We start from the raw sequence: 142,825 nt of genomic DNA, 5'->3' as shown, positions 1-142,825 counted from the left end.
CCACTGCTGCTCGTCTTCACTGACCACATTACGCTGGTTTTGGCTACTCTTCACTAGCTTTCGGTCCCTTACCGGGTTGATTTTAAACGTCTTTTAGTTGTTTTTAAAGCCCTTGATTGTCTGGCCCCAGTGTATCTTTCAAAGCTTCTTTTTTCTTACACCCCAACCAGAGCCTTAAGGTCTTCTGACCAACTGTTGCTGGAGGTGCCTCAAACCAGATTAAAGACAAGAGGTGACAGAGCCTTTGCAGTCTCCCCTTTAATATTAGATCATCCCTATCCATAGAGACTTTTAAATCCTCTTTAAAAACCTATTTATTTTCTCTGCTATTTCCTAAAAGAGCAATTACATCTCTATTTTTTTACTATCTGTTTTTTTTTACTTTAGTTTGTCTTTTATTGTCTGTTGCAATTTTATTGTTATTTTTAACTTATTTATTTATGATTGGGGGTAACTTGGTGCCCATTTTTCTGTTATGTACAGCACTTTGGTTGACCGCTGTCATTTTAAACATGCTTTAGAAATAAAGATTAAGTTGAATTGATTTGATTTATTGATTGGTTTCATTCCTTCTTTTTTATGTAGATAATAAAACTCCTTAACAATAAATATTAGACACTTAACACTCGATTACATTGTTTGATTCATATATTTGCATGTTAATAAAGATTAATTATTACTCATAGATGCTTTATGATGCACAGTAAAGTTTGCTGCGTAAAATATACTCTGCCGGGATAACATTTGGACGCAGTCTAAATAGAGTAAAATACACTCTATTATTGAATGAAATCAGCTCTATCGTCTTGTCAAATCCAGTGTTTCTACTCCAATAAGAGTTGATTTTACACTGTGCTAGAGCTGATTTAGGACTGTGATAGAGTTTATTTAACTCTGTTTGGACTGGGACCAAATATTATGCTAGCAGAGTAAATTTTACTCTGCAAAATTTACTGTGTGGAGACTTCATGTTCATAATGTGTACAATATTGTGACACAAATACATAGGTGCTAATTAGGGTGAAGATTTGTATATATATATATATATATATATATATATATATATATAATGTTATAGCCAAATGGCCTCTGTGTGCATGTGTGTGTGTATGGCTTTGATAACAGAGAAACTGGGGAGAGCTGATATTTGCAGTTCAGTATGCTTGTTTTTTGGGTCAAGGATGAACACTGCAAAAACAGAGTTGATAAGACTAACATTTTTTTGTAGAAATTAGCAATATTAGCTAACAACAGTAAACAATGGACATTGTGCTACAATGCACCATGGGAGTTCAGGGTTTTAAATGATGTTATTGTGCTTCATGTTATTTTAACAATGTTGTTAGTGTTAGTGATTTGTTGTGTTTTTGTAGTTCAAGTGTCATGTTGCCATTACCATGAGTGAGAAGTGTAGTGCATTTGATGTCTTCCACCACGTCTCTGTTTGTGAGTGTGTAAACGTAAAAGCGTGCATGCGTGCGTGCATGAAATTTTGATCGGGCACATACTGATGAAAGCTGACATTTGCTGTTTGGTATGTTTATGTATTTTGGGTCAAGGAAAAAGGAAACATTGACAGGACTAATTTCTGTGTGGTAGAGTGGCCAGACGCCACTCTTTAGTAAAAGGCACATGGCAGCCCACCTGGAGTTTGACAAAAGGCACCTGAAGGACTCTCAGATGAGGAGAAACAAAAAAAATTATCTGGTCTGATGAGACAAAGACTGAACTCTTTGGCGTGAATGCCAGGCGTCATGTTTGGAGGAAACCAGGCACCATCCCTACAGTGAAGCATGGTGGTGGCAACATTATGCTGTGGGGATATTTTTCAGCAGTAGGAACTGGGAGACTAGTCAGGATTGAGGGAAGATGAATGCAGCAATATACAGAGACATCCTGGATGAAAACCTGCTCCAGAGCGCTCTTGAGCCCAGATTGGGGTGATGGTTCATCTTTCAGCAGGACAATGACCCTAAGCACACAGCCAAGATATCAAAGGAGTGGCTTCAGGACAACTCTGTGAATGTCCTTGAGTGACCCAGTCAGAGCCCAGACCTGAATCTGATTGAACATCTCTGGAGAGATCTGAAAATGTCTGCGCACCGACGCTCCCCATCCAACCTGATGGAGCTTGAGAGGTGCTGCAAAGAGGAATGGACATTACCCAAAGATACAGTAGTGTTCAGAATAATAGTAGTGCTATGTGACCAAAAAGATTAATCCAGGTTTTGAATATATTTCTTATTGTTACATGGGAAACAATGTACCAGTAGATTCAGTAGATTCTCACAAATCCAACAAGACCAAGCATTCATGATATGCACACTCTTAAGGCTATGAAATTGAGCTATTAGTAAAAAAAAAAGTAGAAAAGGGGGTGTTCACAGTAATAGTAGTGTGGCATTCAGTCAGTGAGTTTGTCAATTTTGTGGCACAAACAGGTGTGAATCAGGTGTCCCCTATTTAAGGATGAAGCCAGCACCTGTTGAACATGCTTTTCTCTCTGAAAGCCTGAGGAAAATGGGACGTTCAAGACATTGTTCAGAAGAACAGCGCAGTTTGATTAAAAAGTTGATTGGAGAGGGGAAAACTTATACGCAGGTGCAAAAAATTATAGGCTGTTCATCTACAATGATCTCCAATGCTTTAAAAAAAAACAGAGACACGTGGAAGAAAACGGAAAACAACCATCAAAATGGATAGAAGAACAACCAGAATGGCAAAGGCTCACCCATTGATCAGCTCCAGGATGATCAAAGACAGTCTGGAGTTACCTGTAAGTGCTGTGACAGTTAGAAGACGCCTGTGTGAAGTTGCAAGAATCCCCCACAAAGTCCCTCTGTTAAATAAAAGACACATGCAGAAGAGGTTACAATTTGCCAAAGAACACATCAACTGGCCTAAAGAGAAATGGAGGAATATTTTCTGGACTGATGACAGTAAAATTGTTCTTTTTGGGTCCAAGGGCCACAGACAGTTTGTGAGACAACCCCCAAACTCTGAATTCAAGCCACAGTTCACAGTGAAGACGGTGAAGCATGGTGGTGCAAGCATCATGATATGGGCATGTTTCTCCTACTATGGTGTTGGGCCTATATATCGCATACCAGGTATCATGGATCAGTTTGGATATGTCAAAATACTGGAAGAGGTCATGTTGCCTTATGCTGAAGAGGACATGCCCTTGAAATGGGTGTTTCAACAAGACAATGACCCCAAGCACAGTAATAAACGAGCAAAATCTTGGTTCCAAACCAACAAAATTAATGCCTCGCAGATGTGAAGAAATCGTGAAAAACTGTGGTTATACAACTAAATACTAGTTTAGTGATTCACAGGATTGCTAAAAAAGCAGTTTCAACATAATAGTTTTGAGTTTGTAGCGTCAACAGTAGATGCTACTATTATTGTGAACACCCCCTTTTGTACTTTTTTTTACTAATAGCCCAATTTCATAGCCTTAAGAGTGTGCATATCATGAATGCTTGGTCTTGTTGGATTTGTGAGAATCTACTGAATCTACTGGTACCTTGTTTCCCATGTAACAATAAGAAATATACTCAAAACCTGGATTAATCTTTTTAGTCACATAGCACTACTATTATTCTGAACACTACTGTAGGTGGGGTCTGGAATTGCCCAGACAAAGTCAAATGTGCCCAAGGTCAATTATTGTGGTCAAAGTCAATGAGGTCAAAGGTCAAAATATAGGTGTTTTTCCCCCACTCTGATTTTCAGTAACTTGGCACAGATATGGAGGTGGGTTCACGTAGCACTACTATTATTCTGAACACTACCGTAGGTGCTCCAAGTTGTGGCATCATATTCAAGAAGACTTAAGACTGTAATTGCTGCCAAAGATGCATCAACAAAGTATTGAGCAAAGGCTGTGAATACCAACCCAGTCTCACGGCCAAAGGCTCATCTTGTCACCAGACAAGGCAGGCAGCTGCTTGGGGCCCCCGATCCACTAGGTGGCAAAAGAGAGTCGAGATTTGCGAGTCGCGAGTCGAAAGTAGACACTTGCGTTTTGAAAAGTCATTCACTTGCATGTCTGTGTGTCTGCAAATTGTCTCTGCACCTGCAAATAATCAAACTATCAAAACAAGATAATGACAGCTATAAGAAAATGAAGAGGAACTATCCTTCTGGGAGTGAGAAAAGAAAGAAGAAAAAAGAGGAAGAGGAGAGAAAAAAGCAAGATAGTGGTAAGTCACTCGAAATATAAGAAATGATATAGAATGGTGCTAGTCAAGTTTAATTTGCGTTGGCATGGCCATACTTTTCTATGTTGATTTTAATGACTGTACTACAGTACTACAGTTGCTTGGTTTAACTTGACAGCAAAGTTAGTTCGGCTCCCCCCCACACACCGCACCGTGTGCCATGAGTGGTCAGCCTCGCGCAGCAGATAAACTACCACTATCGTTATCAGGCTGGAAGAACGCAGGCAGTAGCTAAAAATTGAAGAAGACACTTGAATACTTTCAGACCAGAAAACTTAATTCATGCATTGTTTTTAAATTTGGCATGTTATTGGTTTACAGCACACACACACACACACACACACACACACACTAGTTGTTTGGAAAGGGCTAAACTCTCAGCTGGAGATGAAAGCTGTTATCAGCCAAGCTATGACAGGCCACTAGTCTGGCTTTTTTTGTTGTTGTTTTAGCTGCAACTGCATTTTAAGTTGTGCATCTCGGCATAAGCCAAGTATTTTTCAGCAACCAACCAGTGCTGATTTCACATATCCTTTGTTGAAACTAAACCATTCCACTGGTTTTAGGCTACAATAAACAAAGAACTGTGTTTTTGAAGAATTGTTAAAATAATGTGGAAATATTAAATCAATGTAATAGATATGTGACTATTATAGCCTATTTATCATCCATTATTTCTCTTTTATATACATTTATTTAGGATCATTGCTGAAGTTTTTTACACCAGTGGTGCCTAGTAAAGAGAGCCAATGCGATGATGTTTCATCTTTGCCAGCTGATGACTGTGAGTATAACTTGTACAGTACATTTACATTTAATGTCAAGGTCTAATGCCAAGTTTCTGTTTTTTTCTTCTTTTTATAATTATTGAATTATTATTGAATTATTATTATTGAATTATTGAAATGGTGAAAAATTCATGTGTTTGCAACTTCACTGTGTTATGTGCAGACGCAGGTTGAGGAGCGGACCAACATCTGACTGAACCCAGCGCTAAATAACCAGAAAGCGGTTCCACAAACAAAACGATTTTATTTCCCCCTCTAGTGCAATAATTAGTGTACAACATAAATATTTAGTTTGTCTGGTGGAGTGAAGGACGGCACGCTCTCCAGCGCCCAAAAGGATCGAAGCCTCGGCGCTTCTGGACTCAGATTCACCGTCAAACACTCCCCAGGTGGACACGACAAACTGACTCTGTGAAGGATGGAAAAGGTGAGGTAAGTCAACAGAGCTACAGCAAATATCTTTCAGAGGCACACACTATCAGCAACACATTCAGGTCTGAATTTAAGCTTTATGTAAATGAGCAGCTTCTCACAACAGGTGGAGGATCATCAGTCCGTACGCCACGGCAGTGAGAAGCGAGCTACACAATTCTCATCAATGTTCAAATATACTGCGTAACAAAATGCCAAATTACTATTAACGATCATTCAGACAATAATCACCTCTGATGTGTGCTGACAGCATGTGTCCCTCACCCGTCCTCCTTCACAGGCACGATGTGTCAAACCCTGGCGCGGTCCTCAGCGTCTCACAAACGAACGTCACAAGGTCGAGTTCCCGGCAATTCTGCTTGAACCACTCATGGCTTAAATGCAGAATGCCATCTCATTATCTGCTTCAGCTGAAAGTCTTTAAGTTTACACGTGAGCATCATCCACAGGTGCTGCGAGTCAGTAGGCCTGCACGTAAACATCCTCCACAGGTGCAGCTAATAATGTTGATGAGGGTGAAGGACTCTTCTGCCAGCACCTTCTCCACAGACAAAAACCAGTTTGCATACCACCTGGAGAGCAAAGAAAAGAAAACAACACAAAAACATCCAGCCAAACCCCCCAACACACAACACACTGTTTGTAACTTGTGAAAAAACTATACTATTTACAATTTGTTGCTGATTTATTAAAATAACGATAAACCAAATTTGGTGAATTTCTGTTGTGGGGGGGGGGGGGGTGCAGTGAATTTCTGCTTGGGGCCCCAACAGACCCTAGAATCACCTCTGCTCATGGCAGTTCACAGGACTGGGTAATGAAAAGTACATTAATCTATGGGTTTGTGATGGGGTTACAAATATGGTGCACTTTTTGTAATGGGGCACTAATTCATTTCGTGATGGGGGCACAAAATGTGGGGTGAAAGGGGGGGCTGGGGTGGTCATGGTTAACTTTGGGGAGGGTACACACTTATGCGAGTTAGGAGATTATAAATAGCAAAAAAAAAAAAAGTTATGAAAAGCGGGCACTTTTTGTGGCAGAGGCATGAAAAAAGTGAGGCCGGACCGTGAATACTTATGTACATGTGATTTCTTAGTTTTCTATTTTTTATATATACTCAACAAAAATATAAACGCAACACTTTTGGTTTTGCTCCCATTTTGTATGAGATGAACTCAAAGATCTAAAACTTTTTCCACATACACAATATCACCATTTCCCTCAAATATTGTTCACAAACCAGTCTAAATCTGTGATAGTGAGCACTTCTCCTTTGCTGAGATAATCCATCCCACCTCACAGGTGTGCCATATCAAGATGCTGATTAGACACCATGATTAGTGCACAGGTGTGCCTTAGACTGCCCACAATAAAAGGCCACTCTGAAAGGTGCAGTTTTATCACACAGCACAATGCCACAGATGTGGCAAGATTTGAGGGAGCGTGCAATTGGCATGCTGACAGCAGGAATGTCAACCAGAGCTGTTGCTCGTGTATTGAATGTTCATTTCTCTACCATAAGCCGTCTCCAAAGGCGTTTCAGAGAATTTGGCAGTACATCCAACCAGGCTCACAACCGCAGACCACGTGTAACCACACCAGCCCAGGACCTCCACATCCAGCATGTTCACCTCCAAGATCGTCTGAGACCAGCCACTCGGACAGCTGCTGAAACAATCGGTTTGCATAACCAAAGAATTTCTGCACAAACTGTCAGAAACCGTCTCAGGGAAGCTCATCTGCATGCTCGTCGTCCTCATCGGGGTCTTGACCTGACTCCAGTTCGTCGTCGTAACCGATCACATTCGCTGGCGTTTGGCACGATGGAGAGGTGTTCTCTTCATGGATGAATCCCGGTTCACACTGTCCAGGGCAGATGGCAGACAGCGTGTGTGGCGTCGTGTGGGTGAGCGGTTTTCTGATGTCATTGTTGTGGATCAAGTGGCCCATGGTGGCGGTGGGGTTATGGTACGGGCAGGCGTCTGTTATGGACGAAGAACACAGGTGCATTTTATTGATGGCATTTTGAATGCACAGAGATACTGTGACGAGATCCTGAGGCCCATTGTTGTGCCATACATCCAAGAACATCACCTCATGTTGCAGCAGGATAATGCACGGCCCCATGTTGCAAGGATCTGTACACAATTCTTGGAAGCTGAAAATGTCCCAGTTCTTGCATGGCTGGCATACTCACCGGACATGTCACCCATTGAGCATGTTTAGGATGCTCTGGACTGGCGTATACGACAGTGTGTACCAGTTCCTGCAAATATCCAGCAACTTCGCACAGCCATTGAAGAGGAGTGGACCAACATTCCACAGGCCACAATTGACAACCTGATCAACTCTATGCGAAGGAAATGTGTTGCACTGCATGAGGCAAATGGTGGTCACACTGACTGGTATCCAAATGGATCTAAAATGAAGAAGATGATTCTTGATCCTGATTACAGCATCAAGGCAAGACAGACGAACAACAAAAGCATAAACTCCTTGATGAAGTTATACGATCAGTGATCAGGATCAAAGATGATTGATGATGACAAAAAAGAGGTCAGCAATCTGGATTGAAAGTCAGGATCAAAAACCGGCAATCAAAGATGAGTTATCAGTAACAAAGGCTGGATTCACAAGTCAGCCATGAGGTTCTGAGAAAGTTACATAAGTCATCACCCTGTCATCAAGAAAGAAAGAAAAACATCATCAGAGACGTGACCAGAGGACCTGGATCCTGGTGGGAGGACCCACTCTGTCCGTGCCCTGGTAGTATGATTGCTCATCTTTAATCGTTGTTTTTGTCTGACTTTCTTCCTGCCATCAAATAAAATCACTCAAGTCATTGTTCGGTGTGGCTGTAAGCGGTGACGTCACTACCATAAAGCAGGCAGTGCTGTGATTGGACGGCTGACTCGGGGCGTTTTCCCTCAGTGGGGTCGGTGACGACAATTCCACGGGATAAATTGTTGTTTTGTTTGCAAAGAGGGCGGACCGTGAAAGTGGGAAGGAATCTGTAAATAGTTCCACTTGTCGCGGCATATGGCGCTTTGGCGCGCACGAGAGGTGCGCACGGAAGCGCAGCGCGCCGGCGCCAACTAATTGAGAATTTCATCCCAATTTCATTGAAATGCGTCGCACGCGCCGTCATGCAAAATGTCAGCTGCGCGTTCGCGCGAGCGCGCGCTGCAGAATAACGTCACCGAATGATTTGCATTTCAAAATATGTGTTAATTACTGCGAAGAGTTTAAATCTAGAGTGGAGGGAGCTGCAGAATGCGTGTGTTCCACGAAATATGGAGCGAGGAGAATCGTGGGAACGCCCACGCGGCTTTTCACGGGTGCTTTGCGATTTTCCACTTTGGTCAGATAAAGAAGGCAAAGGCCTGGGAAACAAGTGGGACACCAACTGCTTCTCAGCCAAAAACAGAAACAACATAAATCTGCTGAATTTAACTTGGATGTTTGTTCACAATGAATCTGATGTTTGAAGATGAAGCAGCAAAATGATCAAACCGCAAACTGACTGTTCACAGGATCACTGTCAGCCTGCTGCTTTTCTTTTCCTTATCAGCAGATATTTAATTTGGTCTTCTTGTAAACTGAACAATAAAAATAATCCCGCACTTCATCCTGCCAGTGCACAATAAAAGCATTTTTAAGAAAATGTAATTTTCAAAGACATCTCGAAGTCCAGCGAAATTAAAAAGAAGAAAATACAACAACACAAATAAGTAATTTATTCAGAAACCACGTCAATGATGTAGTTCCTGTAGGTATAACCTTAGTTCTCTGAGTGTTTCACTAAACGTAGCCAGCTGCCACCAGCTGGAATTTTTCACATCTCCTGAAATTCCTGAAAGTTGTTCCACGTGCTCTTGGATCCTGGATCTCGAAACGGATCTCATGCTATTGCAGAGAATGACGTCATGCTAAGTGGTTATGTGTTTTCTCATTATCTCATATCTTAAAATAAGCTGCTTTGTGTTCATTTTATTTTAAAAATGTTGTGTTTTCATGGTTTTTGCTGCTTTGTTTGTGTGTTTCCCAAAATCCTGTTGTGCTTTTAGTCCTTGGATTAAAACAGTGAAATCATTTATACACATTTTGTCCGTTTTGGGAAGTTTGGGCTCATTGTGCTGCACACATCACAATTAATAAAATTAGATTAAAAGAGCTACACTTAAAAACACTTAAATAGATTGAAAAAGAGAAAGAAAACAAGAATATTGCACAACTATCAACACTGGACAGACACAGAGCCACATATTGCACTTATCACCACAATTCACAATCACATTTGATGAGTTTTCTGTTTTAGTAATGTCTTATGATTTGTTCACCATATATCTAATGTTATGTGTTTTTGTCTCTTTTAAAATGATTAATCTTTTCTTTGTTTGTGGAGTCATTCCACATGGTTAATATTACTAGCGAAGTGACGCGCAACGGCACAAAGCTCGCTCATGATACAGGGAGTCCCAAAGAGGAAGTGCCAAATTTTGAGTCCACAGTGAAACAGGAAATGTCAAACACTTCCTGGATCAACACTTCCTGGATTGATAGACAAGATCTTGTGGAATGTCATGGGAACTCAGCAGCAAGTTCACACTAAAACAGGAAGTGCCACATTTTGAGTCCACAGTGAAACAGGAAATGTCATATGTCAAACACTTCCTGGAATGACAGACGAGATCTCATGGAATTTTGTGGGAATACAGTGGCAAGTTCACAATGAAACAGGAAGTGCCAAATTTTGAGTCCACAATGGAACAGGAAATGTCAAATGTTGAACTCTTCCTGGCATGGGTGTAGCTGGGTTGCACTGGACTTCCCTGAAATCTTATTGGACACCACAGGTGCCACCTGGACAATTGGCATGTCAGGGCACCACACCTCTGGTTGAAAAGAGCCATTTTGAAATTGGTGACACATATTGACTGCTAGGTCCCAGTTGGTGCTGTGTTCCACAAAAAGTTCTAATTGTCCTTAGTAGAAGAAGAAAAATGTTTGAGCCAGTTTTGAATTTGAACACATCATCTGAACCACAGACTCGGTTATATTGGTGAGTAAATGGCTGTTTTCTAATGTCTAGAATTATCTTTGTTATACTCATACTGATAGCAAATCTCTATATAACTTGGTATATATTTAATTAAAAATATAAAATACAGCTTCCTGATGGAGTGGTGTAGGTTTTTCTTAAAAAGAAGACCTGAAAGTTCAGCTAATTTGGCCATATTGTGCAGCCCTACTGTGAAGTAGCTGAAAAGTTAGAATCTGAATTTACAACATAAAAAATGCTTAAAGTGGCAGGAGGTTAAGAGGAGTGTAGTTGGGGAGCCTGGGGGTCGACGCACCCCAGAAGCTGAAGATTTTTAGCCATGCCAATGCTCTCCAGAAGCATTTACTGGAAAACAGTCTGAAGGACCTAAATGACATGGTGAGATGCTGAAGAGCTTCGCTCGTTCATGTCTGTGACATATACAGATTAAAGCCTATAGCTCCGGTGTTTTGCACATCCAGGACACCCTCTAGTCTCGATAACATTTCTTATACTTTTTTATTGCAGAAGAACCGCAGATTTAAGAAGTGCGCGGGAGAGATTGCGCAGCGTGCAGAAACGTTGACTGAACTGTACAACAAAGTGTGATATGTAGAAAAGCAGAAACGTTGTTCTCTGTGTCTCATTTTGACAACAATTTGTTCTTTTAACCTCAAACGCGTCGTTGCTGCATATGTGGCCGGTGGCTGTTGTTTTACGCACGGATAAAAAGAGTGAGCCTCTCTCTATTCTCATTCTAATGGGCCTCTAGTGGCTCAGAGTAAATGGCAGATGTTTTGCAACTGAAGGCGCATCAGTGCCCATTGAGCGCAGTGTTTAACAAAGGCCTTGCGCTTTTGTTCGCCACTTGTGTCTTTCACTTCAGAGCGCGACAAAAGCTTCATCCTCCACCGAGTTATAAAGTTTACTTTCCAGTCAGTTCATTTGGGCCCTTGAGAAAACCTTAAAGCATGTTAATGTGCGCCTTTCGTCTATTCAGGCGCTAACCCCGGCACACACAGCCGAAGCGCAGCCTTTGTGCGCCCAAAGTAAAGTAGAAGTCTTTAAATAACCCGACGAGCACTCAATAGAAATTCATGATGACGTTTGTGTTTGATGTTGGCTCGGAGCCTCGGCGGCGCGTGGCCTCTCACTCAATCCTGCGCATATTTCATATTTTTGGGGCGCACCTGTCCGTGGACCTGATCCCTGCTGTGCGTGCGGACTTGGTGTTTCATGCACAAGAAGCGCTTCGGTCACACCAGCGAGGCTTCACGTCCGCGTCAATGGGAAGGCGGTGCACCGATTTGCTCCGCTCACGCCAAATTATGCGCCTGTGTTGGCGCATTTCAACAACGTTCTTCCCTGCAGTGCGGAAAAACCACACACACACAATTCACGAAATAAAAGTGCACAAATAATCATTTTAAACATAGCTGCAACTGTTTATTTTGCGATAAATTAATGACTGAATAAATGTAAATTTGCAATACACACCAGATTATTTACTTTTTAAAATGTTATTTTATTTTATTTGCAGTTAGTTAAAAATGTAGTTGCAGTTTGATGATTATAGCCAATCAAAACGTGAGAGGCTAAAATATTTTTTTTGGGAAAAAAAATTCTGTTGATTTTTTTTTATCGACTATTTTTGAGGTCCTATTTCCAAACTAAAGTTTACAGAAACTGTTAGTCAAAAATATTTCTGGATTCGTATCAAAATCCACATTTCCAATAAAGCAAAATAAGTTAAATACATATTTTTTGACCAGATATTCCAAAAAGGTTGACATTCGGTCCGAATAGTTTTTGTTGTTGTTTGTTTTTAAATATCCTCCTAATAAACACCCTGGAGGTCGGTGCCAACACTGATAATTATGTTCCAGAAATTCAGCAAAAGATTTAATGTCAAATATGTACACATTTATTGGAATGCATTTATAAATCTATTAACCTTACAGGAGATATTATTACTGTTGTTATGGAATAATCTGTGTGATAGATTAAAGCGTTTCTTATTGAATGGTGCATTGGTTTGCAAATGCCTCCCTGCAGGTAGAAACAGTTTATTGCAGTAATCACATAATTGCTTTGCTAATTGCTGCTAACAAGCGCCCCAATAGCCCAATTATTACCGCAGCGTTGTCAGCTCTCATCCATGACAAAGGTGCGCTCGGGTTAATCAGTGACCTGAGGCTGAAAAGTCAAAGTGCGCCCATCAGCTCCTCTTTTAACACACACTTTATTTAACTTGTGTTTCATGGCGCTGCCGTTATTGTCTCCAAATGGGACGCAAGCTTCTTGTTGCGCTTTTCTCGCTGATACGAAGACCGTTATCGCACAAGCAAGGGGAAATGCTGAAAAGGCGCACACTCAATGAAATTACAGCGAATAATCAGCGGTGAAATCTGCCCGAATAAAGGACAAGATGAGGAAATCACCGGCGCTAATGCGGCGTCCACGCAGGACAAAGACACCGTGGAGATCACTGACAGCGTGCAGTCTGGATTTCATACCCATTAAACGCACCACATTGCACAGTGCCACGCCAGTTGTCGGTACATTTAATGCAATTAGTGCGTTCGGCTGCAGGTTAAAAGCTGCGACACGCGACTGTCTTCATTAGTGTCAAACAATAAAGCGTAAAATGCGTCATTTTCTGCAAGAGACTTGAATTAATTAGTCGTGATTTTTGTATCAAGTCTGTCTGGAACCTGTGCATGAATGAAAACAGATTTTCGAGGTGACGGGATCTGATGCAAATAAAGAATCGATGACTGGAAACTGCTTCTGTGTGTTCGAGCTGATAAATGCTCCTCATGTAGCTCATTATCATCAGCGGCTCAAAAGGAGGCTGAATTTGAAAATGAACATTGCGCCACTTTGCTGCTATGGTGCGCCGTGCGCCAGTGCAACTCGCATCTAACATTGTGAGCCTGCAGATTTTTTGTGATTATATTATATTCGTCTTCGTAATCACAAAACACTAAATCCACAGACCTTTGGACGTTGGTCTGATCATAGAAACGCGGCCTCTTATATTTGGAGGCTGCCCACCAGGTTTTCCCATATGAACGCTTTTACGCACTGATTCGGTTCATTTTCAGTTGGCCTTACGATGTCAGCGCATTGTTTCAGATGTGACTTTCCCAAGCCTCTGTCTCTTTCAGGGGAAAGTGTGAAAAATTGGGAGGCGAAGGGACCGAGGACAGGGGGCGGCGCGCGATTCTCCTCGGTGCCTCCGTGCGCATCTATGAAGACAAAACCTGCTGGCGCGCAGAAGTCAAAGAATGCAAACGTGTATCAGCTTTAGCCAAGCCACAGAACACTTTTATTGCGTGCACATGTGGGCTTTGACGTGCACGAATGAAAGCGGTGCTGCGCGTTTTGCCTGAACACCCCCTCTCTTTCTGTCTGTTCTTCTTGCACCTCCTGCAGTGACAGTTTCCCCACACGTGGCCCCCAGAAAATCGAAATGCTGTGGAAAACACGCAGGAAATTATCACGGTGCTGCCTTCAACGTGGTGGCGTGAAACTCAGCTATAAAAGAGTCAATGTAAGAATCTCCACGCAGCCATCATGTATCCGCAGCGAATTTTACGCCTCTCTTAATTTGATACCTCACGTTGTTCTTATACGCACGCATTACGCAGCGCCCAGTGGCTCTGCAGAAAACTGCTTCATGTCGAGCTTTATGACGTGCTTTATTAGTATGACGAATAAGATAGGAGTTTAATTAGGCTGCATTTAGTCTTTTGTTTGTCTAATCCTTTTGTTTGTCTAAGCCTGTATTTTTCACGCAATCTGTTCACATTATAGAATTTATGCATCCACCAGCAAATATTGTAATATACTTTAGTCACCTTTCTTTAATGTAAATATTTTTTCCTTTCTTTACTACTATTGCAACAAGTGATTTTCCCCGCTGTGGGATCAATAATATTTCTTATCTTAAAAACATATGTCTTAAAATAATCGAAGAGAAATGCTGGATGTTTAGATTTCGACTTCATGTTGCAAAAAAGTGCTAAAAATGTAGAAATGAAATATTATTGTGATTCTAAAATCATATTTTTAAATACTGGCTCAATTTTCTCTGCGTGTCTGGTCTTCGGTTGCCTATTTGGTTGTCACATGATGCCAGTGTTGCTCCTTTGAGGGCCCGAGACGCGCGGGAGTGTCACTCATTGAGATGTAAAGTAGGTGTGTATAAAAATCCTCTCGGGGTCGCATCTCCTTCACTTGTAGCCCGGAGACGGAAAGAGATCAACTCCAAGGAGCAGAAACGGTCTGGTTTAAAGGATGGTTGCGACGTCAGCATGCGCAGCGAAATCCATGCTTACCTCAGGAAAGAAGGTGCGTGAGCAGATTCAAAGCTGCAGTTTAAGTAAAGAAATGCAAGAAAGGTTTTGCAAAGTGCAATATTAATTTTCCTCTTTTTGAAGGTATCCAAGCCACTCATGGAAAAGAAACGAAGAGCTCGTATAAATAAATGTCTGGACCAGTTAAAGTCGCTTCTGGAGAGTTATTACAGCAGCAGTGTAAGTGTACAGGAGTATAGCAATAATAATGCAGCAAATATTAATAATGATAACACTCACAAAGGAACTGTATTCTCTTCCCTCAGATTCGAAAGCGCAAACTGGAAAAAGCAGACATTTTGGAGCTCACCGTGAAACATCTGGGGAACCTCCAAAAGATTCACAACTGTAAGATGTAACATTTTAGAACAAAAGAGTTATCAAATCTTATTTACTCTCAGTTGATATGATGTGACGTGTTTGTAGTTTCTAGACGTTTTATGCACGGTTTTACGCATACATTTACGCTTGGGTTTCCGGTTATTTTTAGGTGCCACTGTTGCTGCCGAGCTATCTGAGCACCACGCAGGCTTCCGTAGCTGCCTGACAAACGTCAATCAGTACTTGCTGATGTCGGATTTGACCGGGAGTGACCGTTGGATGTTGTCGCAGCTTTGCGCTAAACTGCGCCGCTCCTCCTCCAGCACCACGGACAGCGCCGCGGGCACCGCTGATCCACGGAGCCTTCATCCGTCAGCGGTCAAATGCAGACCCGCCGAAGCCCACACATCTCATTTTTGCGCAGAAGAAAATCCTGGGAACAAAGAGCGCGTCCTCGACGTGTCGCAAAATACCCGAGAAGAAAAATACAGCAAGTTTGACTCCGTCAGTCTCTGCAACAATGAAGCTGGAAACCTTCAGAACGACGTATGGCGGCCCTGGTAGAGCTGATAGTTCGCAGTTGCGTATTTCTACCTGAACTGGATTTCCACAATATTAAGTTTCTATTTTTGTAATAAAATGGATAAAAAAAACTTGCCTTTTAATCCAGAACTGTACCACGAAAGGTCATTTGTATTCTGTTGAATGTGTTGTATGTGTGTGGTATTTTCATCAAAATGTAACACTAGAAATTCCCAAATGTTTATCAATAAATTCAATGTTACATTGATTTTTTTTTTCCATTAAAGTAAATAAAACCACAGACTTTCCAGGTTAATAAAAACAGATTACTTTGAACAGTACTACACGAAGATCTAAGCACATTAAAGTCACCAAGTAGCCAGCATTTCAGATTAAGTAAAAAGAATGTGACACTTTCAATTTTAGAAAAACCCAACTTCTTATACTGTAGGTTATGTGTATTTTAAAAACAACGTGGTTATATTTTTATTCATGTTTTTGCAATCTTACTGGGTGATCATCAGCAGCTGTTTTAATACGCACACAAAGGGCAACATTGAAATCTTTTATTTAGCGTGTTCTTGTTTCCAGTTGAGAGGTGCCAGTGTTTGGCTGTGGCATCATAAAAGGATGATTATGACATGTCAAAGCAGAAAAGATGCAACTTCAGGATAAAAAAATCTACTATCTACTAATAACCAAAAATTCATGTGCGAAACATTTACTTTAAATTACAAAGCCAAACTTTCTGCGCCCTTTGTGACGCATTTGTTTGTTTAAGAAAAAGACCACGCAGTGCCTGTCACAGCTACAGAGTCACTACTTTTCCATATGAACTCTTCTGTAACCTCGTGGAGTTTAGTGAGGAGTGACGGGAGGCAGATGGTGAGTGATGAACATTACAGTGGACACACTCATGCGCGCTGATGGAGGAGACGTGTGGATGAAGTGCACTACGCACCAACGGTTTCTGTCCGGTGTCAGATTGTTTCTGATAAAAACGTGGTAAACACTTTAATAAGAAGAGGTGGTGTCCTGGAGGTTGGAGCTGTGGGCTTGTAACTAGAGGGTAGCCGGTTTGATTCCCTGCAAGTGAAGCAACTCAAAGTGCCCTTCATCTCAAACTTGGTCCTAATGTGCATCAAGGACTCTGGAAGTCAGTCTGGTCTGGGGATGCAGAGAGAAACTGGCAGGTTCTAGGTTTGTTAATCAAGGGCCAAAACTATGCCAAAGTGTGTCAGTCTCGTACAAAATTACAATATGCTTATTACCAACATACAACAAGGACTTGTACCAAATTTCCTAAAATTCATACTAAAAATGTCAGAGGGGTTGATTTCCGAATGTAGACACCAACTCATGATACTGGCAGGTTCTAGGCTTTTTAATCAAGGGCTATAACTATGGCAAGGTGTGTCAGTCTTGTACAATAATACAATATGCATATTACCAACCTACAAGGACTTGTACCAAGTTTCATGAAAGTTCTCCTAAAAGTGTGAGAGGAGTTGATTTCAGAACGCTTATACACTTTTCGGGACAGACAGATAGACAGACGGACAGATAGAAATTGCCAGGACATAATCCCTCTTCAGGCCTCTGGCCATCGGGAGGATAAAAATGTGTAGTTAAATTTACTTTTAAAAAAGCGGGGTAGTAAATGTGATGCTCCCATTTTGCTGATGGACAGTCACAGGATTTGAACCACAAACTCTTCACTTCATGACATTTTTTTTTAAACCACTGCAGCATACTTCTTCATGTCTGACAGTGAAAGTTTTGTTATATTTTTGCACTCCACTAGATGGCGCGCTCAGCCTAGGGGTCATCTTCAGGATTTCTGGTGGTCTTGATGTGCAGCCCAGTCTCACTGGGTTTTTTTTTTTCATCCTCCCATCACGAAATGATTCAAATTTTTGTGACGGGGTTTTTTTTTTTTAATTCACTATTACTAACCCTACTCCTTCCACCAACCCTAACCTTAACCATAACCTAACCGTACTCCTTAACCTAACCCTAACCATAACCACCCCCACCCCCCACTGCACTTTTATTTTCGTGCACCTGTCACGGAATAAATCAGAATAAATTTGTGCTCCCATGACAAAAATTTTGCACTTTTCAATTCAATTTCAATTTATTTTCGTTTATATAGCGCCAAATCACAACAGAGTTGCCTCAAGGTGCTTCACACAAGTAAGGTCTAACCTTACTAACTCCCAGAGCAGCAGTGGTAAGGAAAAACTCCCTCTGAGGAAGAAACCTCAAGCAGACCAGACTCAAAGGGGTGACCCTCTGCTTGGGCCATGCTACAGACGCAAATTACAGAACAATTCACAAAACAAATATACAGGAAATGCTGTTGGTGCACAGGACAGGAGGGTCTCCAGCACAAATACCACACCCATCTCTGGATAGAGCTGCACCTTAAACAGAGAGAAAAAAACAGAATCAGGCACCAGAAAAGACAGTATAATTTGTCAGCATTAAACAACAAGAAAAACAGGAAATGCTAAAGTGATCGCCGGCCACTAGCCCTAAGCTTCACTAAAAGACCCAGATCATAGGTAAAGTTGAGGCCGTGGCACGTTTTGTTTACGAATAAAATGAATTAAAAGAGTAAAAAGTGCAGAACTATACTATGCCAGTATGCTAGCCATACGAAAGGGAAAATAAGTGCGTCTTAAGTCTGGACTTGAAAGTCTCCACAGAATCTGACTGTTTTATTGACATGGGGAGATCATTCCACAGAACAGGGGCATGATAAGAGAAAGCTCTGTGACCGGCAGACTTCTTCTTCACCCTAGGGACACAAAGTAGTCCTGCACCCTGAGAACGCAAAGTTTGGGCCGGTACGTAAGGTTTAATTAGGTCAGCTAGGTGCCAGTCTGTGAACAATTTTATAAACTAGTAGCAGAACCTTAAAAGCTGATCTCACAGGGACAGGAAGTCAGTGAAGAGACGCCAAAATGGGTGTAATGTGGTCAAACTTTCTGCTTCATGTCAAAAGTCTGGCTGCAGCATTTTGAACCAATTGGAGAGCCCTAATGCTGGACTGCGGTAAACCAGAAATTATAACATTGCAGTAGTCCAATCTTAAAGAGATAAACGCATGAATCAGGATCTCAGCATCAGCCATAGACAGGATGGGATGAATCTTCACTAGATTTTGCAGGTGGAAGAAAGCAGTCCTCGTACTATTTCTAATGTGGAGGCCAAAGAACAATGTAGGATCAAAAATTACCCCAAGGTTCCTCACTTTGTCATTGTGATGTATGACACACGAGCCTGGGCTAAGTGTTAACTGGTCAAATTGATGCCGATGTCTCACTGGACCAAGAACCATCATTTCAGTCTTATCAGAGTTTAAAAGTTGGAAGTTTCATGACAATATGACAAACCAATAGATTAACATATATTTCATGCTCCTGAATCACGACAATCCGTGAGACTGGGTTGTGATGTGATGGGTGCTGCCTGCTCTCTGAGGCTTGGAGATGTCTTCTCCCCCAACCAAGCATCTTGGAGCTGAAAACAAGGGACACCGACCTATTGTCCTTTGAATAAGAGTCTCGTATCTTGCAAGAAACACAAACTGCTTCATGACAGTAAAACAACACATACACGCCCCCATATCAAGGTACTGGCGAGTTAGCCAGTATAACAACAAGCCAATGAAGACTTTATTTCTTACATGTTCATCGTTACGGCAGAGTTGGCAAAAAAATAAATAAAGAAAGAAAGAAAATCGCTGGCGGAGGAAGAGAAAAAGAGTGTGTGACAGAGCGAAGGGTCACACAGGGGTCAACTTTGGTCAGTTCTTGGGATGGCGAGAGCTGAAAGATGAAGATGTGTACAAAGTGCATGCAAACCTGCGTTCTTTCTGCTGCACTTGTCAGTATATCAAGATAAAGTTTCTGTTCTCAATGGATTTCCGTGTTTTATCACTTTCTTGGCACAGCTTCATGGATTGCGTTCGCTGGGTCCGTTGAAAACAAATGCACACAGACAGTGGGGGAATAGGGAGGGGGCAGTTTGGTGACATATGTACTCCTGAGCTGTAGGGGGAGCTCTATAGAGAATAATGCAAGAAAAAGTAAAAAAAAAAACAAAATACTGAAAAGGTGACCAGAGTTGCATAGCTCCTCTTTAAGGCAACTTTTTTTCATCCACTCCTGTTAGTGTTCAACTTCTTCATGGCTTCACCATCAAATGTTTGCTGAGTCGGTTCATGTTTGTGTCTTTAATGAGTCCGTGATTTTGACTCGTCTGTCAGTCCTTCGACAAGCGTTTTCACTTTCACTGGTAACGACGAACAGTCCCAGTTTTAACTGTGACGTCCTCCCAAACAGTCAGAGACAAGCAGGTTCCACCACGGGTTTAATGACACCTTCAGAAAACTAAAAGACACAAAACACAAGCAAACAAACACAACAGCAACATAACACAAGAGACAGTCAACGACAAACGAGTAAAATACCTCGTTAGTCGCATGCTGTCAAAGGAAACCAATTTGAGGTCTTCTTCTCTTCTGATTTCACCGTGATATTTGTCAGCCGGCAGTGCCGGTGTTCTGATGAAGCATCGTACTCTGTAGGACCATCCTACTGTACACTGAAGTGGCTTCTTGTTGTTATAAAGTTGGTTATTTAGCCAGAATCTGCTGTTTCAAATGACTTCAAATCAGCAAAACTGGAAAGCAGGATTCATCTACTGGCGACACCAAACATACGGCGTCCACAAAGCTAACACCACGCTAACACAAGCATGTTAATACATCTCAATTAAAAAACAAGCTACGAACAATAAGTAAATCCAACTATTCAAAACCAAGTATTATCTTTAAAGTGGAATACCTATTAACGGAACACTATTAATGGAACACCATTAACGGAAAACCGTTAATATTGGCACCTGAAAAATGGCCTTTTCTGTGTCGTGTGCATGTGTGGTAACCCGAGGCAGGACATTTCTATAGGTAGGATGAAAGTTCAGGACACAGGTACTGTTTCCACTGGATCACACCCTCCTGTGCCTCTCCGGCCGCACTTTAAAAGCGGCTCAGCCAAGGTTTCAAAATGAGAGTCCTTATTTTACCAAACAAAACCCAGAATAAATTCATACACATGAAATCAGTTCTCTTACGCAAAACACAACAAAAATATGTAACCTGTATCTTGCAATACCAGCTGTTAACGTGCAACCTGTGTGCGTATGAGCTGCTAACATGCTAAACTGTGTGTGTGTGTTTACACGTGTGAGCTGCTAACATGCTAAACTGTGTGTGTGTGTGTACACATGTGAGCTGTTAACATGCTAAACTGTGTGTGTATGTGTGTGTACATGTGTGAGCTGCTAACATGCTAAATTATGTGTGTGTACATGTGTGTGAGCTGCTAACATGCTAAACTGTGGGTGTGAGTGCACCCGTGTATGAGCTGCTAACATGCTAAACTGTGTATGTGTGTGTACACGTGTGAGCTGCTAACATGCTAAACTGTGGGTGTGAGTGCACCCGTGTATGAGCTGCTAACATGCTAAACTGTGTATGTGTGTGTACACGTGTGAGCTGCTAACATGCTAAACTGTGTATGTGTGTGTACACGTGTGAGCTGCTAACATGCTAAACTGTGTATGTGTGTGTACACGTGTGAGTTGCTAATATGCTAAACATTGTGTGTGTGTGTACACATGTGAGCTGTTAACATGCTAAACTGTGTGTGTATGTGTGTGTACATGTGTGAGCTGCTAACATGCTAAATTATGTGTGTGTACATGTGTGTGAGCTGCTAACATGCTAAACTGTGGGTGTGAGTGCACCCGTGTATGAGCTGCTAACATGCTAAACTGTGTATGTGTGTGTACACGTGTGAGCTGCTAACATGCTAAACTGTGTATGTGTGTGTACACGTGTGAGCTGCTAACATGCTAAACTGTGTATGTGTGTGTACACGTGTGAGTTGCTAATATGCTAAACATTGTGTGTGTGTGTACACGTGTGAGCTGCTAACATGCTAAACTGTGTGTGTGTACATGTGTGAGCTGCTAACATACTAAATTATGTGTGTGTACACGTGTGTGAGCTGCTAACATGCTAAACTGTGTCTGTGTATACACGTGAGCTAACATGTTAAACTGTGTGTATGAGTGCACGTGTATAAGCTGCGAACATGCTAAACTGTGTGTGTGTGAGCTGCTAACATGCTAAACTACGTGTGTGTGTGTGTGCGTGCACATGTGTATGAGCTGCTGACATGCTGCATGTGTGCATGTGTGTGTGTGCGCATCCCTGTTGATTTCCTGCTGGTGAAGTTTGTTATTTCCTGCCAACTGATTCTGTTCTCTTTCTGTCTGTCCAAGGTGCTTGTGGGATCTGAGCTGTTGATGCTTCATGCTGAAGAAGTGGTCACGGACTTACCTGCCTCCAGGTGATGACGTCTGTAACCAGCCCAGTCTAATGCTTTTTTTCGTGCTCCCGTGACGAAATGAGTCAAATTTTCGTGAAGCAGCTTTTTTTTTAACTCACTATTCCTAACCCTACTCCCACTCCCGACCCCAACCTTAACCATAACCTAGTCTTACTCCCCCCAACCCAGACCAGGACAAACACAGCCCAGTCTCATGTTTTTTTTTTTTTTTTTGTCCTTCCGTCACGAAATGAGTCAAATTTTCGTGACAGGTTTTTTTTTTAACTCACTTTTACTAACCCTACTCCTTCCCCCAATCCTAACCATAACCACCCCGACCCCCCGCTTCACTTTTAATTTCGTGCAGCCATCACAGAATGAATGAGAATGAATTCGTGTTGCCGTGATGAAAATGAGGTGCTTTTCGTCACAATATCATGAACCAATAGATTAATGTATATTTTGTGCTGCTGAAGCATGACTTGCCGTGAGACCAGGTTGCTGTAACAGTCGAGAGAAATCAAGAACTGAAACCTTGGACTCTGATCTGAGATGGACTCTTTGCAACTGACTATTTTTTCTTCAGTTTATTTATTTTTGTAAAGAATAGTTGTTATTGGTATTGTTAGTATGACCTCAGCATTGGGTCACCCCTCTGCATCTGGTCTGCTTCAGGTTTCTTCCTAAAAACACCAGAGGGAGTTTTTCCTGACTGCTGTCACCTGTGTGCTTATTTTTTGGGGGGGGATTTGTTGTTGGAAGGGTTCAGTTACCCGCCTTTAGGCAGCTTTGCTTTTGCGCTATATAAATAAACTGACTTAATTCTTTTGCTATCTCTGTGGAGGCTCAGACTCTTTTCATCATCAGAGATCAGGGTTTGTGTGTTATACTTTGCACTCACAGCACTGTTCTGCTGCTGGATGCAGGGTGGGCCTGTGGGCATTCTGGGTTCTTCTGCCTCCTCGGGTTGATTGAATCCACAAAATAAAAAATTTGACCCCAATGACTTTTATCCCAAATAATTGATCTTCATAAAATTTGACCTCGGTTGGAAAATTCCAGAACCCACCTACTTCCGTGTGCCATTTAACAGTTGGTGTCAGGTTCCTGCAAACACCTGTAGGACCATACTGAAGGAAAACAGCAGAACTGTAACGACAAACCTCCAAAACCCAAAACATCTTGTGAATTTAATGACTCTTTTTTTTTTTTTACAAAGTCATGATCAGAACAATAAAATCATAACATTTAACATTATCCAATTTAGATTCAAATGTCTAAATATGTTACAAAATTATATTTTAACCTCATAAACACAACAAAATGCAGAAAATCAACCAGACATCCCAAAAACAGTCAATGCAATATGAAGTTATGCTTCCAAAAAGTGTCAGTTCCAACAAATTTATCCAATCAGAAACACATCAAGCAATTAAAACCACATGCTTAAAGAAGCAAAAACAAATACAGCAAATATGTGCATTTTTGTTGAAAGATGGCTGATCAGAGTCAAGAAACTAATAAGGATGTCAGAGAGGAGTTAGTCTGGAGAGGAGAGGAGTTAGTCAGGAATTCTTGGCAAATGTTTGCTTAAATTGTGCAAATACATTTATGTTAGTGTGAACTGGGAAAAGTATTTATTATTTTTTCTCACTCATTTTTCTTCTTGAATTTTTCATGCTGTTTTTCAGATAAATGTCTATACGCTCAGTTCATGCTCAGGAAGGGAAAATTTCTCCAAAACAGATTATCCCTGATTACTCAAGAAGAAGATTTTATATAGAAATATAAATAGGGAACTGTATTAGCTCCACCCCATCACAGAATTTTCAGGTTCTAATTAATTGTCATCTGCATTCTTCCAGACTTAACTTAGATATTCTTAAAAAATAATGACTTCACTTCACACATTCCAACTCCTTTGATAATCAACTACCATTTGTTAAGAAAATTTGGTAAGCTTCAAATCCCCCCCCCCCCCCCCCCCCCCCCCCCCCCCCCACACACACACACAGATGCTCTAACAAGGTTTAAGTTGGTTTAGTTAAACTGGATAAAGCTCAGGTTTGTTGTGAAATTTGGTGGAGGTAGACGATCGGTCATGAAAGAACAAATTCATTTTTGGAGCCAGGGGCGGATATAGGACATTTTTTCCACAGTTGCAAGATGGTGGTACATTTATCTGCTTTTTTAAACCTCTTACTCACAGAAAAAAAATTAAAAATAAAACCAACATTTTATATATATACGAGGTCTGTGAGAAAAGTATCATACCTTTTTATTTTTTTTCAAAAACTATATGGATTTCATTCATATGTTTTTACGTCAGCCAAGCTTGAACCTACGTGCGCATGCGTGAGTTTTTCCATGCCTGTCGGTTGCGTCATTCGCCAGTGGGCAGGCTTTGAGTGAGCACTGGTCCACTCCTCTCGTCGTTGTTTCATTGCGAGGAAATGGCGGAATGATTTGGGCTTTTTTCCATCAGAATTTTTTCAGAAACTGTTAGGGACAAGCAGCTGGAAACCATTTGAAAAATTTATCTGGCTTTTGGTGAAAATTTTACAGGCTTCACAGAGAATAAGGACTGTTACTACAGCTTTAAGGATGCCCCACAATGGCGCATGGTGCGCCGTGCTCCGAGCCGCCATCGAGAGGCAGAAAACACCACATCATTTCTAAACGGATGGCTGTGTGGAGCCGGGACCATCATGAGCAATTTCTTTGGTTATCACAAGAGCTGAACATCAGCCATTTTCTGGCAGATGTCACTTTTAACAAGAGATTTTGTCATGGAAAGCCACGCGGAGGCTTCGCGCGTCAGGACCGATTCGCTGATTGAGCGAGACAAAGGAACACCTCTGTTTCGGAGTGCCAGGGGACAAGTTGGGTCATGCCTATCTCGGCTTTCAATGCTTACCAGCCCATTGAGTATAAGAGAAATTGTGGAGAGCCTTAAAGCTGTAGTAACAGTCCTTATTCTCTGTGAAGCCCGTAAAATTTTCACCGAAAGCCAGATAAATTTTTCGAATGGTTTCCAGCTGCTTGTCTCTAACAGTTTCTGAAAAAATTCTGATGGAAAAAAAGCCCAAATCACTCCGTCATTTCCTGACAATGAAAATCCGACAAGGGGGCTGGACCACTTCTCCCACAAGGTGTGCTCACAGGCGAATGACGCAACTGACAGGCGTGGAAAAACTCACGCATGCGCACGAAGGTTCAAGCTTGGCTGACGTAAAAACATATGAATCAAATCCATATAGTTTTTGAAAAAAATAAAAAGGTCCGTTACTTTTCTCACAGACCTCATATATATATATATATATATATATATATATATATATATATATATATATATATATATATATATATAATTATTTTATATATATATATATATATATAATTATTTTATATATATTATATATATATTATATATATTATATATATATATATTATATATATTATATATATATATATATATATTTTATATATATATTATATTATTATTATTATATATATATTATATATATATATATATATATATAAAATGTTGGTGCTAGCATGGTGGAAGGGTCTGTTTGTGAAAGAAGAGTATGCGCTTCCCTGAGTGCCCCTCTTGTTGTGTTGTTTAAACATCTTAAAAACTAACAGTAAAATGGTTGAATGAGAGATCATTTCCTTTCAAACTGTTCTACATCAGTGACAGAATGGTTCAAACAGATTTTAAACAGTTTTAAGATGAATTTAATCCAGATTTAAGATGGTTTTGTTCTGCTTTGCTAGCTCCATGGCTCAAATTGGATTTAAATGGGCTATACTTAAAAACAACTATTGTATTGATTTATTTCTATGTAGATTGGTTTTTTTTGGGGGGGGGGGGGGGGACCAATTTATTTAAACATATCATGTCCAGAGAAAATACAGTGGCCATTTGTATTATTTTTGACATTTTGTCTTCCACCCAGTGCGAAGCAGCTCACAGCGCAAGTGCCATTCCAAGTACCCACTAGTTTTTAGGTGGTGTGTGAACTTATGTTCCCAGAGGCAATTTGTGCAAGTGCTGTATTACAACCTGTAATTACAATTTAAAGTTATGCGGCCTCTGCTTCACCTCGGGGAGCTTTGGTGTCTGCTCTCGTGTGATGCACTTTGACACTTTACACAGAGATTCATTCACTTACCAAAAAAAAAAAAAAAACCCCTCTCAATAAAGTCTGCTAGTAGCAAAGCACAAGGTTAAATGGCACTTAGGGTCTTAAAGTGAATGATCAATGATAATGTGATTATTTTATTTCATGTTATGCCTAAAACACACCCAAATATTAACCAGCCTGAAGTTTGCAATTCTTGACCTTTTTCAAATTTTTAAGAGGTTCCATCTCAACTGGATACAGAAAAGAAACATAACATAACACCCTTTTCTAAACTGATGCTTTCATGCAGGTTATAAGTATAAATCAAAGCATCGTTTCACACTGTGTTGGTTTGATGCACCCAAAAAAAAAAAAAGCAACGTGATGGTCGACAAAAACTCAAACATCAGAATAACAGGAATCAGGAGGAAACACCTTTAAAAAAGGAGTAATAAATGGAAATAATTAAAGCAGGATCCTTCATATATACACACAACATGTCGTTCTGCCTGAATAACTGACTTCACATTTTCAGGAGGAAGTTTTGGGGTCTTAACATGATATTGCAAAATCTCACACAGAAAATGTAAAACTTTTGGTTTACGATTGTTTTACATCAACAAAGGATGCTTTAAAAGCTTTTTTTCAATGTACTATGAATGAATGAGAAGAGTAGAAAATCTTTACAGTGTGATCAAAATAAATATGGATCTTCAATTTGGGAATTTAAAATGAATCAGCCCATTAGAGAGAATCTGATCCTTTGTGCACTTAATAAAAATATTATACAGAAAAAACAAAAAACAAAACAAGCTGCAAGAATACTGAGATAATGAAGTCAGCGCTGGAAAAAAGTCTCCTCAGTGGATATGTGAAAGATGAACAACTAAAGTGACCCAACGTGTCCACTAGCACATAAATATTCATCTAGTCAACAGTGGCGTCCAACTGTTCCAAGACCAATCAACGGAACGGGATGTGATCAGTGACACGCATAGAAAAAACAGACTCTTAAAAAGGACAATCACTCAGACTGACACGACCCTCCAGAGGCTTTCCTCACGATAAGGGCTCCAGTAATAACGCTGTTATTCACACGCTGCCTTTAGCTGGCGGATCCGGACGAGGACGCCACAGGCGCCCCTAAACTGTTTGTGCTTCCTTTGCTCTCAGCTCTGTGCTTGTGGTGTCCCCACTCACCCCCAGCTCTGCCCCCAAGGTCTGTCCTGTTCTTACGGGGAGAATGCTCCACAGCGTGCTGGCTCCATCCAGGTGACACTGCCTTGCTGTGCCGCTTCCCTTCTCGTAGATGCTCCCGGGTGCCCTTTGCGGGCCTGGAACCCCCGGGGCTCTTCTTGCCGGCAGATCGGTCTGGTTTGGGCGAGCCTTCGGGCGAGTTGCCTCGACTACTGCTCCGTTTGTGTTCGGAGAGTCGCTTCAGGGCCTGAGGCTCTCGTTCAAAGTCTGTGAGCGGGAAGTGAGGAAGAATGACAGCATGCTGCTCATAAATATTGGGGATAAGTGAGATGGTGGATGCGCGCCGCGGGCTCTTCCTAGGGCTCGGCAGCGGTGTCTCGTCTATAAAATTGATCACCTCGTCGCGGCTAAAGCAGCGCTGCTCGTCCTCATAACACTCGCCGCTGCAAACCACACTTGGCAGGTGTTTGAGGGAGTGCAGGCTGTCCTCAGAGCGCCGCCGCTTGCGCTGCGGGTGGCGATGGTGGTGGTTCTCCTCGTGGTAGGACACCAGGCTGCTCCTGCGCCTCTCGTGGCGCGGTAAGGTGGAGCTGTAGTGGGCAGTCACTATCATGTCCTCGGTACAGGCCCATTGGTGAAGAAAGGTGGGGATCCGCTCGCTGGTCCACATGTCGGTTTCGTCGTGGGAGTATCTTCTTGTAGGGGGCACCTGTAAGCGAAACACAGCCGAGTCTCCAGTTATCGTTGCGTTTACTCGCATGCAATTATACAACACAGTCAGTTACATTCAGTAGCACCATAAACTGATTAATCAATCAGGCATTAATTAAAAATAATCGTCAACAATTATAACAGAAAAGCAACGTTCTTTGTGTTCCAATTTGTCAAACATAAGGATTGAGCCAACTGTTTTTGGCTTCATCCAAAATAAATTAGTAGAGGTTAAACTATTTAAAAATTCTTTAATTTAAAATAAATTATTTAATTGACAGCAGTTAGTTATTTTAAACCAGTTATTGTATAAACTGGTTTCAGCAGCTCCAAATTAACAATAAAACAGCTTAAGTTAGATTTATAATCAGACTAAATTGAATATTATTTGTCGATAGTTGGTTTAAAACTCTTCTACACCAAACAAACTGATTTAAAGCAGTTATAAGTGGACTTTAAACTATATGGGATATATCTTATTGAACTATATTAATGAGAATTACACAAATGAGAGCTGTAAGAATTTTAATTTAAACAAGACCAATTTGTGAAATTTGTTTTGAGTGAAAATGCACATTTGGACGAGCGAGTAAATCATATATATATATATAGGATATTACGTAGGATTTTTAGGGGTAAATGTTTGACTTTGTGGTTCTAAATGTCTAAAAAAAAAAAATCACTGATGATTAATGGCATGAAAATAACACAGTAAGCAGGCCAGACTGAGAAATAAACTAATTGTAGAACCCTGAAATCCTACAAGCTGTATGCAGAGTTTTAGGTAACCCTGAGTATGTTACATATTTTACTGCACTGCAGCTTTAAAAAAAGTGAATAAAATGGGCTTTTAAAATAAAATGTTTCTTTAATCTTTAAAGCAATTTTATGTAAAAATGAAAAGAAATATTAACAACATTATATAAATTAAATTAGAAATATATAAAACACAAAATAATTGATTGCATAAGTAATCACAATATTTAATGATCACTTTTACAGGCAGCTGACTTTAGACAAGTCAGGGGAAGGACAGAGTTCAGTTAATCAAATACCAATAAAAGTTTAAAAACAGTGAGACATCATATTTTATTTCATATATATCAGGCTCACATTTCTTTTCACTTTTCGCTTGAAGAGAATCGCTTTTAAATTTTGTATGGAGCCTCAACTTTAGACTTTGATTTGAGGTCATAAAAACAAAAACTTAGAAATATGCTCAGGACTGGCCAAAAGTTTGCATACAACTTTAGCATGTGAAAGCCTGTTTCCGCCACAGGAAAAATAAAATATGAATAAAAAAAACCTTTTTCAAAAACTGACAATTACAGAGCAATGTGGGAAAGCAAATGCATCCTCATATTTATGGTATATAAAGTTGAATATGTGACTTTTTATTTTATAATCATAGCTTAGAAAGTCATAAGTTTAACTTTGTATTTTATGTTTGTAATATATAAAGTTGAATATGTCACTTTAATCTCGTAATCATAGCTTAGAAAGTCATAAATTTAACTTTGCATCTCATGTTTACTATATATAAAGTCTAATGCGACTTTTTTTTCATAGCTTAGAAAGTCATAAGCTTAACTTTGTATCGTTTGTAATATATAAAGTTAATATGTGACTTTTTACTTTCTAATCATAGCTTAGAAAGTTGTAGGTTTAACTTTGTTTCTCGTTTGTAATATGTAGAGTTGAATATGTGACTTTTTATTTTATAATCACAGCTTAGAAAGTCATGTTTAACTTTGTATTTCATATTTGTAATATATGAAGTTGAATATGACTTTATCTCGTAATCATAGTTTTGAAAGTTTAACTTCGTATCTCATGTTTCTGATATATAAAGTCGAATATGTGACTTTTTATTTTATAATCATAGCTTAGAAAGGCATAAGCTTAACTTTGTATATCCTTTGTAATATATAAAGTTGACTATGTGATTTTTTAAATTTCCATATTTATGAATTCTGAGCTTTTTCTTGTAATCATAGCTTAAAAAGTCACAATTTTAACTTTAATGACACTCATTCATTCATTTTCTATGCTTGTTTACTCCACTAATTGTGACACTTTATTTTATTTCATAAATGACATATAACTGAAATGAACTTATAATCATTATGACTTAGAAAGTCAAAATTTAGATATTTTTTTCCTCGCTCGTAATCAACACAAAAAGTCAGACTTTTAACTTTATCTCATAATGACAAAACATTGCAATTTTAACTTATATTTATGACTATGAATGCATCATTTTGCCATATCTCATCGATATGGCTCAGAAAGTCAATTTTTAACTTTTAGATTTAGAAAATCAAATATGACCTATAAAATCCAAATACAGTAAAACTCGCATATAATGGATTCAGGTGGACAAGTGAATTTCTCCGTTATAATCAAAATCCGTTATATGTATTAAACTGACAAAATCCGTTATATGTATGAAACGGACAAAATCTGTTATATGTATGTGACGCATTAGTTACAGTCAGTAGGCATCGAATGATCTATAGGGAATCCCCAGCACCAATTACGCTTACATATTCCCTTGATGAAAAGCCTGACTTTGAATTGGGACCTGCCTTATTTAATGACCGGGTCAAAACGTTGTCTGAACAAAATAAACGCCTGCCTTAAATAAGCGCCGGACATTATGTGCAATAAAAACATTACATCTGGTTGAGTCATTCTTTTTTCCTAAGTCCACTGCAGAGTGGTACCTTAAAATACTAAAGCCTGATTTATGCTTCTGTAACTCTGTGGCCATGTAATGACATCAGCATGTGCGTGACCCTTTTAAAGTTCTCCATCGCGTCTTTAATCAATTTGCTACAGGAACAGTGGCTTTTTCTGTTTTAATTTGTCCCTCTACAAGCTCCACTTCTTTACACAATCATCAACCTCCAAACCAACAGTACGTGCAATTTCTCTCCATGAATTGCCCGTCATTTAGTCATTTGAGCGTCTATTTTTTTTCTCCTTTTTTTGTGTGAAGTTGGTCATATTTGCAGACTTTTCTGCCAGACATATCTGATCCATGATCGAAATGTAATCAACGTGCACACTGCAAAAACATTTGAAATATGATGGGAGAGGAAGGAGTGAAAAGTGACAAATCACAGACCTTTGTGGTGTCTGTCCAGCCTTGAATTACATCTTGCCTCGTTTAGGTACCATGTCTGAGCACGGTTTGAAAAAAAAATAAATGGCTGATCTTTAATCACGGAAATACGGTACCTACTTTCCTTGAATCGGCGAGTGTCAGTGCTAAACTTCATTTCCTACCTGTGTTACTTGGTACGTCCAGACTGCTCTGTCCAGTACATGTGAAGGGTTTTTAATGGAAATACATTACAATGGGGCGGGACGTTTTGTCCAATGTGAGTGAAAATCTGTTATACAAAACCCGTTATATTCAGTGTTTATTACATGGAAAACCATGCAAAAGCATTGGGACTTTTGCTTTTGTCTGGTTTATACGATGACGGTTTAGGCGAATTTGGACATTTGGATGTTCTGTGTATTTTGTTCCCCACACTGTTCCATCATGTCGGCACGGTGCCACCCCAAGGCGGAAATGGGCTTCCATGCATCCAAAATGATGAATGGCATTGATAAGTGTTTGTATATTTAATATTTAGTCCCTCACACATTTCAACATGCACATAAAGAGTTGTGACTGAACTGCTTCCCTAAACGTTATACTTACATTCCACTCTGTTCTGACAACTATGCAAGAAAGAGAGGGTTTGTCAAGGTGACGTCAGAGCCACAAGAGTGATATCAGCCTGCCCTCCAGTGGTGGCTTTTAGTAAGTGCAGAGAGATGATACAGTAGCGCTGAGCGGGTGAAATGACAACACTGAACAACAGAGGGCAGCACAGGCGTTAGAATGAAATAAGATGCAGGACAGACATGGATTAAAGACAACAACAAGTCAATAAAGCCTTTTAAAAAAGTCTTTATTCTGCCATCAGACCACTTGAGAAGCACTGCAGCAGTTCTCGAACCCAAGTGTGACTTGACATGAATAGTTTTGCTTATTTTTGTGGTCTAAGTGCAGCTCAACACTTTAACAAACACACAATTACATTATTATGTCGTCACAACTCAACAGCCACCATGGAACCGAAACAAAACACGTTCAAAAGAAAGAATGCTGATCATTAAGTCTGTTGAGACTTATGTGAGAATGGAGACAAACACAATGAATGGAAGACTAACAGTGCATCTACAACGTTACTCAACATCAGACAGGCGTGCTGCCGTTCCACTAACACCAGCGACATGCTTTTCGAGTAAACGTTTAGACATCGCCAACCTTCTCTGACACACAATTGTAAGAGCTACTGTATACATCTCTGGTTCTAGGTCTGATTGGTGAAATTAGGATCGTTAATTTTATGCAGTGGTGGACACAAATCAGCTAACAGCTAATTAGCAAAGCTAACTTTTGTAAATTATCTTAACATCTAACTTCAAATACCATTAGCAGACCAGTTAGCTTCCCCTACATTTTGCTGTGTTGACTTGATGTCGTTCAGAAATAATGTTTAATAATTAGAAATTGTTGTAAATCATAAAATTACACATTCTTGCTGCTGTTGGCACGCAGACACTCACCCTACTTTTACATTAGTGACAAATGACGCCAGCAAGTCATTGGTTTTGTCACGTGATGGGCGTTCCCGGTGCGTGCACGCTAACATAACTGTAAGTCACTTCAGATAATGTTATCAATCAATCAATCAATCAATCAATCAATTTTTTTTTATATAGCGCCAAATCACAACAAACAGTTGCCCCAAGGCGCTTTATATTATAAGGCAAGGCCATACAATAATTATGTAAAAACCCCAATGGTCAAAACGACCCCCTGTGAGCAAGCACTTGGCTACAGTGGGAAGGAAAAACTCCCTTTTAACAGGAAGAAACCTCCAGCAGAACCAGGCTCAGGGAGGGGCAGTCTTCTGCTGGGACTGGTTGGGGCTGAGGGAGAGAACCAGGAAAAAGACATGCTGTGGAGGGGAGCAGAGATCGATCACTAATGATTAAATGCAGAGTGGTGCATACAGAGCAAAAAGAGAAAGAAACAGTGCATCATGGGAACCCCCCAGCAGTCTAGGTCTATAGCAGCATAACTAAGGGATGGTTCAGGGTCACCCGATCCAGCCCTAACTATAAGCTTTAGCAAAAAGGAAAGTTTTAAGCCTAATCTTAAAAGTAGAGAGGGTGTCTGTCTCCCTGATCTGAATTGGGAGCTGGTTCCACAGGAGAGGAGCCTGAAAGCTGAAGGCTCTGCCTCCCATTCTACTCTTACAAACCCTAGGAACTACAAGTAAGCCTGCAGTCTGAGAGCGAAGCGCTCTATTGGGGTGTTGTTATCTGGTTACAAAAACAGCATTTTGCATAACTTTTACAAAATATATGCAATAAAGATTTTTTTCAGAAATAAGCTGTTTCGGTGCATATTCTGTCACGTTGGATTATTTTGTTTGCATGAGCAAACAACTTATTGCTGTTGCTTATTATCATGTTGCTTATTCATGCGGATTGATCACAGTGTGGCATCGCTCAGGATTTGCATAAAACAGACTTCTGGTCTATTTTACCTACTTTGAGAAAAGGGAGGTGCAATGGGTAACATATGAGTGGAGGAAGGTGCACACAGGTGGACTACATTCTGTGTAGGAGATGCAAGCAAAAAGAAATTGGAGACTGTAAGGTGGTGGCAGGATAAAGTGCAGCCAGACAGTATAGGATGGTGGTTTGTAGGATGACTTTAGGGGTGAAGAAAAAGAAGAAGAAAAAGAAGAAGAAGAGAGTGAGAGCTCAACAAAGGATCAGATGGTGGAAGCTGAAGGAGGAAGACTGTTGTGTGAAATTCAGTGAGCAGGTGAGAGAGGCACTGGATGGAAGGGAAGCAATTCTGGACCACTGGAAAAGTACTGCAGATGTGGTGAGGGAGACAGCTAGGAAGTTACTGGATGGAACATCTGGACAGTGGAAGAAAGACAAGGAGACTTGGTGGTGGACCAAAGTTGTCCAGGAAAGTATAAGGAGAAAGAAGTTGGCGAAAAAGAATTGGGATAGTCGGAGAGATGAAGTAAGTAAACAGGTGTACAAAGAGATGCGGCATAAGGCGTGAGAAGAAGTGGCAAAAACTAATGATAAGGTATATAGCGAGCTGTACAAGAAGCATACATGTCAACCCCTTTGAGGGTCCACCTGTAACCAAGTGAGAAAATCCATAAAATCAACACAAAATCCTTATAACTTCCAAATCGCACTAAAATCAGTTTTATTACAGTACACACAACCGCATAGCGGTGTCACATAACTGGGTTTTTGTCTACAAATTATGAGTTGCTGCAATGACATTAAAGTCAGGATCATTAGTATTTCCTCCACAGTTGAATTTCAAACAATAGCGATCTAGTATTCATGCGTCAAGCTGAATTTTATCAAACTGAATGTGTCAAATTTAGTTATTTTTTACAGAAACAAGAACTGTCTGTCACTAATGGAAATACATTAATAAAATCATGAAAAATAAATTGAATAAAGTAAATAAATATGAAATTGGTCACTGGATCCTTAAGCTTTGGACATAATAAACTCTTCATGGTGGATCCTTGATCTCTGGACATAAATAGGAATAAACAAAATCTGTAGTTTTTGTCAAAAGCATTTCCTTTCAGACATTATTGGCATGAATGTCTTTCCATACATCTGAGATTGCTGTGCTTCACATCAGCATCAGTCTAATTCATAAAGAATGCAGGACGTCTCATTTTGGGAAGAAAAAACGTTTTAGTCGATTGTAGTTTCGTGTCTGTAATACAACGTTTTAAAGAGGTGTCATTTTATTTAAAGCGGCAATTTGTTTTGAAGTTATTAATTCTGACCGGACTCTGTCTCAGCAGACAACGGAATGGAGGACGATTCTCGCTTCTTGACTACAACAAGACAAGAGTCCCAGTTAGTGACTTTAATCCACACAAAAGTGACTCACGATATTTTAATGGCTTTGAGAGGAGTTAAGAAGCGGACTTGCCGTTTCTGAAGAGCAGCGAATCAAAGAACCAACAAGCTAGTGGATCGAAGCATTGTTTCAATTGGTTCACGCATCAAAGTGGAGTTGCGCTGCAGAAACGGCTGATTATTACAGAGCCGCTGCACACCAAACCCTGAATATCCATAAGACTTTATTTGTACGTCCGTATGATACTGAAACTCGGAAAAATCCATATAATTTATGGACAATCCATATAGGTTGACATGTATGAAGAAGTTAAATAGTAAGCAATGTGAGAAAGACTTGTACCGATTGGCCAGACAAAGGGACAGAGGTGGAAAGGATATGAAGCCTGTTAGGGTGGTAAAAGATACAGATGGTGGTGACAAGTGAGGAGAGTGTTGAGAAGGTGAAGGGAGTATTTTGAGGAGCTGATGAATGAAGAAAATAAGAGAGAGCGAGGAAAGGCTGGATGATGTGGAGAGAGTAAATCAGGAAGTACAAGGAATAAGTAAGGATGAAGTGAGGGCAGCAAAGAAGAGGATGAACAGTGGAAAGGCAGTTGGCCCAGATGACATTCCGGTGGAGGCATGGAAATGTCTAAATGACAATGGAGTTTCTAACCAGATTGTTTAATAAAATCTTTGAAAGTGAGAGGATGCCTGAGGAGTGGAGACAAAGTGTGCTGGTTCCCATTTTTAAGAACAAGAGTGATGTGCAGAGCTGCAGTAACTACAGAGGCATAAAGCTGATCAGCCACAGCATGAAGTTATGGGAGAGAATAGTAGAAGCTAGGTTTAGAAAACAGGTGAAGATCTGTGAGCAGCATGGAGGATGATATTTGCAGATGACATCGTGATCTGTAGTGAGAGTAGAGAGCAGGTTGAGTTTAGCCTGAAAAGGATGAGATATGCTCTGGAGAGAAGGGCAATGAAAGTCAGTAGGCACAAGACTGAGTCCATATGTGTGAATGAGAGGAAGGCTGCTGAAAAAGTGCAATTACAAGAAGTAGAAATGGTAAAAGTACATAAGTTTAAATACTTGGGGTCAACTGTCCAAAGTAATGGAGAGTGCAATAGACAGGTTAAGAAGAGAGTGCAGGCAGGGTGAAGTGGGTGGAGAAAGGTGGCAGGAGTGATTTGTGAACAAGAATATCTGCAAGAGTGAAGGGGAAAGTCTACAAGACAGTAGTGAGACCAGCTATGTTGGACGGCTTGGAGACGTTGGCACTAACAAAAAGACAAGAGGCAGAACTGAAGATGTTACAATTCTATTTGGGACTGATGAGAATGGACAGGATTAGGAATGAACATTTCAGAGGGACAGCTCAGGTGGGACGGTTTGGAGACAAAGCTGGAGAGGTGAAAATGAGATTATTTGGACATGTGCAGAGGAGGGACCCATATTATATAGGGAGAAGAATGCTTAGGATGGAGACACCAGGCAGGAGGAAAAGAGGGAGGTCAAAGAGGAAGGTTATGGATGTGCTGAGGGAGGACATGCAGGTGGCTGGACAGACAGAGGAAGTTGCAGAGGACAGGGTGAGATGGAAATGACTGATCTGCTGTGGGGCCCGCTAATGGGAGCATCTTCTTCAGCTCTGCCACCTCCAGCTCTGCCTCCTGTCTTTTTGTTAGTGCCACTGTCTCTAAGCCGTCCAACATAGCTGGTCTCACGACTGTTTGTAAACTTTCTCCTTCACTCTTGCTGATATTCTTCAGCCACAAATCACTCCTGCCACCTTTTTCCACCCACTCCACCCTGCCTGCACTCTCTTCTTCACCACTCTACTACTCTCTCCATTACTTTGGACAATTGACCCCAAGTATTTAAACTTATCTACTTTCACCACTTCTACTCCTTGTAACCGCACTATTTCACTGGGCTCCCTCTCATTCACACACATGTACTCAGTCTTTCTCCTACTGACTTTCATTCCCCTGATCTCCAGAATATATCTCCACCTTCCCAGGCTAGACTCAACCTGCTCTCTATTGTCACTACAGATCACAATGTCATCTGCAAACATCATAGTCCATGGAGACTCCTGTCTGATTTCATCCATCAACCTGTCCATCACCATTGCAAACAAGAAAGGACCCAGAGTTGAGTCTTGGTTTAATCCGACCTCCACCATGAATGAGTCTGTCATTCATCCTTGTACATGTCCTGCACTACACTCACATACTTCTCTGCCACTCTAGATTTTCCCATCAATACCACAACTCTTTTCTTTACACCATGTCATAAGCTTTCTCTAATTCCACAAACATACAATGTCCTTCTGGCCTTCTATACTTCTCCATAAGTATTCTCAGAGCAAACATTGCAGCTGTAGTGCTCTTTCTCAGCATGAAACTACATTGCTGCTCACAGATCTTCACATTTTTTCTAAGAAGAAGAAGAGGATCATATTTAACGTGGGTAGCCAACAAAAGCGTGAAGCTTGTTTCCAGAAGGGCCCACGGCACGTCTCTCACTCCTCCCCAGCACTGTTGTTGAGAGTGTGGCTGCAATCTAGAAGCAAACCCGAACTGCTGGTGTCCCAGTCCAATGTGTTGTCAGGGCCTGACGGTTTGTCTCGTATGTTGCGGGGTTTTTGGTTTGTTTTTATTCTCTGCTTGCTTTTGTATTCTTTTTCTGCTCGTGTGGGATGTTGGTGTGGGGGTCTGTCTGTCTCTCTCTCTCTCTCTCTCTCTCTCTGGCCACGCCCCACTTCTGGGTCTTGCTTTGCACACCTGTCTGTGATCTGCTGATTGCCACCTGGGGCTTTATTGGCTCACAGGTCATGTTACAGGTTTGCCAGTTTGTTGCGCCTTGTGCCATCATCTCAGCTCTCGTTCTCGTATTTTCCAGTTTTGCCTGTTTCTGTGTGAACTCGACCTCGTGCCTGTTTCTACTGACTCCGACTAGCCTGATGATCCTGGTACCTCTGCTGTGTTTACTGGACTGCCTTTCTGTGTACCGACCATTGCTTGCCCTCACATTAAAGCCTGTTTGCAACCCCAGCCCGGACTTTGAGCCTTGCATTTGTCTCCAACCTTACCTTCCTGTCAGAACAAACTGGCCAACGATGGAGGCAGCAGGCTCAGACCCGTTCCACCCGGTGGTACGCCACCACAGCCTGCAGTTGGCGCAGCAAGAGGATAAGCTCGAAACGCTAACCTCCGGTTTTAACGAACTCACCACCCGTCAAGAAACTTATGACTTCTATCAGCGATCAAATGAGTCAACTAATGTCCAGGCTCGATTTTCCGGCTAAGTCAGATGCAACTACCGCACTCCCAAGCATACCACCGGGGCTGCCAGCACCCACACCGGCTTCCACACCAGCACCAGTCATCTGCAACCAGTTGTCACGTCCCGAACGCTTTTCAGTAGACTCCGGAGACATCAGACCTTTCATTACCCAGTGCGAACTACACTTAGAGCTAATGGCACCCATGTTCCCGTCAGACAGAACCAAGACTGCATATATCATCACTCACCTGTCTGGTCGAGCAGCTGCCTGGGCTACTGCTGAGTGGGGACAACAATCAACCGCCTGCGCTTCACTCCCGGCATTCACAAAAGCGCTTGAACAAACCATTCGTTTGGACTCAGGAATGTGAGGAGGTGTTCGGAGCCTTAAATATTTGTGTTCAGCTAAACGCCTCAATTCCCGCCAAGCTAGGTGGGCAATTTTCTTTAGTCTTAATTTCGCATTGTCCTAGTGACCGGGCTTGAAAAACGGTAAACCCGATGCCTTGTCCCGACAGGGGGACCCAGGTGACATGCCCTCCGACCCTGGCACTATTCTGCCTGCATCATGTCTTGTGTCCGCTATTACTTGGGATATAGAGTCGAAGGTCAAATCGGCCTTGAGTAAGGAACCTGCCCCCGCTGATTGTCCACCGGACCGCCTATATGTTCCCAAGATGCTCAGGCGGAAGGTGATACGATGGTGCATTGATAGCCGCCTGTTCTGCCATCCAGGAATCAAGAAAACTATTTCAGTAGTCAAACAGCAGTTCTGGTGGATGGGTCTTTCTACAGACGTAGCAGAGTATGTTAATGCATGTCAAATTTGCGGCACACAGAAATAATCTAATCATCCACCTGCTGGTACCTTATTCCCTCTCCCAGTTCCAAAACGTACGTGGTCGCACATTACAGTAGATTTTGTTACCGGTCTTCCGTCCTCTAAGGGTAACACTGTCATATTAACGGTAGTCGATCATTTGTCTAAAATGGTTCATTTCATTCCTCTGCCATGCCTCGCGTCAGCTAAGGAGACGGCGGAGGTCATGTTGTCTCAGGTCTTTTCGTTACATGGGTTACCTCAGGATATTGTGTCTGACCGGGGTCCACAGTTTGTGTCGCACTTTTGGAGGGAGTTCTGCCGTCTCCTTGGGGTCACGTCAAGTCTTACCTCGGGCTACCAAACAGAACGGTTAAACCAGGAATTAGAAAAGGGTCTCCGTATCCTTGCTTCCCAGCATCCGGCGTCGTGGTCTTCCAAACTCCCTTGGATTGAGTTTTCTCACAATAGTTTGTCTCCGGCTTCTCCCCTTTTCATGTAGTGTTCGGTCACCAGCCTTCGATTTTTCCCGCAGTTACCCACAACTCGTCTGTTCCCTCAGCTCTCAGTCTCATCATCCATTGTCAACGAACCTGGGAGCAGGCTAGGCACACTCTGTTGCATTCTTCCGTGATTTACAAGGCTACTGCAGATCGGAGGTGGTCGGCCGCGCCTCCGTACACCCCCGGACGAAAAGTCTGGCTGTCTACGCGCCACTTGACCCTGCAGGGCGCTCCTAGGAAACTGACTCCCCGGTTCATTGGTCCTTTTTCGGTTTCCAAGGTCGTCAATCCAGTTGCCATTCGTCTCCGCCTTCCCCAGTCCATGCGTGTCCACCCCACTTTTCATGTTAGTCAAGTTAAGCCTGTCCAGTCTAGTGCTCTGTGCCCTCCTGATGTCCCCCCGCTTGGTAGGTTTGGGTTTAATACATTCCACATGCGTTGTAGGTAGCAGACACGAAATCTTTGCTATTGCCTGAACAACCACTGGCCATCCTCAATTTCAACATCATCCAATATAGTAACGGGTATTAAGTTTGGAAAGCATATCCCTCTATGATTTTTATGGACACGAATACGGAAGCAGGCCACAGTCTCAACTTGTTGAAATTCCTTCCCTGGCAAATAAACTGCACTATCACCATAGTGGATTTTCTGCACTAAATTTCCCACTAAGCTAATGGATTCCACACCACATTTGTCATAAGCCTTGCAGGGTCTCTAATCACCTGCTCCATGGCCTGCTGTAGATTCCAGCCACCTATTTAATGATGTCAGCCTGCTAAACGCCTCATCAATACCCCGGGAGGGGAGGGTACCAGAGACAATTAATCGATGCCGACACATCTTTCTGGCAAGGTCACAAGTCCTCTGTATGTCCATTTTTGTTACCTCTGAGTGCTTCATCCTGACATCATTGGTGCCAACGTGAATAACTATGTGACTATATCTGATGTCATGTTCCTTTGTCTGTCTTCCCTTCTGCAGTGTCAGCACCCTAAGATGAGATGCAATGTCGGGAGCTCTGGCCCCAGGAATACATTTAACGTCAGCTGGCGTCTGTAACCTGACTTTGCAGGTGATAGAATCCCCTATCACTAACGACCGGTGTTTTGGCCTGGAGACAGGAGTGGAAGTCACTCGTGGGCTCAGAGAATTCACATCTGGCAAATCCAAGGGGGAGAACTGATTCACAGTTCGCACTGGCGAGTGTGATCGGGGTGCCACAACCGGGCACCAAGCCCTACAGGGCTTCCTCCGCCTAGCCACAGTCCGAAAGCCATCCTCCACAGCCGGCGTTTCTAAGCTGATGCTAATGGGCTTGCTAGCCGGCCCAACACTAACCTCATCTGGAGTACCCGTAACATCTAATTCCACTGTGCTAAGAAGCTGCTCTAACTTACGGACATGGCTATCTAAGAGAGCCACCCTATCTTCCAACATCACGCAGGATTTACGGAGGGTGTAAAGCATAATAAGTAGTGTACTTTGTGCACTAAGAAATTCAAAAATGTAGCCAAGCAAACACGAGTTAACCAATAATGGATAAGCTAACCACTCCTAAGGCTCACACAGATGCAGATAAATGAATTCAAATTCACAGCAGTTACACTGAAAAACTAACAGAAGTATTAAACAGGTAAAAAAAAAGCAGCAGCTATAAAATACACTAAACAGTTAATTAACTAACAGGAGTGTAAAAAATGAAATGAAAAAATGATGAGAAGGGTCAGAAATAGCTAACGCAAGCTAACCACTAGCGAAATTGCTAGCCGCTCCTAAGATTTTACACAGGAGTAAAAATTACTTAAAATTCACAGCAGTTCAACTGAAAAACAAACAGAAGTATTAAACGGGTAGAAAAAAACAGCTATAAAAAGTAACAATGGAGAGGGGAGGTGTCGACCTAGCTAGCAAAAGCTAACCGCTAGCAAAAGCTAACCGCTAGCAAAAGCTAACCGCTAGCGAAGGCTAACCGCTAGCGAATGCTAACCACTAGCGAATGCTAACCACTAGCGATTCACAACAGGACTGTTGTTAAATAACGTTCAGAGTAGATACAATTAATAACCAGAAGTGTGCTAAACAGAAATAAAAGAAGCGTATACAATCGTGTGAAGTTCAGAGTGGCGTCACAGCAACAAACAATCTGTCAGAAGCAAGTTGCCAGATCTGTGAAAATGCAAAAAAAGCAGCAGTTCTCTGCTTGCTTTTGTATTCTTTTTCTGCTCGTGTGGGATGTTGGTGTGGGGGTCTGTCTCTCTCTCTCTCTCTCTCTCTCTCTCTCTGGCCATGCCCCACTTCTGGGTCTTGCTTTGCATACCTGTCTGTCATCTGCTGATTGCCACCTGGGGCTTTATTAGTTCACAGGTTGTGTTACAGGTTTGCCAGTTTGTTGCGCCTTGTGCCATCATCCCAGCTCTCGTTCTCGTATTTTCCAGTTTTGCCTGCTTCTGTGTGAACTCGACCTCCTGCCTGTTTCTACTGACTCCGACCAGCCTGATGATCCTGGTACCTCTGCTGTGTTTACCTGACTGCTTTTCTGTGTACCAACCATTGCTTGCCCTCTCATTAAAGCCTGTTTGCAACCTCAGCCCGGACTTTGAGCCTTCCATTTGTCTCCAACCTCACCTTGCTGTCACGTGTAAACCATTACGCCACCATCTCCCTTCTAAGCCTAGCTTCTCCTACGCTTTCCCATAACTTCATGCTGTGGCTGAACAACGTTATGCCTCTGTAGTTGCTGCAGCTCTGCATATCACACTTGTTCTTAAAAATAGGAACCAACACACTTCATCTCCACTCCTCAGGCATCCTCTCACTTTCAAAGATTTTATTAAAAAATGTTGTTTGAAACTCCACTGCCATCTCTCCAAGACATTTCCATGCCTCCACCGGAATGTCATCTGGACCAACTGCCTTTCCACTCTTCATTCTCTTCATAGCTGCCCTCACTTCATCCTTACTAATCCACAGCTCTGATTTATTCTCTCCACATCGTCTAGCCTTGATTCTCTCTTATTTTCTTAATTTATCAACTCTCAAAATATCACCTCAATTTTCGGTTCGTGGATTAGTGGTTATTCAAGCTAACGTTTAGGTTTGTTGTGCCCACCACTGCTTTTCTGAAATGCTCATGACGACATTATTAAAACCGCCGTGAAGACACTGGATGTATTTGATCAGTACGCTGTCATAACAAAGATGACACATTGTTAAGATGCAAATCTTCCAGGCCAAAATGATTCACCACCATCAACAATCTTCAGCTGATATTTCAGATATTAATATCATTCTCAGCTTTTAGCCTGGGACAGCTTGCACTTGCAGTTGCATTGGTTTGTAAAATTTATTTTGTTGAAATGTCCTAGAAGCCTGCATGTTGGAACCAAGTGTGTACTTCTCCCTCAGATGGATGCTGCATTCAATGGACACAATGCACTTAAAAAGAGAAAACGCTTTTTTTTTTTTCCTGAAATTCTTACCCACTCGTAGAATAAAGGTTTTGTCAATTGCCTGTTGGACACAGCAGCTGATAAATGAAGCACATCGAACATGCTGATGGAACAATCGATGGTCATATTTACCAAACATTAGTCAGCCAGAACAGTTTTCAATCATATTGGGAGGGAAAAAATAATAATAATAAAGAAAAATCTGTGTTATCTCTGGGAGATAGAACATCACAAAATATCTGATGACCCAAGAAACTTCAAAAAATGAATGAAACTGCAAAAGGCCACACGGCCATTTCACCATGCAAATTAGCAATGAAGTGTTATTTCATTTGATCAAGTTAAAGAAATGAAGAAAATCAATTTAAAAAAATACCTGCAAGTACTGCATTTTATCTTCCTGTTGTTCCCTCAATGGATACCCTTGCGGAACCCCCCTTTCTAAGGTCGAGAACTCATACTTGGCATTATGGTCTACCGTCATGATTTCAGGCGCCGAGCTATAGTCATATGGTCTGTCATATATTAAGTCGGCATGAATTCCTCCATCTTGGCTGTTTTCTGCAAAGTGCAGAAAAGTACGAGCGTCAGGATTAGAGAGCAACAGACTCAGTACACAAGACAGACAGACAGACAGACGAACGAATAATAAGAGAGACAAGTTCAGTTCTCTGGTTGGTTTGGCTTTTTCTTACGGGGTCTGCTCAGGAATTTGGAGGTCAGATCCAAAAAGAAAAAATTTTGCTTTCTGGCTCTGGGTTTAGAAATAACTTCAAACATTTGTATAAAATGCAGAATTTACAGTCTGTGCATCAAATAATTAAAAAAGGGGTTCTTATTGTATAAATCACTCATCTGCCAGTTTTTACTTCCTCCGTTCGTGCATTCATGTTGGTTAGAAATCAATTGGGTGCAAAATGCTGATCTTGAGCAAATGTTTTGCCAAAAGGATGAAAGATGACAGCAGCTGTTTGCACAGGCAGCTCTGCATGCACGTCAGCAGCCTCGTAAAAACAGGAAAGAAAAGAAAAGAAAAAACCCTTATACATACAACTGTGATGAGTTATACACGGGAAGCCCTCTGGAGGAAGAAGGAAAAATAAAGAAAAAGAAAAAAGAAGCAGAGAACTGGCAGTGTTAATTACGACACAGAATGTGGGCTGTAGTTTTTGGGGCTCCTGTGAGACAACGAGCAGTTATCAGGGAGGGTCGGAGGGTTAGAAAGAGGGAAAAGGAGGGTCAGATTGGGTGGAGGTTAAACAGTGCATCGTAGAGATCTGGACCCTGATTATCATGTGACCTCATTTTGGGACCAGTTTTGCAGAAGTGTCTGTGATTATTTTCTCTGTCTCTCCTCACCTTTATTATTCATTTTGGTATTTATTTCAGTGATTAAGCTATTTTTTGTTTTGGACTCCTTTCTGTAACACTTTACTTGAAGGTATCGTCATAATAGTGACATGACACTGTCATAACTGTTACATGACACAGTCATGAACGTGTGTCATAAACATTATGTCAATGTCATAAATGTTTATGACTGCTGTGATTAAGTGTCATTTGTTTTTTGTAATGACACGTTGCCATTTTTTGGGTTGTCTTGATGATGACAACTCAACTTTAATCAACGTGACATGACCAGAAGTTGTCTTTGGCCTTTTTGGTCTTGGGTTGTATGTCAACCTGTCAACATGTCATTACAAAAACCAAATGACACTTAATGACAGCAATCATAAATGTTTATGACATTGACATAATATTTCCGACATGTTCATGACTGTGTCATGTAACAGTTATGAAGTAGGGTAAAGTGTTACCCTACTTTCTTAGTATGGTGGTCACGAGAGGTCACAACAATTTCAAATTAAAACAACACTAGCAAATGCAGAAAACACAAATTCACACGGACGCAAACACACACACACACACAGAAGCCGCTGCATCTGTTCACCAGCTGGTCATTGCATCAGAAATGCTTGCAAACAGAAAATAGAAAAAAATATAACCTGTAGCACATGCAACAATTTAATTTGTGAACATGTGGACTGCATATTAACATAATGCACATAAACGTACAACTGATCGGCAAATAGAAGTACTAACAACACAAAAGAGGTTTCTGCCTTGAAGACTTTTACCGACAGACCGTTCAGTACAACACAGCACTCAGTTGTCTTTAGGTCTACCTGATTGGTAAAGCTGAGCAAATATATTTATTCATCGGTTAGCACTTAAAATAGCTGTATCTTCATGGTTTATTATTTTAACTACAATACACCAGGTCTGTGCTAAATTCAGAAATTTTGAATTGTAATTCAACTTCCTGTTAGGTGTCTCAGTTCAAAATACAACTCAAAGAATTAAACTGAAATTCAAGCATCATTCTAAATTCAATTCTGAATTTTGTGCAGCCCTTCAATACACTGAACAGTAGAAGTCAAAGTCCTGCAGGCAGAAACCTATTTTTGTGTTGTTAGTGCTTCTGTTGTTTAGTGGAGCTGTGAAACATGTCATTGTTTTTGCATGCACGATGTGAATTTGCAGCAAGCAACACTAAAATTAAACTGTTACATATGCTGTTGGTTATGACTGTTTTTATTCTCCATGTTTGCAAGCATTTTCTCAATTGGAAAAACATTTTTGGATACTAATGTTGTCAACTTGATGTACTGTATTTGTGTTTTCTGCATTTGTTCGTGTTGTCTTAATTTAGAAGTGTCATGGCCTCTCGCCACCATACTTTTCTTTTTTACATATTGGACATTTGCTCAGCGCAGCTTTGTAAAAATTCTGCCTGGAAACATATTTAGCTTTTAAAGTCACTAAAATCTGATCATAAGGTGGCAGTGCATGAAACTAAAATTATTTAAAAAAAATGTAAGAACAAAAATCATAAAATGTACAAATCTGTGAGAGATGTATCTGTCTTGTGTATCCATTCAAAAAAACATAAAGCCTTGAATTGTCCCATTTTGACTCGAGGGAAATATGACCATCATAATGACATGAAAACGTGTTTCAGCTTTAGCACAGGTGTTCCGGCGTCCCAAAGAATCCTAGCAAATAAACGCAGAACCGTTTATTTTATTGTCATCATCACATCTTCCCTATACAGGAAGATTATCCACTTTAAATGCATAGAAATGAAAATGTGAATAAATAAACAAGTGCTATGGGGTAAATACATCCCATTTTTGTTTGTTGTAAAGTAACACAGCATGAACAAAATTAGAGAATAGAAAATCACGATACACAGACACTTATCACGTCATCTCCTCACAGCCAAAGGTCACATGATAGGTCACATGATAACACTTAACCACCTCAAACAAAAACATCAAGGAAAACCAGTAATCAGCGTTAAACTGTCCCTGGAGTAATTTCATCACAAACTAAAAACTTCACAAGTGTTTCAGCAATTTTCACAATACAGTATATTATTTGTCTGATGTGTAGAAATTATAGACACCTAAAGAAGATAAATAAAGGAACTAGAGTCAGGTCCACAAGTATTTAGACAGTGACATGTTTTTGTCATCTTGTCTCTGTGCACCACCACAATGGAGCTGAAATCAAACTGCCAAGATGTTTGTCATGCAGAATTTCACCTTTAATCCGAGAGGTTTCACAAAAACAATCACATGACCCATTCAGGAGATTCTGTGGAATGTGCAACAGTTAAAAGTTGCTCCACAACTGGTTTCCCCAATCACAGTCACAGAAGCCTGAAATGCCTTCAGGGTTGTTATGGGGCTTTTGGTGGCTTCCCTCACTAGTGTCCCTGCACAATCACTCAGTTTTTGAGGCAGATTTGTTGTACTTTAGTGTTTCTTAATGATGGATGGAAATTAAATCCAAGACATAGTCAGCAAAGTAGAAATGTTCATGTTTCCATTGCCTGATTGTCCAAAGAAAACAGGCATGTCAAAGTGATGATTTGTATTAAAAATAATTCTTAAATGTCGTTTTTCTAATTAATTGTGGCCTCTGAAAACAGAGGAATCGAGTATTTAACCCTGAAATAGTTACAACAATATTTAAATTAAAGGTGAAAGTCTACAGTACACACACAGGTTTCATTTAAAATCCATTGTGGAGATGCACAGAGGTAAAATGACAACAAAACATCACTGTCCAAATAGTTATGGACCAGGCAGCAGAGGAATGCTGAGGCTTTTCTCTTGCTCCCTGGTAGAAAATTCAGTTACATTCTACCTTTAGGCCAGTTCACATGAAAGATATACAGTGCATCCAGAAAGCGTTCACAGTGCGTCACTATTTCCAAATTTTGTTTTTCCACATTCCACATTTCCGTCAATTTTACAATTGATTTCATGCTTGGTTTGTGCTGTGACATGTTCTGTCAACTGTGGGACCTTATATGTAGACAGGTGTGTATCTTTCCAAATCATGTCCAATCAACTGAATTTACCCCAGGTGGACTCCAACTAAGCCTTAGAAACATCTCAAGGATGATCAGTGGAAACAGGAGGCACATGAGCTCAATTTTGAGCTTCATGGCAAAGACTGTGAATACTTATGTACATGTGATTTACAGTTGTATGTAACAGTTTGGGCATCCTCGATAATTTTCATGATTTTCTTTTATAAATCATTGGTTGTTTGGATCAGCAATTTCAGTTAAATATATCATATAGCGGACAAACACAGTGATATTTGAGAAGTGAAATGAAGTTTAAAGTATTTACAGAAAGTGTGCAATAATTCTTTAAACAAAATTAGGCAGGTGCATAAATTTGAGCACGCCAAAAGAAAAAATACATTGATATTTAGTAGATCCTCCTTTTGCAGAAATAACAGCCTCTAAACGCTTCCTATAGCTTCCAAAGAGAGTCTGGATTCTGGTTGAAGGTATTTTGGACCATTCTTCTTTACAAAACATCTCAGGTTTGTTAGTTTCCAAGCATGGACAGCCCGCTTAAAATCACACCACAAATTTTCAATAATATTCAGGTCCAGGGACTGAGATGGCCATTCCAGAACATCGTACTTGTTCCTCTGCATGAATGCCTTAATAGATTTTGAGCAGTGTTTAGGGTCATTGTCTTGTTGAAAGATCCAGCCCCAGCGCAACTTCAACTTTGTCACTGATTCATAAACATTGGTCTCAAAAATCTGCTGATATTGACTGGAATCCACATGACCCTCAACTTTAACAAGATTCCCAGCACCTGCACTGGCCACACAGCCCCACAGCATGATGGAACCACCTCCAAATTTTACTGTAGGTAGCAAGTGTTTTTCTTGGAATGCTGTGTTCTTTTTCAGCCATGCATACCGCCCCTTGTTATGTCCAAATAACTAAATTTTAGTTTCATCAGTCCACAGCACCTTATTCCAAAATGAAGCTTTTCCAAATGTGCTTTAGCATACCTCAAGCAACTCTGTTTGTGGCATGTATGCAGAAAAAGCTTCCTCTGCATCATACAGAATCTCCTTGTATAGGTGAACGATGCACTATCTGCATCAAGATCATGTTGTAGGTCTTTGGAGTAGGTCTGTGGGTTGACTATTACTGTTTTCACCATCCTTCATTTCAGCTCATCTGAGCTTTTTCTTGGCCTGCCACTTCGGGCCTTCACTAGTACTGTGCCTGCGGTCTTCCATTTCCTCACTATGTTCCTCACAGTGGAAACTGACAGCTGAAATCTCTGTGATAGCTTTTTGTATCCTTCCCCTAAACCATGATGTTGAACAATCTTTGTTTTCAGGTCATTTGAGAGTTGTTTAGAGCCTCCCATGTTGCCACTCATTAGAAGAGATGCAAAGAGGGGAAACATTTGCAAATGGCCACCTTAAATACTCTTTCTCATCAATGGATTCACCTGTGTAAGGAGGTCAAGGGTCAATGAGCTTACCAAACCAATTTTGTGTTCCAATAATTAGTACTAAATGTATTCAAATCAATAAAATGATAAGGGTGCCCAAATTTATGCACTTGCCCAATTTTGTTTAAATAATTATTGCACACTTTCTGTAAATACTTGAAACTTCATTCCACTTCTCAAATATCAGTGTGTTCATCTGCTATATGATATATTTAACTGAAATTTCTGATCCAGACAACCAATGATTTATAAAGGAAAATCATGAAAATTATCAGGGGTGCCAAAACCTTTGTGTACAACTGTATTAGTTTATTTATTTTTAATAAATTTGCAAAAAAAAAAAAAAAAAAAAAAAAATCACAACTTTTGGACAGCACTTGGATTTGAACTTCTGGAGGTTTCTTCCTGTTAAAAGGGAGTTTTTCCTTCCCACTGTCGCCAAGTGCTTGCTCACAGGGGGTCGTTTTGACCATTGGGGTTTTTACGTAATTATTGTATGGCCTTGCCTTACAATATAAAGCGCCTTGGGGCAACTGTCTGTTGTGATTTTTATATAAATAAAATTGATTTAAATTGATTGATTGACTTTTTTCACATTGTCATTGTCATTGAAATGTGGAAAAAGTGAAGTGCTGTGCATACTTTACAGATGCACCGTACCACAAGATAAAACCCAATAGATGAGCACAAACTGCTTCTCCTTTAAGAATTTAGACAGTAAATAGTTGCCTTCAGCATCAATGAGCAAAATAACTGTTAAATTCATAAACATATTATACGATATGATATACTTTATTCCTTTGCCTCATGCCTTTTACTGATGTCTGCAGTTGGCATGCTGTCAGATGTGATACCATATTTACTGTGATGCATTTTTAACCAACGTGGGAAACTGAAGGCAAATTTTCTCTGGGGGTCAACCGCTTATTAGCACTGATATTCCTCCAAGCTGATATTTGGGTCAACCGATTATCAGTGTTGATAATCAGTGTCGATAATCAGTCGACCCCCAATTTTCTCCTGACTGGTGCACTTTTTAATCATCTGATGATTTTGAACCAATGGACGGTGATAAAAGTCAAAATAGCATTTAAATTTCTATAATATTTTGTAGAAATAATTCACTAATCACTACGTTAAAAAGATTTCAAGGTTATGAATATTTCTTCACAGTAGTACAATGTTGGTCATAGTGAATAATGTGCATCTTTGACTGACTATTTGTAATGTTTAAAAATAATGACGTTTGAGCCTATCATGAACTGCCCCGGGCCTGGGTTTTCATCTTGGTTCTGTCTGTGCTCATGTCCCCTGTCTTTGATTTTCAGTTTAGGATTACTTTAGTCACTGGTTTTATTTTGCATTTTACCACTATAGTCATTACTTGTAATTTCTGTTTGTTATGTTTTTGCCACATATTAGTTGTTTTAGTTTCAGCCCCAGCCTTTAATTCTCTTGTTGATCACTTTCAATTCTCACCTTTGTTGCCTTGATTTTGTTTCTTTGCTCCTTCCAGGTGTTGATTTTCTTGCATTATTTTTGGGACTCACCTTCCACTTTCTTTCTGTCTGCTTAGTGTTTACTTTTCTACACTCTCTTGCACCTGTTTGCTTCATCTTTGTCTCTTTCTTCCATGCCTCTTAGTGTTTATTTTATTGCACTATCTTGCTCCTGCTTGGCTCAGCTTTGTCTCCTTCCTGAACTTTCTCACACACCTGTTTTCACTTTCCTTAATCACACCCTGTTATTTAACACTTGCATTTTTCTCTGTTCTCTGCCAGTTTGTTGTGCTTGTCACCCTGTGTTTCAGCCCTCGTTCCAGCCTCAGTAACCTTGCTCTAGTTGTATTTTTTGATCTGACCAGCTGTGTATGAGATTGCCTTGTATTTGTGACCTACTTTTGCCTCTGCTCTGATTGCTTTGTCTCTCTGTGCCACCGAACCCTGCCTGCCTTGGACTACGCCATTGTCTTGCCCTGCCTGTACCTCCGCTTCACGGACTGTCCACCAGTGTATCAAACCTAAGCCTGTTTACAAGATAAAGCCTTTTCTTACTCCAACGCTTGTGTCTGAGTCCTGCAATTGTGTCCCGTCACTCAGTGCCTGTAAGCTTAACGAAGCCTGACAGAGCCATGAGAAATCGTCATACAAGGTCTGTCAATAAAGCAACGGTCCTTTTTATTTTTTTCAAAAACTATATGGATTTCATTCATATGTTTTTACGTCAGACATGCTTGAACCCTCGTGCGCATGCGTGAGTTTTTCCACGCCTGTCGGTGACATCATTCGCCTGTGAGCACTCCTTGTGGGAGGAGTCGTCCAGCCCCTCGTCGGAATTCCTTTGTCTGAGAAGTTGCTGAGAGACTGGCGCGTTGTTTGATCAAAATTTTTTCTAAACCTGTGAGACACATCGAAGTGGACACGGTTCGAAAAATTAAGCTGGTTTTCAGTGAAAATGTTAACGGCTGATGAGAGATTTTGAGGTGATTCTGTCGCTTTAAGGACTTCCCACGGTGCGAGACGTCGCTCAGCGCTCTCAGCCGCCGTCGTCAGCCTGTTCAAGCTGAAAACCTCCACATTTCAGGTTCTATTGATCCAGGACGTCGTGAGAGAACAGAGAAGTTTCAGAAGAAGTCGGTTTCAGCATTTTATCCGGATATTCCACTGTTAAAGGAGATTTTTTTAATGAAAGACGTGCGGACGGGTCTGCGCATCGGGACGCAGCCGACGCGGTGCGGCGGCACAGGAAAAACACCTCCGTGTTGATAACCATTTGTAAAATCCAGGCGGCTTTTGATGGCTTTTAGTGGAGTGAGTATATGAGAAATTGTTTAACAGCAGGACATGTTCCAAGTTGTCCTTAAGGCTTCCAACAGAGGTGTTTTTCCTGTGGCGGAGCGTCGCGGTGGCTGCGTCCCAACGCGCGGACCCGTCCGCACGTCTTTCATTAAAAAAAATCTCCTTTAACAGTGGAATATCCGGATAAAATGCTGAAACCGACTTCTTCTGAAACTTCTCTGTTCTCTCACGACGTCCTGGATCAATAGAGCCTGAAATGTGGAGGTTTTCAGCTTGAACAGGCTGATGACGGCGGCTGAGAGCGCTGAGCGACGTCTCGCACCGTGGGAAGTCCTTAAAGCGACAGAATCACCTCAAAATCTCTCATCAGCCGTTAAAATTTTCACTGAAAACCAGCTTAATTTTTCGAACTGTGTCCACTTCGATGTGTCTCACAGGTTTAGAAAAAATTTTGATCAAACAACGCGCCAGTCTCTCAGCAACTTCTCAGACAAAGGAATTCCGACGAGGGGCTGGACGACTCCTCCCACAAGGAGTGCTCACAGGCGAATGACGTCACCGACAGGCGTGGAAAAACTCACGCATGCGCACGAGGGTTCAAGCATGTCTGACGTAAAAACATATGAATGAAATCCATATAGTTTTTAAAAAAAATAAAAAGGACCGTTACTTTATTGACAGCCCTCGTATATTTGATTTTATTTGGCAGCATATTTTTATTCAGTAATTTTTATGTGGGATTTGTTTTAAAACCACATTTTTTGTTGCTATTTAAGATAATAGAATTTCAGCTGCACTTATAAGAAGAGGACACCTTGGTTTGGACAGTTTATAGAAATAAAGGATTTTCTTGTCAAAATATAATTTGTCGTTTGCACCTCATTCTGTTAAAAAAATTGTATTGTGAACTCATAATCGTGAATGGTATGGAATCAATGAGTTGGGTGTATCGTTATCATAGAAAAAAGTCTGACAATTAATACTCATACTTTAAGTAAATACAGAATAATAAATGCTTCTCAGCAGCAGGCAGGAATTTTAATTTGCATCTACGTTCTAAGTCATAAGACTCACCTTTTACGTTACAACGTTATAAAATTAGAAAAGCAAAATGCACAATCCTCCCTAAACACCTGTCTGTTTATGACATCATTGCCCATGTTTGTAATGTGCTGCGTTTTCATTGGATACAAAAATTTTATGCTTCCTCTGATGCACATTATTTTCTTAACATTAGGTTCTAACGTCACCTTCAGCTGGATTCATTCGAGAGCGGGATAAGTGCAGTGCCGCCTCTTTTCTTTTACATTCTCCGACCGCTTTTTCTTGTTGGAAATCTTTGATGTTAACTGGCTTTTAGGGATTTTTATGACGACTTTACTCCTCTGCTGTTGTAACTGTTGCTTTCTCACTTATCATTGAATCGGGATTCTGATTCATAAACGGGATGCAGCTCATTTCTCTTCTGGGGATTAGAAATGAGAAAGCTTATCTCTGAGCGATAAAACTGGAGGCTCAAAGTTCTCTGCTCTCCCTAAAACACAGCCAAACACAATGCTGCCCACATCATTCAAACACATTTCTTCCTGGTTCAATGGCCATAGACAGTCCAAAAAAACAAAACAAAAAAAAAAAACAATTAAAATCCTTTTGATTGCAGATAATTATGTGTAATCAAAGACTTGAATTGGGAAAGTCAAGCCCAGCCTCTCTCTTTTTGGAGAAAAAGCTCTTTTAAAGAAGCTGGATGTTTGTGGAATAGCAGTGGGCGGAGTCACGAAAATCATGTTTTAAACACCTGCCAATATATTGGTATTTTTTGCGGGTTTTTTCCAAGGTGCTGCTGCATGTCAGTGTCATCATGATCAATGTGCATAGACAACCACACTTCTGCCATAGGCGGAAACGCGGGGGGCTCGATCACCCCCCACACACACACACACCCAACAGAGATTAGATGAAATGTAATGACATCATAATGTCTTTAAAACATTTGTACATGTAAAAACTCTAGTTATTTAACAATCAATTATTCCCAAAGTGTGGGCCGAGGCCCCCTGGTGGGCCCTGAGGGTACTGTGGGCAGTCCTTGAGAGATCTTTTACAATTTTGTTGTCAAACTTAAAATAATCCCAAAAGCAGTGATAAGTGTTTTTCTTAAGAAATGATTAACCAGGGGATGTAAATGAGCTGTTATGAGGTTTGTGCAGCTCGGGGGCCTGGTGGTGAGCGCTGCTGCCCCACAGACAGAAGGTCCCGGGTTCACTTCGTACCCGCTCCTTTCTGTGTGGAGTTTGCATGTTCTCCCCGTGTTTGTGTGGGTTCTGGCTTCTATAGACTGGCGACATGTTCAGGGTGAATCCTGTCTCTCACCTAGTCACCGCTTGGATAGGCTCCAGCCCCAGGTGACACTTAACCGGAATAAGCGAGTGTGGAAAGCAGATGGATGAAATTCTTCATTCTATTTTCATTAAAATTGCAATTAAACATTTGGGTGAGCTGAGGTGTTTTTAGGTTTGAGAATGGTGGATCTAGTACTGAGGCATTTCTACTTTAAGGGGGTAGGGTGGCAGTGGTGGGCACAGATAACCAAAAAATTAACTTTGATAACAGATAATCAGATAACTGAAAAGTTATCTTCGATAAAGATAAAACAATAAACCACCCAAAAATGTATCGGAAGTTACAGATAACCGATAAATTCCAATATTATCTCTGGCACACTTACAACTACTAGTAAAACAAATTTAATAGCATCTAGTAATATTAAAAATAACAACAGACCCAAACAATGAAACCAGACGTTTTTCTTTCAACATTCTGACCCTGCTGGAAGCTCTTGTTTATTACAGCGCTCTCAGCACAGAGACACCCTGAGAACAACCATAAAGCCAGCTCTCTATCAATTACAATGCTCCGGTCAGGCGGAGGTCTTGAAAAATAAAGTCATGCTGAGTTATGGTTTTGATTTATAAATAACATTAATACCGATAGAATAACTCCATTAATGTCAATTCTGTCATTTGTACAAAGTTAAAATTTAACATATATCTTTTAATGTTGAATAATGCACTAATTCTGAGGTTTTGTAACAAATAGACAGATCGCAAAGGATTCTGGGTAAAAGTGCCTCTGCTAATCACTGATTGGTTCAGTCATTCATTATGTAAACCAACACATTAATGTGACGTCTGTCGTGCGTTGTGCTTAAAGATAAATGTGCTTTTGTAAAATATTACATTTTTTTATTTGTAAAAACAGGCATTTTTACGGAGCCCTGGAAGTGTCATCGCAAAATGTTTTGCATGTGGAGAGAATGTGTGCACGTTTTATAATGTTGTAAAACGTGCTTTACACTGTGCGAGATGATTTTTCATGCAGGAATTTTTTGGACCGAGTTTCAAGTTAATCGTGCGTCCTGCATCGTGTAGTGTACATGGAGTATCAAGCTGCGGTCAACATCTGACGACCACCTCCTGATCGCCGATCATATGGTCGAATGAGAATCAAACCTGTTTGATATATTATTGTGGTTGGCGGCCGTCGTGAGGGTTTCCTGCTGCTGAAAAGCTACAAGCATCCAAACGCTTGCACTGTGCCTGTGCAAACACTGCAGATCTGGCTTGTAATGTTATTATTATTATTATTATTATTATTTTGCTGATGTTTTGTTTTGTTTTTAAACTTCATTTGTAAAAAAAAAAAAAGAAGCCATTTTTAAAGCCAAAAAGTTGATCTGACAATCATCTGATATAACCGGGGTCAAAATAAATAGAACACTGCCATCTACTGGTTCCCAGATGCTTAGTACTTAGGGCGAATACTGCCATGAACACTACTGGCCAGTAGATGGCAGTAGAGGCCTTGAAAACAAAATTCCAGATAATCCCTTTCTGCTACATTTAAAATGCGTGGAATTTAACAAACGCAAATACAAAACCAATGTCTATAAACGCAGAGAATATATTCAAGAGAGTTTTAGGCACTAGAGTTTAATGCTGTTGTCCGTGGAGCCTGAACAGAGTGTCTGAAATGCATTTGTCCTGTCGTGACGTACTGAGATTACATTATCGTACCCATAATGCACTGTGGGGCACAGCATGTGCAAAACAAAACCTTAAAAATTAGCACATTACTTTAAAACTAAAACATATATCTGATATTTTCACTTTATAAAACTTCAGACATGACAGTAATTTTAAATAACTTGTCCAAAATTAGTTTGGTTAAAATTTGAACCATAAGTTAAAAATGTATGCCTCTGGATGACTTAGGTGATATTGCCATCATATCAGTATGGTGTTAAAAGAAATTTATTTATTTATTTTTTTTGGCTGTTTCTCCTTTGTCTGCAGAGGATTGAGACTCTTTTTATACAAGGAGTTCACTTCTGTTTACAGAGGTTATAACTGTGTTTGTTACAAAAATTTTAACAGGTGGGTGCTAAACTGATTTTAAATTTTAAAAATGCTTGTCACTGTTCAGCTTTGTTTACTTTATGGGTTTAAAAGTTATCAGACAAAAATTAATTGGAAGATAATTGGTCTGATAATGGTTTTTAAAGTTATCTAAAAAGATAATCTGATAATGAAAACATTATCTTCGGTAATTATCTGTTATTGGCTTATCGGAAGTGCGCCCACCACTGTAGGGGGGTTAGTCTGTTAGCTTAGCATAGTATCTTATTTCCATGTGCTCATCTGCATTTCTTGATGTTTCATGGAATCATCAAATAGCTATTATTTTGTCACGGTTTCAACCCGCCATGGAGCAGAAGCGATGCAGTGCAACACGGCGGGAGTTCACATTACGGTGTCATAATTCTCGCTGCGTTGGACAAAAGTGACACACAGGTGGTGCAGCGTGAGAGTTAAAACAGGCCTTTAAATAAAAGCTCTTAGAGTTTGAACTAGTTTGACAGTATTTATAAATTGTGATGCAAATGTAAATTTGGAACTGTTCCGTGGGTTTACCGCCCACTGCTGTTGTGGACTTACTTACTGTGAATTTAGAAAAACATAATTTTTTGTGAGGACCAAGTGGACACTTTGTCCTCTGTGTCTAATCCAGAGTGGAGCTGTCTGAAGGCCATGTTGACATTAGGAGGTGAGGAGGAAGGAGGAGGGAACAGGACGGGAGGGTGACATCTTAAATCCACTTACCTTCATCGACTTCATCGTTGGACATGATGGCAACACACTTTTCCCACACCATACGGATGTCTGCGCGATAGCGATCACACGCCCAAAGGAACATGGGTAATAAGATGGACTGGACGATGGAGCACCAGAGAACGCACAACACCATCCAGCTGTAGGACCGATCGTACTTCAGGCTGGCAAAGCTCACCACCTGTACCGGGCAAACAACCAGTTAACCAGGGAGACTGAGGACACACGTTTCCTCAAAATGTCACATGATCAGAGAAGATAGCCAAAGACACAAAAAGATATTACAGAACATTAGAGCATTTTTTTTTTTCTTTCTGGGAACAGGTAGGGGGCATGATTATTTGGTGGCTCAACAATATTTGTAGTAAATGTGCAAGAAAAATGCATTTATTTCCAATTTCAGTTGCCTGCTGCACACAAACTCCACATGGCAAGGAGAAAGTGTGTGGGGGGGTCTTGAACTGGGAATGTTCTAACTTACCACATGGCTACCATAGAGAATAACATTGTATGTTCTAGAATAAAGAGAGTAAATGAACTTCAAAAGGGGAGGATGGCTAGGCAAAGGTAAGGCTAATTGTCATGTTTTAAAAATGTATAATCAATAAAGTTTATTTACATTCAATAAGGTAAAGATGCAGACATTTAGCTTCTCCTTGGCATTTTTTTATGTTCAGTGGTGACAATATTAATGGACTTGCCGTTGTCTGAAGTTTTAACTCTGCACTTACAGCAGGGCATTGCAGTCATCTGGTCAACTTTATTTAGGAGTTCCAAGGTCAAAATATACAGTGGCTTGCAAAAGTATTCAGTGCCTTGGTATTTCACGCATTTTAATTTGTTTATGGCATTTCAAATACAACTAGAAGCACTTGGAGAGCGCAAACCTCCGCCAAGGCCATAGGGTCAATGGCGCCAAAACGATCCCCCCAATGGCAAAGTGACCTATCTGATGTCATTAACTAAATATCATAACATAATGCACATTTTCATATACAATTAATGTAATAAATACACATAAATGATGGAAGACAAAATTTCAATTTATTCCTGTATATTTACCAGAGAGCATAACAGGTACAATAATCAGTGAATTGAATAATACAGGTTTATACGAAATACAGTCAGACATATTCTGTGTCCATACACACATTAAGTGTTATGACAAATGCTCAGTACAGTAAATACATAAAATACATGAAAAATGAAAAAATCCTGGATCCAGATTCTTTTCCGGATCATCACCAAAATTTAATCACCTCTAAGTTAGACCAAAACACACCTCTGGTAAAAAAAAATTCACTGAAATCCATTGAGAACTTTTGAGTAATCCTGCTAACAAACCAACCAACCAACCAACATACGGACGCGACCAAAAACATAACCTCCTTGGCGGAGGTAATAAGAAAGGAAAAAGTAAAGCGGAAATAATTTTCCACACACATTTATTCAAAACACACAGCAACCTATAATAAACTAGTAACACATCACTCCTACAAACAATCCTTGGTGTGTCACATGAGGTGAATCTGCCCAACGATTGCATTTTGGAAAACCATGTGACAGTAAACCAATTCCGACTGGACACTCACATTGCCCACGTCATCACACAGCTTCTGGGGAGTACAAAGATGGTGGACGGTGAATAAAAAGTTATATATAATTTAATAATACTTGGTCTCAGCCGTCATATACGACGGCGTCAGCCCCAGAGGGCTAAACCCTTAGATCTTCAGCAAATGTATTTATAAAGAGAAACTATATGAACTACACAAGTTTTTTTTATTTTCTAATAAGTTTATTCAATGAGGAGAAACAAATGCTAACTTATTGTTGTGTCATAACTTAATTTTTGTTCAGCCTTTGTGACCCGTCTTCATGAAGTTACATGCAAAAATGTTAAAATTGGCCCTATCCTGCAATATAAAGAATCCTTAAAAAAAATTACTGGATCCGGATTGTGTTCCGGATCATTACCAAAATTAGATGACTTCTAAGTTAGGCCAATATACACCCCTGGTAAAAATGTAATTGAAATCTGTTGAGGATGTTTTGAGTAATCCTGCTAACAAACCAATCAACCAACCAACCAACCAACCAACAAACAAACAGACATGACCGAAAACATAACCTCCTTGGCGGAGGTAAAAATATAAAAATTTCTAAAATTATCCTCCTTAGACTCAAAGTGAAAGTAAATCTCTACAACTTGATATAAATGAATTAAAAATATAAAAGCCAAGATAATGGGTGGCATAAGTAATCAGCCTCTTTGGTATAATGCCTGTAAATAAGTAAGTCCCTTTGGCTGCTCCCTTGTTTGCACTCGGGGTCGCCACAGCAAATCCAAGGTGGATCTGCATGTTGAATTGGCACAGATTTTACGCCGGATGCCCTTCCTGATGCAACTCCACATTACATGGAGAAATGTGGCAGGGGTGGGATTTGAACCCGGAGTCTTCTGAACTGAAACCAAGCACATTAACCACTTGGCCACCACCCCTGCAGGTATAATACCTGTAAATAATCAGTTTAATTGCCAGTTTTGTTCAGATAAGTCAGAGGATGGATACATGAACATTTCCAAGTCACTGAATATGTCTTGAACTTTATTTACATCAGTTATGAAGAAATACAAACAGTATTTGGTAAATGGTAAATCTGGTAAATCTGCATGGAGTAGACAGTTCTCAAAAACTGAGTGACTGTGCAAGAAGAAGAGTGAGGAAAGACACCAAGACACCCAGACAACCCAGAAGAAGTTATAAGCTTCTGTGGCAGTGATTGGAGAAACTGTGCATAGTGCATGTTTTGCATTTTGTATCCCTAGTTATACAGCTTCATGATGAAGTGGTACAGAGAATTTGGAAATTTGGAAACTGGGAAAACATACAGTACCCACATTGTGTAAATACCAAATGTATCTGTACTCATCTGTATACCCAAACAAGGTGTGTTCAGTCACTGTTCAGGTGCACAGCTGTGAAGCTATGAAGCAGAAGGTACATACAAGGAGCACATCAAACTAAAAACTGAGCTGGAGACAAAAATTTAAAACAAAACATGACTGGAAAAATATATAACTTCACCATACTGCTTCACTGTTTCACCCACAGGAGCTGATGCTTCTAAAAATGAACCACTTGTGAACTTTGACGGTTTCCTCATCAGAAAACCTCCACTTCAGTGCATCGTCTAACTCGCACTGCATCAGGCTGAAGCGCCTTTCAAAGATTTCAGTTCATCTAACCTGCACATCTTTGGATGTGGAGGGAACTCACACAAACACAAGAAGAACATGCAAACTCCACACAGAAAGGCCACAGGTGGGAATCGAACCAAAGACCTTATTCCCATGAGGCAACAGTGCTAACCACCGGCTGCTTTCAGATGAATCCAGTGGAGACAAAAATAAAATAATAATAATCCCATGAACACTGTGGCCACTAGAGGGCGCTGTGGGACCAGACAGGCCAGAGTGGAGGCAGTGAGGAAATAATGAGCATCAGAACTTTGAATAGCAAAGGTCAGTGTTCTGGTGTGGGAATATTATTATTCATTTCATGGAGTTATGTTGTATTAATTCTAATTTATTCTGTTATGATTGTTGCATTTCCATGCTGTTCATATTCTTCTTTTTGTGCTTCTTTGAATTATCATTAATCAACTTTCTCATTCCTTACTGAGGATAACAGCTTCTGGAACAAACTGAAACCTGTGAGGTTTCATACTCACTGTGTTCACTCAGCCCAGTCTCACGTTTTTTTTTTTTTTTTTTGTTTGTTTGTTTTGTTGTTTTTTTTTTTTCATGCTCCCAAAACGAAATGAGTCAAATTTTCGTCACAGGTTTTTTTTTTTTTTTACCTCACTATTACTAACCCTACTCCCACCCCAACATTAACCTTAACCATAACCTAATTTTACTCTTTCCCCCCACCCTAACCATAACTGCCTCTGACCTCCCCCACCCCCGCTTCACTTTTAATTTCATGCAGCCATCACGGAATAATTAGAATGAATTCGTGCTGCCGTGACGAAAATGAGGCGCTTTATGTCACAATATCACAAACCAATAGATTAATGTATAGATTTTTCAACCTTGAAGCTTGTTTGAGATTTTTGCACTTGTTCCTGTTGGAATCAGAGGACTTCCAATGAGTCAGTGAGAGTGGTGTCACAGAATGCACCCCAGCTGTTTTCAAAAGGTTCTTCTCATTTATTGCTGTAAACATGCACACATTTACCTATATGGGTATCCTCTGCATGCTACCAAACACTTCTAATGAATGAATGAATGAATTTATTCAGCACACTTAGTCCAAAACAACAACAAAAAACTTACAACGAAGAAAGAAAATGGATTAACAATGCATCTGTCTGCCTGAAAGGGTATAGGCAGAACCAAAGCTTGTTAACGCCTACCCTTTTAACAAAAAATGAAATTATCTAGTCCAAAAGGAGTGGGGGGAAGTAAACAACCCATCTATTCCCACTCCCTTTTCAACCAGTTCAATCTCTTCAGTTTAAAGGACACAATCCGAATGCTACCAAACAAATTTCCATTTATAAATTTACATTTACAATTGGCAACACACAAAACCAACTGTCTTCAGCACATACATATCTTGAAAACATCATGTCTTTATATTGATTTTTAAACTGATTGATATTTGGACATCGTTTGAGTTCCTCTGTCAGGTTATTCCATAGTCTAGGGCCACACATGGAGACACAGAAACCTTTCCTGGTCATCCGAGTGCCAGCAATTTTAAAATGATACAAGCCCCATAAATTATATTTTCCCTCTCTCTCAATAAAAAATTCAAAAGGGCACTTGCTTATTTTTCACTTTGTACATTAATTGAACAGTCTTGAACAAAATCATATTGTGAAGTTTTAATATTTGAGATTTAATGAACAATGGGTTGGTGTGGTCATGATAACCTGCATTATGAATTGTTCTTAATCCTCTTTTTTGAAGAGTGAATAATGGTTGCAATGTAGTTTTATAATTGTTGCCCCAAAACGTCCGCACAGTAAGTCAGGTAGAGTGCAACCAATGAACAATACAAAGTATGTAGTGCTCTGCAATCAAGAATCTGTGATGACTTGAAGCAGTTTACTGTGTTTTTTTGTTTTGTTTTTTTAGCTTTCCCCATCAATTCCATTATGGAGCCAGTTAGCCCTTAATAGTGTTTGCATTCTAAATTCAAACTGCTCCAATTAAAATCATATTTGTCCCGAGTAAAAAAAATGAACCCAAAAGCATCAAAAAATAGAGCTAAGGCTGACAAATACCACTACATACAATTGAACACACAATGAAGCCAACTGACAGTCATTATGTGTCCGTTAACAAAATACCTTCAAAACTAAGTGAGGAATTTTACCCAAAATTTGTACTTTCATTACATACCACCCAAGGATGAATGAGTGAACATTTCAGGTTCAGGGATCAGAGGTCAAGGTCACAACCAAGGTCAACAAATTTGCTACATTTTTCCCAAGCTTCAACTCATGAATCAGAGGCGGGGTTACTATTAGATTTGAAGATTTGGTATGTGGTGTTTCAAAATATACCGTCAAATGTCACTTTTAGTGACCTCGAAGGTGCCAGTCAAGGCCACTCAATCATTGAACAATTTCAATTTATTTTCATTTATATAGCGCCAAATCACAACACAGTTGCCTCAAGGCGCTTCACACAAGTAAGGTCTAAGGGCCCTGTCCCACTGGCGTTTAGGAGGATTTGCGTATGGATTGCGCACAAAATTGGCCCATATTCGCCAGACATCTGCAATATCCGTGTAACATGCCTGTATGACTCGGCCGTCATCCGAACACGCCCGTGATCATCCACAAAGGCACGCATGTCCACAGGCAGGATTTTTGAGCTGTTCAAAAATCTGGATGTGGATGACATCCGCCTTACATACGCCATACATACTCAATTCATACACAATACATACTCACTCTATGCGCTGTATATCTGCCGTTAACCGCTGATATCCGCAACTGACGGGAATTTGCGGCTTGGCAGCGGACCAGGACAGTATGTAAAACATATATATCATGCCCATCATGTCCACATCACAAACTAAAATATGTTTTAGCGACTGCATACAAATTAGCCACAAATAAAGCATTTTTATTACATCTGCTTTGCAGCTGATTTGTGGACAATCTGAAAAGGGGACAAAGCGGAGCGGGTCTCAGACACGCTTTGTCCCCTGTTTACAATGTGGTACTCAGGTCAAAGCAGTTTCAGTCTTTTGTTCATGTAATGAGTCATTCACGTCATCAGGAGAGAGTCGTCAAGGGAGCCATCAGGGGAGGCTTCCATCCTGTCATTAGGAGAGTGCTAACTAGAGCACAATAGGTGCTAATTAGAGCTATTGTTTAGTCACTAGCCTATAGCAGTCAGCCTCTCGGTAGGTGGGGTCTGGTTAGGTTAAAAAACTCCAGCTTTTGTTGGCTTCTGGTTTATTCTTCTCTACAAGAGTCAAGACAGAAGTCAGACTACCAGAGCAAGAATTTTAGCTGAGGAAGCTTCTGTGATTTGAAGCGAAACGTCCTCACATCAAGCAACCCAGTCCAGTCGAAGATTCAAGCTTCTCTACCACAAAGACGTAATAGCTGCTGCAATCCAGGACTTTTATTTAACACCAACAAAAGGAAGAGTTGCTGTTTATAGCCACAACTAATGCTGACATTTGTTTTCTGTGACGCTCTCAAAAAAAACAAAAAACAACACCGTCTCACACCCCGAGCGGCTTCCCCCCTTCTGCTCCCCAAACTCATGAACAGTTAACCCTTGCATGACAAAATGAACATTGACTCTGTGATCACCTTGTCCAAGTCCAGCACTTGCTCCAGAGGCTGTATTGTTGGTGTGAATAGTGATGCCGACGGCCCGAGTGCGCTTCTTTTATGACTGCAATGCTGATGCCGTGCACGCGCAACACGTGCGCGATGCATTCATAATACACCCGTAATACTGCCGTGATAATCTCAATGTGTTGGATCAGTTTCCTCACTACATGCGTTATATAACCGTGATTGTTCATCATATATTTGCTATATATTATTAATATATCTGTAATTCATACTGGCACATTTGTCATTTTTGGCCATTTTTGTTGCGGACGACAACGAACGCCTGTACTTTGTATACTCAATTCATGCGCAATTAATCCTCTCCCCAGTGGGACAGGGCCCTAAACTTACTAACCCCCAGAGCAGCAGTGGTAAAGCCCAGGTTACACATAGACGGTTTTGTCGGCGGGCAGTACGTAGACCAAAGTTCGCGGTAGTTCCGGCTGTTTTCGCAGTGGAAAGGGGCAGAGCATTTTGCCGGCGTTCTGAGCACCGTACTAGCCACAAATACGCAGATAAAATGCCGCTAAATCCGCTGAATAAAGCAGCGTTTTGACGCCATAGCATCCGGCACACGTCAGGCAACGGGGGTTAATACCCAGTTCTATCCTTTACAATCGCAGGTTAAGACGCCCGTAAGAATGGCGTTCTGCTGCCGCCGATAATGCCCTGTGTACCGCTGGATTTATCCAGGCAAATCCTGCGTTACTCCAGGAACTTTTGCATATAGGCACCGCCCCCAGAGTATAATAGGCTGAAGCAGCTGTCACTGCAGGGGGAGGGAGATCCTCAGCCTTTTTTCTCCTTCCTTTTCCCCTCCTCAACGTGTTGCTCGTCTCCACCACAGGGCTACCCTCTGCTTCTGAACCTGACCTCTTGGTAAGTCCTTGCCGCTGCCAATTTTCTTTTAGGAGTCATACTGGAGCTTCTCTGCAAAAATATCTGGAGGTGGCCACGAGTGAGAGGCCTGCATGCAGCGCGCTAGCATTTTTATACTGACCGCCGCCTATCGGCCGTTTGGAACGCCGTTAACCGGGAGGTGGCATTTAGAATGGCGTATTGTCCGCTAGCGCCGCCGTTTTGTCTGCCTCTGTCGCCGGTTAAAACGCCTTTGAGGACGCCGATGTGGGCCCTATCGCCGTTTTACATGCCGTTGTTTAGGAATACACCGCTGGCCACCAATTACGGTGGTGTAAACTGCAGCACTACAGGAAGGGGCAGGATGAAATGGCGATTAAAAAGTATCAAACGCCGTTGTTCGCGTTGTCTCTGTCGTCACGCGAATTCTCCGGGAGCGCTCCCGGAATTATTCGACATGTTGAATAATTTTTTCAACGATTCCCGGTAAAGCCGGAACTAAGCCACACCCGCTAGTGCCAGCGTTAACAACGGCATTTGATCCTTAAGACGGCCAAAAACTCTTCCGGGACGCTTCTGGAAGCGCTTACCGTCTATGTGTAAACTTCCTCTGAGGAAGAAACCTCAAGCAGACCAGACTCAAAGGGGTGACCCTCTGCTTGGGCCATGCTACGACACAATTTACAAAACAATTTACAAAACGAATATACAGGAAATGTTGCAGGTGCACAGGACAGGAGGGTTTTCAGCACAAATACCACACCCATCTCTGGATGGAGCTGCACCTTAAACAGAGAGAAAAAACAGAATCAGGCATCAGAAAGACAGGGGTGGTGGCCAAGTGGTTAATGCAATTGGTTTCAGTTCAGAAGCCTCGGGGTTCAAATCCCTCCCCTGCCCCATTTTTCCATGTAATCTGGAGTTGCGTCAGGAAGGGCATCTGGGGTAAAACCTCTGCCAATTCAACATGCAGATCCACCTTGGATTTGCTGTGGCGACCCCGAGTGCAAAAACAAGGGAGCAGCCGAAGGGACTTACTACTAGGCATCAGAAAAACAAGAAATACAGTATAATTTGCAAGCATTAAACAACAAGAAAAACAGGATACTAAGGTGATCGCCAGCCACTAGCCCTACCCTTCACTTAAAGACGAAAAAATTTAGGTAAAGTTGAGGCCGCAGCACGCTCCGTTTCCTAATAACATTAATTAAAAGAATAAAAAGCGGAGAACTATACTATGCCAGTATGCTAGCCATACGAAATGGAAAATAAGTGCGTCTTAAGTCTGGACTTGAAAGTCTCCACAGAATCTGGCTGTTTTATTGATGCAGGGAGATCATTCCACAGAAAACGGGAACGATAAGAGAAAACTCTATGACCGGCAGACGTCTTATTCACCCTAGGGATGCAAAGTAGGCCTGCACCCTGAGAACGCAAAGCCTGGGCCAGTACGTAAGGTTTAATTAGGTCAGCTAGGTAGGGAGGTGCCAGTCCGTGAACAATTTTATAGACCAGTTGCAGAACCTTAAAATCTGATCTTACTGGGACAGGAAGCCAGTGAAGGGATGCCAAAATGGATGTAATGTGGTTGAACTTTCTGCTTTGTGTCAAAAGTCTGGCTGCAGCATTTTGAACCAATTGGAGAGCCCTAATGCTGGACTGCAGTAAACCAGAAAATAAAACATTGCAATAGTCCAATAGAGAAGAGATAAATGCAGGGATCAGGGTCTTAGCATCAGCCATAGACAGGATAGGACAAATTTTTGCTATATTTCGTAGGTGGAAGAAAGTAGTCCTCGTAAAATTTCTAATGTGGAGGTCAAAGGACAATGTAGGATCAAAAATTATCCCAAGGTCCCTCACTTTGTCAGTGTGATGTATGACACACGAGCCTAGGCTAAGCGTCAGCTGGTCAAATTGATGCCGATATCTCAATGGACCAAGAACCATCATTTCAGTCTTATTGGAATTTAAAAGTAGGAAGTTTCTAGACATACAACTTCTCACTGATGCAAGGCAATCTTCTAAGGATTTTATGTGAATGAGATTACCAGTAGTTATTGGCATGTATAACTGAGTATCATCAGCATAGCAGTGAAAGGTAATCCCAAAACACCGCAATATGTACCCAAGGGGTGCTATATAAAGGGAGAAAAGCAGGGGGCCTAAGACGGACCCCTGTGGAACCCCAAATTTCATGTCACTAAGGTTAGAGGTAGTCTGACTGTACAAAACACAGTAAGAATGACTGGGCAAGTATGACGTCAGCCATGCAAGGGCACTCCCAGTAATCCCAAAGTGATTTTCCAGCCTATCAAGTCAAATATCATGATCCACGGTATCAAATGCAGCACTGAATTGAACACTTATGGTGGCTAAACAGCACCAGATAGGGCCAGGCTCATGGAGCGGCTTGCTCTGCATTGTGTTGACACCTCCTACTTGCTCCCACCAGGACATGAAATCGCAATCTCTGGCATGGGAAGCGGACACACTGACCAGCCGGCTAAAAATGGGGCTCTGGCCTAAATGGCCGCAGTGTCCTTTAGCTGTCGGGGGAGTGAGTCCTATTGACTACCTTATCACAGCGACTCCTGCTTGCCTCCATCACATGTACAATAAGACCTGGATAGGAACTTGTTATTGAGTGACCTTGAACATATTCAAGGTCAGATCCAGGTTACATATGCTGGTTACTGATACAGTTTTCCTGTCGTGGTTCGCTTCTCATTCGCGAGTGTGTCACTATCTCGTTAACCGTTACATCCTAGTGGGTGATTATTTTTGTCTTAATGTGTTCATCCAGTGCTTTATGTTTGAATGCAACGGTGTTAATGTTTTCACACAAATCTTTTTTGTAAATCTAAAACCTACTTAAATATTGTTGAAGAGTCACATACATGAAAGTAGGATCCCTGTAGTAATGTCTGTACTAAGAAAAAACATCAGAATACTATCAGAATCACTAAAAATGACATAAAACGTGTAAATATGCAGGTGTTAGTAGAGCAGCTGGTCTTTGCGTGTCAGCGGTAGACTTACCAGAATGGGGAAGCCAGTCAGGAAATCATAGATAAAGACGATGCCGCTGATCAGGTAGGTGATCTGCAGCGATGTCTTCAGAGGCTCCGATCCATCGATGGACGATCTGCGTTTCCCCTGCGCGTCCTCCACCACGATGGTAGGCACGTTGAACTTGTTCTTATCGGTGTTGTGGCCAGCTTGGAGGGAGAAGGTCTGGAAGAGAGCGATGCCGATGCAGATGACACCCATGGTCACGCTCCCGCCGATCAGCAGCAGAAAGCACACGCCAAAGCCCAGGCCGATTTCCGTGACGATGAATCGGCAGTCGGAAGTGTAGAAGCGGTCGATGGTGTCATGCCATCCCACAGCTGGCAACGTGGACAAGATGAAGGAGACCATCCAGATGCCCATCACTGTGTGCACTGCCTGCTTCTTGGTGTTACTCAACCTGGAAGCAGATTTCAATGTAAAGTTTATGTTCACAGAGCAAACACACTCTGTTTTTGGCTGATTATTAGAATTAAACAGACCCACAGACACACACACAAACACCTACCACTTTATTAGGTACATCTGTTCAATTGCTTGTTCACACAAATAAGTAATCAGTAATCAGTAACATTCAATCAATCAATTTTATTTATATAGCGCCAAATCACAACAAACAGTTGCCCCAAGGCACTTTATATTGTAAGGCAAGGCAAAGCCATACAATAATTACGTAAAAACTCCAACGGTCAAAACGACCCCCTGTGAGCAAGCACTTGGCGACAGTGGAAAGGAAAAACTCCCTTTTAAGAGGAAGAAACCTCCAGCAGAACCAGGCTCAGGGAGGGGCATTCTTCTGCTGGGACTGGTTGGGGCTGAGGGAGAGAACCAGGAAAAAGACATGCTGTGGAGGGGAGCAGAGATCAATCACTAATGATTAAATGCAGAGTGGTGCATACAGAGCAAAAGGAGAAAGAAACACTCAGTGCATCATGGGAACCCCCCAGCAGTCTAAGTCTATAGCAGCATAACTAAGGGATGGTTCAGGGTCACCTGATCCAGCCCTAACTGTAAGCTTTAGCAAAAAGGAAAGTTTTAAGCCTAATCTTAAAAGTAGAGCGGGTGTCTGTCTCCCTGATCTGAATTGGGAGCTGGTTCCACAGGAGAGGAGCCTGAAAGCTGAAGGCTCTGCCTCCCATTCTACTCTTACAAACCCTAGGAACTACAAGTAAGCCTGCAGTCTGAGAGCGAAGTGCTCTATTGGGGTGATATGGTACTATGAGGTCCCTAAGATAAGATGGGACCTGATTATTCAAAACCTTATAAGTAAGAAGAAGAATTTTAAATTCTATTCTAGAATTAACAGGAAGCCAATGAAGAGAGGCCAATATGGGTGAGATATGCTCTCTCCTTCTAGTCCCCGCTAGTACTCTAGCTGCAGCATTTTGAATTAACTGAAGGCTTTTCAGGGAACTTTTAGGACAACCTGATAATAATGAATTACAATAGTCCAGCCTAGAGGAAATAAATGCATGAATTAGTTTTTCAGCATCACTCTGAGACAAGACCTTTCTAATTTTAGAGATATTGCATAAATGCAAAAAAAGCAGTCCTACATATTTGTTTAATATGCGCATTGAATGACATATCCTGATCAAAAATGACTCCAAGATTTCTGACAGTATTACTAGAGGTCAGGGTAATGCCATCCAGAGTAAGGATCTGGTTAGACACCATGTTTCTAAGATTTGTGGGGCCAAGTACAATAAATTCAGTTTTATCTGAGTTTAAAAGCAGGAAATTAGAGGTCATCCATGTCTTTATGTCTGTAAGACAATCCTGCAGTTTAGCTAATTGGTGTGTGTCCTCTGGCTTCATGGATAGATAAAGCTGGGTATCATCTGCGTAACAATGAAAATTTAAGCAATGCCGTCTAATAATACTGCCTAAGGGAAGCATGTATAAAGTGAATAAAATTGGTCCTAGCACAGAACCTTGTGGAACTCCATAATGAACCTTAGTCTGTGAAGAAGATTCCCCATTTACATGAACAAATTGTAACCTATTAGATAAATATGATTCAAACCACCGCAGCGCAGTGCCTTTAATACCTATGGCATGCTCTAATCTCTGTAATAAAATTTTTATAGCAGCAACTCAATGCATTTAGGCATCTAGACATGGTGAAGATGACTTGTTGAATTTCAAACCGAGCATCTGAATGGGGGAAGAAAGAGGATTTAATTGACTTTGAACGTGGCATGGGTGTTGGTGCCAGACGGGCTGGTCCGAGTATTTTAGAAACTGCTGATCTACTAGGATTTTCACACACAACCATCTCTAGGGTTTACAGAGAATGGTCTAAAAAAGAGAAGATATCCAGTGAGCAGCAGTTATGTGGATAAAAATGCCTTGTTGATGTCAGAGGTCAGAATGGACAGCCGGCTGAATGGACGGCTGCGTGATGCCATCATGTCAGTATGGACCAACATTTCTGAAGAATGTTTTCAAAACCTTGTTGAAAAGTGGGTCCAACCCTGTACTAGCAAAGTGTGCCTAATAAAGTGGCCGGTGAGTGTATATATTTCTGTAATATAAACCTGTTCAGGTTTGTGTGTCCACAGTTATCTCTGTTACATACTCCAGGCAACTCAAAATGTGCATGCAAGCTGCTTATTCACTCCCATTGACAGTCCACATACTTGTAAAATATCAGACACTTCAAGCCCCACAGAATTTTGCCATTTTGACCCTTTCTGAGCGACAAATCCCTCAAATGTATTGACAAACAGAATGAATGACACATCATTCACCAAAGTTATGGCAAATCATTCCATGTACCTTTGGCCAATTTTTCACACAGAGGTGATCCAGTAGAGCAAACTAAGGACCGGAATTTGGTTTGGACCATAATTTATTTGTGTGTGGGATTGTTGTGAAGGTATGCACTCTTCTGAGTGTCCTTCAATTTCAATTTCAATTTATAAAAGCACCAAATCACAACAACATCGCCCCAAGGCGCTTCACACAAAACCGATCAAAAACAGTTTAAGATGAATTAAGAACAAGTATAAAACACAATTAAAAACAAAATTTAAAACAATAAAATTTAAAAGAATTAAAAAGCAGAATAACACACAATATTAACCAAAGCACTGATAAAAAAAAAATGTGTCTTCAGTATTGACTTGAAGGTCTCCACAGTATCAAACTGTCTTATCGACACTGGGAGACTATTCCACAATACTGGGACACAATAAGAAAAGGCCCTCTGAATGACAGACATCTTCTTCACCCTCGGGACACAAAGCAGTCCTGCATCAGATGAGCGCAAAGCCTGAGATGGCACATAGGGCTTAATCAAATTAGCTAAGTACGTCAGTGCCAGTCCATGAACAACGTTATAGGCTAATAACAGAACCTTAAAGTCTGATCTCACAGAGACAGGTGGACTTCTGCTTCACTGCCGGTGTTTTCTTGTGTTGGTCTTTGGTATAAAGATCAGAAGAAGACTGGGAGGGGAAAAAACATCAAGATAAAGCTGGTTCACCCAATCAGAACACAACCATCAATGTGTTGCTGGCAGATCTTTTCCAGATACTGTTTGCAGAAATTTAACATTTGTACTGAATGTGATTTGATTTGGTCAAAAGCCAAACAGACAAAGTCCTGACCTGTCCTTCAGAGAACAGGACTGTGTATTCTGTGACGTGGAAAAACATCATTAAAGGGGAAGAAATAGGTGTCAAAAATAGATATAGCCATCGTCATTCATGTAAATGCCACAAAAACAACAAACAAAAAAAGCGCACCCGCAGTCATCACTGTGATAAACGGGAGCTGAACGGCTGAAATCAATACGCTGCTGATGGTGAAAGATTGTTTTTCACATCCCTCGCTCTATTTGTCATCTAGGTCTATAGCGACACAGAGGGAATTCTATTTCCTCTCGCCTTCGAGTCGTCGTTACAGACAAGCAATTTGCTGAATGTGTTCGTGTCCTCCGGCTGTGTTGTGCTTTTAATGGTTCGCCACAGCACATGTAGGCCTATAAATGTAAATGGTGTTCTCATTGCCAAAAGTTGATGAAAGAGTGAGTTATCCTGCAAAAACACCAACACCTGAAGTAGCACTGAGAGGCATAAGGCTTCAGGAACAAAGCGAATGCAGAAATACATTTTTCCAAGTCTATTTATAGCCTTTCTTAAAATTCCCATTTACAAGAATAAAAAATGTTGCCTTTATTTAAAGAGCGACTAAGCTCAACAAGCAGCCGTGGCCTCAGCGGACTTCCAAAGACATGCAGGTTAAGTGAATCGATGCCTTTATTTGACTGTAGTTGTGCACATGGGTGTAAATGTGTTTGTCTGTTTATACGTGGCCCTGCGACAGACTGCGGTGTCCCATCCAGGATGTACTCCACCTCACGCCCTATGACTGCTGGTATAGGCTCCAGCCCTGCCGTGACCCTAGATTGAATGAAACAAGTATAGATAATGAATGAATGTGGTGCTTTTTCCAGAGCATGATCCACCACACAGTGTGCAGCATTTCCCCATGAAAATCATTTTAATTGCACCAATTCCACTTGCATCCAAGTGCAGCACCTGTCAGAAAAAGTCTGTGTTACCCCCCAACACAAAACAACTCAAGAATACATTAAATAGAAAGATTTCCATCTAATGCATGAGCTCAGGCAGGCAGACACACGTGACCAGGAGTGGGCAGCAGCAGTGGTGGCAGCGGCAGCAACATTTATCTTCACACTGCTGCTTTGTGCAAAAGCAAGTGGGTCTTGTTGTCACTGTGAGTAATAATGCTCACCCTTCCTGAATAAGCCTGGGGCCAATATGATGGGGAGGTTACGTCATCAAGCTGCTGGAATCTATTGTCAGGGAGCCAGCAAAGCAAAGGAAAACGCTCCTCAACGATAGCGAGCGCAGGGACGGAACAGCTGCATGTGGAAGGCTGGAATCCATAATTCAGGCCTTTAGTGCACGTTAGTGTCAGAGACGTGGCGGCCTCAGCGGTGGGGGGAGCATGGAGTGATCTCAGTGACATCTGAACAGCAATTACACCTGAGCCATTGCTGCGTAGCAGCGTCCTGAAAAGTGACTCCAACACGAGAAGCACAGCTGCTGAGAGAAATGTAACATTTCAGGATAGAAGATGAGTGAGGTTACAGTCAGATAAGAGAGCGAGGAGGGATGAACAAGATAAAAGCATGTGTGCGTGAAGCCTGATATCATAACGCGCTCACCAGCTAATCGCTGGCTGTGCAAGCAATAAAGATACCGAGATAAGACTGAGATTAAAACAAAGTTTGCATCTCTTGTTTGAGCATCTGCTTATCGGAGCTGTGAAATTGGCCGAGCTGACCGCAGGCTGAACACCTGCAGGCCAGATGGCTCAAAAACCCACAATCATATTTTGTTTTCCAGCAAGGGAGGAGGAGTGACAGAGAACAGACGTAGGAGCATCACGACAACTTCCAGTTATACAGCATTTCAGCGAGTGCTGCTGGGTTTCTTGGGGGGAGATAAAAAAGAAAAAAATAATGAAGATGCCCCGCTGGAACTGCTGACATTCACTCTAGATATGCACTCACATGCACATATTTGTTGTGCACTCATGACCAGAAAATGAAGTGCACACATATATTTTCATATATTGTCATCAGTGACAACATACACAGTAAAATCACCAGTGTCTGGTCAGAGTGGGACCATATGTTCACTGTCAGTGTTAATTTAACACTGGTGATTTTACTGTGCATCTTACACGTTTTAACTGCTCCCACTGTGCAGAGCGGCACCGTGCACGGGAGCTCCTGGCACTCTGTGTGTGTGTGTGTGTGTGTGTGTGTGTGTGTGTGTGTGTGTGTGTGTGTGTGTGTGAAGGGATTAATGCAAGGTCCTGTTCTCGCTTTCACAGAACCGGTGTTCGCCCATGAACATGATCTAGTGTATACTGTGATGAAGTAACACGTGGGGTTTGGAACATGTGACGTGTGCATGTACGCAGTATAACCTAAACACAACCAAAGCGCCTTCAAAACACCTCCTGGTGACGTCATGGCACGTTACAGAGTTACAGGCTGTACAGACGGGCAAGGGGTAACCAAAGTAGGTCAAAGGTCATGATCAGGTCATCAGGCTTGAAGCTCAGATTGAATTTGGGAACCAACCAATGTGTATATATATATATATATATATATATATATATATATATATATATATATATATATATATATATATATATATATATATATATATATATATATATATATATATATATACACTCAACAAAAATATAAACGCAACACTTTTGGTTTTGCTCCCATTTTGTATGAGATGAACTCAAAGATCGTAAACTTTTTCCACATACACAATATCACAATTTCCCTCAAATATTGTTCACAAACCAGTCTAAATCTGTGATAGTGAGCACTTCTCCTTTGCTGAGATAATCCATCCCACCTCACAGGTGTGCCATATCAAGATGCTGATTAGACACCATGATTAGTGCACAGGTGTGCCTTAGACTGACCACAATAAAACGCCACTCTGAGAGGTGCAGTTTTATCACACAGCACAATGCCACAGATGTCGCAAGATTTGAGGGAGCGTGCAATTGGCATGCTGACAGCAGGAATGTCAACCAGAGCTGTTGCTCGTGTATTGAATGTTCATTTCTCTACCATAAGCCGTCTCCAAAGGCATTTCAGCGAATTTGGCAGTACATCCAACCAGGCTCACAACCGCAGACCATGTGTAACCACACCAGCCCAGGACCTCCACATCCAGCATGTTCACCTCCAAGATCGTCTGAGACCAGCCACTCGGACAGCTGCTGAAACAATCGGTTTGCATAACCAAAGAATTTCTGCACAAACTGTCAGAAACCGTCTCAGGGAAGCTCATCTGCATGCTCATTGTCCTCATCGGGGTCTCAACCTGACTCCAGTTCGTCGTTGTAACCAACTTGAGTGGGCAAATGCTCACATTCGCTGGCATTTGGCACGTTGGAGAGATGTTCTCTTCACGGATGAATCCCGGTTCACACTGTTCAGGGCAGATGGCAGACAGCATGTGTGGCGTCGTGTGGGTGAGCGGTTTTCTGATGTCAATGTTGTGGATCGAGTGGCCCATGGTGGCGGTGGGGTTATGGTATGGGCAGGCGTCTGTTATGGATGAAGAACACAGGTGCATTTTATTGATGGCATTTTGAATGCACAGAGATACCGTGACGAGATCCTGAGGCCCATTGTTGTGCCATACATCCAAGAACATCACCTCATGTTGCAGCAGGATAATGCACGGCCCCATGTTGCAAGGATCTGTACACAATTCTTGGAAGCTGAAAATGTCCCAGTTCTTGCATGGCCGGCATACTCACCGGACATGTCACCCATTGAGCATGTTTGGGAAGCTCTGGACTGGTGTGTACGACAGCGTGTACCAGTTCCTGCCAATATCCAGCAACTTCGCACAGCCATTGAAGAGGAGTGGACCAACATTCCACAGGCCACAATTCAATCAATCAATCAACTTTTTTCTTGTATAGCGCCAAATCACAACAAACAGTTGCCCCAAGGCGCTCCACATTGCAAGGCAAGGCCATACAATAATTATGAAACACAGTCTACGTCTAAAGCAACATAACCAAGGGATGGTCCAGGGTCACCCGATCCAGCCCTAACTATAAGCCTTAGCGAAAAGGAAAGTTTTAAGCCTAATCTTAAAAGTAGAGAGGGTATCTGTCTCCCTGATCTGAATTGGGAGCTGGTTCCACAGGAGAGGAGCCTGAAAGCTGAAGGCTCTGCCTCCCATTCTACTCTTACAAACCCTAGGAACTACAAGTAAGCCCGCAGTCTGAGAGCGAAGCGCTCTAATGGGGTAATATGGTACTACGAGGTCCCTAAGATAAGATGGGACCTGATTATTCAAAACCTTATAAGTAAGAAGAAGAATTTTAAATTCTATTCTAGCATTAACAGGAAGCCAATGAAGGGAGGCCAACACGGGTGAGATATGCTCTCTCCTGCTAGTCCCCGTCAGTACTCTAGCTGCAGCATTCTGAACCAACTGAAGGCTTTTTAGGGAACTTTTAGGACAACCTGATAATAATGAATTACAATAGTCCAGCCTAGAGGAAATAAATGCATGAATTAGTTTTTCAGCATCACTCTGAGACAAGACCTTTCTGATTTTAGAGATATTGCGTAAATGCAAAAAGGCAGTCCTACATATTTGTTTAATATGCGCTTTGAATGACATATCCTGATCAAAAATAACTCCAAGATTTCTCACAGTATTACTAGAGATCAGGGAAATGCCATCCAGAGTAACGATCTGGTTAGACACCATGCTTCTAAGATTTGTGGGGCCAAGTACAATAACTTCAGTTTTATCTGAGTTTAAAAGCAGGAAATTAGAGGTCATCCATGTCTTTATGTCTGTAAGACAATCCTGCAGTTTAGCTAATTGGTGCGTATCCTCTGGCTTCATGGATAGATAAAGCTGGGTATCATCTGCGTAACAATGAAAATTTAAGCAATACCGTCTAATAATACTGCCCAAGGGAAGCATGTATAAAGTGAATAAAATTGGTCCTAGCACAGAACCTTGTGGAACTCCATAATTAACTTTAGTCTGTGAAGAAGATTCCCCATTTACATGAACAAACTGTAATCTATTAGACAAATATGATTCAAACCACCGCAGCGCAATGCCTTTAATACCTATGACATGCTCTAATCTCTGTAATAAAATTTTATGGTCAACAGTATCAAAAGCAGCACTGAGGTCCAACAGAACAAGCACAGAGATAAGTCCACTGTCCGAAGCCATAAGAAGATCATTTGTAACCTTCACTAATGCTGTTTCTGTACTATGATGAATTCTAAAACCTGACTGAAACTCTTCAAATAGACCATTCCTCTGCAGGTGATCAGTTAGCTGTTTTACAACTACCCTCTCAAGAATCTTTGAGAGAAAAGGAAGGTTGGAGATTGGCCTATAATTAGCTAAGATAGCTGGGTCAAGTGATGGCTTTTTAAGTAATGGTTTAATTACTGCCACCTTAAAGGCCTGTGGTACATAACCAACTAACAAAGATAGATTGATCATATTTAAGATTGAAGCATTAAATAATGGTAGGACTTCCTTGAGCAGCCTGGCAGGAATGGGGTCTAATAAGCATGTTGATGGTTTGGATGAAGTAACTAATGAAAATAACTCAGACAGAACAATCGGAGAGAAAGAGTCTAACCAAATACTGGCATCACTGAAAGCAGCCAAAGATAACGATACATCTTTGGGATGGTTATGAGTAATTTTTTCTCTAATAGTCAAAATTTTGTTAGCAAAGAAAGTCATGAAGTCATTACTAGTTAAAGTTAATGGAATACTCAGCTCAATAGAGCTCTGACTCTTTGTCAGCCTGGCTACAGTGCTGAAAAGAAACCTGGGGTTGTTCTTATTTTCTTCAATTAGTGATGAGTAGAAAGATGTCCTAGCTTCACGAAGGGCTTTCTTATAGAGCAACAAACTCTTTTTCCAGGCTAAGTGAAGATCTTCTAAATTAGTGAGACGCCATTTCCTCTCCAACTTACGGGTTATCTGCTTTAAGCTACGAGTTTGTGAGTTATACCACGGAGTCAGACACTTCTGATTTAAAGCTCTCTTTTTCAGAGGAGCTACAGCATCCAAAGTTGTCTTCAATGAGGATGTAAAACTATTGACAAGATACTCTAACTCCCTTACAGAGTTTAGGTAGCTACTCTGCTCTGTGTTGGTATATGACATTAGAGAACATAAAGAAGGAATCATATCCTTAAACCTAGTTACAGCGCTTTCTGAAAGACTTCTAGTGTAATGAAACTTATTCCCCACTGCAGGGTAGTCCATCAGGGTAAATGTAAATGTTATTAAAAAATGATCAGACAAAAGGGAGTTTTCAGGGAATACTGTTAAGTCTTCTATTTCCATACCATAAGTCAGAACAAGATCTAAAATATGATTAAAGTGGTGGGTGGACTCATTTACTTTTTGAGCAAAGCCGATAGAGTCTAATAATAGATTAAATGCAGTGTTGAGGCTGTCATTCTCAGCATCTGTGTGGATGTTAAAATCGCCCACTATAATTATCTTATCTGAGCTAAGCACTAAGTCAGACAAAAGGTCTGAAAATTCACAGAGAAACTCACAGTAACGACCAGGTGGACGATAGATAATAACAAATAAAACTGTTTTTTGGGACTTCCAATTTGGATGGACAAGACTAAGAGACAAGCTTTCAAATGAATTAAAGCTCTGTCTAGGTTTTTGATTAATTAATAAGCTGGAATGGAAGATTGCTGCTAATCCTCCGCCCCGGCCCGTGCTACGAGCATTCTGACAGTTAGTGTGACTCGGGGGTGTTGACTCATTTAAACTAACATATTCATCCTGCTGTAACCAAGTTTCTGTTAGGCAGAATAAATCAATACGTTGATCAATTATTATATAATTTACCAACAGGGACTTAGAAGAAAGAGACCACATTTAACTGTTTTAGTCTGTGGTGCAAATGAAGGTGCTATATTATTTTTTCTTTTTGAATTTTTATGCTTAAATAGATTTTTGCTAGTTATTGGTGGTCTGGGAGCAGGCACCGTCTCTACGGGGATGGGGTAATAGGGGGATGGCAGGGGGAGAGAAGCTGCAGAGAGGTGTATAAGACCACAGCTCTGCCTCCTGGTCCCAACGCTAGACAGTCACAGTTTGGAGGATCCCAAAAAATTGGCCAGATTTCTAGAAATGAGAGCTGCTCCCTCTAAAGTGGGATGGATGCCGTCTCTCCTAACAAGACCAGGTTTTCCCCAGAAGCTTTGCCAATTATCAATGAAGCCCACCTCATTTTTTGGACACCACTCAGACAGCCAGCAATTCAAGGAGAACATGCGGCTAAACATGTCACTCCCGGTCTGATTGGGGAGGGGCCCAGAGAAAACAACAGAGTCCGACATTGTTTTTGCAAAGTTACACACCGATTCAATGTTAATTTTAGTGACCTCCGATTGACGTAACCGAGTGTCATTACTGCCGACGTGAATTACAATCTTACCAAATTTACGCTTAGCCTTAGCCAGCAATTTCAAATGTCCTTCGATGTCGCCTGCTCTGGCCCCCGGAAGACAATTGACAATGGTTGCTGGTGTCGCTAACTTCACATTTCTCAAAACAGAGTCGCCAATAACCAGAGTTTGATCCTCGGCGAGTGTATCGTCGAGTGGGGAAAAATGGTTAGAGATGTGAACGGGTTGACGGTGTACACGGGGCTTCTGTTTAGGGCTACGCTTCCTCCTCACAGTCACCCAGTCAGCCTGCCTTCCCGACTGCACGGGGTCTGCCAGGGGGGAACTAACGGCGGCTAAGCTACCTTGGTCCGCACCGACTACAGGGGCCTGGCTAGCTGTAGAATTTTCCACGGTGCGGAGCCGAGCCTCCAATTCGCCCAGCCTGGCCTCCAAAGTTACGAATAAGCTGCACTTATTACAAGTACCGTTACTGCTAAAAGAGGCCGAGGAATAACTAAACATTTCACACCCAGAGCAGAAAAGTACGGGAGAGACAGGAGAAGCCGCCATGCTAAAACGGCTAAGAGCTAGTAGCTACACTAAGCTAGCGGATTCCCAAACAGGGAATCCGACACTAGACAGGCTGTGGAGCAGCACAGGTAACGCACGACAACAGTGCTAAAATAAAATAAAAATCCACTAGACAGGCTGTGGAGCAGCACAGGTAACGCACAACAACAGTGCTAAAAAATAAAATAAAATAAAAATAAAAATCCACTGGACAGGCTGTGGAGCAGCACAGGCAACGCACGACAACAGTGCTAAAACAAAATAAAAATCCACTAGACAGGCTGTGGAGCAGCACAGGTAACGCACGACAACAGTGCTAAAAAATAAAATAAAAATAAAAATCCACTGGACAGGCTGTGGAGCAGCACAGGCAACGCACGACAACAGTGCTAAAACAAAATCAAAATCCACTGGACAGGCTGTGGAGCAGCACAGGTAACGCACGACAACAGTGCTAAATCAAAATCCACTGGACAGGCTGTGGAGCAGCACAGGTAAAGCACGACAACAGTGCTAAAACAAAATAAAAATCCACTAGACAGGCTGTGGAGCAGCACAGGTAACGCACAACAACAGTGCTAAAAAATAAAATAAAATAAAAATAAAAATCCACTGGACAGGCTGTGGAGCAGCACAGGCAACGCACGACAACAGTGCTAAAACAAAATAAAAATCCACTAGACAGGCTGTGGAGCAGCACAGGCAACGCACGACAACAGCGCTAAACAAAAATCCACTGGACAGGCTGTGGAGCAGCACAGGCAACGCACGACAACAGCGCCAAAAAAAAATAAAATCAAAATCAAAATCCACTGGACAGGCTGTGGAGCAGCACAGGTAACGCACGACAACAGTGCTAAAAATAAAATCAAAATCCACTGGACAGGCTGTGGAGCAGCACAGGTAACGCACGACAACAGTGCTAAAAAAAAAAAAATAAAAAAAAATAAAAAATAAAAAAATAAAAATCCACTGGACAGGCTGCGGAGCAGCACAGGTAACACACGACAACAGTGGTAAAAAATAAAATAAAAATCCACTAGACAGGCTGTGGAGCAGCACAGGTAACACACGACAACAGTGCCAAAAAAACAAAACAAAACAAAAATCAAAATCCACTGGACAGGCTGTGGAGCAGCACAGGTAACGCACGACAACAGTGCTAAAAAATAAAATAAAAATCCACTGGACAGGCTGCGGAGCAGCACAGGTAACACACGACAACAGTGGTAAAAAATAAAATAAAAATCCACTAGACAGGCTGTGGAGCAGCACAGGTAACACACGACAACAGTGCCAAAAAAAAAAAACAAAACAAAAATCAAAATCCACTGGACAGGCTGTGGAGCAGCACAGGTAACGCACGACAACAGTGCCAAAAAATAAAATAAAAATCCACTAGACAGGCTGTGGAGCAGCACAGGTAACGCACGACAACAGTGCCAAAAAATAAAATAAAAATCCACTGGACAGGCTGTGGAGCAGCACAGGTAACGCACGACAACAGTGCCAAAAAATAAAATAAAAATCCACTGAACAGGCTGTGGAGCAGCGCAGGTAACGCACGACAACAGTGCCAAAAAACAAAACAAAAATCCACTGAACAGGCTGTGGAGCAGCGCAGGTAACGCACGACAACAGTGCCAAAAACAAAAAAAAAAACAAAAATCAAAATCCACTGGACAGGCTGTGGAGCAGCACAGGTAACGCACGACAACAGTGCTAAAAAACAAAACAAAAATCCACTGAACAGGCTGTGGAGCAGCGCAGGTAACGCACGACAACAGTGCCAAAAAATAAAATAAAAATCCACTGGACAGGCTGTGGAGCAGCACAGGTAACGCACGACAACAGTGCTAAAAAATAAAATAAAAATCCACTGGACAGGCTGTGGAACAGCACAGGTAACACACGACAACAGTGCTAAAAAATAAAATAAAAATCCACTGAACAGGCTGTGGAGCAGCACAGGTAACGCACGACAACAGTGCTAAAATAAAATAAAAATCCACTGAACAGGCTGTGGAGCAGCACAGGTAACGCACGACAACAGTGCTAAAATAAAATAAAAATCCACTGAACAGGCTGTGGAGCAGCACAGGTAACGCACAACAACAGTGCTAAAATAAAATAAAAATCCACTGAACAGGCTGTGGAGCAGCACAGGTAACACACGACAACAGTGCTAAAAAATAAAATAAAAATCCACTGAACAGGCTGTGGAGCAGCACAGGTAACACACGACAACAGTGCTAAAAATAAAATAAAAATCCACTGAACAGGCTGTGGAGCAGCACAGGTAACGCACGACAACAGTGCTAAAAATAAAATAAAAATCCACTGAACAGGCTGTGGAGCAGCACAGGTAACGCACGACAACAGTGCTAAAAAATAAAATAAAAATCCACTGAACAGGCTGTGGAGCAGCACAGGTAACACATGACAACAGTGCTAAAAAATAAAATAAAAATCCACTGAACAGGCTGTGGAACAGCACAGGTAACGCACGACAACAGTGCTAAAATAAAATAAAAATCCACTGAACAGGCTGTGGAGCAGCACAGGTAACGCACGACAACAGTGCTAAAAAATAAAATAAAAATCCACTGAACAGGCTGTGGAGCAGCACAGGTAACACATGACAACAGTGCTAAAAAATAAAATAAAAATCCACTGAACAGGCTGTGGAACAGCACAGGTAACGCACGACAACAGTGCTAAAATAAAATAAAAATCCACTGGACAGGCTGTGGAACAGCACAGGTAACACACGACAACAGTGCTAAAAAATAAAATAAAAATCCACTGAACAGGCTGTGGAGCAGCACAGGTAACGCACGACAACAGTGCTAAAATAAAATAAAAATCCACTAGGCAAGCTGTGGAGCAGCACGACAACAGTGCTAAAAAATAAAACAAAAATAAAAACGAAAGCGTTAGCAAGCTAGTTAGCCTGCCAACGCTGATGAAGGCCAGCTGATAAAAGAGCTCCGTCGCGATGCTTCGACCGTTAGAGGTCTTCCTTAGGCGTTGGAGCACGGTGAAAAAGTAAAAAAAAGTAAAAAAGTCTTGAAAAAGACTGTTAATTCAAAGAACTCAAACAGCTCAGTTCAAACAGCTAACAGATACAGCAGAACACCGCTGTGCTCCGGGACAACCTGATCAACTCTATGCGAAGGAGATGTGTTGCACTGCTAGAGGCAGATGGTGGTCACACCAGATACTGACGGGTATCCCCCCCCAGTACAACAAAACTGCACCTGTCAGAGTGGCCTTTTATTGTGGGCAGTCTAAGGCACACCTGTGCACTAATCATGGTGTCTAATCAGCATCTTGATATGGCACACCTGTGAGGTGGGATGGATTATCTCAGCAAAGGAGAAGTGCTCACTATCACAGATTTAGACTGGTTTGTGAACAATATTTGAGGGAAATGGTGATATTGTGTATGTGGAAAAAGTTTTAGATCTTTGAGTTCATCTCATACAAAATGGGAGCAAAACCAAAAGTGTTGCGTTTATATTTTTGTTGAGTGTATTTATTCCTAAATAAAAATAACTGATGATTAAACAGCCAAAGCAGTGAATGTCGTACAGTTGCTGATCGGTGGATGTAAAATTAAAGGAATGCTGGAGCATCCCCACATACATAAGGCCAGAAATAAAACAAATATTTCTCTTCAAACAAAGCAGCCGTGCTGGTCGGAACATCTGACTGAGCATGAAACAAAGACATGCTGGAAGTCTAGCGGGAACAAAACGGTGAAGCGGATGGTCATTAGTCACTGTGACTTTGTGACTTATCAGGAGCCAAACTGAGCTGGAAGCTCAGCCTCAAGGGTTTTACACACCGTTACCTCGAATACCTGCAAGCAGCAAACGTGTCGCTGTTGCACTTCACACCCCCCCCCAAGGGTGTAAAACAATACTGTGTTAAAAACCATACAGAGCCTAGAAAATGTTCTTAGATGCATCGTGATGCAGAAATGGGGGCTCCGGATCAAGTTACAAGAGAGGACTGGCCTGGACTGGAGTCCAGACCTGTCTGCATTAGAGAATGTGCAGAGGAAAACAAAACAAAACTGTTGTGTGGGCCGCCAGAAGAGGAGGTACTGCTGGCCCACCACCAGAGGGCGCCCTGCCTGAAGTGCGGGCTTCAGGCACGAGAGGGCGCTGCCGCCACGGACACAGCCGGGGGTGACAGCTGTCACTTATTATCTCTTGACAGCTGTCACCCATCTACACTTCATCATCTCACTCCATAAAACCCGGACGTCATCTCCACCTCATTGCCGAGATATCGTCGACCTGTTAAGGTAATAGTCTCAGCCTTAAAATTAAACTGTGTGTCAGTCTGAACTCTTTTTGCAGCTGTTTTCCTGTGGAGTGTTTATCTGGAGATTGGCGTGACCGGCGACAGCTTCGCTTTACACCCCCACCAGATAAGTGTTAAGACAGGAGCTGCACGAGTGTGTGTTAGAGGTGGAGGTGGACTCTCCATCATTGTTGTTACTGGGTGTGCACACACCCATATCTTATTGTCTCTGCTCCTTGCCAGCAGTACCAGATCCGACATTCGGAGACGGTGGCCACCTGGGGACTCGGGACTTGGCGGCTCCAGTATTCTCCAGGTTCGGTGGCGGAGGAAATCGTGTGGTTCCAGTTCTTCTCAGGACAGACGTCTTCTATCCTCGAGCCTGCCCACACGTCACCCTTGTGATTGACTGTTTGCAAAATTTCACATTCCTCTGTGTTGTGGTTGTGCTCATTCACAACAGTAAAGTGTTCATATTCGACTCTTTCATTGTCCGTTCATTTACGCCCCCTGTTGTGGGTCCGTGTCACTACACTTTCCCAACAAAAACAACAACAAAAAGTCAACAAAGGCTCTGTACTGATGCACATCTTAACACGCTTGCAGGAAGACGGAGACAAAATAACTCCAAAAACGCTTCATTGCTTATATCCGCAACACCAAAATGTCTAAAGTGCTGTGAGAAGGAATAAAAACATTATTAACCATTTTTTACCTCCGCCGGGCATTTTTACCTCTGCCAAGGAGGTTATGTTTTCGGTCGCATTTCTTTGTTTGTCAGCATGATAACTCCAAAAGGTTTGTGGAGTGGTTGGAAATGACAAGAGGAACAAGTGATTAAATTTTAGTGGTGATCTGGATCACCACTAAAATTTAATCACTAAATATGTGATTAAACACAAAAACAAGGCAGAAAAGCTTGAAAAAAAATTAGGGTGTAACATAGTCAAATTTTCTATCAAACAACAAAGTTTGGTGATCTATATGCAAAAATATAAGGAAAATAGAAAATGTGTCAGTGTGAGGTGACAAATGAAGTGATGCACAACCAGTGTTGTGGAAAGTAACTTTGACAAGTTACTTTTTTAGTTGCTTTATACAGGTGCTTTATGCAGTTACTTCATTAGCAGCTTTATACAATTACTTGATTAGAATCTGCAGAAAACTTGCAACTAATAAGTAATGTAACTGATAAGGTAACGAGTAATCTAACTTGGTTACTCGTAAGATTGAGCAATCAGAAAAGTAACTAATCAGCAAAGTAACTAATAGTTACTTTTCTGAGTACTAAATCTTAAAAATAACCAAATTAGATTATGAGTAACTTTATTAATTACATTCAGCAGCTGCCGACAAGGTGTCCGCAGCTGCTAATGAAGTAAATGTAAGAAGTAACTGTAAAATAGAACTGTATAGATTAACTAATGAAGTAACTTTCCAAAGTTACTTTCCCCAACTCTGTGCACAACTAACACCAAATTGGAGCTGAATCTGTACTGATTCAGTAAGGTGTCATCTGATTTGATGTAGCTTCAAATGTTATGGAGCTAGATCCAGAAGAAAACCGACATTACCGAAAAATCGTTTTTATACAATAACTTTTCAACTAATAAAGACATAAAAGTGATTCCAAGTTCTAGTGGTATGTTTTCATGGTCAAGGATGTCAAATATACAGGAAAGAAAAGTGTATGTATCATAGTTTTGGTTGTAACACTGAATTGTTGAATAGATCACTGTGCCAAGGAGGGACTCTCTTTAGGGTCAGTGACCCTATGGCCTTGGCGGAGGTTTGCACTCTCTGAGTGCTTCTAGTTTGGAATGTGTTGCACATCTTAAATACAGGAATGGACGACCAGTAATTTTATTCAATTTATTTTCATTTATATAGCGCCAAAGCACAGCAAAGTTGCCTCAAGGTGCTTCACACAAATAAGGTCTAACCTCACCAACCTGTACAGGATATTCACAAATGAATTGAGCTTTGAATTTTGTCTCACCAGTTATACAGCCTCATGATGAAGTGATACAGAGGAGGATTTTCTTTTAAAAAAGAAAACTTGAAACTTCAGCTAGTTTGCTTCAAGGCACATTGGAGATGTAACCCTGGATATGATGCTTTGTTGAAAGAAAATTCTTCTCTTCTCCACTGCAGCATGAAGCTAAGAGTGGTACGATTGTGGCTACCTACAATATCTCCAGTCACAGCCAGAGAAGCCTATACCTTCTTCAGGGTTGTCTTGGTGTCTTTCATCACTCTTCTCCTTCTTGCACAGTCACTCAGTTTTTGAGAACTGTCTCCACCACGCATATTTACCATAGAGTACCATACTGTTTGTATTTCTTCATAACTCATGTATCCATCCCCTACTTGTCTGAAGAAAACTGTCAATAAAACTGATTATGTACAGGTGTTATGGCAGCACGGTGGATTAGTGGTTAGCACTGTTGCCTCACAGCAAGAAGGACATGGGTTCGATTCCCACCTGTGGCCTTTCTGAGTGGAGTTTGTGTGGGTTCTCTCCAGCTTCCACTGGCTTCCTCCCACATCTAAAGACATGCAGGTTAGGTGGATTGGGAACTTTAAATTGTCCTGGTCCCCCCTGTAAAAGAAATCTTAAATAAAGGTTAAACATGAGCAATTGGAGATTTCTGATGTCTGCCAAGGGTTGAGGAGGATTCAAAATAACATATGCGATTCACATCTTGACCCAGACTTTACCTGGATCCAGATTCCACAACACAATGTAATAATTGCATACTGATCCAGGATAGTCCAACTGATCAAGATGTTGCAATATGATAATTAATTCACAAGCTGAAACAAAATTGTCAGGATTTCACCTGGATCCTAGTTTTAACTGTCTTTAAACCTGTCATGTGTTAGTTGCTCCACCAGATGGCGCCCTCTGTTATTTTCCACACCTGGATCAGATAGTGATTGATTATTGATAGACTATTTAAACCCTGACTTTCTGTTCAGCAGTTGCCAGATTCTTGGATGACTTTCCATGAGATCCAGATGCTTCTCTAAGCTCTCGATACCTGGCCAGAAACTGTTTGTCACCTTCCTTTCCCTGTTTTTGCCTCGCCAGCTTTCAGACCCTCGTTCCATGATCCAGACAGATACCAGGAGGACCAAACCTGATCGCCGCGCCATGACCCTGACGGCGTCTTCCAGCTGTGCGCTCAAGACGCCGAAGCGTCCCGTAGCTTATGCTCAGGTAATGCTGGCCTCCCCCTCTAATTTCCATATTAGAGCAAACTGTTTTTTCCTCGTGTTCCAGATGATTTCAGGACAGCTCCCAAGTGGACCTGGATCCTGGCTCTGACTACCTGCACAGCGACGTCACTTTGGGAACTCCTCAGCTCTCGGTGTAGAGTGTGTCTCGACTACACGCCAGTTAAGTTCCCCTCTTCTCAGTGACATCTCATTCTCACTCCTTCCTGTTTGTGACTATGTTATGATAAAAAACTATCCAAGAACTCTCCCTAAGAACTGCATGAACTTTGATATCAAACCACTGAGAACCTAGCTGTATCAAGTCCTACTTAATTGGAACTGCGTTACAACACGCAGCACTTGACCTCTGACCTTTGGGTACAACTTATAAACTATGAACAATTACTGAACAGTGAACTTTATTTCTTAAGAGGAGAATTTTATTTCCTGGCCCCTCAAGCAACCTGTGTTAAGCCTGTGTTGAACAGTGACTGTTTTTGAGGACAGCATTACGAGTGCATTTCACTCACCCTGTGTGTCTTCTTCCTTAGTTTCTGGTTGCTGAGGCGAGCGTTCCACCTGGCCCTGGTCATAGAATCCTTTGTTCATTCAAGACTGACCCGGGAAACTGCAGCTCCCTAATTTCACCGCCAGGAGGTGGGCCACTCTCTATACTGCAGGCATCCCAGCACAACAATTCATTTATTTATTGTAAATAAATATATTTTTCCTTTTGAACTCCTCTCCATGTCCATCTCCCTGCATGTGGGTTCATAGTCTGAAATGGTTCGGTTCCACCTGATCCCCTAACCATAACAAAAATAGTGTCTTCCTGATCTTGGTTTTACATCCTGATGTTGTATCTTTCTGCTGAAGAACCTGCATATTGACCACTCCCAACAAATCTTGAGCTAGAATCCAGAACCGGATCACCTCCAAAATTCAATGGCGTGTTCCATGCCTTAATATCTACATCTGTGTTGCAAATTTGGTGAGAATCTGTTAAGTAGTTTTGACATAATCCTTCAAAGCCTGTACAAAGTGCAATCTTCATCCAGAATCCGGATCTGGATCACCTCCAAAACTTAATGGAGTCTTCCATGGTCTAATATCTATCTGATTTTTGTAAAAAGCTGTGCAGTAGTTTTGACGTAATCCTGCTAAGGGCCCCTTCACACACAGTGCAAAGTCTGGCCGAAGTGCGCACTTAGTGCGCATGACGCAGGAGTCGTGTGCAAACCGTGTAATTTCCTCCCTGCCTCCATCGCCTCATACACCTGTTGCACCGCTCGCATGGCACTTAGAAAATGTGTGGCCAGTTGCACTCTTCACACGACAGCAGACTGCAGACAACCACTGTCATACTCACAGAGAAATTTGTCTAAGTTCCCCACGACTGTGGCTTTGGTGTGTGCGCTGAGAACTGACAGGAGGTGTGGCTATGACAGAAGTGGCTGTGGTGATCTGTCATTCTGGACATCCCAGCTAGGCAACACCTACTGTGTTTGGACAGACATGGACTAACAACTGTCCATTGTGAGGCACATGTGTCTGACTGCTGTAATTACATGAATATAAATAAAACATTATCGAAGTGGCAACAAGCTGCAGCGAGCGAGCGCACGCACGGAGTGGACAGTCACAGCCTGCCAGGTTGAAACGGACTGTCAGATCAGAACACACAGCGGGCGATCTGACCATCATGTCACCCACGTGAACTCTGTTCCACATGATGTGATGTCTGTGCTGCGCCGCGCCGTCCACAAGACACGTGTGTCGGGCAGAACACGCGCGCAGCCAATTGGATGCACCGGACCAGTTGTTGTGGACATCAGAGCACACTGCTTCTCATTCATGTCATCTCTTGACTGTATGTCTGTGACCATGGGTCATCTACAGAGGAACTGAACAGATCATTTTTGCATTGCTCGCTTGATAAATGCGGTGCTTTTATATGGTGTGTGATTTTAATTTTTTTTGTAATACTTCCATGTCTTTCCTGATATGAAGCAGATTCCTGCAGCTGTTAAAGGACAGCTCCATAGCTCCATAGCTCAGTGGTAAAGTCTCTGACTGGCAATCAGAGCAATCATGTGGTGCACCTCGCACGGTTCCTGCTCGACAGACACCGTCGCATGCACGAACTCCCCCAACTGGGCTCGTGTATGCCTGCCCATCACTGTGATGTTTCATGGTGTGCAAATTCGAACTGTTTTGCGCTGTTTCGCCATTTTCAACCAGACATCAACCAAACTTCGCACTATGTGTGAAGGGGCCCTAACAGACAAACAGACAGATAAATAAACGCTGATGATTTTATTCCGTCCTTGGTAGACGGAATGAAGCTATACAAAAGCATTTCATTACTTATGCAACCCATCATTTTGGCTTTTAAATTTTTATTTATTTTAATTCATGATGTAGAAATTAATTTTCACTGTGACTTTAAAGGGCATCATTTTAAAAATTTTAATATAAAAAGCTTGATTTTATTCTGTTTTTTGATGTCCTGAAAAATTTCAAACATGCCAAGGATGCACAAATGTTTTAACAGCACACACACACACACACACACACACACACACACACACACACACACACACACACACACACACACACACACACACACACACACATATATATATAGTACATACATACACACACACAATAAGTGCAGGGGGGTAGTCAAGCGGTTTAACTGTGGTTGTTTCCCGTACAGAAGGCTCCCGTTTCATTCTCCATGTAATGTGGAGTTGCATCAGGAAGGGCATCCAGCATAAAACCTTTGCCTAATCAACATGCTGCTTTGGTGACCCCCAGTGAACAACGGAGGAACCAAAGAGACTTACTACATATACAGAATTATCAACAGGTTCTGCTCACCCACTTTCAGCAGCTTTTCACAGTGCAGCAGAGAAACCAGCTGGGAGTGATCGCTGGAATTTATACAATCCCTGGCAAAAATTATGGAATCACCGGCCTCGGAGGATGTTCATTCAGTTGTTTAATTTTGTAGAAAAAAGCAGATCACAGACATGACACAAAACTAAAGTCATTTCAAATGGCAACTTTCTGGCTTTAAGAAACACTATAAGAAATCAGGAAAAAAAAATTGTGGCAGTCAGTAATGGTTACTTTTTTAGACCAAGCAGAGGGAAAAAATATGGAATCACTCAATTCTGAGGAATAAATTATGGAATCACCCTGTGAATTTTCCTCCCCAAAATTAACACCTGCATCAAATCAGATCTGGTCGTTAGTCTGCATCTAAAAAGGAGTGATCACACCTTGGAGAGCTGTTGCACCAAGTGGACTGACATGAATCATGGCTCCAACACGAGAGATGTCAATTGAAACAAAGGAGAGGATTATCAAACTCTTAAAAGAGGGTAAATCATCACGCAATGTTGCAAAAGATGTTGATTGTTCACAGTCAGCTGTGTCTAAACTCTGGACCAAATACAAACAACATGGGAAGGTTGTTAAAGGCAAACATACTGGTAGACCAAGGAAGACATCAAAGCGTCAAGACAGAAAACTTAAAGCAATATGTCTCAAAAATCGAAAATGCACAACAAAACAAATGAGGAACGAATGGGAGGAAACTGGAGTCAATGTCTGTGACCGAACTGTAAGAAACCGCCTAAAGGAAATGGGATTTACATACAGAAAAGCTAAATAAAAGCCATCATTAACACCTAAACAGAAAAAACAAGGTTACAATGGGCTAAGGAAAAGCAATCGTGGACTGTGGATGACTGGATGAAAGTCATATTCAGTGATGAATCTCGAATCTGCATTGGGCAAGGTGATGATGCTGGAACTTTTGTTTGGTGCCATTCCAATGAGATTTATAAAGATGACTGCCTGAAGAGAACATGTAAATTTCCACAGTCATTGATGATATGGGGATGCATGTCAGGTAAAGGCACTGGGGAGATGGCTGTCATTACATCATCAATAAATGCACAAGTTTACGTTGATATTTTGGACACTTTTCTTATCCCATCAATTGAAAGGATGTTTGGGGATGATGAAATCATTTTTCAAGATGATAATGCATCTTGCCATAGAGCAAAAACTGTGAAAATATTCCTTGCAAAAAGACACATAGGATCAATGTCATGGCCTGCAAATAGTCCAGATCTTAATCCAATTGAAAATCTTTGGTGGAAGTTGAAGAAAATGGTCCATGACAAGGCTCCAACCTGCAAAGCTGATCTGGCAACAGCAATCAGAGAAAGTTGGAGCCAGATTGATGAAGAGTACTGTTTGTCACTCATTAAGTCCATGCCTCAGAGACTGCAAGCTGTTATAAAAGCCAGAGGTGGTGCAACAAAATACTAGTGATGTGTTGGAGCGTTCTTTTGTTTTTCATGATTCCATAATTTTTTTCCTCAGAATTGAGTGATTCCATATTTTTTTCCCTCTGCTTGGTCTAAAAAAGTAACCGTTACTGACTGCCACAATTTTTTTTCCTGATTTCTTATAGTGTTTCTTAAAGCCAGAAAGTTGCCATTTGAAATGACTTTAGTTTTGTGTCATGTCTGTGATCTGCTTTTTTTCTCCAAAATTAAACAACTGAATGAACATCCTCCGAGGCCGGTGATTCCATAATTTTTGCCAGGGGTTGTAATATAAACAAGTGTATGTAACAGACAGACAAAGCTGAGGCCAGTACCTGGGGTTGGTATCAGAACATACTGAGCAGACGTGTGTAACTGTAATTTACCTGTAGTTGACAGGCCAGCGGACCATCCACATACGGTGATAAGACAGCGAGGTGACGGAGAAGCAGGTAACCAGTGTGAGAGTGTAGAAGGTGGAGACAAAGACCTTACACAGCCCCTCGTTCCAATCATAGCTGGAGTGCTGACGGCGCAGCATTATGACACAGTACATGGTGATGGGGATGGCCATGTTGAGGATGTGCGTGCCCGCCAGTGTGCAGATGAGGAACTCCAGCGGTTTCCACTTCTTCTGCTTGGCGCTGACGCTAAGGATGCTCCAAGTGTTGGCCAGGATGGACACACCTGAGCAGACCAGCCAAGCCAGCGTGTTAGCAGTGATGACTTCATCCTTCATGGTGGTTACCTCACCCACCATGTTGGAGTGGGGTAGGGTGGAGCCTGGGGGCCCGGATGGAACTGTTGGCAAGAGCAGGTGCACGCAAGGAGAAGGAAAAGGTGGTGATGGGCAGGAGGGGATGCAGGGTGCTGGAAGCGGCAAGCATCCTATCTGAGTGGATGTGCACTCTCTGTGGGTCGGACACAGTGGGAAGGGGACATTGTGCTTTAATCCAGTGAGGCGTCAGAGGGCGGAGGATGTCAGAGCCAGGCAACTTCAGTTACAAGCCTGAGAGAGCAGGAGACACGTGATTAGAACCAGAGGTGGTCAAGTGCAAGAAAAAATTACATTAGTTGGTTCAAATCACAGTAATCCTGCAAACATCAAAATGACATCCCACTAAAAGAATTTATTTAATCACAGAGACGGTAATCTGTCAGCGCGCTTTTTTTGCCATCACCAGCTCCCAGAGGAGAAGTGGAGGTTACGCAAGGCTATAAAATTATAACAGTTGATCTTTGGATCAGAGAAAAGTGAAGAAAATTCTGATTCAGATTCATTAAAAATGGTCCCTTTTGTCTGTAATTTTTTAAGACATACAGTAACACTGCAAGAAAGTTTTTTTTTTCTTTCTTTAACACCAGGTGGGTTTTTTAAAACTTCCCTCCTAACTGTACAATTTGAAGTAACATTGAAAATACGCTAAATGGTAAATATGCCGCAGTTATAAAGTGCTATTCCATGTGGATCAGAAGCTCAAGGTGCTTTACAATGATGCCTCACATTTACCTTTTCACAACAACTTTTCACTATTACAGGTCACACAGTGCACAGAAAGCATCACATGACATCCTAAAGTATGTGACACTGCACGTGTGGGCAGAGAAAGAGACAGAAAGCTTCTTAGATGTTATGAGATGAAACTGTGTGAAGATTGGATAAAAAACAAACAAACAAAACAAAGGAATGAGGTGATGGTCTAGTGGTTAAGCTTTGGGCTTGAGACCAGAGGATCCTTGGTTCAAATCCCAGCCTGACCAGAAAATCACTAAGGGCCCTTAGACACGGTCCTTAATCCTCTAGTTGTTCCCGGTGTGTAGTGAGTACCTTGTATGGCAGCACTCTCACATCGGGGTCAATGTGAGGCATTATTGTAAAGCACTATATAAATGCAGTCCATTTAATGACAACGTTTAATGTCACTAGAATGAAGATTATCAGTCAAAACCCAACAATCCCATTCCATCACTGAGTGGAAGTGTTGTCACTTCACTATTGTGTTTTGCCAAGATTATGAAAATATTGCTTAGTTTCTGCACATTCTGTAATGGAGACCCAGCTAATATTGTTACTGGGATTTAAATAATAATATGGCCGAATTGCTAATTGGTGGCTTCCCTCACTGGTCTACTCCAGACAGACTTACCATAGTGTTTCTATTAATGATTGATGTCATTGAAGTCCAAGACATGTTCAGTGATGTTGGAAATGTTCATGTATCCATCCCCTGCACAGCAAAATCACCAGTATTAAATTAACACTGACAGTGTCTATGTGGGTCCACACTGGATCAGTAAGGAACATATCAAATCAAATCAAATCAAATCAATTTATATAGTGCCAAATCACAACAAACAGTTGCCCCAAGGCGCTTTATATTGTAAGGCAAAAGCCATACAATAATTACAGAAAAACCCCAACGGTCAAAACGACCCCCTATGAGCAAGCACTTGGCGACAGTGGGAAGGAAAAACTCCCTTTTAACAGGAAGAAACCTCCAGCAGAACCAGGCTCAGGGAGGGGCAGTCTTCTGCTTGGACTGGTTGGGGCTGAGGGGACATATAGACGCTAGCAGTGTTAATTTAACACTATCAGTGTTAACTTTATACCAGTGGTTTTGCTGTGTGATGTCTAAAGAAAACTGGATGTAAAAATGTTGCTTTACTGTAAATTCAAGAAAGGGAGCAAATAACTGTGTCAGGCATATAGTCAATCTATATTTACTATATGAAAGCATTTTGTTTTTGTGTTGCTGTTCAATCTTTAGAAACGTTATTGTGTTTATTCAAAATTGGTTCATTTGCATATATTTCTGGAAATATTTTAATTTATTTGCTTAAAATGCAGGGTTCCTGTTATGTGTCGGACGCAGCTCGGAGAACCGACCAGCGTTTGAAGGACCCAGTATGAAATAAGCAGAGCACGGTTCAAAGGCTAACTGAATTTAATACATAACAGTGATAATATAACAAAAAGGTGCGGTCTGGCGTGGTGCGCTCCCAGCAGCGCTAACGGTCCGGAGCCAGAAGCTGTTTCGGACCCAAGGACCCCGCCGACACCCCCCAGGTGGCCGCAACAACCGAGTCTGTGAAAGAAGGAACCATTATGTGAATCCACACTCCACACACAGAACACTTAAAGGTGTACAAACAGCAAACACTTCCTGGCTTGATTACTGATCAGCTTCCCAACCTGCAGGCATGGAACATCCAGTTCACAAAACTCCACTGCAGTGGAAGCTGATACATGACTAACAAACAGCTCAATACAATAAGGTGTGAGGGACACCACATTTACTGACTGTATAACTGTTAGTCACAAAATCTAACGTACCTCAGGAAGTGTGCTGACGAGCGTGAGACCTCACCCCCTCCTCTTTCACAGACTGTGCATCAAACCTGGACGTTCTCAGCATCCGCTGTTGATGAGATGGCTCCTGAGACGACGATCTCACCCGTCTGGTCACAAGGTCGAGTCTCTGGCAAATACACACTGTGCACTCCAGTCTTAAATGCCAACATGTTCCAATCCATCCAGATGCACCACAGCTGTGAGTCCTGACGAGTCGCAGGTGATCAGGGTGAGGTCCTGACAGCCTCAGCAACACAGCCACTCAGTCCCAAACGCAAGCCACCTGGGAGGAAACCAAAAGACAAACAAACCGGCAGCCAGGCCCCCCCAGCCATATAACAGTTCCAATAGTTCTGACAAGGACCTCATTTCCTAAGAAATGAACATAAAAAAAATCTGTATCTTGCGTTGTTAAAGAAAAAAAAAGAAAGAAAAAAAAATCATGGACCCACCCTTTATTTAAAGGAGGTTTCCTTGTCCCACACTCCATGTTTTATGGGACTGAGCCACAGTCAGACAGAGAGACAGACCAAAAACAAACTCCTCAACGAGGGTAAAAGTCAGAATTCCAACCGGCCTCGGGTTCGATGGCCACCGTGAGCTCAGAGACTGATTTAACAAGCAAAGACTTGTGATCACCTGCAATTTGTTCGACATCATAACACTGGAAACAAAGTTCCATCGCTGTTGTAATTGTGCAGGAAGAGTTAAAGTGTAGATTTTTACAATATGACTCCGTGGTATAACTCACAAACTCGTAGCTTAAAGCAGATAACCCGTAAGTTGGAGAGGAAATGGCGTCTCACTAATTTAGAAGATCTTCACTTAGCCTGGAAAAAGAGTCTGTTACTCTATAAAAAAGCCCTCCGTAAAGCTAGGACATCTTTCTACTCATCACTAATTGAAGAAAATAAGAACAACCCCAGGTTTCTTTTCAGCACTGTAGCCAGGCTGACAAAGAGTCAGAGCTCTATTGAGCTGAGTATTCCATTAACTTTAACTAGTAATGACTTCATGACTTTCTTTGCTAACAAAATTTTAACTATTAGAGATAAAATTACTCATAACCATCCCAAAGACGTATCGTTATCTTTGGCTGCTTTCAGTGATGCCGGTATTTGGTTAGACTCTTTCTCTCCGATTGTTCTGTCTGAGTTATTCTCATTAGTTACTTCATCCAAACCATCAACATGTTTATTAGACCCCATTCCTACCAGGCTGCTCAAGGAAGCCCTACCATTATTTAATGCTTCGATCTTAAATATGATCAATCTATCTTTGTTAGTTGGCTATGTACCACAGGCTTTTAAGGTGGCAGTAATTAAACCATTACTTAAAAAGCCATCACTTGACCCAGCTATCTTAGCTAATTATAGGCCAATCTCCAACCTTCCTTTTCTCTCAAAAATTCTTGAAAGGGTAGTTGTAAAACAGCTAACTGATCATCTGCAGAGGAATGGTCTATTTGAAGAGTTTCAGTCAGGTTTTAGAATTCATCATAGTACAGAAACAGCATTAGTGAAGGTTACAAATGATCTTCTTATGGCCTCGGACAGTGGACTCATCTCTGTGCTTGTTCTGTTAGACCTCAGTGCTGCTTTTGATACTGTTGACCATAAAATTTTATTACAGAGATTAGAGCATGCCATAGGTATTAAAGGCACTGCGCTGCGGTGGTTTGAATCATATTTGTCTAATAGATTACAATTTGTTCATGTAAATGGGGAATCTTCTTCACAGACTAAAGTTAATTATGGAGTTCCACAAGGTTCTGTGCTAGGACCAATTTTATTCACTTTATACATGCTTCCCTTAGGCAGTATTATTAGACAGTATTGCTTAAATTTTCATTGTTACGCAGATGATACCCAGCTTTATCTATCCATGAAGCCAGAGGACACACACCAATTAGCTAAACTGCAGGATTGTCTTACAGACATAAAGACATGGATGACCTCTAATTTCCTGCTTTTAAACTCAGATAAAACTGAAGTTATTGTACTTGGCCCCACAAATCTTAGAAACATGGTGTCTAACCAGATCCTTACTCTGGATGGCATTACCCTGACCTCTAGTAATACTGTGAGAAATCTTGGAGTCATTTTTGATCAGGATATGTCATTCAAAGCGCATATTAAACAAATATGTAGGACTGCCTTTTTGCATTTACGCAATATCTCTAAAATCAGAAAGGTCTTGTCTCAGAGTGATGCTGAAAAACTAATTCATGCATTTATTTCCTCTAGGCTGGACTATTGTAATTCATTATTATCAGGTTGTCCTAAAAGTTCCCTAAAAAGCCTTCAGTTAATTCAAAATGCTGCAGCTAGAGTACTGACGGGGACTAGAAGGAGAGAGCATATCTCACCCATATTGGCCTCTCTTCATTGGCTTCCTGTTAATTCTAGAATAGAATTTAAAATTCTTCTTCTTACTTATAAGGTTTTGAATAATCAGGTCCCATCTTATCTTAGGGACCTCGTAGTACCATATCACCCCAATAGAGCGCTTCGCTCTCAGACTGCAGGCTTACTTGTAGTTCCTAGGGTTTGTAAGAGTAGAATGGGAGGCAGAGCCTTCAGCTTTCAGGCTCCTCTCCTGTGGAACCAGTTCCCAATTCAGATCAGGGAGACAGACACCCTCTCTACTTTTAAGATTAGGCTTAAAACTTTCCTTTTTGCTAAAGCTTATAGTTAGGGCTGGATCAGGTGACCCTGAACCATCCCTTAGTTATGCTGCTATAGACGTAGACTGCTGGGGGGTTCCCATGATGCACTGTTTCTTTCTCTTTTTGCTCTGTATGCACCACTCTGCATTTAATCATTAGTGATAGACATGCTGCTCCCCTCCACAGCATGTCTTTTTCCTGGTTCTCTCCCTCAGCCCCAACCAGTCCCAGCAGAAGACTGCCCCTCCCTGAGCCTGGTTCTGCTGGAGGTTTCTTCCTGTTAAAAGGGAGTTTTTCCTTCCCACTGTAGCCAAGTGCTTGCTCACAGGGGGTCGTTTTGACCGTTGGGGTTTTACATAATTATTGTATGGCCTTGCCTTACAATATAAAGCGCCTTGGGGCAACTGTTTGTTGTGATTTGGCGCTATATAAAAAAATTGATTGATTGATTGATTGAATATGCAGAAAATCAGGTCCATAAAGTCTCCAATTCAACACCGAAAGATCAAACCGTTACTAACTCAACAAAAAGAAACAAGATGCATCTCTCAATAATGACAAAAAACTGAGACGATGGCACCACGCCATCATCCAAACTCCACAAATTAACATAGTCTCCAATCAGGTCTTGTAAAATCTTTGGTGGATGAACAGTTTCGTACATTTTATGATGGTGTAACAACAGTGGCTGAACCAGCGACACATCAGAGAACATCCTGAGACTGATAACAGAAGAAATTAAAGTCACATAACTTGCAATAGAATTCAATTCCACTGTGCTAACAAAAAAAAAGAAAAGAACACCTATAAAATCAATACTGTGCATAAAGTATGAAATGTTCAGTTACTGTTTTAACAAATATGTTTCAATTTGTTGAGCTTTACCTTATAGTTAGGTGTTTGTGCTCCAAATTAATCAATAATGTTGCACACATCTAATGAAAGAAAACAACATAAAACGTAAAAGGATAATTGCAAGACTTTTATCACTTTTATGAGCCATTTCTTCCATAACACAACCTCATCCAAAAGCAATTATCAGCATTGAAAAGGTGTTTGTTCCCTCACTGTGGACTGCAAATTGCATGGCACATCTGGAGCCTGTTGTCACATTTATTCCCTGTTTGCTGACTGGTTCAAACATGGGTCTGATGTGGTTATGACCTCTGAGTGGAGACAGGGGACACAACAAGACGCACATGATGATCACACTGCCATCACATCTACTGTTCCAGTCACCAGTCTGTCGACCGACTGGGTTCAGTCCCATCCAAGTGGGAGCTTAAGGAGCCTGTTCTCATCTGTACCGGTGTGACAGTACGTGCACAAAATGTTCTGTTGTGGGCAAGCCATTTATTGTAGAATTGCCCATAAACATGCCTGGAACAGAAATGGTTTTGAAAGGTATAGCTAGGTTCTCTGTTGATGCAAACTGAACGTGGGATGAATTTTAAGCCATGTTAAACCATAAAGTTAAGTGTCATCTGCTCCCAAAACCTGTGCAGAACGTCCAGCATGGTCTCTTCTATACAGTGGTGGGCACAGTTCTGCAAATCCACTAACTGCTAATTATCGAGGCTAATGTTTTCATTATCAGATTAGCGTTTCAGATAACTTTGAAAACCATCAGCAGACTAATTATCTTCCGATATATTTTGGTCCAACAAATTTTAGACCACTAACATATTTTTGCAGGCATTGTGAACAAAGCTTAACAGTTACAAACATTTATAAAGTCTGAAATCAAAGATTTGAGTACCTCCCTGTTAAATGTTTTGTAGTGGATGTACAGTTCTATCCTCTGCAAACAGAGGAAAGCTGGTTCCAAGAGAAGACACTCTATCTTTTGCAAACAAAGGAGAACTGGTCACAGAAAAGAAAAAAGATAATTTCTTTTGAGCCCATACTGATGCACTGGAAATATCACCCATGTCATCCAGAGGCATACAGTTTTAACTTATGATTAAAATTTTAACCAAACTAATTTCAGAAATCTCCCCCTCAAACTGCCACCTTATCGTGGTGGGGGAGTTTGCATACCCTGGATGATCCTAGGAGCTAGCTGGTAGGGTCTCCCATAGCAAACAGGTCCTAAGGGATGGGTCAGACTAAGGGCAGTTCAGAAGCTCCCATGACCAGTATAATATCAAGGACAGAGACGCCGCCCGGTACGGAATGTCACCTCGCTGGGGGGGAAGGTGCCTGAGCTTGTGAGGGAGGTTGAGAGGTACTGACTAGAGATAGTCGGGCTCACCTCCATGCACAGCTTGGGCTCTGGTACCCAACCCTGGAGAGGCGGCGGGCAGGGGTAGCAATGCTCATTGCTCCCCAGCTCAGTCGCCATGTGTTGGAGTTCACCCTGGTGTATGAGAGGGTCGCGTCCATATGCCTTCGGGTTGGGGAGAGGTCTCTCACTGTTGTCTCGGCCTACGGGCCGAGTGGCAGTGCAGAGTACCTGACCTTCTTGGAGTCCCTGGGAGGGGTACTACATAGTGCTCCAACTGGGGACTCCATTGTTCTCCTGGGGGACTTCAACGCTCACGTGGGCAGCAACAGTGAGACCTGGAGGGGGGTGATCGGGAAGCACGGCCTCCCCGATCTGAACCTGAATGGTGTTCATTTGTTGGACTTCTGTGCTAGCCACAGTCTGTCCATCACAAACACCATGTTCGAGCACAAGGGTGTCCATAAGAACACGTGGCACTAGGACACCCTGAGCCGGAGGTCGATGATCGACTTTGTAGTCATATCATCTGACCTTCGGCCACGTGTCTCGGACACACTGGTGAAGAGAGGGGCTGAGCTGTCGACCGATCACCACCTGGTGGTGAGTTGGATCCGCTGGGAGGGGAGGAAACCGGTCAGACCTGGCAAGCCCAAACATATCATGAGGGTCTGCTGGGAATGACTGTCAGAACCCCCTGTCAGCGAGGTCTTCAACTCCCACCTCCGGGAGAGCTTCTCCCAGATCCTGGGGGAGGTTGGAGACATGAAGTCTGAGTGGACCATGTTCTCAACCTCCATTGTCGATGCGGCCGCTCGCAGCTGTGGTCGCGGGGTCTCTGGTGCCTGTTGCGGCAGCAATCCCTGAACCCGGCGTGGATGCCAGAAGTAAGGGATGCCATCAGGCTGAAGAAGGAGTCCTACTTGTCTTTGTTGGCAGGTGGGACTCCGGAGGCAGCTGACAGGTACTGGCAGGCCAAGCGTGCTGCAGCCTGTGCGATCGCAGAGGCAAAAACTCGGGTCTGGCAGGAATTCGGGGAGGCCATGGAGGAGCACTATCGGTCGGCCTTGAAGAAATTCTGACAAACCCTCCGATGCCTCTGGAGGCGGAGAGAGCTCTTCACCAACACTCTCTACAGTGCAGGTGGGGAGCTGTTGACCGTGACTGGGGATGTTGTCGGGCGGTGGAAGGAATACTTCGAGGATCTCCTCAATACCATCGTCATGTCTTCGGAAGAGGAAGCAGAGACTGGGGACTCAGAGGCAGACTCATCCATCACCCAGGCCGAAGTCACCGAGGTGGTCAGGAGGCTCCTGTGATGGATGAAATCCGTCCGGAGTACCTTAAGTCTCTGGATGTTGTGGGACTGTCTTGGTTGACACGTCTCTGCAACAACGTAGTCCCTCTGTTTAAGAAGGGGGACCGGAGGGTGTGTTCCAACTACAGAGGGGATCACACTACTCAGCATTAAACCCTTTATATATTGTGCCTAAAACTCTTGCAAATATGGGTTTATAGACATTGTTATTGTATTTGTTTTATGTAAAAATAAATGCCAGAAGAAGCCCAGGTTGCTTCTCCATTATTTTCAATTGGAATCATAGTGAGCTACAATTGCTTCCTTTTTGCTCTTTAGAGTCCTGCTTATGTCGTCTTTGTTCCAGCGTAATACATATAAGATGTCTGAAATTCAGTTTGCGTTTATTAAATTCCACACAGCTTAAATGTAGCAGACACCAATTATCTGGAATATTTGTTCTGGTAAATTTTCATGGTCTCTACTGCCATCTACGGGCCAGTAGTGTTCACCGCGGTATGAGCGTCTGGATGTCAGTAGATGGCAATGTTCTGTTTATTTTGACCCCGGTTATATCAGACGGATGTCTAATCACAACATGACTTTTTTCTTTTGCAAATGGCTTTTTTTTTTACAAATAAAAAAGGCATATTTTACAAAAGCACATTTATATGTAAACACCAACACACACACCTCACATTAACATGTTGGTTTTTACATGGAATGAATGAGTCAACCAATCAGTGTTAGCAGAGGCTCATTTACCTATAATCCCTTTGGCATCTGTCTGTGTTTGTTACAAAACTTCAGAATTAGTGCATTATTTAAAATAAAAGATATGTATTATATTTTAACTTTGTACAAATGACAGAACTGACATTAATGCAGTTATTCTATCTGGATGAATTTGATTTTAAATCAAAACCATAAGTCAAAACTGCTTTATTTTCCAAGATCTCTGCTTCACTGCGGCACTGCTGTATTCTGTTAAGGAATAATGGCTTGTTTTGTTCGTGCGTGGGTGCGTGCATGCTTATGTGTGTGCATGCATGCGTGCGTGGTCGCCTTTGATGCTACCAGAAGCAATTGTGGTGTTAAAACTCAAAATCAGCTTGTTAGTAGTTGCAAGTGTACCGGAAGCAATACTGAAAGTTATCGGTTAGCTGTAGCTTCTGATAAGTTTTTGGGTGGTTTATCAGTTTAGCTTTATTAGCTTAGCTGAGAAGCTGTTATCAAAGCTAACTTTTTGGTTAGCTGTGCCCACCACTGCTTCTATATTTCTCCTACATGGGACAAACAAAAGGATACCTTATCATATCTCAACTTAAATATATAATTTGCCAATATGAATAAGTTGTAGACATAAACAGGATTATGATGAAAAATTTATGGCAGATTCTTATACTAAAACTTCCATCACTGTCATGAAATAATTCATTACTGAACTTTACTTCAGGCATTAGCAGACTAATTGTGCCTGGCTCCTACAACAGGTCTGGACATTATAAATTTTGTTGTTAACTATGAATAAACTCAAAATATAAAGAAATTGTTGAACATGGGAAGTTCTCTAAAAATCACTCATAATTAATCTGTTGGAATGTTTTTTCGTGTGATACGCAGTGGTTCTGCACCATCACACAAACTAGAACAGCAAAATCATCCAACATGATCAACACCTCTAGAACACATCATCATATCTGCTGAAAAATGTCTTTGCAAAAACTGAATAATGCAAATGGGTAAGCCACCATCAAACGGCATTTATGTGTAAGAACTTGTTACAGTTCCCTTGTAATGAGTTTTCCATTAGCACTTGTGGGTTTTTTTTCCTGGTTATAACACCAACCGCCTAGTGATCCATCTATTAAAAATATTACCTTGAAAGAATAACATTTTTTTAAAACAGAATGTAAATTAGCCCCACAACTCAGTCTCTGATAAGTGGTGGAAGATGAGTGAGTGAATGAGAATGTAAATTAAAATAAAATAAAAATTCAGCATTAAAAATTTGCAAATAATATTAGCACTAAGTTTAAAAAGTGATAAACCGTGATTTATAATGTGATTTTTTTAATTAGCTCATTACAATTATACTAGTAGTGTTGAGCAGTATGTTTCATGGCCATGTTTTTGGTCTATTTGATAACTTCATAGTTCTTCTGGGACGCCATGATACATACTGTTCTTTTGCTTCCCACGCTACACAGACAAAACACAGTTTAACTTTTAGACATACCGTTTCAGATAATACAACGGGAGCAGTCACCACATATAAATGTCAAACACAACACTTTTTACCCCATCACAGAGCTCCACTGATCCATCCAGCAGGGCCGGACCCACCCACCTGGGGGCAGGCCCAAGACAGGCTTAAGAGCAGCTACAGCCTGGAAGTCAGGGGTCTTGGCCTCAGCGGTGTGTGAGATGTCTCTTGTGAAGCTAAATAATGCACGCCAGTTAGACATGGAATTCTCACTGACCATGGTATAAATATATATATACTTGATAGTATATAATAAATAAATAAGCTTCAATGAGACACAGTGTACTGTAAATAAACCAAGCATTGATGATATAAATACTTTGATTTGATTTTAAACTTCAGGTCCAGTATGGTCATCTAAGCTGTTAGAGGATTTGTGCACTGTTAAAGAACTGTCAAACATCCATTGTGTTGTGTCTGTTCATTTATGTCCATAATGGTCTCATAATGAGGAATAAAATTTGTATTGACGCCTTAAGTTAATAAAATAATGAAAAAAAATGACAGTAAATGGCCGTCATAGTCAGTTTGTAGAGTCTGTAATGGAAAGTAACTGATCATATAAATGTCCAAATATTCTCCCAGATCATGTTATTTGCCGAAACAGTACCTCGCTATGTAAGAGGTTATTTTAAGATATGATAATGTACCTGTTTTCTTCCAAATCTGTGCAGTCAATGCCAGAAAGTGTAAACATGGTAATTATATTTGCAGCTCTTTTTCTGAGGATATTTCATGAAATATCCATAAATTACTATATTTTTCATTGGACATAAGTTGATCAACATCAGATAAAATTGAAGGAAAAAAAAATCGGTATCTTTGCAAAATTCATGACCATTTGATGGCAGCTGACACAAAATTCTTTACTGTGCAGAAGCTGAACCCCCCCCAACACACACACACACACACACACACACACACACACACACACACACACACACACACACACACACACACACACACACACACACACACACGCACTGTGTTCACCAAGCAGTCGTCCATAAGAAGAACTTCAAAAAACACATGAGAGCAGGCTGAGATTTCAAAGTAATTTGATGTTGCTTTGATCCATGAACATTCAGGTGGTTGTGATGATGGACTGTGAACTAAAGATGGCTCCGGTACTTCAACAAACAGACTGTTCAGATTATTAAAGTGAGACAGAAGACCACGTTTATTTTTTTTAACCCCCTGTCTGCATATACAGTGGCTTGCAAAAGTATTCAGCCCCTTGGTATTTCACACATTTTAATTTGTTTATGGTGTTTCAAATACAAAAAGTAAATCAGACTCCTCAGGATAAAAATTTCTAAAATTATCTTCCTTGGACTCAAACTGAAATCAAATCTCTACAAAATTATATAAATCAATTAAGATTATAAAAGCCAACATGATGGGTTGCTTAAGTAATCAGCCCCTTTGGTATAATACCTGTAAATAATCAGTTTAATTGCCAGTTTTCTTCAGACAAGTCAGGGGATGGATACATGAACATTTCCAAGTCACTGAATATGTCTTGAACTTTATTTACATCAGGTATGAAGAAATACAAATATTATGGCACTCTATGGTAAATCTGTGTGGAGTAGACAGTTCTCAAAAACTGAGTGACTGTGCAAGAAGGAGGACAGTGAGGAAAGCCACCAAGACACCCAGATAACCCAGAAAAAGTTTTAGGCTTCTGTGGTTATGAAAGGAGAAATTGTGCACAGTGCAAATTCTGAGTTTTGTATCTCCAGTTATACAGCTTTGTGATGAAGTGGTATAGAGGAGGGTCTTCTTTCACTAAAACATCAAATCTAGGCTTGCATCGCAGATGTACCTTCTGGCAAATTGTAGGTGAACTTTCAGGTCTTCTTTTTAAGAAAATCCTCCTCTGCTCCATTTCATCATGAAGCTGTATAACTGGGGATATAAAATCCAAAACATGCACTGTGCACAATTTCTCCAATCACAGGCACAGAAGCCTATAACTTCTTCTGGGTGTCTTGGTGGCTTTCCTCACTGTTCTCCTTCTTGCAGTCACTCAGTTTTTGAGAACTGTCTACTCCACACAGATTTACCATAGCGTGCCATACTGTTTGTATTTTTTTTTATAAGGGATGTAAATAAAGTCCAAGACATATTCAGTGACTTGGAAATGTTCATGTATCCATCAACTGACTTGTCTGAACAAAACTGTCAATAAAACTGATTATTTAAGGTATTATACCAAAGGGGCTGATTACTTATGCAACCCATCATCTTGGCTTTTATGTTTTTAATAAATTTATATCAAGTTGTAGAGATTTACTTTCAGTTTTGACTGTAAGGAAGCTCATGTTCATTAATGTTTAGTGTTGTTAGAAGGAAAGGTGATGTAACACAGTGGTAAACATACCAACATGTTGCAGGCATCCATTTCAAATATTTGCACAAAAACAATAACATTTATCAGTTTGAACATTAAATATCTTGTCTTTGTGGTGTGTTCAATTGAATATAGGTTGAAGAGGATTTCCAAATCATTGTATTCTGTTTTTATTTACATTTTATACAATATCCCAACTTCATTGGAATTGGGGTTGTATTTCGTGCTGCTGAATCACGACTTGCCGTGAGACTGGGTTGCACAAACAACCATACATAAACAAGCAGTGACAGTACAGTCACGTCTGTCCAGCATTTATATCAGCATTTTATGCAAGTGTACCCCCCCCCGGCACACCACATGTGTTGGGGGAGCAGGGGGGGGGGGGCATGCAAGACACATGCAGACCACGTGTTCTGCTGTTTGCAAAGCCACACTCGTGGGGGACTTAGACAAATTTCACTGCCAGCTTCACGGTGATCATCTGCTGACTGTTTTCATGTTAATAGTGCGAATGGCTGCACATTTTCTAAGTGTCAAGAAAGCGGTGTTAGATGTGCTTGCGTGTCATCTGGAATTTGGCCAACACCTACCGCGAGAGGGATCAAATGGGCTCGCACAGTGCACACTCTGTCTTTCAGCCACTGGTGTGCGCAAATAGTTGTAGCAACAGGTGTACGAGGCATTAGCAGCATATGATTCCTACTTCATGCGCACTTCGACCACATTCGTACTATCTCATAAGACCTCTTTCATGTAAGAATCCCATAGGAAGAAAAATCAAGTGGGATTTTATTTTGAATCCTATAGTGTTCTTGCAGAACCTGTTGAGTAGATTATATTCTGGATCACAGACGGCTGCTATGACAGAACAGCTGCCAGTAAAAGAGTGCCCGAGTTCACTGCTGTGGATTACATCCTTTGCTGTGGTGAAAATAAGCTTTCCTGTGTCAGCCTCACCCGTGACGCAGGTGAGGTGGAACTTTTTTCCAGAAAGCTGCCACTGAATTTGTGTCATAAAAATAAATCACCTCTCCATTTTACAGAGCTGCAGATCAGAAAAAACCCTCTGAATTTCAGCAGCACTCATTAAAAATCATTAAGCTCCCATCATATGACATCCATCTGAGTGAAAGAGAGCTATTTCAATGAAACATAATACACACAGTGGATTTATTTGATCACAAATGTGGGCGTAATGTGAAAATAAAGCAGAATGACAGAGCTTTTTTGACAGAATTTAAGCCTGAGCTTTTTGGACAGAATTCAAGCCTCTAAAGGCAAAGATGATACTTTCTACAGTGCAGATGGAAAGTATTCACAGCACTTCACCGTTAACACATTTTGTTATGTTACAGCCTTATTTCAAAATGGAGGAAATACATTTTTTCCCTCAAAACTCTACTCATAACACCCCATAATGACAACATGAAATTTTATTTGTTTGTTTTTGCAAATTTATTAAAAATAAAAAGCCCCAGTCTGAGGTCAAGAGCGCTCTGGAGCAGGTTTTCATCCAAGATGTCTCTGTGCATTGCTGCATTCATCTTTCCCTCAATCTTGACTAGTCTCCCAGTTCCTGCTGCTGAAAACATCCCCACAGCATGATGCTGCAACCACCATGCTTCACTGTAGGGATGGTGCCTGGTTTCCTCCAAACATGATGCACGCCAAAGAGTTGAATCTTTATCTCATCAGACCAGAGAATTTTGTTTCTCATGGTCTGAGAGTCCTTTTGGTGCCTTTTGTCAAACTCCAGGTGGGCTGCCATGTGCCTTTTACTAAGGAGTGGCTTCTGTCTGACCACTCTACCATAAAGGCCTGATTGGTGGATTGCTGCAGAGATGGTTGTCCTTCTGGAAGGTTCTCCTCTCTCCACAGAGCAATGCTGGAGCTCTGACAGAGTGACCATTTGGTTCTTGATCACCTCCCTGACTAAGGCCCTCCTCCCCCCAGTCGCTCAGTTTAGACGGGCAGCCAGCTCTAGGAAGAGTCCTGGTGGATCTGAACTTCTTCCATTTACAGATGATGGAGGCCACTGTGCTCATTGGGACCTTCAAAGCAGCAGAAATGTTTTGGTACTCTTCCCCAGATTTGTGCCTCGAGACAATCCAGTCTAGGAGGTCTACAGAATTGGTCTGACTTCATGCTTGGTTTGTGCTCTGACATGCACTGTCAACTGTGGGACATTATATGTAGACAGTTGTGTGTCTTTCCAAATCATGTCGAATCAACTGATTTTACCCCAGGTGGACTCCACTTAAGCTGTAGAAACATCTCAAGGATGAGCAGTGAAAACAGAAAGCACCTGAGCCCAATTTTGAGCTTCATGGCAAAAGCTGTGAATCCTTATGACCATGTGATTTCTTTATATATATACAAGGTCTGTCCATAAAGTAACAGTCCTTTTCATTTTTTTCAAAAACTATATGGATTTCATTCATATGTTTTTACGTCAGACATGCTTGAACCCCCGTGCGCATGCGTGAGTTTTTCCACGCCTGTCAGTGACGTCATTCGCCTGTGAGCACACCTTGTGGAAGGAGTGGTCCTGCCCCCTCGTCGGATTTTCATTGTCTGGAAATGGCGGAATGAAAAGGACTTTTTTTCCATCAGAATTTTTTCAGAAGCTGTTAGAGACTGGCACCTGGAAACCATTCGAAAAATTTATCTGGCTGTCGGTGAAAATTTTACGGGCTTCACAGAGAATAAGGACTTTAACTACAGCTTTAAGGACCATGACAAAATCTCTTGTTAAAAGTGAAATCTGCCAGAAAATGGCTGATGTCCAGCTCTTGTGATAACCACAGAAAGAGTACACGACGGTCTCGTATCCACAGAGCCATCAGCTTAGAAATGATCCAGTGGTTTGTGCCGCGACGTCGCAGCTCGGAGTGCGGCGCACCGACTGTCCTTAAAGGGGTCCTTAAAGCTGTAGTTAAAGTCCTTATTCTCTGTGAAGCCCGTAAAATTTTCACCAAAAGCCAGATAAATTTTTTGAATGGTTTCCAGGTGCCAGTCTCTAACAGCTTCTGAAAAAATTCTGATGGAAAAAGATTTCTCACAGTATTACTAGAGATCAGGGAAATGCCATCCAGAGTAACGATCTGGTTAGACACCATGCTTCTAAGATTTGTGGGGCCAAGTACAATAACTTCAGTTTTATCTGAGTTTAAAAAGCAGGAAATTAGAGGTCATCCATGTCTTTATGTCTGTAAGACAATCCTGCAGTTTAGCTAATTGGTGCGTATCCTCTGGCTTCATGGATAGATAAAGCTGGGTATCATCTGCGTAACAATGAAAATTTAAGCAATACCGTCTAATAATACTGCCCAAGGGAAGCATGTATAAAGTGAATAAAATTGGTCCTAGCACAGAACCTTGTGGAACTCCATAATTAACTTTAGTCTGTGAAGAAGATTCCCCATTTACATGAACAAACTGTAATCTATTAGACAAATATGATTCAAACCACCGCAGCGCAATGCCTTTAATACCTATGACATGCTCTAATCTCTGTAATAAAATTTTATGGTCAACAGTATCAAAAGCAGCACTGAGGTCCAACAGAACAAGCACAGAGATAAGTCCACTGTCCGAAGCCATAAGAAGATCATTTGTAACCTTCACTAATGCTGTTTCTGTACTATGATGAATTCTAAAACCTGACTGAAACTCTTCAAATAGACCATTCCTCTGCAGGTGATCAGTTAGCTGTTTTACAACTACCCTCTCAAGAATCTTTGAGAGAAAAGGAAGGTTGGAGATTGGCCTATAATTAGCTAAGATAGCTGGGTCAAGTGATGGCTTTTTAAGTAATGGTTTAATTACTGCCACCTTAAAGGCCTGTGGTACATAACCAACTAACAAAGATAGATTGATCATATTTAAGATTGAAGCATTAAATAATGGTAGGACTTCCTTGAGCAGCCTGGCAGGAATGGGGTCTAATAAGCATGTTGATGGTTTGGATGAAGTAACTAATGAAAATAACTCAGACAGAACAATCGGAGAGAAAGAGTCATACAAAATACCGGCATCACTGAAAGCAGCCAAAGATAACGATACATCTTTGAGATGGTTATGAGTAATTTTTTCTCTAATAGTCAAAATTTTGTTAGCAAAGAAAGTCATGAAGTCATTACTAGTTAAAGTTAATGGAATACTCAGCTCAATAGAGCTCTGACTCTTTGTCAGCCTGGCTACAGTGCTGAAAAGAAACCTGGGGTTGTTCTTATTTTCTTCAATTAGTGATGAGTAGAAAGATGTCCTAGCTTCACGAAGGGCTTTCTTATAGAGCAACAAACTCTTTTTCCAGGCTAAGTGAAGATCTTCTAAATTAGTGAGACGCCATTTCCTCTCCAACTTACGGGTTATCAGCTTTAAGCTACGAGTTTGTGAGTTATACCACGGAGTCAGACACTTCTGATTTAAAGCTCTCTTTTTCAGAGGAGCTACAGCATCCAAAGTTGTCTTCAATGAGGATGTAAAACTATTGACAAGATACTCTAACTCCCTTACAGAGTTTAGGTAGCTACTCTGCTCTGTGTTGGTATATGACATTAGAGAACATAAAGAAGGAATCATATCCTTAAACCTAGTTACAGCGCTTTCTGAAAGACTTCTAGTGTAATGAAACTTATTCCCCACTGCAGGGTAGTCCATCAGGGTAAATGTAAATGTTATTAAAAAATGATCAGACAAAAGGGAGTTTTCAGGGAATACTGTTAAGTCTTCTATTTCCATACCATAAGTCAGAACAAGATCTAAAATATGATTAAAGTGGTGGGTGGACTCATTTACTTTTTGAGCAAAGCCGATAGAGTCTAATAATAGATTAAATGCAGTGTTGAGGCTGTCATTCTCAGCATCTGTGTGGATGTTAAAATCGCCCACTATAATTATCTTATCTGAGCTAAGCACTAAGTCAGACAAAAGGTCTGAAAATTCACAGAGAAACTCACAGTAACGACCAGGTGGACGATAGATAATAACAAATAAAACTGGTTTTTGGGACTTCCAATTTGGATGGACAAGACTAAGAGACAAGCTTTCAAATGAATTAAAGCTCTGTCTAGGTTTTTGATTAATTAATAAGCTGGAATGGAAGATTGCTGCTAATCCTCCGCCCCGGCCCGTGCTACGAGCATTCTGACAGTTAGTGTGACTCGGGGGTGTTGACTCATTTAAACTAACATATTCATCCTGCTGTAACCAAGTTTCTGTTAGGCAGAATAAATCAATACGTTGATCAATTATTATATCATTTACCAACAGGGACTTAGAAGAAAGAGACCTAATGTTTAATAGACCACATTTAACTGTTTTAGTCTGTGGTGCAGTTGAAGGTGCTATATTATTTTTTCTTTTTGAATTTTATGCTTAAATAGATTTTTGCTAGTTATTGGTGGTCTGGGAGCAGGCACCGTCTCTACGGGGATGGGGTAATAGGGGGATGGCAGGGGGAGAGAAGCTGCAGAGAGGTGTATAAGACCACAGCTCTGCCTCCTGGTCCCAACGCTAGACAGTCACAGTTTGGAGGATCCCAAAAAATTGGCCAGATTAGAGACAACAACTAGAGTAAGCAGGTATAGAAAGTGAATGAATGAATGAATGAATGAAAGAAAGAAAGATCAAGGAATTTGACTTTCAGGCTGATTTGGCACAAAGGACTTGGATTAAACAAAGAGGCAGAATTTAATATGCAGTTTGCCAGAAGGCACATGGGAGACCTGAGCCTTGATTCAAGTGAGTTTTGTTTTTAAAATCCGACAATAAATTGATGACATGGCTGTTACTATTTTCATTATTAGGTAGATTTTCAGTTATTTTTATAATTAACTAGTTGTCCCATTATATCCAGAATGTTGCTTTTTTTATTCTGGAGTTTAAATTTTCCATCAGGTAAAATATCTTTAAGTGCATAACTGGCAGCAGTAAGAACTTAAGCCTCGGTCCCACCGAGTGAAGAAGGAGTGAAGAAGGAGCCACGCACCCTGTTTTTTGTTTTTGTTTCGTGAGCTATCGTGGCATTATAGTGGCTCAGAGTGGCTCTTAGAGGCATTATCTTCAGTTACGAGGCTCCTCTCTGAGCATGGCGCTAATTTCAAGATGTTCAAAATTTAGCAACAACAGCGTGGCGCAGTTTGTGTTCGAGTTACTGCGACGGCTTAGAGGCATTTGCGTGGTGCTTACGAGTCTGCAAAAAGTCCATTATCTGTGCGCCTGGCACCTTCGCAGGACCCGAGAGGCCATTTTTGGAGCGGCTCCTCCTCTTGCGCACACAATTGCACCTGCTCTGTACGCTGGACTCTATATATTTTGTAGTGGAGTAATCATTTTCTGCCAAACCTTGGATGTTGAAAACACTTCTAATCACTTCTGGCATCACAGAGGACTGTTTCATCTGGACACTTTTTTTCCTCTCTTTCCTGCTCCATGTGGGATGTATTTTGAGCAGCTTAAGGTAATTATTTTTAATGTTTTTTATAGCTTGATAAAACAGTTCCTTGCTATAAAAGTATGTCTGTATGTTGATGTCTGTTGTATGTAAAAGTATGTTGATTTAATATCTTGTTAATGGATCACTGTGTGTGCGCACTGAAGCAAGACCTGAGAGGCTATTTTTGGAGCGGGTCTCCTCTTTGCGCACCAAATTCCACCTGCTCTGTGCGCTGGACTCTATATAAAATAATTATTTTGTAGCGGATTAATCATTTTCTGTCAAACCTTTGATGCCGAAAATACCTGTAATCACTTCTGGAATTAATGTATCACATGAGCTCCGCTGTGTGTGCGCACTGAGGCAGTAGTGACTCCTCATCACGCTTCAAACGAGCATTTAGGCAGAACGCCAGCTCACAAAAGAGTGATATTTCAGTCAATATTGGACGAACACAAAGTTAAAATTTGGGTGACTGACACGGACCCACAACAGGGGGCGCAAATGAACGGTCAATAGATGAGCCAAAAGGTAACAATTTAATGTTGTGAATGTGCACAACGATGATACAGACAATCACAGAATCTGATAGCAGTCAATACACCAAGGTGACGTGTGGGCAGGCTCGAGGATAGAAGACGTCTGTCCTGAGAAGAGCCGGGACCACACGATTTCCACCGCCACAGAACCTGGTGAATACTGGAGCCGCCAAGTCCCGAATTCCCAGGTGATCACCGTCCCCGACTGTCGGATCTGGTACTGCTGGCGAGGAGCACAAACAGTGAGATGTGGGTGTGTGCACACACCCAGTAACAAAAACAGTCAGAAAGGTGGAAAGTCACCTCCACCTCTAATCACACACTCATGCAGCTCCTGTTACAACCACTTATCTGGTTTGGGTGTGAAGCGAAGCCGTCGCTGTTCACACCAAACGCCAATCCAGCAGATAAGGCACACAACAGGAAAGCAGCTGCAAAAAGAGTTCAGACTATGACAGTTTTAGATACAGCAGAGAATATTACCTTCACAGGTAGATGATATCTCGGCAACGAGGCGGAGATGACGTCCGGTCTTTATGGAGTGAGATGATGTAGTGTAGATGGGTGACAGCTGTCAAGAGATAATGAGTGACAGCTGTCACCCCCGGCTGTGTCCATGGCGGCAGCGCCCTCTCGTGCCTGAAGCCCGCACTTCAGGCAGGGCGCCCTCTGGTGGTGGGCCAGCAGTACCTCCTCTTCTGGCGGCCCACACAACATATTGAAAATGATCCACAGGTGTATATAATAAAACGGCCACCTCATTCTATATGCAGAACGGCACCGCGCGCAAAAGAGCGCTTTTGCATAAATAACAGATGAACACAAAGTTAAAGTGGAATCACGTTGTAAAAAATGATTGTGCTTAAAGACAGGGAAAAAATAAAGCCAGCAAGCCATGGAAGGAACGGAAGCCAGAAAGAGCAGAGAGGCGGCTGTCCATGAAAGGACAACAGCAGCGCACGCGCAAAAGAGCGATTTTGCAGAAATAAACGGACAAACATAAAGTTTTTGTGTGTTTAAAAGCTGCAAAAAAAAAAAAAAAAAAAAGCCAGAGAGCCGCGGAGCCAGCGAGGAGCGCAGAGGCGGCTCTCCAGGAACCCATGGTTCAGGTCTAGCTGGTCTGGTGCATTACAGGGTGGACTGCAGCCTGGCGCACAGTGATGGAGTGTCTATTTTTGGACTGTGTTAAAAAAAAAAAAAAAGAAGGGACATCTTTAAAATGCTGCTGTGAATCTGTGAATTGAAAACCCACACTTTAAAGGGACCAGGGTGGGAGGGCTGGAGGTTTGGACCAAACTCACGCCTTAACGTGCGCCAACATGGCGTTATCATGGCGCTATCATGGCACTACGTAGCTTAGTGTGGCTGATGCGAGCCATTCGAGGCTGTAATGACAGGTCGGATCGTGGCTCACTAGAGGCTCCTACACGGCACATGCAAGGTACAGAGAGGCACATAGTGGCACCTTCATAGTGGATACGTGTTAAGATGAAAACGTGGGTCATTCTTCAAATAAACACCCCACGCCCATTGCATGGCTCCTTCTTCAGCCTTCATTATTCGGTGGGACCGAGGCTTTAAAGAAGAGACTTCAGAGCAAAATCACAGAGCACAGCCAGTTAAAACTCAGTTTTCTCATTAGTGGCCCTTCAAAGAATATGCAGCACAGGAGTTAGTAAATTTGAAGGAAAGTGACTCATAATGAGAAACACATTTGCATGTTTTTGTTTGTCAATGTCTTCATTTGTTCTTAATTGGAGCGAACCCTGAGCTTCCTTCCGTAAATGGAACTACAAGGAGCAGGAAGCTGCACTGTTGTGACATAAATCTGACAGATTTTTTTTTTTGTTTTTTTTATAGTAATCTATTAAAAAAAGTAATTTATTTTTTTTAAAAAAAGCTGTTTGCTTACAGGAAAATGGAAAATTACCTTATTAAGAAAATTCCATTTTGTTTGGACAGTGCTCTAAACATTCAGTGAAAGTCACTAAAAAAAGTTTAACTGGATCTGGTTTAATGGTTTAAAAGTTTAATGAGACTATAACGTTAATTAGTTTCTGGTTGAGCTTAAACTCTGAACAGTAATTTACAAAATCAAATAAACTTTGGACCTGATCTGGACCTACCTAATTTCCCACCTTTTTTATCCCTTTCTTTAATATTGCCTAGAACAGTGGGATAAGGAGTTGGGCTACAATAGGAACATCTGGGTTTGATTTGTGGTCCTGGTTTCATCTGCATTGTCCTGATCCATCCAGCTGTAAGGGGTTACCAGCCTTGGTTGGGGGATGTAATCTGTACCAGATCTTCTCACCCTGTTCCTGAATGTAAGCCTGGACATTCTACGGAGGAACCTCATTTCTGCCACTTGTATCAGTGACCTTGATCTATGTGTCCAGTCATACCACAATACTGTCACACTGCTGTCTGTGGACATGTTGTTGTGTTTGGATGTGGCAAACATCATGTAACATGTTGTTTATCAACTGGTAGTTCCAGGATTGGCTAACCTGGCAGATGCTGCCAAGACTGGGGACTTCACACTACACAATCCAGGAACAAGCAGCAGCACTGACAGGCCTCAGGGCCTATGTAAGACATCTGGGTGTCAAAATCCAACCACTCGTCAGTGCCGTGACACCTGGGTAATGGATCAAGTAGGGGAAGTCTGTCAAGGACCGGTGTGTTTGTCAGCGTACAACAACATTCATACTGTAAAAGCAATGCACGTGTCTCTAGACTGACCCTGGATGGAGATACCCCGTCTGAGAAAGGATCAAGAGATGATCTTACTCATTACTGAGGGACTGCCATGATCTGTAACACACAGCATGTCTGGTTGGTTTGCAAACAGACATGATCCAAGGTAGATTGTAGTAGGGCTGTGGGGTGTGTATTTGGGGGGTGGCGTGGGGGGAGATGAAGGGGAATCGCCCTCGTTGAAACAGCAGGAGTTTTTAAAAATATTGGCATGAGTCTCTATTAAGTCAGAGGTACATTATGAAGTCTTTCAATGTCCTTCTAATTACAATTTGTGGTAAGAGCTGGAGTTTTGTTCGGCGCAGTAATAGTGCAAGTTGCAGTGTTGGCATACTGGTAGGAGTCCTGAGAGCATACTACTAGAAGTAACAAATAGTAGTGGTATTAGCTGTCACATGACTGACTGGCAGGTCCACCATCCTGGAACTCGATTACTAATCAGACAGACACCCAGTCTTCCAAAGTAGCCTTTAATGGCCTGGGCTTTGCAACAGTAGAATGACAAGCGGGAATCCCATTGACCTGGTCCTAGATACTGTGCCTGCAACAGCTGACACACAGCTGTTCATCGGACACAAGGTTATTCCAGCGGCAACAAAGAATCCCCAGAGTGACGTCCCACTAAAGACATCCACCTTAGATCCTGAGGTAGGGTCCAGGTCACACAACCACACAGAAGCACCAGGACTGAAAAAGACTTGGACCATCATCCTCCAACAAAGACTTTAGCATTACTCTGCATCCAGTGACCTCACGAAACTACAGTTTACTTTACACGTCCAGCCATGATTTAAATGTTTCTTGACAGCAATCAGTGTGACGTCTGTCACTTCAAACTCAAGGCTGTTTGTAAAAAGAGACTGTCACGAGGGAACTCTGCTTTTCTTCATCGCTTTGTCTATTTGTCCCCTCAACCTTCTGAAAAAGAGGAACAAATTCTCTCATTCTTCATTTAAAACCATCATGTTCATCATGATGCAGCTCAGGAAGACAGAAGGACGAGTAAACAAACTGGGCAGACATGAAGGCGGATTTGCTCAAATAAATGCCAAAATAGACAAGTGAATGAGATCAGACGGGCAATTACAAGCAAAGTGCTTCCAAGAACCATTTTCAAGGTCCCATCTAAACATGTGCCATCAGGAAGATGTCGGTCAGTGTGCTGGGCATGGTGCAGAGTGAAAGCTGACCCACATCTCCTGATTCCCATTCATGAGCTACAGTAGAGGCCCAGGAAGGGACGGTGGGTGGTGGGTCATGGGGGGGTGGGGGTGGGCTGGTTTAAGCTCCCCGTGTGACATGTATCGTGCATTGAATCTTACTGCCCCAATGGCACTCATCCCTGAAACCATCAGAGAGGAAAATACTCGGCCCCCGGAGGCGCTGCAGTCGTCCCAGCAGTACATCAGCCCGTCCTGAATATTACATTCTCTCGTGCTTTATTTTAAAAGCCAGGTCAGCAGGTAGGCCTTTTTTTTTCAGCAGCTACACTACCTTACATTTACACTGCTATGTACTCACACCGGGGCGCTGCCCAGCAAATGCACAGTCCTGCAGCACACGAGAGTGAATGAGTGAACATGAAGCCTCGCCTTAACGCACTCTGAGTGTCTGCAAAGTGACGTCTGAATGCAGTTTGACTGAATCTTCTGGCAGCATTATGATGGTTGACAGAATCAATTATTACTGCACATTTATGAACAAGGTATTGTGCACAAATTGTACATTCTGCAAAATCAAATGGACTTGTGCATGCTCATGCATGGGTCATGAATAATTCCTTAGACTATTATAAGATGATGAGAAAAAACACATCTGATAGAGAGCGTGTTATAAGCATATGAGGGGCGACTGAGAGGTTTTGAGCCTGACCCAGAAAGGCAGGGTGTGGTTCTCCATCTTTGGCATTCTGAGAAACCAACATTTCTCATCATTGCACCCAGTGAGTCAAAACGTCATACATTCTCAAGAAATGCTGGTTTCTCAGAATGCAAAACATGGAGAACCACATCCTACTTTTTCTGGGTCAGGCCCACAACTTCTCAATCACCCTCGTAATTCACTGTGTACTAAAACCAAAGCCAAGCAATATAATAAAGTAAAACTTGAGGCTTGAGACATGTTAGATTTACACAGAAATCAGCAGTTTTGGTGTACTTTCTGTCATCTTGGTTTATTTTGTTTGAGTGAGCAGCCAGCTGATGCCATACTGCCTTTCTTACTCCGACTGGTTGTCATCATGTCCTTCCTAGCATCCTTCACACAGACTGGAGGAGGCCCCCATGGATCTCTGACAAAGCAACCAAAAGTAGATCATGGCATCTTATCACTTGAATTTTAACCCATCAGAGTCAAAATATGGCCATCGGGTACTGCGAAGACTTTGCGTCCATCCGTCTGTCTGTGCTCTGAATAACTTGAGTCCTATTACTGCCAGGGTCTTCAAATTCCCAGGGAACATTCTTGGGACACAGACCTTGGACAAGTTCAAAGATGGATAACCTTGACCTATTTAAGAGGTCAAAAGGTCACATTCTGTTTCCTATTTTTATGCTCATATGGCCGAGGGTATTTTAGCATTTCTAAATTCGGCCAGGCCTATGTGGGTCTGGGGTTGTGCAGAGAGGAGAAAGCCAATGATCTTGTTCTGCATAATATGCAACCTCCTTTTATTAAGCTTGGTCAGGCCAGAACACCAGACCAATATATTTTACACAGGATTTACTCATAATTTTTTTTAATCAGCATTGTCATTCCCTAGGATGAAACAGTCAGGTGTTTAAAGACATTAATAATATACTTGCGCTATAATGTGATTGTGGCAGCCGATCTGTTCTGTGTTAGTCTGATCTCGTCAGATCTCAGAAGCTAAGCAGAGCAGGATCTGGTTAGTACTTGGATGGGAGACCTCTTTGGAACACCAGCGGCTGTGTGTGTTTCTCAGGGTAAAACTGGAGTTGCTTCAGGAAGGGCATCCGGCATAAAACTTGTGCCAATTACCGATGCGGATCTGGCTGTATCTGCTGTGGCAACCCTGAAAAAACCGGGAGCAGCCGAATTGCAATAAATTGTAGTTTCTACAAAATGCAAATAGTCCTATGAATAATAGTAACAAAAGTAAAAAATAAATATATTTTTAAAAGGTGTTACATTTTAAGAGCTTTTTCATCCACTTTAGTGGTTAGCACTGTTGCCTCAATGCAAGAAGGTCATGGATTCGATTCCCACCGGTATCCTTTCTGTATGGAGTTTGCGTGTTGTCCCATGTTTGTGTGGGTTCCCTCCGAGTACTCTGGCATCCTGCCACATCCAAAGACACGCATGTTTTAGGTGGACTGGAAACTTTAAATTGTCCGTAGGTGTGAATGTGTTTGTTTGTGTGTATGTGACCCTGTGACAGACTGGCGTCCTGTCCAGGGTGAACCCCATCTCACACCCCATGACTGCTGGGATAGACCCCCAGAGACCTTTAATTGGAGTATGTGGTTGAAGATGGGTGAGTGAGTGAGTAAATAAGTGAGTGATTTCATCCCTCCTAACAGTTTTTTCCACCCACACTGTAAGACGTCATTACTTTAAGTGTCCATCTGCTGGTTCTACATTGAGCAGATCCGTGCACATTGTGTTGTACTTCATCCAAGCATAAAATGAACCAAAACAAAAGTATTGAATATTCCAAAGAAAAGGGCATAAAATTGGGAATCTTGAAACATTTATTGTGTCAGATAATGTATGAACCAGCTTCAGCCTTCCATTGCTGAAAAAAATCCAAATCGAGACCAAAACTCTAATCTGTGTTCACTCGCACTAGCTCATGGTGTCATGAGTAACTGACACCGATTCACTCACGTCTCTGCAACATTTCTTCATCACATCAGCCATCTTAACTGCTCGTGAACTTCTTTCACATCGTGCTACGACTGAACCAGACTACATCTTGCTCTACATGTTGCATAGCAACTGCATTAGTCAGGAAACATTTGTAAGTCAATAAAAATGTGGTCAGGATTGGGATATAATGGTGTACTGACTTTAAGATGGGTTATGGTGGATTGAGATAATTACTGCTGGAAGTGGAAGCTTGCATAGACAGATTACAGTCCTGGTCTACTACAGAACAGTACTCAGAATGTCAATGCTGTAAATATACTACCACTCAAATGTTTGGACACATTTTCCCCCATTCAACTGAATCTACCTACGAGGGGTGATTGAGAAGTTTTGAGCCTGACCCAGAAAAGGCAGGGCGTGGTTCTCCATCTTTTGCATTCTGAGAGACCAACGTTTCTCAACATTGCACCCAGTGAGTCAAAACATCACACAATCTCAAGAAATGCTGGTTTCTCAGAATGCAAATTTGGAGAACTGAATCGCACCCTACCTTTTCTGGGTCAGGCTCGAAACTTCTCAAGCGCCCGTCGTACCTGGTACTGTACCTTACCATAGGTAGTGGGGGGGGGGGGGGGGATTACTCCTGTCACTTCTCTACCTGATCCACCCTGCCTGCACATTTCTTCACCTCTCCATCACAATGTACTTTGAAAAGTTGAGCCCAAGTACCATATTGAACTGAAAATAAAGACGGACCTGATTATAGGACACCCCCCCCCCCCTTTACAAGACATGTTTTTGGAAAAATGTTCTCTGAATACCAGATGTGCTTGAAAATGAAAATGGAACTAATCACCTCAGAAGGTGGTTATACTGAAGAGTTTCTACACTCATCTTAAAGACCTGATCATCTGTCCTGGTCATCCGTGTTTCCGACTCATCATCCTTTTCATCAGTGTCCTCACGTCATCCTCACTAATCCTTTAAAGGCCACAGGTCCGAGCGGTAACAGGAGACCTCGGGGCTGCAGCTAACCCCAAACAGCAGAATCCACATACAACACCGAAGGTCTACAAAAATAAAATTAAATAACAAAAATAATGTCTTATTAATGACAATATCAACACCTCCTACGAGTTACCAGTTAGCTCAGAATTCTTTGAACAAATTAAGACACTGACAATGACACACACACACACGCTTGTACGCGCACTCACACACACATCCATAACGTATGGTAGGATCATGGGGTTGTGTCCTACAACTTTCCACATGAAGCCTTCACCGCCTACACATACATACTGTGCAGTCCAAATAAAAAACAATAACTCTACACCTTTCCAGAGTTCATTTATCACTGACACTCTATTTAATTTTATTCCTGACAGTAGTTTTACTAACACCAAAAGAGTTTCTGCAAGGGTACAAACTATTTGTAGAGGAGATATCAACTACCGTTCCTATCATCCATCACTCTCCTCAGCCCCAACTTTGCTTAGCCGCTGAATTTGTAAAACACCCACTTACAGATGACAGACGAGCACTCAGAGTCTAGAACTGACACAACAATAACGTGCTGTGAACAAACGTCCCTACAGTTTAATCTCAGCCCGACATCCTGCTTGTCAGCCGGAGGACTCAAACCCAAATCCCTGAGTCAGGTCTTCTCCAATGAAGTCTCTAAACGGAAATCAACAAAACTTTCACCTCCAGAGAAGGTTCCTCTCTGACCTTTAAAGCTCCTGTCAGAACGTCTCTTTGGGACCAAAGTTTTCTTTATCTGATATCAGGTGTGATTCTGAACTGTGGATGTCCTCGAATCAAACCGAGACAGTCCCCTGAATGAATACGCCCGTCTCAGTATCCTGTTTTTCCAGTGCCAATGTTCACTGCTCTTGCAGAATCGGTGAACATTTTTAAGTTGGACCCAGACAATAATGGATACATCTGCACAGAATGTGTTTTGAAAAGTGAAGAGAATTTCACAGTTAGTAAGAAAACAATGTTGGGAAATATCCAAACAAAAACGTGCACTTCAAATACATCCACTGTGAAATTTTTTGCTTCCTGACCCTGGCTGGGACAAACTGTTCCACCAAGCTTTGGGGTAGTTTGTTTAGTACTTTTTGAGTAACCCTAAAATGGCAACAAAAACAACCAGGTGTGGTCAAAAAGTATGAACTCATCAGTGAGAGTTAATAAATGGTAAAATATGCATAATTATATATACAGTGTATCCAGAAAGTATTCACAGCGCTTCACTTTTTTTATGTTACAGCCTTATTCCAAAATGGATGAAATTCTTTTTTTCCCCTCAAAATTCTACACACAATACCCCATAATGACAAGGTCTTTTTTTGGGGGGGGGGGGGGGGGGGGGGATTTTTGCAAATTTATTAAATTAAGATGCAGAAACATCTCAAGGATGGTCAGTGGAAACAGGAGGCACCTGAGCTCAATTTTGAGCTTCGTGGTAAAGGCTGTAAATACTTATGTACATGTGATTTCTTACTATTTATTTTTAATAAATTTGCAAAAATAATAAAAAAAAATTTACTGCGAGACTTGGAAAGTCCTGCCGGTGTCCGTGCCTACTTGCTCCTCCTTCGAGCTCTCCGCCCTCTTCTGCCAGGACCCATTCCCACAGTTATTGCTGCTGTCTACCGCCCACCCAAATATAATAAGGACTTTCTTAATGACTTCTCTCATCTCCTCACTTACCTCTCTACATTATCAAGTAATATCATTATCATTGGCGACATAAATATTCATCTGGACAATCTGAATAATCAACACTGCAAAGACTTTTCTTCCTGTTTAGATAGCTTTGGCTTACAACAATTTATCAACTTCCCCACCCACTGCAAAGGACACATTTTGGACTTGGTTTGCTGCTCTGGATTAACCCCTACCGACTGCACATCCCATACACTCCCCTTCACGGACCACCTGCTCATCACTTTCAATAAACCTCTCCCTATCCAAACTGTCTCTCCCTCGCTCTATCTCATTTCGCAAAATCAAGGATATTAACATTGACAAATTCACATCTGACATCAACAGCCTGCCCTCCACTGATCCTCACACCTCACCTGACAACCTGGTTACTCATTACAATAGCCACCTTCACACACTCCTCAACTCCCATGCTCCTCTCAAAACCAGATCTGTCTCCTTCTCCCGCTCTGCACCCTGGTTCACTCCCACTCTCCATTATCTCAAAGCCAAAGGACGACAACTTGAAAGACTGTACAAGAAAACTGGACTTACAATACACAAAGAAATGTACAATACCACACACTCTCTACAAGGACACTAATTTCCTCAACTAAAGCATCCTACTACTCTGCCTCATCCACTCCACCTCCGTAACTCCAGGATTTTATTCTCCCTTCTCTCCAACCTAACCAAACCCCCAGACTCCCTCCCCAACCACCTACACTCCCTGATTTCTGTAATTCACTTATGTCTTTCTTCATCTCCAAGGACACCTCTATTCACCAACTCCTAGAAGACGGAGCTGCATTGTCTGGAGTGGACACCTCTCTTTCATTTCTAAGCCCTATCACATCATTTTCTAGCTTTACCCTCCCCTCTGTCCAAGCCATTCTGATCTAATTCTCAAATCTAAAAGCTCTACCCGTCCCCTCAACCCCCTCCCTACTGCTCTTGTCAAATCCTGTCTTTCCTCACTTGCCCCCCTCTGGAACGTCCCCCTCATCATTCAAAACTGCATCAATAACTCCCATTCTGAAAAACCTGGCTTGGACCCTAATAAAACTTTAACAATCTCTGCCAATTTCCTATCTCCCCTTCGTCTCTAAAATTCTTGAAAAACTGTCGCCTCTCAACTCCACTCCCATCCACACTAACAATATCTTGAGCAATTCAATCCGGTTTTTCGCCCTCTCCACAGCTCTTCACAGACTAAAGTTAATTATGGAGTTCCACAAGGTTCTGTGCTAGGACCATTTTATTCACTTTATACATGCTTCCCTTAGGCAGTATTATTAGACAGTATTGCTTAAATTTCATTGTTACGCAGATGATACCCAGCTTTATCTATCCATGAAGCCAGAGGACAACACCAATTAGCTAAACTGCAGGATTGTCTACAGACATAAAGACATGGATGACCTCTAATTTCCTGCTTTTAAATCAGATAAAACTGAAGTTATTGTACTTGGCCCCACAAATCTTAGAAAACATGGTGTCTAAAACAGATCCTTACTCTGGATGGCATTACCCGGACCTCTAGTAATACTGTGAGAAATCTTGGAGTCATTTTTGATCAGGATATGTCATTCAAAGCGCATATTAAACAAATATGTAGGACTGCCTTTTTGCATTTACGCATATATCAAAATCAGAAAGGTCTTGTCTCAGAGTGATGTGAAAACTAATTCATGCATTTATTTCCCTAGGCTGGATTGTAATTCATTATTATCAGGTTGTCCTAAAAGTTCCTAAAAAGCCTTCAGTTAATTCAAAATGCTGCAGCTAGAGTACTGACGGGGACTAGAAGGAGAGAGCATATCTCACCCATATTGGCCTCTCTTCATTGGCTTCCTGTAATTCTAGAATAGAATTTAAAATTCTTCTTACTTATAAGGTTTGAATAATAGGTCCCATTTATCTTAGGGACCTCGTAGTACCATATCACCCCAATAGAGCGCTTCGCTCTCAGACTGCAGGCTTACTTGTAGTTCCTAGGGTTGTGTAAGAGTAGAATGGGAGGCAGAGCCTTCAGCTTTCAGGCTCCCTCCTGTGGAACCAGTTCCCAATCAGATCAGGGAGACAGACACCCTCTCTACTTTTAAGATTAGGCTTAAAACTTTCCTTTTTGCTAAAGCTTATAGTTAGGGCTGGATAGGTGACCCTGAACCATCCCTAGTTATGCTGCTATAGATTGTAGACTGCTGGGGGGTTCCATGATGCACTGTTTCTTTCTCTTTTTGCTCTGTATGCACCACTCTGCATTTAATCATTAGTGATAGACATGCTGCCCCCTCCACAGCATGTCTTTTCCTGGTTCTCTCCCTCAGCCCAACCAGTCCCAGCAGAAGACTGCCCCTCCTGAGCCTGGTTCGCTGGAGGTTTTCTTCCTGTTAAAAGGGAGTTTTTCCTTCCCACTGTAGCCAAGTGCTTGCTCACAGGGGGTCGTTTTGACCGTTGGGGTTTTAACATACTTATTGTATGGCCTTGCCTTACAATATAAAGCGCCTTGGGGCAACTGTTTGTTGTGATTGGCGCTATATAAAAAAATTGATTGATTGATTGATTGAAATGCAGAAATCAGGTCCATAAAGTCTCCAATTCAACACCGAAAGATCAAACCGTACTAACTCAACAAAAAGAAAACAGATGCATCTCTCAATAAATGACAAAAAAACTGAGACGATGGCACCACGCCATCATCCAAACTCCACAAAATTAACATAGTCTCCAATCAGGTCTTGTAAAATCTTTGGTGGGATGAACAGTTTCGTACATTTTATGATGGTGTAACAACAGTGGCTGAACCAGCGACACATCAGAGAACATCCTGAGACTGATAACAGAAGAAATTAAAGTCACATAACTTGCAATAGAATCAATTCCACTGTGCTAACAAAAAAAAAAGAAAAGAACACCTATAAAATCAAATACTGTGCATAAAGTATGAAATTTCAGTTACGGTTTTAACCAAATATGTTTCAATTTGTTGAGCTTTACCTTATATAGGTGTTTGTGCTCCAAATTAATCAATAATGTGCAACATCTAATGAAAGAAAACAACATAAAACGTAAAAGGATTAATTGCAAGACTTTTATCACTTTTATGAGCCATTCTTCCATAACACAACCCTCATCCAAAAGCAATTATCAGCATTGAAAAGGTGTTTGTTCCCTCATGGGACTGCAAATTGCATGGCACATCTGGAGCCTGTTGTCAATTTATTCCCTGTTGCTGACTGGTTCAAACATGGGTCTGATGTGGTTATGACCTGAGTGGAGGACAGGGGACACAACAAGACGCACATGATGATCACACTGCCATCACATTACTGTTCCAGTCACCGTCTGTCGACCGACGGGTTCAGTCCCATCCAAGTGGGAGCTTAAGGAGCCTGTTCTCATCTGTACCGGTGTGACAGTACGTGCAAAATGTTATGTTGTGGGCAAGCCATTATTGTAGAATTGCCCATAAACATGCCTGAACAGAAATGGTTTTGAAAGGTATAGCTAGGTTCTCTGTTGATGCAAACTGAACGTGGGATGAATTTTAAGCCATGTTAAACCATAAAGTTAAGTGTCATCTGCTCCCAAAACCTGTGCAGAACGTCCAGCATGGTCTCTTCTATACAGTGGTGGGCACAGTTCTGCAAATCCACTAACTGCTAATTATCGAGGCTAATGTTTTCATTATCAGATTAGCGTTCAGATAACTTGAAAACCATCAGCAGACTAATTATCTTCCGATCTATTTTGTCCACAAATTTTAGACCACTAAAATATTTTTGCAGGCATTGTGAACAAAGCTTAACAGTTACAAACCATTTATAAAGTCGGAATCAAAGATTTGAGTACCTCCCTGTTAAATGTTTTGTAGGGATGTACAGTTTCTATCCTCTGCAAACAAGAGGAAAGCTGGTTCCAGAGAAGACCTCTATCTTTGGCAAACAAAGGAGAACTGGTCACAGAAAGAAAAAGATCATTTCTTTTGAGCCCACTGATGCACTGGAAATATCACCATGTCATCCAGAGGCATACAGTTTTAACTTATGATTAAAATTTTAACCAAACTATTCAGAAAATCTCCCCCTCAAACTGCCCCTTATCGTGGTGGGGAGTTTGCATACCCTGGATGATCCTAGGAGCTAGCTGTAGGTCTCCCATAGCAACAGGTCCTAAGGGATGGGTCAGACTAAGGGCAGTCGAAGCTCCCATGACCAGTATAATATCAAGGACAGAGACGCCGCCCGGTACGGAATGTCACCTCGCTGGGGGGAAGGTGCCTGAGCTTGTGAGGGAGGTTGAGAGGTACTGACTAGAGATAGTCGGGCTCACCTCCATGCACAGCTTGGGCCTGGTACCCAACCCTGGAGAGGCGGCGGGCAGGGGTAGCAATGCTCATTGCTCCCCAGCTCAGTCGCCATGTGTTGGAGTTCACCCTGGTGTATGAGAGGGTCGCGTCCATATGCTTCGGGTTGGGGAGAGGTCTCTCACTGTTGTCTCGGCCTACGGGCCGAGTGGCAGTGCAGAGTACTGACCTTCTTGGAGTCCCTGGGAGGGGTACTAATAGTGCTCCAACTGGGGACTCCATTGTTCTCCTGGGGGACTTCAACGCTCAGTGGGCAGCAACAGTGAGACCTGGAGGGGGGTGATCGGGAAGCACGGCCTCCCCGATCTGAACCTGAATGGTGTTCATTTGTTGGACTTCTGTGCTAGCCACAGTTGTCCATCACAAACACCATGTTCGAGCACAAGGGTGTCCATAAGAACACGTGGCACTAGGACACCCTGAGCCGGAGGTCGATGATCGACTTTGTAGTCATATCATCTGACCTTCGGCCACGTGTCTCGGACACACTGGTGAAGAGAGGGGCTGAGCTGTCGACCCGATCACCACCTGGTGGTGAGTTGGGGATCCGCTGGGAGGGGAGGAAACCGGTCAGACCTGGCAAGCCCAACATATCATGAGGGTCTGCTGGGAATGACTGTCAGAACCCCCTGTCAGCGAGGTCTTCAACTCCCACCTCCGGGAGAGCTTCTCCCAGATCCTGGGGGAGGTTGGAGACATGAAGTCCTGAGTGGACCATGTTCTCAACCTCCATTGTCGATGCGGCCGCTCGCAGCTGTGGTCGCGGGGTCTCTGGTGCCTGTTGCGGCAGCAATCCCTGAACCCGGCGTGGATGCCAGAAGTAAGGGATGCCATCAGGCTGAAGAAGGAGTCCTACTTGTCTTTGTTGTGCAGGTGGGACCTCCGGAGGCAGCTGACAGGTACTGGCAGGCAAGCGTGGCTGCAGCCTGTGCGATCGCAGAGGCAAAAACTCGGGTCTGCAGGACGTTCGGGGAGGGCCATGGGGAGCCTATCGGTCGGACCTTGAAGAAATTCTGACAAACCCTCCGATGCCTCTGGAGGCGGAGAGAGCTCTTCACCAACACTCTCTACAGTGCAGGTGGGGAGCTGTTGACCGTGACTGGGGATGTTTGTCGGGCGGTGGAAGGAATACTTCGAGGATCTCCTCAATACCATCGTCATGTCTTCGGAAGAGGAAGCAGAGACTGGGGACTCAGAGGCAGACTCATCCATCACCCAGGCCGAAGTCACCGAGGTGGTCAGGAGGCTCCTGTGATGGATGAAATCCGTCCGGAGTACCTTAAGTCTCTGGATGTTGTGGGACTGTCCTTGGTTGACACGTCTCTGCAACAACGTAGTCCCTCTGTTAAGAAGGGGGGACCGGAGGGTGTGTTCCAACTACAGAGGGATCACACTACTCAGCATAAACCCTTTAATATTGTGCCTAAAAACTCTGCAAATATGGGGTTTCTAGACATTGTTATTGTATTTGTTTATGTAAAAATAAATGCCAGAAGAAGCCCAGGTTGCTTCTCCATTATTTTCAATTGGAATCATAGTGAGCTACAATTGCTTCCTTTTGCTCTTTAGAGTCCTGCTTATGTCGTCTTTGTTCCAGAGTAATACATATAAGATGTCTGAAATTCAGTTTGCGTTTATTAAATTCCACACAGCTTAATGTAGCAGACACAATTATCTGGAATATTTGTTCTGGTAAATTTTCATGGTCTCTACTGCCATCTACGGGCCAGTAGTGTTCACCGCGGTATGAGCGTCTGATGTCAGTAGATGGCAATGTTCTGTTTATTTTGACCCCGGTTATATCAGACGGATGTCTAATCAAACATGACTTTTTTCTTTGCAAATGGCTTTTTTTTTTTACAAATAAAAAGGCATATTTACAAAAGCACATTATATGTAAACACCAACACCACACACCTCACATTAACATGTTGGTTTTTACATGGAATGAATGAGTCAACCAATCAGTGTTAGCAGAGGCTCATTTACCTATAATCCCTTTGGCATCTGTCTGTGTTTGGTACAAAAACTTCAGAATTAGTGCATTATTTAAAATAAAAGATATGTATTATATTTTAACTTTTGTACAAATGACAGAACTGACATTAATTGCAGTTATTCTATCTGGATTAATTTGATTTTAAATCAAAACCATAAGTCAAAACTGCTTTATTTTCCAAGATCTCTGCTTCACTGCGGCACTGCTGTATTCGTTAAGGAATAATGGCTTGTTTGTTCGTGCGTGGGTGCGTGCATGCTTATGTTGGTGCATGCATGCGTGCGTGGGTCGCCTTTGATGCTACCAGAAGCAATTGTGGTGTTAAAACTCAAATCAGCTTGTTAGTAGTTGCAAGTGTACCGGAAGCAATACTGAAAGTTATCGGTTAGCTGTAGCTTCTGATAAGTTTTTGGGTGTTTATCAGTTTAGCTTTATTAGCTTAGCTGAGAAGCTGTTATCAAAGCTAACTTTTTGGTTAGCTGTGCCCACCACTGCTTCTATATTCTCCTACATGGGACAAACAAAGGATACCTTATCATATCTCAACTTAAATATATAATTGCCAATATGAATAAGTTGTAGACATAAAACAGGATTATGATGAAAAATTTATGGCAGATTCTTATACCTAAAACTTCCATCACTGTCATGAAATAATTCATTACTGAACTTTACTTCAGGCATTAGCAGACTAATTGTGCCTGGCTCCTACAACAGGTCTGGACATTATAAATTTTGTTGTTAACTATGAATAAACTCAAAATATAAAGAAATTGTTGAACATGGGAAGTTCTCTAAAAATCACTCATAATTAATCGTTGGAATGTTTTTTCGTGTGATACGCAGTGGTTCTGCACCATCACACAAACTAGAACAGCAAAATCATCCAACATGATCACACCTCTAGAACACATCATCATATCTGCTGAAAATGTCTTTGCAAAAACTGAATAATGCAAATGGGTAAGCCACCATCAAACGGCATTTAGGTGTAAGAACTTGTTACAAGTTCCCTTGTAATGAGTTTTCCATTAGCACTTGTGGGGTTTTTTTCCTGGTTATAACACCAACGCCTAGTGATTCATCTATTAAAATATACCTTGAAAAGAATAACATTTTTTAAAACAGAATGTAAATTAGCCCCACAACTCAGTCTCTGATAGTGGTGGAAGATGAGTGAGTGAATGAAATGTAAATTAAAATAAAATAAAAATTCAGCATTAAAAATTTGCAAATAATATTAGCACTAAGTTAAAAAGTGATAACCGTGATTTATAATGTGATTTTTTTAATTAGCTCATTACAATTATACTAGTAGTGTTGAGCAGTATGTTTCATGGCCATGTTTTTGGTCTATTTATAACTCATAGTTCTTCTGGGACGCCATGATACATACTGTTCTTTGCTTCCCACGCTACACAGACAAAACCACAGTTTTAACTTTTAGACATACCGTTTCAGATAATACAACGGGAGCAGTCACCACATATAAATGTCAAACACAACACTTTTTACCCCATCACAGAGCTCCACTGATCCATCCAGCAGGGCCGGACCCGCCCACCTGGGGGCAGGCCCAAGACAGGCTTAAGAGCAGCTACAGCCTGGAAGTCAGGGGTCTTGGCCTCAGCGGTGTGTGAGATGTCTCTTGTGAAGCTAAATAGGCACGCCAGTTAGACATGGAATTCTCACTGACCATGGTATAAATATATATATACTTGATAGTATATAATAAATAAATAAGCTTCAATGAGACACGGTGTACTGTAAATAAACCAAGCATTGATGATATAAATACTTTGATTTGATTTAAACTTCAGGTCCAGTATGGTCATCTAAGCTGTTAGAGGATTTGTGCACTGTTAAAGAACTGTCAAACATCCATTGTGTTGTGTCTGTTCATTTATGTCCATAATGGTCTCATAATGAGGAATAAAATTTGTATTGACGCCTTAAGTTAATAAAATAATGAAAAAAAATGACAGTAATGGCCGTCATAGTCAGTTTGTAGAGTCTGTAATGGAAAGTAACTGATCATATAAATGTCCAAATATTCTCCCAGATCATGTTATTTGCCGAAACAGTACCTCGCTATGTAAGAGGTTATTTTAAGATATGATAATATACCTGTTTTCTTCCAAATCTGTGCAGTCAATGCCAGAAAGTGTAACATGGTAATTATATTTGCAGCTCTTTTCTGAGGATATTTCATGAAATATCCATAAATTACTATATTTTTCATTGGACATAAGTTGATCAACATCAGATAAATTGAAGGAAAAAAAAATCGGTATCTTTGCAAAATTCAGGACCATTTGATGCAGCTGACACAAATTCTTTACTGTGCAGAAGCTGAACCCCCCCCAACACACACACACACACACACACACACACACACACACACACACACACACACACACACACACACACCACCACACACACACACACACACACGCACTGTGTTCACCAAGCAGTCGTCCATAAGAAGAACTTCAAAAACACCATGAGAGCAGGCGGAGATTTCAAAGTAATTTGATGTTGCTTTGATCCATGAACATTCAGGTGGTTGTGATGATGGACTGTGAACTAAAGATGGCTCCGGTACTTCAACAAACAGACTGTTCAGATTATTAAAGTGAGACAGAAGACCACGTTTATTTTTTTAACCCCCTGTCTGCATATACAGTGGCTTGCAAAAGTATTCAGCCCCTTGGATTTCACACATTTTAATTTGTTTATGGTGTTTCAAATACAAAAAGTAATCAGACTCCTCAGGATAAAAATTTCTAAAATTATCTTCCTTGGACTCAAACTGAAATCAAATCTCTACAAATTATATAAATCAATTAAGATTATAAAAGCCAACATGATGGGTTGCTTAAGTAATCAGCCCCTTTGGTATAATACCTGTAAATAATCAGTTTAATTGCCAGTTTTCTTCAGACAAGTCAGGGATGGATACATGAACATTTCCAAGTCACTGAATATGTCTTGAACTTTATTTACATCAGGTATGAAGAAATACAAATATTATGGCACTCTATGGTAAATCTGTGTGGAGTAGACAGTTCTCAAAACTGAGTGACTGTGCAAGAAGGAGGACAGTGAGGAAAGCCACCAAGACACCCAGATAACCCAGAAAAAGTTTTAGGCTTCTGTGGTTATGAAGGAGAAATTGTGCACAGTGCAAATTCTGAGTTTGTATCTCCAGTTATACAGCTTTGTGATGAAGTGGTATAGAGGAGGGTCTTCTTTCACTAAAACATCAAATCTAGGCTTGCATCGCAGATGTACCTTCTGGCAAATTGTAGGTGAACTTTCAGGTCTTCTTTTTAAGAAAATCCTCCTCTGCTCCATTTCATCATGAAGCTGTATAACTGGGGATATAAAATCCAAAACATGCACTGTGCACAATTTCTCCAATCACAGGCACAGAAGCCTATAACTTCTTCTGGGTGTCTTGGTGGCTTTCCTCACTGTTCTCCTTCTTGCAGTCACTCAGTTTTTGAGAACTGTCTACTCCACACAGATTTACCATAGCGTGCCATACTGTTTGTATTTTTTTTTTATAAGGGATGTAAATAAAGTCCAAGACATATTCAGTGACTTGGAAATGTTCATGTATCCATCAACTGACTTGTCTGAACAAAACTGTCAATAAAACTGATTATTTAAGGTATTATACCAAAGGGGCTGATTACTTATGCAACCCATCATCTTGGCTTTTATGTTTTTAATAAATTTATATCAAGTTGTAGAGATTTACTTTCAGTTTTGACTGTAAGGAAGCTCATGTTCATTAATGTTTGGTTGTTAGAAGGAAAGGTGATGTAACACAGTGGTAAACATACCAACATGTTGCAGGCATCCATTTCAAATATTTGCACAAAAACAATAACATTTATCAGTTGAACATTAAATATCTTGTCTTTGTGGTGTGTTCAATTGAATATAGGTTGAAGAGGATTTCCAAATCATTGTATTCTGTTTTTATTTACATTTTATACAATATCCCAACTTCATTGGAATTGGGGTTGTATTTCGTGCTGCTGAATCACGACTTGCCGTGAGACTGGGTTGCACAAACAACCATACATAAACAAGCAGTGACAGTACAGTCACGTCTGTCCAGCATTTATATCAGCATTTTATGCAAGTGTACCCCCCCCCGGCACACCACATGTGTTGGGGGAGCAGGGGGGGGGGGCATGCAAGACACATGCAGACCACGTGTTCTGCTGTTTGCAAAGCCACACTCGTGGGGGACTTAGACAAATTTCACTGCCAGCTTCACGGTGATCATCTGCTGACTGTTTTCATGTTAATAGTGCGAATGGCTGCACATTTTCTAAGTGTCAAGAAAGCGGTGTTAGATGTGCTTGCGTGTCATCTGGAATTTGGCCAACACCTACCGCGAGAGGATCAAATGGGCTCGCACAGTGCACACTCTGTCTTTCAGCCACTGGTGTGCGCAAATAGTTGTAGCAACAGGTGTACGAGGCATTAGCAGCATATGATTCCTACTTCATGCGCACTTCGACCACATTCGTACTATCTCATAAGACCTCTTTCATGTAAGAATCCCATAGGAAGAAAAATCAAGTGGGATTTTATTTGAATCCTATAGTGTTCTTGCAGAACCTGTTGAGTAGATTATATTCTGGATCACAGACGGCTGCTATGACAGAACAGCTGCCAGTAAAAGAGTGCCCGAGTTCACTGCTGTGGATTACATCCTTTGCTGTGGTGAAAATAAGCTTTCCTGTGTCAGCCTCACCCGTGACGCAGGTGAGGTGGAACTTTGTTCCAGAAAGCTGCCACTGAATTTGTGTCATAAAAATAAATCACCTCTCCATTTTACAGAGCTGCAGATCAGAAAAAACCCTCTGAATTTCAGCAGCACTCATTAAAAATCATTAAGCTCCCATCATATGACATCCATCTGAGTGAAAGAGAGCTATTTCAATGAACATAATACACACAGTGGATTTATTTGATCACAAATGTGGGCGTAATGTGAAAATAAAGCAGAATGACAGAGCTTTTTTGACAGAATTTAAGCCTGAGCTTTTGGACAGAATTCAAGCCTCTAAAGGCAAAGATGATACTTTCTACAGTGCAGATGGAAAGTATTCACAGCACTTCACCGTTAACACATTTTGTTATGTTACAGCCTTATTTCAAAATGGAGGAAATACATTTTTTCCCTCAAAACTCTACTCATAACACCCCATATGACAACATGAAATTTTATTTGTTTGTTTTTGCAAATTTATTAAAAATAAAAAGCCCCAGTCTGAGGTCAAGAGCGCTCTGGAGCAGGTTTTCATCCAAGATGTCTCTGTGCATTGCTGCATTCATCTTTCCCTCAATCTTGACTAGTCTCCCAGTTCCTGCTGCTGAAAACATCCCCACAGCATGATGCTGCAACCACCATGCTTCACTGTAGGGATGGTGCCTGGTTTCCTCCAAACATGATGCACGCCAAGAGTTGAATCTTTATCTCATCAGACCAGAGAATTTTGTTTCTCATGGTCTGAGAGTCCTTTTGGTGCCTTTTGTCAAACTCCAGGTGGGCTGCCATGTGCCTTTTACTAAGGAGTGGCTTCTGTCTGACCACTCTACCATAAAGGCCTGATTGGTGGATTGCTGCAGAGATGGTTGTCCTTCTGGAAGGTTCTCCTCTCTCCACAGAGCAATGCTGGAGCTCTGACAGAGTGACCATTTGGTTCTTGATCACCTCCCTGACTAAGGCCCTCCTCCCCCCAGTCGCTCAGTTTAGACGGGCAGCCAGCTCTAGGAAGAGTCCTGGTGGATCTGAACTTCTTCCATTTACAGATGATGGAGGCCACTGTGCTCATTGGGACCTTCAAAGCAGCAGAAATGTTTTGGTACTCTTCCCCAGATTTGTGCCTCGAGACAATCCAGTCTAGGAGGTCTACAGAATTGGTCTGACTTCATGCTTGGTTTGTGCTCTGACATGCACTGTCAACTGTGGGACATTATATGTAGACAGTTGTGTGTCTTTCCAAATCATGTCGAATCAACTGATTTACCCCAGGTGGACTCCACTTAAGCTGTAGAAACATCTCAAGGATGAGCAGTGAAAACAGAAAGCACCTGAGCCCAATTTTGAGCTTCATGGCAAAAGCTGTGAATCCTTATGACCATGTGATTTCTTTATATATATACAAGGTCTGTCCATAAAGTAACAGTCCTTTTCATTTTTTTCAAAAACTATATGGATTTCATTCATATGTTTTTACGTCAGACATGCTTGAACCCCCGTGCGCATGCGTGAGTTTTTCCACGCCTGTCAGTGACGTCATTCGCCTGTGAGCACACCTTGTGGAAGGAGTGGTCCTGCCCCCTCGTCGGATTTTCATTGTCTGGAAATGGCGGAATGAAAAGGACTTTTTTTCCATCAGAATTTTTCAGAAGCTGTTAGAGACTGGCACCTGGAAACCATTCGAAAAATTTATCTGGCTGTCGGTGAAAATTTTACGGGCTTCACAGAGAATAAGGACTTTAACTACAGCTTTAAGGACCATGACAAAATCTCTTGTTAAAAGTGAAATCTGCCAGAAAATGGCTGATGTCCAGCTCTTGTGATAACCACAGAAAGAGTACACGACGGTCTCGTATCCACAGAGCCATCAGCTTAGAAATGATCCAGTGGTTTGTGCCGCGACGTCGCAGCTCGGAGTGCGGCGCACCGACTGTCCTTAAAGGGGTCCTTAAAGCTGTAGTTAAAGTCCTTATTCTCTGTGAAGCCCGTAAAATTTTCACCAAAAGCCAGATAAATTTTTTGAATGGTTTCCAGGTGCCAGTCTCTAACAGCTTCTGAAAAAATTCTGATGGAAAAAGATTTCTCACAGTATTACTAGAGATCAGGGAAATGCCATCCAGAGTAACGATCTGGTTAGACACCATGCTTCTAAGATTTGTGGGGCCAAGTACAATAACTTCAGTTTTATCTGAGTTTAAAAGCAGGAAATTAGAGGTCATCCATGTCTTTATGTCTGTAAGACAATCCTGCAGTTTAGCTAATTGGTGCGTATCCTCTGGCTTCATGGATAGATAAAGCTGGGTATCATCTGCGTAACAATGAAAATTTAAGCAATACCGTCTAATAATACTGCCCAAGGGAAGCATGTATAAAGTGAATAAAATTGGTCCTAGCACAGAACCTTGTGGAACTCCATAATTAACTTTAGTCTGTGAAGAAGATTCCCCATTTACATGAACAAACTGTAATCTATTAGACAAATATGATTCAAACCACCGCAGCGCAATGCCTTTAATACCTATGACATGCTCTAATCTCTGTAATAAAATTTTATGGTCAACAGTATCAAAAGCAGCACTGAGGTCCAACAGAACAAGCACAGAGATAAGTCCACTGTCCGAAGCCATAAGAAGATCATTTGTAACCTTCACTAATGCTGTTTCTGTACTATGATGAATTCTAAAACCTGACTGAAACTCTTCAAATAGACCATTCCTCTGCAGGTGATCAGTTAGCTGTTTTACAACTACCCTCTCAAGAATCTTTGAGAGAAAAGGAAGGTTGGAGATTGGCCTATAATTAGCTAAGATAGCTGGGTCAAGTGATGGCTTTTTAAGTAATGGTTTAATTACTGCCACCTTAAAGGCCTGTGGTACATAACCAACTAACAAAGATAGATTGATCATATTTAAGATTGAAGCATTAAATAATGGTAGGACTTCCTTGAGCAGCCTGGCAGGAATGGGGTCTAATAAGCATGTTGATGGTTTGGATGAAGTAACTAATGAAAATAACTCAGACAGAAACAATCGGAGAGAAAGAGTCATACAAAATACCGGCATCACTGAAAGCAGCCAAAGATAACGATACATCTTTGAGATGGTTATGAGTAATTTTTTCTCTAATAGTCAAAATTTTGTTAGCAAAGAAAGTCATGAAGTCATTACTAGTTAAAGTTAATGGAATACTCAGCTCAATAGAGCTCTGACTCTTTGTCAGCCTGGCTACAGTGCTGAAAAGAAACCTGGGGTTGTTCTTATTTTCTTCAATTAGTGATGAGTAGAAAGATGTCCTAGCTTCACGAAGGGCTTTCTTATAGAGCAACAAACTCTTTTTCCAGGCTAAGTGAAGATCTTCTAAATTAGTGAGACGCCATTTCCTCTCCAACTTACGGGTTATCAGCTTTAAGCTACGAGTTTGTGAGTTATACCACGGAGTCAGACACTTCTGATTTAAAGCTCTCTTTTTCAGAGGAGCTACAGCATCCAAAGTTGTCTTCAATGAGGATGTAAAACTATGACAAGATACTCTAACTCCCTTACAGAGTTTAGGTAGCTACTCTGCTCTGTGTTGGTATATGACATTAGAGAACATAAAGAAGGAATCATATCCTTAAACCTAGTTACAGCGCTTTCTGAAAGACTTCTAGTGTAATGAAACTTATTCCCCACTGCAGGGTAGTCCATCAGGGTAAATGTAAATGTTATTAAAAAATGATCAGACAAAAGGGAGTTTTCAGGGAATACTGTTAAGTCTTCTATTTCCATACCATAAGTCAGAACAAGATCTAAAATATGATTAAAGTGGTGGGTGGACTCATTTACTTTTTGAGCAAAGCCGATAGAGTCTAATAATAGATTAAATGCAGTGTTGAGGCTGTCATTCTCAGCATCTGTGTGGATGTTAAAATCGCCCACTATAATTATCTTATCTGAGCTAAGCACTAAGTCAGACAAAGGGTCTGAAAATTCACAGAGAAACTCACAGTAACGACCAGGTGGACGATAGATAATAACAAATAAAACTGGTTTTTGGGACTTCCAATTTGGATGGACAAGACTAAGAGACAAGCTTTCAAATGAATTAAAGCTCTGTCTAGGTTTTTGATTAATTAATAAGCTGGAATGGAAGATTGCTGCTAATCCTCCGCCCCGGCCCGTGCTACGAGCATTCTGACAGTTAGTGTGACTCGGGGGGGTTGACTCATTTAAACTAACATATTCATCCTGCTGTAACCAAGTTTCTGTTAGGCAGAATAAATCATACGGTGATCAATTATTATATCATTTACCAACAGGGACTTAGAAGAAAGAGACCTAATGTTTAATAGACCACATTTAACTGTTTTAGTCTGTGGTGCAGTTGAAGGTGCTATATTATTTTTTCTTTTTGAATTTTTATGCTTAAATAGATTTTTGCTAGTTATTGGTGGTCTGGGAGCAGGCACCGTCTCTACGGGGATGGGGTAATAGGGGGATGGCAGGGGGAGAGAAGCTGCAGAGAGGTGTATAAGACCACAGCTCTGCCTCCTGGTCCCAACGCTAGACAGTCACAGTTTGGAGGATCCCAAAAAATTGGCCAGATTAGAGACAACAACTAGAGTAAGCAGGTATAGAAAGTGAATGAATGAATGAATGAATGAAAGAAAGAAAGATCAAGGAATTTGACTTTCAGGCTGATTTGGCACAAAGGACTTGGATTAAACAAAGAGGCAGAATTTAATATGCAGTTTGCCAGAAGGCACATGGGAGACCTGAGCCTTGATTCAAGTGAGTTTTGTTTTTAAAATCCGACAATAAATTGATGACATGGCTGTTACTATTTTCATTATTAGGTAGATTTTCAGTTATTTTTATAATTAACTAGTTGTCCCATTATATCCAGAATGTTGCTTTTTTTATTCTGGAGTTTAAATTTTCCATCAGGTAAAATATCTTTAAGTGCATAACTGGCAGCAGTAAGAACTTAAGCCTCGGTCCCACCGAGTGAAGAAGGAGTGAAGAAGGAGCCACGCACCCTGTTTTTTGTTTTTGTTTCGTGAGCTATCGTGGCATTATAGTGGCTCAGAGTGGCTCTTAGAGGCATTATCTTCAGTTAACGAGGCTCCTCTCTGAGCATGGCGCTAATTTCAAGATGTTCAAAATTTAGCAACAACAGCGTGGCGCAGTTTGTGTTCGAGTTACTGCGACGGCTTAGAGGCATTTGCGTGGTGCTTACGAGTCTGCAAAAAGTCCATTATCTGTGCGCCTGGCACCTTCGCAGGACCCGAGAGGCCATTTTTGGAGCGGCTCCTCCTCTTGCGCACACAATTGCACCTGCTCTGTACGCTGGACTCTATATATTTTGTAGTGGAGTAATCATTTTCTGCCAAACCTTGGATGTTGAAAACACTTCTAATCACTTCTGGCATCACAGAGGACTGTTTCATCTGGACACTTTTTTTCCTCTCTTTCCTGCTCCATGTGGGATGTATTTTGAGCAGCTTAAGGTAATTATTTTTAATGTTTTTTATAGCTTGATAAAACAGTTCCTTGCTATAAAGTATGTCTGTATGTTGATGTCTGTTGTATGTAAAAGTATGTTGATTTAATATCTTGTTAATGGATCACTGTGTGTGCGCACTGAAGCAAGACCTGAGAGGCTATTTTTGGAGCGGGTCTCCTCTTTGCGCACCAAATTCCACCTGCTCTGTGCGCTGGACTCTATATAAAATAATTATTTTGTAGCGGATTAATCATTTTCTGTCAAACCTTTGATGCCGAAAATACCTGTAATCACTTCTGGAATTAATGTATCACATGAGCTCCGCTGTGTGTGCGCACTGAGGCAGTAGTGACTCCTCATCACGCTTCAAACGAGCATTTAGGCAGAACGCCAGCTCACAAAAGAGTGATATTTCAGTCAATATTGGACGAACACAAAGTTAAAATTTGGGTGACTGACACGGACCCACAACAGGGGGCGCAAATGAACGGTCAATAGATGAGCCAAAAGGTAACAATTTAATGTTGTGAATGTGCACAACGATGATACAGACAATCACAGAATCTGATAGCAGTCAATACACCAAGGTGACGTGTGGGCAGGCTCGAGGATAGAAGACGTCTGTCCTGAGAAGAGCCGGGACCACACGATTTCCACCGCCACAGAACCTGGTGAATACTGGAGCCGCCAAGTCCCGAATTCCCAGGTGATCACCGTCCCCGACTGTCGGATCTGGTACTGCTGGCGAGGAGCACAAACAGTGAGATGTGGGTGTGTGCACACACCCAGTAACAAAAACAGTCAGAAAGGTGGAAAGTCACCTCCACCTCTAATCACACACTCATGCAGCTCCTGTTACACCACTTATCTGGTTTGGGTGTGAAGCGAAGCCGTCGCTGTTCACACCAAACGCCAATCCAGCAGATAAGGCACACAACAGGAAAGCAGCTGCAAAAAGAGTTCAGACTATGACAGTTTTAGATACAGCAGAGAATATTACCTTCACAGGTAGATGATATCTCGGCAACGAGGCGGAGATGACGTCCGGTCTTTATGGAGTGAGATGATGTAGTGTAGATGGGTGACAGCTGTCAAGAGATAATGAGTGACAGCTGTCACCCCCGGCTGTGTCCATGGCGGCAGCGCCCTCTCGTGCCTGAAGCCCGCACTTCAGGCAGGGCGCCCTCTGGTGGTGGGCCAGCAGTACCTCCTCTTCTGGCGGCCCACACAACATATTGAAAATGATCCACAGGTGTATATAATAAAACGGCCACCTCATTCTATATGCAGAACGGCACCGCGCGCAAAAGAGCGCTTTTGCATAAATAAACAGATGAACACAAAGTTAAAGTGGAATCACGTTGTAAAAATGATTGTGCTTAAAGACAGGGAAAAAATAAAGCCAGCAAGCCATGGAAGGAACGGAAGCCAGAAAGAGCAGAGAGGCGGCTGTCCATGAAAGGACAACAGCAGCGCACGCGCAAAAGAGCGATTTTGCAGAAATAAACGGACAAACATAAAGTTTTGTGTGTTTAAAGCTGCAAAAAAAAAAAAAAAAAGCCAGAGAGCCGCGGAGCCAGCGAGGAGCGCAGAGGCGGCTCTCCAGGAACCCATGGTTCAGGTCTAGCTGGTCTGGTGCATTACAGGTGGACTGCAGCCTGGCGCACAGTGATGGAGTGTCTATTTTTGGACTGTGTTAAAAAAAAAAAAAAAAGAAGGGACATCTTTAAATGCTGCTGTGAATCTGTGAATTGAAAACCCACACTTTAAAGGGACCAGGTGTGGGAGGGCTGGAGGTTTGGACCAAACTCACGCCTTAACGTGCGCCAACATGGCGTTATCATGGCGCTATCATGGCACTACGTAGCTTAGTGTGGCTGATGCGAGCCATTCGAGGCTGTAATGACAGGTCGGTCGTGGCTCACTAGAGGCTCCTACACGGCACATGCAAGGTACAGAGAGGCACATAGTGGCACCTTCATAGTGGATACGTGTTAAGATGAAAACGTGGGTCATTCTTCAAATAAACACCCCACGCCCATGCATGGCTCCTTCTTCAGCCTTCATTATTCGGTGGGACCGAGGCTTTAAAGAAGAGACTTCAGAGCAAAATCACAGAGCACAGCCAGTTAAAACTCAGTTTTCTCATTAGTGGCCCTTCAAAGAATATGCAGCACAGGAGTTAGTAAATTTGAAGGAAAGTGACTCATAATGAGAAACACATTTGCATGTTTTTGTTTGTCAATGTCTTCATTTGTTCTTAATTGGAGCGAACCCTGAGCTTCCTTCCGTAAATGGAACTACAAGGAGCAGGAAGCTGCACTGTTGTGACATAAATCTGACAGATTTTTTTTTTTGTTTTTTTATAGTAATCTATTAAAAAAAGTAATTTATTTTTTTTAAAAAAAGCTGTTTGCTTACAGGAAAATGGAAAATTACCTTATTAAGAAAATTCCATTTTGTTTGGACAGTGCTCTAAACATTCAGTGAAAGTCACTAAAAAAGTTTAACTGGATCTGGTTTAATGGTTTAAAAGTTTAATGAGACTATAACGTTAATTAGTTTCTGGTTGAGCTTAAACTCTGAAACAGTAATTTACAAAATCAAATAAACTTTGGACCTGATCTGGACCTACCTAATTTCCCACCTTTTTTATCCCTTTCTTTAATATTGCCTAGAACAGTGGGATAAGGAGTTGGGCTACAATAGGAACATCTGGGTTTGATTTGTGGTCCTGGTTTCATCTGCATTGTCCTGATCCATCCAGCTGTAAGGGGTTACCAGCCTTGGTTGGGGATGTAATCTGTACCAGATCTTCTCACCCTGTTCCTGAATGTAAGCCTGGACATTCTACGGAGGAACCTCATTTCTGCCACTTGTATCAGTGACCTTGATCTATGTGTCCAGTCATACACACAATACTGTCACACTGCTGTCTGTGGACATGTTGTTGTGTTTGGATGTGGCAAACATCATGTAACATGTTGTTTATCAACTGGTAGTTCCAGGATTGGCTAACCTGGCAGATGCTGCCAAGACTGGGGACTTCACACTACACAATCCAGGAACAAGCAGCAGCACTGACAGGCCTCAGGGCCTATGTAAGACATCTGGGTGTCAAAATCCAACCACTCGTCAGTGCCGTGACACCTGGGTAATGGATCAAGTAGGGGAAGTCTGTCAAGGACCGTGTGTTTGTCAGCGTACAACAACATTCATACTGTAAAAGCAATGCACGTGTCTCTAGACTGACCCTGGATGGAGATACCCCGTCTGAGAAAGGATCAAGAGATGATCTTACTCATTACTGAGGGACTGCCATGATCTGTAACACACAGCATGTCTGGTTGGTTTGCAAACAGACATGATCCAAGGTAGATTTGTAGTAGGGCTGTGGGGTGTGTATTTGGGGGGTGGCGTGGGGGGAGATGAAGGGGAATCGCCCTCGTTGAAACAGCAGGAGTTTTTAAAAATATTGGCATGAGTCTCTATTAAGTCAGAGGTACATTATGAAGTCTTTCAATGTCCTTCTAATTACAATTTGTGGTAAGAGCTGGAGTTTTGTTCGGCGCAGTAATAGTGCAAGTTGCAGTGTTGGCATACTGGTAGGAGTCCTGAGAGCATACTACTAGAAGTAACAAATAGTAGTGGTATTAGCTGTCACATGACTGACTGGCAGGTCCACCATCCTGGAACTCGATTACTAATCAGACAGACACCCAGTCTTCCAAAAGTAGCCTTTTAATGGCCTGGGCTTTGCAACAGTAGAATGACAAGCGGGAATCCCATTGACCTGGTCTAGATACTGTGCCTGCAACAGCTGACACACAGCTGTTCATCGGACACAAGGTTATTCCAGCGGCAACAAAGAATCCCCAGAGTGACGTCCCACTAAAGACATCCACCTTAGATCCTGCGGTAGGGTCCAGGTCACACAACCACACAGAAGCACCAGGACTGAAAAAGACTTGGACCATCATCCTCCAACAAAGACTTTAGCATTACTCTGCATCCAGTGACCTCACGAAACTACAGTTTACTTTACACGTCCAGCCATGATTTAAATGTTTCTTGACAGCAATCAGTGTGACGTCTGTCACTTCAAACTCAAGGCTGTTTGTAAAAAGAGACTGTCACGAGGGAACTCTGCTTTTCTTCATCGCTTTGTCTATTTGTCCCCTTCAACCTTCTGAAAAAGAGGAACAAATTCTCTCATTCTTCATTTAAAACCATCATGTTCATCATGATGCAGCTCAGGAAGACAGAAGGACGAGTAAACAAACTGGCAGACATGAAGGCGGATTTGCTCAAATAAATGCCAAAATAGACAAGTGAATGAGATCAGACGGGCAATTACAAGCAAAGTGCTTCCAAGAACCATTTTCAAGGTCCCATCTAAACATGTCCATCAGGAAGATGTCGGTCAGTGTGCTGGGCATGGTGCAGAGTGAAAGCTGACCCACATCTCCTGATTCCCA

General features: G+C 41.7%; 2 protein-coding genes across 2 annotated transcripts; one reads left to right on the top strand and one right to left on the bottom strand.

Annotated features, from left to right (window-relative positions):
* Window positions 1–14,792: 14,792 nt before the first annotated feature.
* On the top strand, window positions 14,793–15,736 carry her3 (hairy-related 3). The gene is made up of 4 exons (XM_034171536.1): window positions 14,793–14,846; window positions 14,936–15,031; window positions 15,118–15,199; window positions 15,342–15,736. The coding sequence occupies exons 1-4, from the start codon at window positions 14,793–14,795 to the stop codon at window positions 15,734–15,736; spliced, it is 627 nt and encodes a 208-aa protein (XP_034027427.1).
* An 11,571-nt stretch (window positions 15,737–27,307) lies between these two features.
* On the bottom strand, window positions 27,308–92,244 carry LOC117512939 (probable G-protein coupled receptor 153). Its single transcript, XM_034173175.1, has 5 exons — window positions 91,643–92,244; window positions 67,773–68,202; window positions 56,988–57,177; window positions 43,555–43,739; window positions 27,308–28,137 (listed from the first exon to the last, which is right to left on the bottom strand). Exons 1-5 carry the CDS (start codon window positions 92,014–92,016, stop codon window positions 27,337–27,339), a joined length of 1,980 nt encoding a protein of 659 aa, XP_034029066.1. The 5' UTR covers window positions 92,017–92,244; the 3' UTR covers window positions 27,308–27,336.
* Between the last annotated feature and the right edge of the window lie 50,581 nt (window positions 92,245–142,825).

Source organism: Thalassophryne amazonica, chromosome 6 (assembly GCF_902500255.1).
Source record: "Thalassophryne amazonica chromosome 6, fThaAma1.1, whole genome shotgun sequence".
Classification (NCBI taxonomy): Eukaryota; Metazoa; Chordata; class Actinopteri; order Batrachoidiformes; family Batrachoididae; genus Thalassophryne; species Thalassophryne amazonica.
This window is presented reverse-complemented; position numbering and strand designations above follow the sequence as displayed.

Bases quoted from the DNA above. Each gene is read 5' to 3' on its own strand.
- her3 (XM_034171536.1), top strand. From the start codon at position 14,793: ATGGTTGCGACGTCAGCATGCGCAGCGAAATCCATGCTTACCTCAGGA. The intron at 15,032-15,117 runs GTAAGTGTACAG...CTCTTCCCTCAG, and splicing joins AGAGTTATTACAGCAGCAGT to ATTCGAAAGCGCAAACTGGA. The intron at 15,200-15,341 runs GTAAGATGTAAC...GGTTATTTTTAG, and splicing joins CCTCCAAAAGATTCACAACT to GTGCCACTGTTGCTGCCGAG.
- LOC117512939 (XM_034173175.1), bottom strand. From the start codon at position 92,016: ATGGTGGGTGAGGTAACCACCATGAAGGATGAAGTCATCACTGCTAAC. The intron at 57,178-67,772 runs GTAAGTCTACCG...TGCCCGGTACAG, and splicing joins TGACTGGCTTCCCCATTCTG to GTGGTGAGCTTTGCCAGCCT. The intron at 43,740-56,987 runs GTAAGTGGATTT...TGCACTTTGCAG, and splicing joins CAACGATGAAGTCGATGAAG to AAAACAGCCAAGATGGAGGA.